Here is a 144,179-nt window from a genome sequence, read left to right on the forward strand (position 1 = left end):
ATTCAGTAATTTGTCGGAATCCCTGGTGAGGGTCTGATGCCAACCAAGGTCAGGGGTCTACCAGCCTGTGTCACTTGCTCAGTGATCCCTTCCATGTTCCCTATCACGTATCCCAGTGGCGACATCCCACATCAGCTGTGGTGGCATGGACAATGACTGAGTCATATGTGTCCATGCATCTGACTGACTTGTATGTTGCTGTTACAGTTTGGCCATGTGTTTCCATCTCATACATGTGATGTACATCAATGGGTAGGGGATAGGGTTGACTGTGTACATGTGGCAGCTGTGACATTACTACATGACACACATATTCCACAACTGTACCATAGAGGTGACTGACAACTGACCTTTGCACATGCTACGGAGTATTGAGATTACATTGGTGATTGACAGCACATAGGGCCAATGGTGAAAAAGAGACATAGGTCCATAGGTTCGTACAGGGATATCTGCCCAGGGCATGTATCCACCTAGCCAGAATGTGCGTGCCTTTCAACATGCATTGTGAATCTGTCTTGCTATGCCCTTTTCCAAGGTTAGTATACTGTGCCTCTTTCTCACAGTGACACATAAGTGATACCCAGCGTAACCCTACAATGTCACATCCAGTCATTAATATCGCTCTTGAAGATAGTCACTGAGTCAGTCCACCTAACCTCTATTGGGATAATAATCAGGAATGAAGGGTGCCTCTGAGTTGTGAATGTGCCCCTCCACCATGTCCTATGTATATCACTCCTGAAGTTCAAGTATTTCCAGCGTGTATCCTGGTGGGATCTGGATATTCTGAGATGCAGCATGGCCATTACGTGAGGGTATGACCTGGCCTTCTATGTCAGGCACAGATTGCCTATGAAGAGTCAGTATGTCACTGAGTACAGCTGCTGCTACTTTAACCAGTCAGTATGTGGCATCTGTTTGAGCACTTTGATCCCCTTGTCGAGGTAGATATGTGGTAGCCCCAGTTGCTGCAGGTGTCTGGTAAGGTGCATGCCGACAGGTTCATCATAGTCAATTATGGGCATGATGAGGGATGAGTAAAGGGCACAATGTCCTACCCTGGCCTACATGTGGATCCCATGATGATGTGGCCCATATCACATGCTTACCTAACCACTTTGTCCATGTTGTTGTCAAATGGTAGAATGCTATCAACCTGTGTACCCCAAGGTCCATAATTCCTTGGTCTGCACTTACTGGATTAACACATATGTGGTACATTGTGGTCATTTAGTGTTTGACAAAGGGGATGACTATACTCTTTCTGTCATTCACGTTGAGGCCATGGCTGTGGCACAAGTCGTGTGTTTGCAAGAGTCCCTTTTGGAGGATGCGTGTGTTAGCTGTTGAGTTGATTATGGTGTTCAGTCTGCAGTCACCTGTGACTTGCTGAGCCACAGTACTTCCATGTTGGCCTGTACCTATGACAAATATATAATGAACATGACAGCCCCTAGGGCTTTGCCTTGTGGGACACCACTTGTACCAGGTTGGAGGCTGACATGGCTCCAGCAATTCTACCATGGATGAGTGGATGGAGATCATAGTTGTACCCCAGGTATCACTTCTATGTCGCTGTTAGACAGAGGCATAGTATACTAAAGTCGGACAAGGGCATAGCAGCATAACTTGTGATTGGGTGGCAAAGACAAACACATTCTACTAGGCTTACCAATGCCCTAGGGCAAATAGCCTAGTATGAACCTATGAACTGTTCATTCTCAACTGTTCGAGCTCATTACAGAGTAAAGGGAGCCTCTCAGTTAGAATTTGCCCTCCAGCATGTCCATGTATGTTCTATTCAGTAAACACCGCTTGCTCAGAGGTGACCTTTGCCCAACATACAAGGCCATGTCAAACCCAGATTTGATGAATATGCTTCACCTAAAAAATCTAGATCCATCAGAGCCACAAGGGCAGGAGACTTAAACCTCGACACGGCTATTAATAGGACATGCTGGAGGGATAGATTCATCACCCAAAGACTCCTATGCTGTGGAACAAAATCACGGTATATGTGAGGCAGAGCACCTCGCTGGCCTTGTTCAAGAGAAATCTTGACCAATGGATGGGAGATCGCAGATATACCCCAGGGATTACCTCAGTGTCACTGCTCGACAGAGGCACAGCAAAATAATGGGTATGGTTCCCCATACTAAAGGGGTGGCGTGGCGTAAGCCACAAAGCGATGGGCTAGGCTTGTAAATGCCCTCGGGCAGATAGCCTAGTATGAACCTATGAACATGTGTGTACTGCTATAGTACTTCTGCCATATGTTGCATGTGTGTGTGTTGTGGGGATGCACAGGTAATGGCCAGATCGTCTGCACAGGTGACACGTGACACATTCTGGGTGTTCATCCATACATACTGGATGTGTGCTGCCATCCAACCCTGTGATGTGGACACACATTACTCAGCCTGGATATACATATCTGAACAACACCACAAGCACAATACACTACCTTGCTATGTATGCATGTTATTACACAGTTATTCAGTAGTTATGACAGTGATGCTATCCATGCAGCCCACTGGGCCAGTGGAAGCCACAACACACACCGCCAGCACCTTTGCATATGCTTACCACAGACATCCCACATACTGCATGTACTGTGCACACAGTTATCTAACCCAGAACAACTGCACACCACTTATTAATCCTGTCCAGTGGACTACAGATACAGGCATATTGTATAACAATAGTAGGAGGCTACTGCAGCACAGGGCAGATTCACATGACGGGAAGGCATCTGTTGTCTGCAGTGTTAAGATGCTTCACATTCACCAAATGCACAGATATTGCCAACAATGTTGCAGACAGTTTAGGTGCAGGTACCCCCCCCCATTGTCCTACACACGTGTTATTAGTTATCCCAGATGACTGTAACCTCCCTATCCTCTCACATGTCCAGGTGAGAGCCACCCTCATCATTGCAGAACACATATCATCACTGTTACGAAATGGTATCCCTGGATGTGTGCTACATTCACCCCTGGAGGACATAGCACCACATGACAGACTGATATTAATCCCTGGCCATACTACAGGATATGTACCTGAACAGTGCCATACATACACAGTGGTCCCACACCAATGAGGAGGAACCTCTACTGACCCTGGGAACTACTGCATCATATGCACAACTGGCCTTGTGTTCTAAGCTATGGAAGTGTTAGTTATGGCCCACATGTACAACAATATTACATATGTTTATATTTCATGACTATCTACACACAACCTATCTCATGGACATACCTATAGATAGTGAACTATGATACATTTGGAGGTGTCACAGTATACACAGGATTAACCTGCTACTTTGCATTACCTGTGTTTGTGGCAGCTTTTGGTGTGTCACTCGTGCTGCTTGAAGTTTGCTGCTGTTGCTGCTGCTGCTGCTGCTGTTTTGCTGCTGGCTGTCTTTATTTCTGTTTTGTTCTCTCTCTCTGTCTCTCTCTCTCTCTCTTTCTCTGTCGGTTTTGTGCAATGAATGTATTGCATGAGTGTAGTGTGGGTACTCATTGCTTTTGTAGGTATCTGCATAGGTCCATGTGATGGCCTCTGCACCAATTGTAAGGCAGCATTTGCTAATTGCAAGCAGCTGGGTGTGTACTAATTGCATGTCTCACTGTGATTTCAGGACACTGCTATAAAAGGGTATGTGAGATAGGCGTTGCCCTTTCAGATTGTAGGGCGTGGACCATGCTGGTATGCTGTTGACAGTGTTCTGTGAGTGTGAAGGTTAGTACATCTCCCATGCTTCATGCTGTGTTGTAGATTCAGGTTGCTGCATTTATCTTGCCTGTTCCCTGTAGTGAGTGTGTATGCATACTGACACCTACAACTATATGTCATATGTATTGCTATATAAATATATATATATATATATATATATCTGTGTACATATACATACTTTCATATATGTACATTAGCTGACATTATTGGGTACAAGCTAACAATTAGCAGGGCTGTTTCCGTTAACACTACTCTAGTATGGGAATCCAGTAATTGGGACTATAAAAGTCTGCCTGACATGCTTTGGGTAGTAGACATACTATATTGCCTTTATCTTCATTCCTACTATTACATGTTCCACTTATTTAGCACTATATTCCTGTATGAGAGTCATGGCTTAGTGGTAGGTCATACAGACTAGTGTTACAATGGTCTTGTGGTAGGGCCTACTAGTATGCTCATATTCTGCTTTTGAGTTGAGTATAGGGCCTATCAATCACAGTGCTGGAGGCACCTTTAAGCAGTTAAAGGGCTTAGTAGGTCTCACAGGAGCCAGGCTGTGTTGCAGATTCTGGTTGCTGCATATATCTTCACTGTTTCCTGTAGTGAGTGTGTATGGCTACTGAGACCTACAACTATATTTCATATGTATTAATATATATTTATATATATGTATGTGTAGATATACATACCTTCACATATGTACATTACCTTACATTATTATGTACAAGCTAACAGGTAGCAGGGCTGTTTCTGCTCACACTGAACTAGTATGGGAATCCAGTCATTTGGCCATTAAAACTCTACCAAACATGCTTTGGATAGTACATCTCCTATATTACCTTTATACTGATTCCTACTATTACATGTTATATTTATTTTAGCAGTGTGTTCTTCCAAAGCAGGCATGGCTTAGTGGTAGGTCAAACAGACTAATGTTACCTAGGTCCTGGTTTGAGACTGACAGTGGGAATTTTTACTTTGCAAACTTTCCAACTGAGTACAGGACCTGTCAATCAAAGTGCTGAGGCCACCTGTAAGCAGTTAGAAGGGTAAGTAGGTCACACAGGGGTCAGGCTGTGTTGCAGATTCAGGTTGCTGCAATTATGTTAACTTTTTCCTGTAGTGAGTGTGTATGGCTACTGAGACCTACGATTATATTTCATATGTATTAATATATATTTATATATATGTATGTGTAGATATACATACCTTCACATATGTACATTACCTTACATTATTATGTACAAGCTAACAGGTAGCAGTGCTGTTTCTGTTCACACTGAACTAGTATGGGAATCCAGTAATTTGGCCATTACAACTCTACCTGACATGCTTTGGATAGTACATCTCCTATATTGCCTTTATACTGATTCCTACTATTACATGTTATATTTATTTTAGCACTGTGTTCTTGTAAAGCAGGCATGGCTTAGTGGTAGGTCATACAGACTAATGTTACCAAGGTCCTGGGTTCGAGACTGACAGTGGGAATTTATTTTTCTTAGCAAACTTTCAAAGTGAGTACAGGACCTGTCAATCAAAGTGCCATAAAGGCACTTTTAAGCACTTTAAACCAGGTCTGCGCTCGTTTGAGCGGAGCTCACGCATGCGCACTGGCGGTGAGCTCCGCTAACACAAGCTTACACCAGCTATTTTCTTTGAAAGAAAAGAAAAAGGGGTGACAGGAAAGTGGTGAAAAGGGGTCACAAAGAGGGTAAGACAGTAGGGAAAGAAGCGTGGGATTTGCAGGAAGGGTGTAGGTAAGGCCCATAGATGCCCATGTCTTTTGCAGCAACAGCTGTATATTTCTATGTATTTTGGTGAGACATTTGAAACCTTCCACCTCTGAGAGAGGTGTCAGGACAACATTAATATTTGTTGTACAGCCAATTGTAATTAACAGTTTAGATGTCCAGCGGACATGTGTGCGACATGGACAGCTATGTATGGGGCGTAATTTTTTGTGGGACAGAGTGCCCCTTTTTTTTACAGGTGAGAGTGGTATGACAGGTGAAGGAAGTCGGTAAAGCTGGGGAGGTAGGTTGGGTAGGTTAACAGACAAGACAGACAAGACGCATACAGGGACGGTGTATGACACACGTGGGGGGGTTACACAATTGGCGGGGACGGAGGTTGGGATATCCGAGATGCACGAGCCCACAGATGGCAACAGTGGAACTGATATCCCCACCCATAGGCAGTTGCCACTGTTCCTTCACAGCCCAGGACGGGGCTGTGCTGGGGGCTGTGTAGGCGGGGCAATGGCGGGGCGTTAGCTGTGCCACACGAGCCTCAAGCTGGCGTAGGGGTCCAAGAACAGTGTCTTGGATCTCCCTACGCACCACAGACCGGACACCGCGGAGGGTGAGTGGATGAACCCCTCCGGCCACACTTGCAGAGGGGGGACGGGCCCCATCCCCTGCAGCGCTTCCACCCGAAGGTGGCACAGGGCCACGGAGGGTCCGCCTGGGCACTAGTGCCAGGTGCAGTCGCCAGCTGAGGTGGGAGAGGTGGGTCCGCTGGGACCTGCCTTCCCAAGCGTTCTAGGTTTGTGAGTAGTTATGTTAGTTTGGGTTAGTGGCATTTTATTCCATTCAGATTAGTTGTAACAGCATGCATTGGTATTCCCATCAAACAAACACCCAGATATGAACACCATTGAACAAGGGGCATATCAATATCACATGCATTATTTGAACAGCAAAACACAGTCAAACGACATGCAGGGTTGATTAATGGCAACAGGCCATCAGATTTGCAGGTATGAACAGGGCACATGCACGAACAGACATGCATATATGTTTGAAACGGACAAATGTCCATGATTAATGAAATGTTCACATACCATTATTTAGTGGATGTTGTTATATGGAATTATAGGGTTGGGTGGGGATAGAAAGTGATGACACATTCATATGTTACACATTGATTCACATTTCTCATAGGTACACAATTAAGTTGAGGCTGATGTTTCAAAATAATCTTTATTTGACTGTCATGCTACACCTGTTACACATACATCACTATCCTACTTATTTTGAATTTGATCAGATACATCATCCTGCTACACTTTGATGACAGGACAGGGGACAACTATGGCTGTTTAGTCTGTCAGATAATCATTCATTCTATCTGCAAATTGTTTACTGTTATCACCATATACAGATTTTGACCTAGACATTCCAGATTCAGACACACTGAAATCAGTTTGGGATGTTAATTTGTACTTCCCACATGCATTTAGTTCTGTAGAAACACACTGAGGCTTATATATTCAGGGGTATTACTACTTTATTTATTCATACATGAGCCTTTCTGTCACTCTCACACATTCTGCAACTTCACAGTTCAGGTTGGTACTTCTAGGCTTTGTTCACATATTAGACCTGTGGTGATTCAAACACTTTCCAACAGCCTCACTTCTGTCATGATTCAGCATTTCAACAGGGGATATATCTCACATGTGACTACCTCAGATTCTGAAGCTGTACTCTTGAGACTACTGCATGTTACAGTATATTTAATTAATGATGGGACATCTGTATTACAGCACTGTTTAATTCTATCAATTATATTTCCAGTTACACTTGCATACTGATGAACTTGTTGCAGCCATACCTGCAGACTTTCAATTCCTGCTTGCACATTATATTACTTTTAATCAATACACTGCACTGTTCTGATACATGGTACATAATAATATTTATTTACAAGTACTGGGTGGGGTTACTAACCTGCATGGTGGCGCAGCCGCACCAGCCTTCTGGCGTGCATCTCACGATTCACAGAGCGGACACCTGCAGCTGTAATACAAAGGGAATAATATTGGACTACACATCTCCATGGTATCAGCTGGTTGAAATCCTTACATACATGAGTAAAATGTGACTTACTCAGTAGTGGGGCGTTGGGCATTTGCTGGGCCTCCTGGATCCAACGGTTCAATTGGTCCTGCTTGCGTCTCTTCAGGTCCGCATGGTGGTGACGGACCTGCTCACCAGTGCGTGGAATGCCAGTAGCACTGGTCAGATCACGAGCCAACTGGTCCCACGCCTCTGCCCTATATGCTCCCCATGAGACCTGGCCCTGCATGAGTTGGGCCTCATGATTATGGACAAGGAGCCAGACCATGTATCTGGACTCCTCAACGCCCCAACGCTGTGCTCGAAAGCAACGTCCCTCACCTACTCCACTCATGCTGACTGCAAGTCTGTTCTACAATCAGTTATGCTGTGTATTCCCGCCTATGGGGCTTATATATGCCGCTTTTCCGCACATTTCTCTGATTGGCCGTTTTGGAATTGTATCTACTTCACTGAAAATGCTTTCTCATGCTCCATTCTGGGTTTTATCCCATATATATGCTATTTCTGCATTTCTAGGTATTGCTGTCATGGCTTGGTGGTTTAGTTCCTTGACTCTAGTGCATGGTATCCTGGGTTCGAATCTGGCAACTGATTTTTGCTTTTCCTGACAGAAATGAGTTGAGGACCTGTCAATCAAACATGCCAAAAGCACTTTTAAGCACTTTAAACCTGTTCTGCGCTTTCGTTTGCGGAGGTAACGCGCACTGGCAGTTAGCCTGTGGGAGCGGCGCATAAGCGGTGTGCGCTGGGATAAATCTTAATTGGCTAGTGACACACATGTTCAGCTAATTGCACACAGTTTCAGCCTGTTTACCCGCTGCTTGGCAACGCACGCAGTTTGCAGCTTTTAAACACTACTCAGCTACGGGCACTCTGTCTCACGGCAGCTTAGCTATCAGTACATTTCTGACTATTTTTATTCTTATGTTACTTCAAAATATATGCTCTATTTCATTCCATTTTACAAAAGGGAATACATTTACATTGTACAATACTGTCAGGGCTTTTTAGTGCTTATTTACAAAAAAAAAAGGTTGTTGTAGGGGCTCGAACCCTGCCTGCCTACTCTTAGGGCGGCTACTCTACCGCTAAGCTATTATTTCTTGGCTTACTTTGCATATTTAGTTCTTATATCCTTTTCCACTGACTGCTAACTGTGATTGGGCTAGTAGCACACCCGCGCACACAGTAGCAAACATTAAAAGGTTTAACAAAAAAAAAAAGGTTTTAATTTAATTTTATGACATCTCTTCACTTTATACACTGATGGCCAGTCGGGCATGTGTTGTATAGTGTGTTTATTCACATTTTCATGGCCTTTCTCGTGGCTGTTTACTTTCAGCCATTCTAGTCTTCCGGGGGCGTGTCCACTTGCAGAGCTTAGCCTACAGACACACCCCCTACTCTCTTACACGGACCGTGTAAGAGTTACTAGTGTGATTCAGCATGCCTCATGCACCTCATGCATATGCATGACATGCTGACATCACACAGTTTAACTGCAGCCTCCGTGTAAGAGTTATAACTCTTACACGGAGGCTTCCTGAATCTGGCCCATTGTGTTTACTCTGTAGTTGTTATTTAATTAATTGTAAAATAAAATGAACAAGGTCGGACCATCAAGGCTCTAAAATCCAGTTTATTCCAACAGTAAAACAGACAGATAAGCACTTTCACATGGTATAATTATGCTTCATCAGATCTCAATACAAAATAAAGCACTTAGTTTAAATAGTATCACAAATCACTACTAAAACCAATTAATACAGGCTAAAACTCATAAACACCTCATTAAACAATTACTATGGAGTTAATAGTTGTGCAAACGCTTATTTAAAGGGCCGTGCCTCTAATACAGGTCTAATACTCACATAACTGTTAAGACCTGGATGTATATGTGCTTGTAGCCTAAATATCCATTTAAGTTCAACAGATTCCATATAATTGTTCCCATTACTCCCTCTTGTATTCTCATATACCAACTGTAATGCCCTAAAACTAAAACTACGTGTATTAAATTCAATAATATGTTTAGCCAGGGCATTTTGTGTATTGAAATTCCTGATGCCATAAAGGTGATTATAAATCCTATCCCTCAGCCTACTACAGGTTTTGCCAACATAAAAACATTCACAGCAATTACAGTTGGCTAAATACACTAGATTGCTGGTATCACAAGTGGCATTAAACCTAGGGGAAAATTTTAAATTCAATGTGGGATGACTATAGAACTGAGTCACAGCTATAACTTTACACAAGGAATAGTGCCAGATCTCAAGCTCTTGTCCCACTTGATACATTGAGTCTTATCTTTACACAGTAACTGTTTGAGATTCAAGTTATTTTTATATATAAAACTCAGTGCATTCCCTACTATGTTGGCTGTGGCTGGATCTATGGTTAAAACATGTCAGTTGCGTTTAATAATATCTGACATAACTTCATTGTTTTTGGCATATTTGGTCATAAAACTAACCTTCCTGACTTTATGTTCTTTGATGTTCCTAGGTCGATTTGATGAATCTAAAAAATTCCCAGACCCAGCCTCTACTGGCCTCAGATCATTAAAGTCAGTATTTTTCATCCTATTCAACACTATTTTGTTATATCCCCTATCTACAAACAACTGTTCTAGGGTATCGATTTCTGCATTCAAATCTGTTTGCTTTTTACAGATCCTCCTCATCCTATGATACTGTCCCTTCACTATATTCGGGAACATAAACCTAGGATGTATGCTGCTAAAATCGAATAGATTATTTCTCCAGCAGGGCTTACGAAATAAGCCAGTCGTAATGGTCCCAGATTCATCCTTATATACAGCGACATCTAAGAAATTGACTTTATGCACAGATGATGTCATGGTTTGTTTCTTTCTTTCGGCTTTTCCCGGTTAGGGGTTGCCACAGCGGAACTCCGGTCCGCTAATGATTGGTAGTAGATTTTGACATGCTGGCTTGCTGGGCCTAACGCACAACCTTCAACGAAGGAACACCCATTCAAGCATGTCGCCACACAGAAGACGCTCTGAGAATTGACTAGCAACGTCTAACTGTGAGGCGACAACACTACCACAGCACCACCACTGCAGCACAGATGATGTCGTGGTAAACCTCAAAAAATCAGTCATGGATACATGGATAATGACTTTATAACTTACTTAAAGTTATAAAGTCATACAAAAGGGAAAGCTCACCATCCCATAACAAAAAAATATCATCCACAAACCATCTATATAGCTTGATGTGTGAACAATGGGCGCCATTAAATAAATACATGTTCTCCCAATGGTGTACCACTAAATTTGCATAACAGTTCGCACATGGGATGCCCATGGCAACACCTCACTGCTGCAAATACATTTTGTTGTCAAACATAAACACATTATTAGAAAGAACCATGTCCAATAGTGTACAAAATAATATGACTTCATTGTTTTCCATCAGGTGCATATTATTCAAAACCTCTCTAATAGCATCCAAGCCATATTCATTTGGTATGAAGGTAAATAGACTTTTTACATCTAGCGTGACCATTATACATTCTTGGGAGGTGAGTTCCTTTGTATACATGTATAAATCATTCAAGAACTGAGTAGTATCCTTCAAAAACATCGGTATTTGCTTAACTATAGGTCCCAGTTTCTGCTCTATATAAATGGACATGGTTTCAGTCACCCACCCACCACCTGCAACTATAGGTCTCATAGGAGGTGGGTGTGTAGACGTGTACTTTTGGTAGCCCTTTGATGCATGGAGCAAGTGGATGTTCTATCTGTTAATAACAAAACAAATCATTGTCTGTCATACAATGTATCAGAAACCTGTCTAAGAATGTCTCTAAAGCGTGAATCATCAATCAGAACATATGTATCAACATCTTTCAACAACTAGTACATTGCTCTATCATAATCATTCTTATTCATTAGTACGATGCCCCCACCCTTATCTGCAGGTCTGATAACTAAAGCCATGTTGTTTTGCAAAGACCGCAAAGCCTCTCTCTCACTCATATTTAAATTAAAGTAAGAGCAGTTTTTTTTGTTGTACAATTTATCATAAATATGTCTTTCACATGTTTTTATAAAACAGTCTATGTGAGCCGGCAGCACAGGAGTATACAAGCTCTTACGCTTAAGGGAAAGTTCAGTTAGTTGACTAGAATCTTTATCATACAGCAGCTTCAAGCTGACATTACGTCCAAACATCCTCAAGTCAGTTAACAAATCACTCACATTTGTACCTGTTGAGGGAATAAAGGATGACCCTTTATTCAAGAGAGAAGTCTCAGCCATAGTCAATTCATGGTCAGACAAGTTGAAAATCAACTCATTTATCGCCTTGTCCTTTGGTTCACATTGTTGTTCTCTCCTGAATATTTCCTCTTTATGCGGCCCCGACTGCTGGATCTTGTCTGAGATGTGGTGCGTGATTTCACCGGTAACGGTTGTGACGACCATGCCCTGGCCCAGCAATCAAGGAGCCTCAATCCTCACCACTAACACCAGGGAGGTTGTCTCATCGAAGAGAAAAGGATAACTAATACACACAGTAAAGTACAATTTCCCTTAAGTGCACACAGAGATCACAGTCAGTCTGGGGCTGGTTGCTCCCTTGCTCTCCAGGTCCCCAATAAGACTCCCCACTGGCAAAGCTATAAGGTCCAGATCGCAGCCTAGCTGGCAAGCTAACCTCCAGTACCCTCTCTGTCCAACCAGTGCTTTGTGTCCCTGCCCAGGTAGCTGACACACCACACACACACACACACACACACACTTTGAGAAGAGGTTATACAACCACACAGACCCTCCTGGGACAAAGACTGGCACAGGTTCTCCAGTTGTGCCCCTTTACCCAGGCTATACGGCAGTAATTACTGCCACCACCAGCTAATAAATATCAGCTGCTCAAAGCCCCTTAAAAGGGTGTCCAATTATTACTGTGCAATATTATTATCCAATGGTAGTATGACTAACAGTCAAGGCTTACTTTAGAGTGGCCTATTACAATAACCTCTATAAATATGCAATGTACTCTAGAGCTTATCTCTACACAAATCAGCCACAGGTAGAAGGTTTTAAAAATATTTAATAATAAATAATTAAAACACAAGACAAAACTACAACACCACATATATATCTAAGAGTTCAGAGATCACACAGAAACTTAAAATAATACAGTAGGACAGGTCTGATTTCAAAGAAAAATTAATTAATTAATCTTTACTAGCTTTAAATATTCCTAAAAGTAATCACAGTGCTGAAACTTGCATGTGAGCATAAGGCAGAGTGCTGATAAGTGGGATATCCAAGATCAAAATGCTTTCTGGTCTCTTGTGAGAAATAGTATTTAAACATTACTAACAAACATGTCTCTAAGGTCCTCCCAAAATTACATCATTTTTGACACTTAGGTTTTCCCAGTATTCATAATGCATCATCTTAACACCTGGTCTGAGTTCTCAGGCCACAAACTGCATTGTTTAGCAATCTAACACCTGGACAGAAACTTACAACAATAGAAGACCTTTCACATGTATATTCTAACAGAAACTAGAACAATAAAGCACATTCCACATCTAAATTCTGGTCATAAACTTTAGCCTTAAAACAATAGGCATGAAACCTTCATCCAGCTGCACTGGAGCCGAATTCTAATATGAAAGGATCACAACATGCTTCACTGGGGCAGTAGAGTGCAATATTGTTACATATTTTGCAGTTCCACATTTCACAGTAATCTTTTACACTCAAGAAAACATGCCTGTATTTTACATTTATTTACAAATGCCAGAATTATATATCAAATTCTATTTGACTAGGCTGGTAGCCTTCACCCATCTCTCCCCAATCATCACAATGGTAAAAAAACATTCCATGTTGAAAGGGGTTAGCAATTTTCGTCTGGCTCTAGATGCAGTACTTTGTAGTGCTTGCTGATTGGCTGGAGGGGTCAGACCTGGCAGTAAGGTATGTGGAGGTTCCAACAGTTATGAAGGAGTCCCATTTGAGACTGCTGCAGAATCTATCATGGCATTAACAGAAGGTGCAATAGACATGGACTCATAAGAGCTGTCATTAGTAGTCTATGAATTCTCCACAACCCTGAACAGGATAAAATGGCAATACATGTGAGTGAATGCTACAGCAAGGGACAAAGCACACTACCTGTTCTGTAATTATGTGGCATTGCAGGCATAACTTTGTAAGGAGGAAAGTAAACATGGAATAAGAAAAAGTTGTGTTTACTCTGTAGCTGTCATTTAATTAATTGTCTGATTATCTGGACCAGTACTGTAACATATTGTTTGATCTTTAGTTCATTGTACCTCAAACCAATTTTTCATTGCATTCATTCCCTGAACACCAGCTTATTCCAGTTAGGCGCCATACAGAAATTACAGCAATTGGTATCATTCAGTGACTGCTAGGAAGAGAAGCTAATCCTGCATAGGGCATAAGGTCATAGAACACCATACAACATCTCTCTCTCTCTCTCTCACACACACACACACACACACACACACACACACACACACACACACACACACACACACACACACACACCAATCCACGCATTTGTAATAGGCATGTACATCTGCAGCAGTTTGTAGGATCATCAGTTCATATACTGTATATACTTGGGATTTGGTAGGAGAAAGAATCACCTGCTGAAACCCCATATAGTAATAGGGAGTATATGCAAGTCTACACAGAAAGCATTCCATCTAAGAAACAAACTGTATAACCAAGTGCTTTCTTCCATTTTAAAGCATACTTAATAAGGTGTGGCAAAAGTACCAGTATAATACTTTTCTTTGACTTTGTGTGTGTGTGTGTGTGTGTGTGTGTGTGTGTGTGTGTGTGTGTGTGTGTGTGTGTGTGTGTGTGTGTGTGTGTGTGTGTGTGTGTGTGTGTGTGTGTGTGTGTGTGCGTGTGTGTGTTACTATGGACTGGTGTGTTTGCATGCCTGGTGATGATTCTTATTTCCATTTTATCCTTGTTCATCAGGTACTTCTACTACTTTCAGTAGCAGCTAGCAGGCCAAAGCTTGCTACTTGCTGACTGTGGCTTTGGTCTACCGTGTTTTTTAGCTGGCCTAATAATTGACTTTAGCTGCTGTGTGCCACTCTTGCACCTTAATTTTGCATCACCAGAATAGTATGTTTTAAAAATAAGAATTCTCATGCATGGCACAGGTATTTGGCACCTCTGTTCCTTTTTAGATATGTATAAATTAGATATTATTCTAGCTTTCCAGTTCCTTATGTACATTCCCCTGAAGGAGTTATTTTATTGCACTGCTTTGTGTGTTACTGAGTCTACCTCTGTAGCTTTGCTGTTGCTCCCTTTTGTTTTCCCATTTTAGCCCCGTACTTAAGAGTCATGCTTGTGCACTCATTTGGCTGCCCACTGTGCACATACTCATGGGTCAGTCTAAACATTAGGATCCTCACCTGATGGCATTCCTTTTTTTAGGTTCATAGGTTCATAGATGTGTACTAGGCTATTGGCCTTGGCCCCTTTACAAGCCTAGCCCATAGGATTACCCTGGCATCATGCCACCCGACCTTAGTTCCCAGTGCCTCTGTCGAGTAGAGCCACTGGAGTGATCCCTGGGGTGAATTTTCTATTTCCCATCCACTCATCAAGATTTCTTTTGAAGAAGGCCAGGCAGGTGCTCTGTTTGACATGTATGGGAAGTCTATTCCATAGCATGGGCAGTCTCTGGGTTATGAACCTGTCCCTCCAGCATGTTCTGTTGATTGTGGTAATGAGGTTGAGTTCACTGGAGCATGTGGTGCTGAGAGATTGGGATTTCATTAGATGTAGAATTTCTAACAGAGCTGGGTCAGACATGACTTTTTGGAATTTTTTGAGTCTGTCCATATAGGACAAGTGTTTAAAGCCTAGGATCCTCTTTGTGAGGTACTTTTGCAGCCTCTCCAGTTGTTGCAAGTGTCTAGTGAGGTACATGCAAAATGGAGCATTGTACTTGATGATTGGCCTAATGAGGGAAGAGTAGAGGGAGACAATGACCTCTTTCTTTCTGGATGCAAAATCCTTAGTAATGAGATGTGCCACGTAGAAGGACTTTTTGACCACAGTGGCAATGTGGTGGTCAAAAGAGAGGTCACTGTCAACCTGTGTTCCCAGATCTCTTATAACGCCTTCTGTGTTCAGTGGACTACCATCAATGTGGTAATTCATGGGAACCGGGTTTTTCCCAAAGGGTATGATGACACATTTTTTGGCATTGAGCTTAAGGCCGTGGTTCTGACACCAGTTGTTGGTCTCAGTGAGGATTTTCTGCAGGATGTCAACATCACTTGGGGAGTTAATAATTGCTCCCAACTTGCAATCGTCTGCAAACCTTGTCAGCTAGAGTCTCTTCGTGTTGGCCTGGACTTCAGAAAAGTAGATACCAAACAGGAGAGGACCCAAGACTGAACTCTGTGGGACTCCACTTGTGACTGGTCGGCAGTCTATGAGCCAGTTTGCAACCCACCTAGTGATATAGGGGTTGATGCCTAGCTTAGTGAGTTTTTCTATGATTTCTGAGTAGGGAATGGTATCAAAGCCTTGGCCAGATCGAGGTAGGCTGTAAGAACCACCTTGTCTTTATCCTCAGCTCCAGTGACTGACTCAAAAAAGTCGACCAAGTTGAGCAGGCATGATCTACCCTTTACAGAACCAAACTGTGTGGGATCCAGAGTTTGGAGATTCCCTATATCCTTGTTTATTAGGTCCATGATGATGCATTCCATAGCTTTGCATATCAGACTTGTCAGGCTAATAGTTCTCAGGGTCTGTAGTCACTCCTCCTTTGTGGAGAGGGATGACTGTAGCAGTGCACCATTCAGTAGGGACAAAACCTGAGGTGAGGCTGTGATTTAACAGGGCACACAGGTGAGGTGCCAGTTCACTCTGTAGCTCATGTAGAAGACAGCCAGGGATATTGTCAGGTTCCATAGAAGCTGTATTCTTGCCCTTGGATAGTGCTGCTTTAACCTGTGCAGCAGTAATACTGAGTGCCTGGCAATCGATTAGTATTGTTATTGGTTCTTTGGGGGGGGGGTAAAGTTGGCACCAAATCTGTCGGCTAGTATATTGGCAATATCTGTTGACTCGGTATAGGAGGTACCATTGTGCAGTAACTAAGAGCAAATCTGGGTATTGCGTGGACATTCTTTACATAACTATAGAAGGCCTTGTGGTTGTCTTTACTATCTGCTGCAATTCTGTTTTCATAGCTAGCTTTAGAGGATTTAATGAGGGATCTCAACTTTTTGTTGAAGCTGATAAGGGAGTTTTTCCAGTCTTGGGACTTCAACTTATTCCACATCAGTTTCCTCCTTCTGTTGTAGAGTTTGTTTATGACAGGGGACCACCAGATTGGCTTCCTTTTTTTGGAAAAGAGCATCTTGGTTCTATTGGGTATGGCAAGATCCATCCAAGCATTTGTGTATGTGTTTGTACAGTGCATTGGTGTATGATTCGGTGATCATGCAACTATTCTCCATTTGCATGGGTGCTGTGAAGTTAGCCACCTCTGTTTTTAGGAGCCCAAAGTTAGCTTTGGAGAAGTTTTTCATGGTGGTTACCTTTGCGGGGGTGGGGGGGGTGGGAGGGATGTGGATTTCCATGGTGACTGGTTTGTGGTCGGATCTAACCAGGGAGGAGTTGACTATTGGTGTAGAGCAATGGTCGTCCATGTTAGTAATGACCGGGTCAAGGATGTTGCCACTTCTAGTGGGGGTAATAACAAGCTGGTCCAGAGCATTGGCATTAATGAATTCCAGGAAACGTTGGGCAAGTGTATTGGTACATGAGTAGTTTTCCCAGTTAATGTAGGGGTAGTTGAAGTCATCCAGTATGAGAGTGTTAGGTTGGACCATAATATTCTCCAGGGTGCTTAGGTACATGGAGTGAGAGTCTTGGTACATGGGTGGGGACCTATAGCAGGCTTCAACCTGAATTGCTGTCTTACCCAATGTTAGCTGCACCTGAAGTATCTCTGTTGTGTTATGTTGGGCTACCAATCTGGAGGTTGCGCATCCTTTATGAATATGGAAACACCAGCATTTTTTTCAGTGTTGATTATTTTTCTTTTTTGATTATAAACTTCTTCAATAAGTAAAACTCCATAGGTGTTTCCAGTCTTCCCATCCTATGATTTCTCTGCAGGATTGGGCAAACTGGTGTCTGCTGCAGATGCAAAAACAGTTACATGCACTTTCTATCATCTGTAGCTGGTTCCTTGTTTTAGTAAAAGTGAAATGATGTAGGACTCTTGCTCTTCTAAAAGACATCTCAGTGACTCACCAGCACTGAAATTTTATACTTCTTCCTTGCATAGTTATACCAGTTCCATAACCTCACTGAGAGCCTATAAAACTCTAACTTTGTGGTATTTGACTTCCACCATGATTCAGTTTTCTATGTAGCAGTACTTCACATTTACTTGATGACAGGAGACACTAAGACTTTCTTTACTATCCTTTAAGTGCATTTAGCATTCTACCTCCCTCCTATCCTTGCCTGCACCCTCACCCCCTTGCTTACTTGTTCCGTGCCATTTTGAACACCTCTCTTAATGCCTTCTCTACTACTCATTCCACCTCACAGACCCCACAGCCATCTCTGTGAATAACTACTTTCATAGCTTAGTCTTTAGCTCACTCCTCACATATTGTACTGTTTTTTTTTTAAGATTAAATGGGTGCCAGTGACCATTTGACACATCACACTGTCTCAGTATACATATATCCACCCAACTGGTTGCAGAGAAATTAGTAAAGTGCATATCCATAATGTTAGACCCTTTATTGGGTGAGCTACAATGATGTGTTGCACAAGGGGTTAACAGTGGGCTGACTAAGAGTGTGTTTTTTACTACTAAATAGACTAGACTATAAAATGCAAAATTCAGGGGGCAGTGCTTCTCAGTATGCAAAGTAGTTGCTTTATATTCACCAAAGTACTGGTATAGTTTCTGACCTGGTTTTATAGGGAAAAAGTGTTTTCTAGGTGTCTGCATCCATACAGAGCACTACTACACACTGCTGCACAATGGGCAGTGGTATACAGATGTGCCAGATTTATACAGGCACTTAAAACACAAGAAACTGCATTTTAAGCTCTCTGACCAATTGCATGACCGCACTTATAGCTTTCTTAATGTATTTCTCAACTTATATAGACAAGACCACCCTCTACTGCCATTAGATAGACTAAGCCAGTCCTCTTGATGTTAAAAAAAGATTCATTGAGAGTGTAATGATACCACAAAACAACTTAAACAACCTGGACAAGGTAAGTTGAAGTACTTGGGACATTTAAAATGATTTATAGTGCAAAACCAACAACTAAAGCAAAAATAAAGCAGGCACACTCTAAAATAGTCAACTGAAGTGCAAAACAATAATATAATTCTCTTATCTGCCAAGGGTGGAGTAGGATTAATTCATGGTCCTCTTAGAGTATGGTGAGGTAGCCAGGCAAATGGGAGCTCCAGAAAATGAGCAGGAGACAATTTGTACTAAAGGATGTTTACTCCAGAGCAATATGGGTTTGCTGGGTGGGCACTCAGCATTACAGATCTATGGAAAACAATGAATGGGAAAAGTACTTTTAAACAGCTTACACAATAGACAATAGCAACGAAAGAGGAAGTCCTCTAATCTCGCAGTAGTTCACAATTCTGCCACAACTGTGAATAAAACTACAAGACTAAGTCTGCAGACAGGGTTCGAAATACAAACAGCTAACTTTTATAAATAATCCTTATGGATATAGAAGTGCAGCATAATGAATAAACAATTATACACATTCTTCCCATAACTGCAAATGAAGCTATAAGACTAAGGTCCCAGAACAGAAATATGCAAAAAGATAACTTTTTTTTGGCTAAAACATGGAAAAAAAGCAGAAAGGTACAGAAAAGTATCACCACACTGGGCACTATAAATGCAACTTAAAATGTTTAAGCAGAATTGAAATAAAAGTTTTTCTCTTCTAGTTTTGATAAAACGCTAGTTTCTAACAGTTTAGGGCTTTGCATGCCTCTCAGAGTCTTGAATAAAGACGCTGGCTGGGCATAGCTCTGTGTTGGATATAGCAGACTAGCTAGAGAGGGATCCAATTAAATAAAGTCTCTATTGGAGCTTTCATCTTATGACTGTGAGCTACAGGAAAATGACCCCAGGTAGGTTATAATTTCAGAAACTTTAGCTTAATGTCTCTATGGTGGCTGAGGCATGCACAAAGAATGGAGAAAATGGCAGTGAAGTAAGCAGAAAGGCACTGTAATGCAACTTCAAGTAGTTAAATGATAAGCAGAATATAAGACTCTAGTTATCAAAACTGGCATTTAAACAAGTGCAAAAGCACTGAAGCACCAGTTCTGAAGTGAAATTTACAATGCTGTCATTATTGTGGTTCTACCACAGTCTAAGCAGCAGACTATGCAGAAAATTTCCAGTAACATTGTTTATAGAAAATATACAGTAATATATTACTCATAACCTGGCAGTAGTCCACAGTTCTGCCACATCTGCGATTGAAACTACAACATTAAGGCCCCAGATAGGATTCAAAATACAAACAGCTAGCTTTTATAAGTAATTCAGTGAATACAGGAATGCAGAATAATGTATAAACAATGCCGAAATCTTTCCACAATTGCAAATGAAGCAACAAGACCAAGGTCTCAGAATAAATTAAAACAAATGCAAACCGATAACTTTTTACCAAAACATGGAAAATGCAGAATATTACAAAAATGTATCACTGCACAGGTTACTATAACTAGAACTTAAAATATTTAAGTGAAATTGAAAAAAATATATATTTTTTTCTTCACTTGATGAAAATCATTTGTTATCATTCAGTGCTTTTCACACCTCTTAGAGCCTCGAATAAAATATGTCACCCTCACACTAGTAGCAAAATAACACACTACTTGCTGCTTCTTGTTTCACAGAAAGTACATTTCCTACTGCAGTTTCAGCCTTAGACCAGGTAATTCAGTTTAAGTATTGTGTCATTAACAAATAAGCATTGTACAAGGTGTGTCCATATTAAAGTTAATAGCTTATCCAGTTTTTGGGGATCAATCTGCATCATCCATTTCCTTATATTACTAGGTGAAGCTTTTTGATCTGCCTACTACCAACATCTCTAATATTTTTACTTAGTTGATTGTTGAAGACAAAGCTTTAAAATGTGCTATAGATCATTTGTCCATCTGCTGAGTGGTTCATCCAAATAAAAGTCTAGTAATAGGTTCATAGGTAGGCTCTAGGCTATTGGCCCTAGGGCCTATACAAGCCTAGCCAAAAAGGTACTCTGGCTTTCGCCACCCAAGAAAATTATTTTCCTGTGCCCCTGTCAAGCAGAACCACAGAAGTGATCCCCGGGGTGAATTTCCTAGTACCCATCCAATCATCAAGATTTTTCTTGAAGAGTGCTAATGAGGAGCTCTTTTTGACACAGATAGGTAATCTGTTCCAGAGTATGGGAAGTCTCTGTAACAGGAATCTATCCCTCCAGCATGATCTGCTTATTGTGGTGACAAGGTTCAGGTCCCTAGAGCGTCTCAGGGGGATTGGGATTTCTTTAAATGGAGCATGTCCAAAAGTTTGGGTTTGACATAGCTTTGTATGTTAGGCAGAGATCGCCTCTGAGTAGGCGATATTCGACTGAGTAAAGCTGGAGTTTTTTGAGATGGTCTGCATAAGGGATCTGTTTGAGGCCAGTAATCCTCTTTGTGAGGTATTTTTGTGGCCTTTCCAGTTGTTGTAGATGTCTTGTGAGGTACATACCAAAAGGGGCATTGTATTCTATAATGGGTCTAATGAGTGATGAGTAGAGGGGAACAATGACCTCTTTTTTTCTGGATGAGAAATCTTTTGTGATGAGGTGTGCCATGTAGAAGGATTTCCTGACCACTGTGGTGATGTGATTATCAAAGGAGAAACTACTGTCCACCTGTGTCCCAAGGTCTCTTATCACACTTTCAGTGTTAAGTAGACTACCGCCTTTGTGGTAGTTCATGGGTACAGAGTTTTTACCAAAGGAGATAACAATGCACTTTTTGGCATTGAGCTTGAGACCATGGCTTTGACACCAGGCATCTGTCTCAGTGAGGCCCTTTTGTAGGCTGTCCACATTGTTAGGAGTTTTAATTATGGCTCCTAGTTTGCAGTCATCTGCAAATTTAGTTAGCCAAAGACTGTCTGTGTTAGCCTGTACTTCAGAGAAGTAGATACCTAACAGGAGAGGACCCAAGACTGAACCCTGTGGTACTCCACTTGTCACTGGTTTGAAGTCTGATTTGGAGTCTGCTACTTTCACAGTGTGGGTTCTGCCAGTAAGCCAGTTGGCAACCCATCTTGTGACATAGGGATGTATACCTAGTTTAGTGAGTTTATCTATAATTCTAGAGTGGGAGATGGTGTTGAACACCTTGGCGAGATCTAGATAGGCTGTGTGAACCACCCTACCCTCATCTATGGCTTTGGTGACTACTTCAAAGAAGTCTATCAGGTTTAGGAGACACGATCTGCCTTTTACAAACCCAAACTGTGTGGGGTCCAGAGTTTGGAGATCTCCAATGTCTTTGTTTATGAGTTCCATGATGATAAGTTCCATGGCCTTGCAGACCAGGCTCGTCAGGCTAATGGGGTGGTAGTTCCTGGGGTCTGTTGTGGCCCCCCCTTTGTGGAGTTGGATAACCGTTGCGGTGCGCCATTCAATGGGCACAAAGCCTGAGATGAGGCTATGATTGAACATGGTACTTAGGTGGGGTGCCAGTTCATTTTGTAGTTCATGTAGAAGGCAGCCTCGGATGTTGTCAGGTCCCATGGATGCTGTGTTCTTGGCTTTGGATAGTGAGGTTTTTACCTGTGCAGCCATGATTACAGGAACTTTGCATACTTCCGGTATAAAGATGGGCCCTTTAGGGGGTGAGGGGGGGGGTAAATTTAGCACTGAACCTATCTGCCAAGATGTTGGCAATATCACTTGGTTCTGTATATTTAGTGTCATTGTGCTGTAACTCAGAGCAGATCTGAGTGTTGCCATTGAGATTCTTAACATACCTATATAATGCTTTGTGGCTGTCTTTAGAATCAGTGGCAATTTTGTTTTCATAACTTGCTTTGGAGGATTTTATGAGGGATCTCAGCTTCTTACTGAGGCTGACTAGGGAGTTCCTCCAATCATGGGATTTTACTCTTTTTTGCAACAGTTTCTTTCTACTATTGTAGAGTTTGTTTATGGCAGAAGACCACCAGATTGGCTTCCTTTTTTTGGGGGATAGCATCTTGGTTCTGTTAGGGATAGCATGATCCATGCACTTGTGTAAGTGCTTATAAAGTGCATTTGTGTAGGATTCAGTAGTCGTACCTCTATTGTCCATCTGCATGGGTGTCGTGAAGTTTGCCATTTCTGTCTTAAGAAGCGTGAAGTTGGCTTTGGAGAAATTTTTTACGGTTGATTTCCTAAGGTGGGTGGGAGCGGGATGTGGATGTCTAGCGTGATTAGCTTGTGGTCAGATGTGACCAATAAGGAGGTGACCTCTGGTGTGGAACACCAGTCACCCATGTTGGTGATGACCAGGTCTAGGATATTGCTGCCCCTGGTGGGGGTGTGGATAAGTTGATCCAAGGCGTTGGAATTGATGATTTCCAGAAAACGTTGAGCAAAAGAGCTGGTACATAAGTAGTTTCCCCAGTTAATAGTAGGGTAATTGAAATCACCCATTATTAGAGTGTTGGGTTGTACCTTAATATTTTCCAGTGCATCAAGAAAAGAGGAGTGGGAATCCTGGGGCATGGTGGGGGGTCTGTAGCAAGCTACAATCTGGATTGTGGTTTTGCCCAGAGTTAGTTGAACTTGGATAATCTTGGTTGCATTATGCTGAGCAACTAGCTTGGAGGTGTGGATATCCTTAATGAATATGGACACGCCTCCAACTTTAGTGTTTCGGTCCGGGTTTGGTGGCTGAAAGGTGTGGTATGAATTATAGTGTGGTAATGCAGGGGTAGTCTCTGGAGCTTTGAGCCAGGTCTCTGTCACTGCACAGATGTCAATTTTCTCCATTTTAAGGAGTGCCACAAGTGAGTGCATTTTGAGGTTTACACTTCTAGCATTGAGTAGCATTACCCTCAGATTTTGCTTGCTTGTACCTGTTATGGTGGTGAATTTGTCATTTGAACCTTGCCTAAAAAAGGCACTATAGGGGTGGCAAGAGCCTTTGCCAGTATCCAGAATCCCAAGGGCAACAGGTGCAGGCCATCTCTGGCAAAGCAGCGTGGTCTGTCAATCAGGTCATGTTTACTTGTACATCAGGGGTTATATAATCCCTGACTAAAAGCTGTTTTGTAAGTTTGTCATATTTCATGTAATCAGTTCATGTTTTATCCAGGTAGGTCTTCAGTACCTCTCCTGTTAATGGGGATGATGCAGGTTTTGCCCAGTCTGCTCATTTTCCATTATCTGTGGTAGCAGTTTGGTTCATCCTTTACTACTACTATACTAAATTGCTCTTTCTACAATTTGAAAACACCCAATTAATACAGAATACATTTGCCTTAACCTACTTTCAAGAATGGCTATTTATATTTTTAAATCGTTGCTCAGTGCAGTTTTTCTTATTCTGCAAGTGCAATTTATATACTTTTTTTCTTACAAGTTGTGCACACAATGTTTGTCTACAGTATTATTTTCTAGGTTCAAATTGTCTTATGTAATATCTTATAAAATGTATTGCCTTATTAAATGAAACTTATGAATATGTAATTATGTAATTATGTTCCATTCTGTCGAAAGTGAAGAATCTTTGTAAACAAGTAGGTATTGCATTTGTAGCACATTTTATAACCATTTTTGGGCTTGATGTTTACAGTAGCATCATACAACCCAATTTTTTCTTATTTAGTCTGCCTACATATTTCCAGTACAACTGTAATTTTTCTGGCAACATTTTAAATATATTTATTCTCTTCCCCAGTTTTAAACTAGTTTGCATGCTTGTGTAGTTGTTACTGCTTCTGCCTTTTAGCTCAAGGACTGAGGGTTCTACCCTATCATCCATATGCTTTCTAAATGAAACTTCTAAGCTTTTATATTATTTTTGGGCACTTTAGTATCACTTGACTTTAAATAAAGACATTCTTCTTAATATGACTTGCTGCAGCATAGTGATAACACCTAAAGGATGGTGAAGTTAGATTTATCAATGACCAGAAGCATAGTTGGCTCAAATAACACCTTGTGCCAGTACCATGAAACAGCACACGCATCCCCAACTTTTCAAGTAAAGAGCAAAAAAATAAGCCCTTTAATGTATTAAGCTGATCACAGTATGATTACTACAGATCCATGTGCCCCCCACACAGCTCCACCACTGAAGAGCAAAACAAAAAAAAAGCTATTCCTTCTAGCCAGATGCATAACACCCCCCCTCCTACCCACCCATTCTGGTCCCATTTCTGTGACCTGCCCCCAACCCACCTCCAATGCATTCAAACCTGAGCACTGCAGTGGTCCCTGTGGTGGTTTAATCTATAGCAACAATTGCTACAGTTTATATCCTGCCTGTGTTCTGGTTTTAGTTTAAAAAATCATTGTTATAAACTGTAGCAAACTGCTTGCTACAAATGTAGCAAATAGTTGCTTCAGTTTATACCCTGCCTGTATAGAGCACTACAGCACTCAGGTTTCAGTTAAAAAAATGAGATTTTTTTTTTAATCTTTTAAACTATAGCACACTGCTTGCTACAATGTAGCATACAGTTACTAAAATTTTGACCACACCCAGAGAAATACAGTTGTCAGGTTTGACCACAAATGCAATACCAGCTTTTAAAAGCCTGTATTGCATCAAAGAAAGATTGGGATTGGGTGCTCTCACCCCCAACACTTTGTGCCCAAGGCAGTTGTCTCTCTTGCCCCATGCTAGTACCCTATTGCCAGTGACTAACATTATTTATCCAGTAGAGGAAGAATTCAGTGTCACCAGAACTGGCTAGTGATTATCCACTTATGAACAATAAACACATGTCCAGTCTACTTGTTATTCTTTTGAAAATGGTAAAAATAAATACAAGAATTGAAGCAGTAAAGTTATCAATAATAAATGAAAACCACTAGAATAAGTAAGAAAACAAAATTATATTATGAATGAGATTTTCACATGCAGTTATTAAGACTTCCTCACGTATCATTATTATCATTGTCAGTACATATTTTTATTTAATAATTGATCAGGTAAAATAAAACTAGTGCAGTATTTAAAGTAAAAACGCATAAGTATTTTTGATATTACAACATAAGAATTGCATTAAAAACCTATAGTAACAGTATGCAAAGAAACGAATAGGAAATAATAAACATGTTAAAACAATACATACTTTGTATGTGTAGATACATACAAAATATGTTTACTGACAATAGCAAATTTAATAGTTTCTCTAAGTTACTTACCTGGACTGCTAAACTGTCAATTTTGAAATACAATTAAGACTAAGGGTGTCATTGAGATGAGGGGGTCTTTCAGCCTGAAGCTTTAATTTACTTTGAGATTCATAAACGTTCAGGACAGCATTGTAATCACCACCTCTGCAATGAAGTCTAAGGTGATCCAGTATTCCAAATACTTTTTTTTTTAATTCTGATAGTGCAAACAGTTTATATAATGCATTTGATTTTTTATTTTCTACTTTATAACATTTAGAGGCTCATACATCATAGCTAACAGGATGCAGTCAAATGCATTACTCCATTAGTATCACAGCTGTAATTATTGCTTGATCTATGATATATGAACTATCACTGAGACTACAAAAAAAGCCAACAACCCTGAATAAAATTCCATTGGTGTAGTCTCAATGAGTCGCTATTAATTCTTATTTATTTTTTGATAAATAAATATTTCAGACCAATTATTCTAGCCAGAGCATCAGTCCCAAAACAATTTTCCAATTGTTAATTAATACATTCTTAACAAAATAGTGGGCAGCAGATGGTATAATGACAAAATATTATTATAATTATTCTATTTTATTGTTTGGAAATTACTCATTGTTGATTCATAGTATTTAATTATGCTGGGTATAGCATTCTCTTTTGTTGATGACCTCACTAGAGGCCATAAATACCATTTGTTTATTATAACCTCTTTCTTAAAATGTACTAGCGCTCTACAGTATCAGTTGTTTTTGAGGATGGCAGCTAGTAGCTTGAAAATAATTACCTAAGTGTCTGCTCTAAATACACTTGATTTAAATAGCTATATGTCTCTATCAAAAGTTACTACCACTTCTAAATATTGTTTTTCATTCCTTAATTTATAACTGTGTGTGTGTTAAAAAGTTTATATTGTTTTAATGAACTCGTAAAAATATTGAGTTTACATTCAGTATTGTCTGTCTAAAGAAAAGGTTCCCCCTATGCCATGAATGCAACTTAGCATACTTAAAATTTATTTTTATATGTGAATTTAGAACTAAATTGGTAAAACAGGGGTTATAGTCACTCCTATAGCCCCACCTTTAACTATCCCGAAAAATATATCTAATGATGAGTTATTATATACAATTAATTCAAAGTATGTTTCAAATAAATATGTTTGTAAGTTATACTAGTGTATTTTGTCAAATGCATTCTTACAAACTGTAAATCTGTGCCTTGTGGTATAAATGTAGTCAAACTTTTTGGATCTACATTAAGAGACTGAATGGCCACAACATTGAATCCATATTCATTGAAACCAGAGCATCGAAGAATACTGTTGTCAAAAGCTGACTTGTTCGAATCTCACCACATCAAATTGCAATAGTTGGCCAACAGCTCAGCAATCTGCTTGTACCAACATGTTATATATACCAAAAATAACATGTAAGATGTTAACACCTGAGTTGTTGGCCAACTATTATTATTCGATGTGGTGAAATTCACACAAGTCAGCTTTTAACAATTACATACTTCGATGCTCTGTTCTCAATGAACTGGGATTCGATATTGTGGCCATTCAGTTTTTTAATACAGATCCAAAATTTTTGATACTTGTAGCTCAGAGAGATGCTTTAAAAAGTGCTGTATGTCACTGTCTCATCTTTTAGGTTCACTACCAGAAATTAACTAATGACAGATTTATCTCCCAGTGACTGCCATGTGTTTGGAACAGGCTAACAATTCATGTGAAACAGAGCACCTCTATGACACTGTTCAAGAAGAACCTATATGATTGGATGGGGCACCATAAATTCTTACCAGGGATAGTGCCCACAACCCTCCTGGACATGGGTAGACATCACTAAATGCAATCTTGGGTATTGACTAGCATTTCTATGGTATTACATTGGGATGAAACGGCTAGGCTTAAAATGACCTCCCGGTCAATAGCCTAGTAATCTCCTATGATCCTATGACTCTGTTTTTGATTCTTGTGCTGTCACTATATGGTGAAATGGTGGATCAGTTCAATTTTTGTGCAGCTTATGGATTCTATCATACCAACTCTGGAGTAAGACAAATTTAAAAACTGTACTCATGTCAATCAATCACACCTCCCATTAATAAATCTTACAATTCATTCTCCATCTATTCTAGTGAAGACTTTAACAATATCAGTGCAACAAAATTTTTTTAATACCGTTATTGAATTAGCACTTGTGATATAGCAAACCTACATTTATATAAAATTAATCACACAATATTATGAAGTTCACATTTGCAAGCATTATACATCAAATATATTTTTCTGTACAATAATAAGTCCAAAATTACATAAATTGCTCAAATCCTGCCTTCTTTTAAACCTCTATGCATTTTTTCCTAAGCAATTTATCCCCACCCTTTTTCTAAACATCCTAATTCTTGTTCTTTTTATCTGTGTTATAATATTCACTACTTCAAGTATGGTTGGTGTAAACTCTGATTTCCATTTTTTAGTAATTGCCTTTTAGGTGGCCACCAGAATTAAACTTAACAAAGCCTTACTATGTCTAAGAAGTTCAGATCCTGTATCTCAACTAAAAAAATAATAATTTCTTTAGTTGTACTCAATTGCTCACCCAGTATTCCTGCCAGAGTACTCTGTAGTGAATGTTTAGTCTGCCAACTCATATACTCCAAAAACAAAGGTTCTCAGGTACCTCTTTCTTCCCTATTACACCTCCAACATCTGCCTGAGGAAACATTATTTTGAGTCTGCTTGGGTTATAAAAGTACCTATACAAATACTTAAAAGTAGAAATCCTAAATTATTTAAACTTTGTTGCTTATTTGGAAAGCATACACATGACCTCCCATTGTTACTTTGTGCATTGCTTATCTAATCTGTCTTTCCATTCCTTTCTGCCCTCCTCTGATTGATTCCTATATTTATCATGCAATATTTTATATGCCCTACTAATTATTCCCTTTTTAACACCAACGTCTTTTCTAGATTGAAATAAAAACTCAGTCAATGCAGGTCTTTCACTGAAGATTCCCTTTCCCTTTCTCTTTGCCTATACTCTGATATCAGTCCCTGTTATGGAAGGCAATCTTTAGCCTGCAGTCCAAATGTCTTCTTCACCTTTATTCTTTTGTTCTCAATACATTAGTTTCCTTGGAATCTTCCTCTAGTAAATCCAGCCCCCTCTTGCCTATGCCCTGTACCCCTAATTATAGTCATCCCTGTTGGTAGAGTCTCCATTCTCCATTCCCATCTTAACTAAGTTCTTGGTATACTTTCTATTACTTTATGAATATAATTTTCTATATGACTGTTATTTCCTTAAGAATCTACATCCAAAATCCACCTCTTTCCTTATTTCTTGACTTCCCCCCTGCTTCCTTATCATCCATTTCCACTTTGAATTGTAGCTTTCTGCTTATGTTTTGTATGAGACCCTTCACTGTGTAACTCTAAACTATCCCTTCAAATCAGGTAATTCTAAATCTCCTTGTTCTATTGGAAGGATCACTTTATACCACTTGATTCTTGCCTCTTCCCCTCTGGTTAAAAATCCAACAACTCTTTATTAATTACTGCCCACACCTTCTCCTCTGGTTGATAACAATATGTCTGATCCATGTATAAAACTACAGGGACTAAACAAAATTGTACTGCTTATATCTTGCTATAGTTTCTCATTATTTACATTATCCTTTGTTTAGTCTCCTCCCAAATACCATAACAGTTGCCATAACAGCATCATTTTTAGCCCATAATCCTAAATGCTGAATTTTAGAATGCCCTCATAAATATGAGTATTGCTGAACCAATTCTGTATGGATACACAGTTTACAGCTATAGCCTTTGTTCTGTCTTGTAGATCCAAAAAAAGGAACTGTCTCAGAATGTTCCACATCACTGAGATGACCTTCTGTGGTTTCATGAAGCACAAAATAATATCATCTTCTAATAAAGCCAACTTTTCTTGAATACCATGACAATAATATCCTTGAATTTCTGAGTTCCTTATTTTCTTTGCCAATGGTTCTAAAATAACAAATAACAAAGGGGAAAGAGAATATGACCTGCCTGGTTCCTCAGTCCAGACACAACTTATCAGAGAGGAACCCTTCCACTTTGATGGTTGTCTCTGATTCCTCATATATCCTCCGAATTAACCTTATTATTGTATCAGGAAATGCAAATGCTTCCATTGCCCTACTCATAAAATCCCAGCTTACTCTGTTGAATGCTTCCTCTGCATCAAGACCCATCAACAACTGTGGAATTTTCTTACATTCTGCTTACCTCTGGATTAGCATTGTTATATTAATGTTGTTAAATGTTTGCCTCCCCGCCACAGAATTACATTGATCCATATCTATCAATTTTGGCAGCACTTTTGCCGCTCTTTAGCCATTTTTGACATAAACACTTTATAATCATGGTTTAAAATTGGATCTGATGGGTCTTTACCATTTTTAGGTATTACAATCGCCATAGTTTTTCCCAGGATGTTGGTACTTTCCTTCTTTTGAAATACTGTTAAACAAAACTGTCCAAATCTTTATTACTTTCTTCCCTCCTAGTGTCCAAACTTCCACTGGAATACAATCTATTTCAGAGACTTCTTGCAGATTGATTACACTTCACAGTTTTATCTCATCTCCTTCTGTCTTAACTGTTAATCGCTGATCCTCATTTACTTCTGCTCTTGGCATATTTCAGTATTCCATATTTCCATTTATGCTTTTTTTTAATTTCCTCATTTCTCTGCTTTATACAAATTTTCATAAAATTTCCAAAATATCTGTAATGCCTCTACAGGATATTTGCTTATTTTTCTTGTTATAGGCTCCCCAAGTTTGGCAACAATCCTTTCTACCTTTGGTTGCCTAAATGATTGGGCCAGAAGTTTTTGTGCTCTGCAGTTATCATCAGAAAACATCTATATAACGGCAATCTTTCATGCATATTATCCAGGTACTCCCTTACTTGAAGTTCACCTTTCCCTTCCCTGCATGGTTTCTTCTCATCTAATGAATACAGATTCAGATCACTAGTGTATAATCCTAACCACAACCAAGACAAGTTGCTATTTGGATGTTCAGACTAAGGAAAGTGTAATAGCAGCTAGCAGGTGCTCTTTGTCATTACACCTGTTCAGTGACTTAAAACAGTCTGAGGGTTTCATAAAAGCCCGGACAGACTGGTGACTTCCCCATTCCGGTCAACCCCACCCCAAAGCTAATTGACCTTATATATTCATCTACCATTCAACAAAAAAAAACGGACACATTTGACAGGATTCAGGGTCATACGTTTATAACCTCAGTGAATATTTTACTCTGGGTAGTTTTCTCTTTTCTCTACAAGTCAGCTGCAAACATAAAAGACTCCCATTATCCCATTTCAAGTACCTGCATTGTTCCAGACATTTCTAGTAAAATACTTTTTTCCAGAGCACATATTTTCTAAGAACAAAAGGTACAGCAGCAGGTTTTACTCTTCAAAAATTACAAATCTGAAAGTAAGCAAGAGAAAAAACTTTCTGTTCCAAGCACAACTACTACCCATTCATCTATGGCCAATATCCGGTCCAGCATCAAGAGACATACATCAAAAAACAGGACCAAAGATAAAAATTACTCTTACTGATCCAACTAATAGAGCTTGGATGGAGTTACATGGCCAGAAAAAGTCCATCTTAATGCAAATCATATGCCATAACAATGTGTATCTGTTGCAGTTGGCTATCCATCTACACTTTGTTATTGAAGCAGATGAACCTTGAAGTTAGACCTGCCAAATTTAACAAAAAAAGTAAATAGTTTTGCACTTTATTTAATCTAGACTTGCTTTAGTGACAAGTGTAATTTATGAACTCTATCACCTTTTTGGAATATCATATTGATTTTGTAATTCAGAAGTAACCCGAGTTTAATACCAGTTACTGGTAGGTGAAATATAATAGCCAGCTTTTGTAATTTTTATTTGCAGGATTTTTTTCCACTGTTTTGCTTTATAGGCACATTGACAGAGCCTCCCTGTCTATTGACAGATGGTCTAATGATGCATCTGTGGAGCAAAGCGGCCTTGAAGTGGTACAAAAAACAGCATCTTAACACTAATAATATCCTGCTATTCACTGCTACTTGGATGAATTTCAGATAATTAGGCAATTTTAGCCGTCTACATTTTCCCAGGGCTTCATAGTGGTGAGGCAGGGAAGGTACACCAGCAGCAAAGCAAGTCATCCTTTTAGAGGCTAGTTCAAATTTTTTGTGTGGTGGTGTATAAATGTTAGTTAATAAGAAAGCAAAAATGCATGGCAACAGGAAAACATCCTGTGGGATTCATGAACTCTTTTGTAGGATTTGTGCAAAGCCTACATGATGTTTGCATGCTAGCGAAATGAGCAGGAGCACTAAATGCATATGCACACTGTTGATCATGCCTACATGAATACAAGCAAGTTTATGTGGCCAGCAATAGTGATGGCAGCCAGAAAATATGTTGAACAGCATGATTACACACAGTATACAGACAGGCTTGCCTATAGGCAAACCTATTAAGTGTACTAGAGTGAATAGCATGAAGAGCTAATTAAGGCAAATATGAATGCAAGCTGTACCAGGCAGAGAAAGTGTACTGATTGTATTGTGCACCTATATCAAACATATCAATAAAGAAATAAGTAAGGGGGTACAGTAAGGGCAACTACTATGCATGGGTTACCAGACAGGAAAAGTGTACTGAGGACAATGTGCGCAGAAATCAACGTGTTGTCTACAGAAATATGTAAGGGGTAGGGTAATTGTTCAAATTCTGGTAAGATAATTGATGTGAAGGTGCTTATGTCACAAAGACAATTTTGTCATAATAAAATTTTGTAGTACGCATGTCAGAGTAATTTATGGTGGTCACACTTCCTGTGCAAATGTAAGTAAATAAAAGCAGACATAATATTATAGGATGTGATAGTTACACATATTCACATTGTAAATGAGGGGGATTACATGATATATGAATGTCATTGACAAGCTGAGTTGAGATGACAGTTCACAAGGACAGTACATACATTATGGGATATTTGTATGGAGTGCATTTCATCAATACAACATGTTAGAAAATAGAAATGGCTCAGAACCAGAATCTCCTTTTGCAAAAAATAGAACCCATTCCAACAATGTCAACACTGACCTGTGTATTAACTGTGAATGTCACAGAAATAGACCTGACACATGTACAAGGAGGTTCAGCCTTGATGGCAATCATGCACCTCAATATTCAATGGTTATGCATCCCACATGCTGGTGTGTGTGGTGTTACAAATGCGGCTGCAGAGTGCGACACACCTAATACTCTTGTGCCAACAGATAAGAGATGCAAACATGACACTATGATGTAATGTATTCCCCAGAGCTGTGTATTGTCTGCATGTGCCATAAGAGGTAGCAATGGCAATCAAATGAGATTAATGTGTGAATTAAGAAAGAATCCCAGAGATTGAATGACATATCAGCATGTCAGACTGATGGCAATTAAATGAGTATGCTCATGTGCACACAATCATGATCAGTCCTATATCAATGTTCCATGGTCAAGTAAGGTTTCTTTGTATGTCTGTGCACATACTTCCCAAGAACTGGAGCACACCACAGGACTCAATGCATGTGCCACAGCAGCACTCTCACTAAGACATTAGCAGTACAAATATTTACTGCCATGAACTCCAAAGCAACGCTCACAGGTGTTCATATAATAAATCAAAGGATACAACTGATGCAATATAAGCTTGTTTTAATAAATATGGCCAAAAGCACTTACATCATTTAAAATTTAGTGTCTGATTCTTACTGTTTAGCCTTCTGCTTCTTCCTAATACTTGTATTACTAGTTTTTGTGTTTTTTGGCAATATAATGATTGTTGTGTGATGTCACTACATTCACACAAAATGAAACCATATGCTACAATTGAATGGCATGGTGTACAACTCCTCCAAATAACAATATGGCTATTAATTGCATTTGTCACGGAGGAAGTTTTATCAGAGCTGTTGAACTCCACCTATATAAAGTCATTCAATCAGCTGTACTGTATTTGCCCAGAATTTTTATCTTCTACAATTGATGGGGGAAGCCTCTGCAACTCTATATGTATAAAATATAATTTGGAGGAGAGTGTCTTTCATACAGAACAGATAAGGACACAAATGCATACAGTCATTCAGTGCTTGATTGGTACACTTGCCTAGGTGTTGAGAAAACCAGCTTCCAGTGGGATCAGTGAATCTGTCATGGTATAAATGTATCATCAATTGTCAAATGTATGGTTATGTGAAATCATTACATCGTGTGTATGAATCAAGGAATATGTGTCCCTGTAATTACTCAGAAAGAATCTTGCTGTATGTCAGACACCATTACCTGATGCTAGGTATATCCAAAAGCACCCGTAGCCCCTTGCTGTTGTCACTGTAATGATAGAACAATTATTTCCAATGTGGATATAATGCCATATTGGAGCACATGCCTTACTTAAGCAGCAACATACTAATCTCATGTACCCAGTCCTGAGGAAGTGCTTCACTACAACTGTGATGGAATGAAAATCTATTGAAATGATAGTGTCAGTCTTCAATACAGCTTTTCCAAAGGAAATACACATTAAAGACTTGTAACAGGAAACAGCATCTACACTTGAACATAGCACATGTGGGTAAGAAAAACTGTCAGTATTTACAAATAAACAAATATTGGGGAATAACAATGAAAAGCCAGGATTGTAAAGTTTCCTAGATCTATGTGCATATTACAACCTGATGATATGCTCAGAAAATATGCATTAACTCTGTCAGACAGCACACTATATGACATTGAACCTTCAAGTCAGTGTAACATCAACACATTCTCTGTTGTGTTTCTTATCCTTTTTGATACCAACACAAGACCAGAAAATATTATTTTCTCATTTCCTTGTACATGTCTAGATCAATGTGATATTGACAAATACTTTACTCTAATAATAGTTCACACTATATTAGTTCCAGGTTGCCAACACTGTCAACTATTTCTTCTCTTTATTTTCTAAGCATCTTCCCTTACTCTTAGCTTAACTACAGAAATGCAATGTCATGGCCATTTATTTGAATCTTTGTTTTAATGTGTAATATAACTGATCATCATTTCAGACAGCATTTACTCAAACAATGTACAGTGGGCTCTTAGTACAAGATATCAATGTCGTTAATGTTCTTCTCATAGCTCTTGAGGTGCTTACACTTTTTATTGTAAGTCTACTTTGCATGATACAAACATTTCAGAGAGAACAGTCACTTCGGTATTGCTTGTTGTAGTCAGAGCAATCAGTAACACCTGCAAGCCATTAGCAGCTAACAATTGTCATTAATCCTCCCTGCAGTGCTAGGGTGTGTGCATGCAATAATGTAGCTACCCACACCATGTTTACATCCCCTTCACCAAGTAATTTTTTGGTATTGAGGAATGTTAATGATTTCACACCTCATTTGCAACTTCACAGTGCTCAGACGGTTTAATCTACACTATAGAAAGGTAATGGTGAAGCTAAGGAAGTGGAAGGAGGTGATGATGATTGTATAAAGACAGAGCATCACTGCTAGTTACTTGGAGTAGACTGTTATGCAAATTACTGTACTATTTCATAAGTTCTGTTTATCAGTATGCAATGGCAAAAAGAAATTTGAAATGTATGCAATTTAAAAAATTCATTGCTATTGTGGTGCACATATGTCAAGTATTGCTGTGCTTTCCAAGTTAGTGTGGTTACTTCACAAGATTGTGTTATCATTTGCTATTGCATGACTGTCTCAACCAAGTGGGTGACTCACTGGATAGGATGAGTGACCCAATGGATCGGGCAGTGTCTGTGATGATATGTCCACTGTGAGAAGGCCATCATCTATGTGCCTGTAGAGCTGCAACATTCTCTGTGTAAGGTGACTCAACTGTGCCCAAGATCCCTCCCATACTGGTACTATTTCCACTGCACTGTCAGTAATTGAGGTATCCACACCTAGACATGGTAGGCCATGGGGTCATGGTCCTGAATGTAGTCATGAAGAGACCTTTTCCAGCAGACATCACTCATGTTCCGGTAGCACCCCCACTTTGAACAGGGGACATGGAAGTGGCAAGCAAGTCCTGGCAGAGGCAGTTTACATGGTTGAGAATGACAACATTGAGCTGAGAACTCTACTATGCATGGCTCACACCTATCCGACATGGAAGGACTTAGTCCTAGCATAAAACTTGACTGTGTTTATGCAAAAACTCATATAAACATTTCACAAAAACTGCCAGTACCAACCCACACACATGCCGGCTAAGAAACCTTAATGCTGATTGGGATATATTTCCTGTTAGGGGCCCTGAGATATTTCTTACTTTATTGATTGTTCTGTGTTTATACTCACACATACTCACTATGTTGGTGTCAGCCTTGGCCTACTGCCTCCCCACCCACACACAGACACCCAGACCCTGAGCAAATGATAATGACTATGCTGTGCCCTTTGCTCATTTGTGTTTGACTTAGGAATGCATATATGTCTGATGCACTGTGTGTATAGCTAAGAGTCTTTCTCAGTATGTTGATTATATGCATATTTACTACATAACAGAATTGTGGATGTTTCTGTAAATACTCATTTCAGAAGGCTTTTTTTTTCATTTAGTATTGCAATGCATGCATTTAAGCCAGTGATATTGCATTCCTGCTTATTGCTCTACTTGTGAAACTGTTGATGTAATTGTCCTGTTGACAGTTTTGTATACAGTAGGTAAGTAACAGGTTTGATGCCATTTATTATGTACAATGCATGCCTGTATATTGCAGATATCATTCCTATAAGCCAAGAATGCCTTTAGTGGACACCTCATACAGGTTCTGAGTAAGTACATTTATGACTGACAGTATACACTTAGTTGATTTTCTTACACATTTGTTTGTATAATATAGGTTCCACACCTTCCTTGACATTACTGTAGTTACGAGCTGTGTGCTTTGGGGCTGTCTCTATATGATACTATCCATACACAGACTTTACATAATAAGTAAAGTTAGTGGACATTGGATGGCATCACTTTTAATATTTGTAAGTGGTTAGGTTGTTATGTATATTCCTTCACTGCTGAGTGTGTGTGCGATCATCATTCTCTTAATTGCGAAGTGTGTGCGCTAATCTTTAAGTCTTAAGTGGTGAGTGAGTGTGTGTGATATCCTTTGCCTCTTAGCCAGGGCAAGGGCGTATTGTGCATGCCTACGTCTACTGGCTAACTCTGTACCTGGAGGTTCTCCCTTAGAATCTTCTTCTGTGCTGGAGGTGCTGACCCTGCCTGTAGTCCAGGAATGCAGGAATGTGTGGTTCTGGCCCTTGTTGTCCCTGTTGCAGCTGTTTCCTCAAGATGTTATTCTGCAAAATGTCAAAGACTGTGAGAATTTCTGCCAGGTGCCTGTGTTGTATTGCAGGGCACCCACTGATGTTTCTAGACAGTGGAACCATGACTTCAGCATGGTAAACACATGTTTCTAGTTTGAGCATGGCATCATTGTATCCTTCTTCTGTGGCTGTCTCTGCATTTCTGACTGGTGTCATGAGCCACAGTTCCAGTGTATAACCTGCATCATCCAGTATATGACCTTTTGGAACATCACCCCTAGCAAAATTTGGATAAAGCTGCAAGGTGAGCCATATGTCCAGGGCTTATCTAAACAATCCTATCTTGGTTTGTGATTTACAGTGGAGTTGACTGGTAAGATAAGTCTTAATCGAATTTATATTTCATTTTTTTACCAGTGTTTTCACTGTTTGTAGGAAGGAAGGGATAACTTGTAGACAAGATTTACTCTGATTTATATTTTGTTGTTTTACCTTTAATTTTCACTGTTGTTTATTAGAAAAGGATAGGTTTTAGACAGGCAAGCTCTGGCCATCCTGAGGGGCCTAGTCAGCTATAAATTCACACAGACTGCAGAGAGGACAATCCAGAGCTTATCTAAACAATCCTATCTTTTTTGATTTATTGATCTTTACAGTTAAAAAGAAGTGTGACTACAAACAATAGTGATCAGAAGCTACTGCATGCACTGTGAAGGAATTACAGCTTTTGTCTGACTTTCAGAACTTGTACAGTCAGAACAACAACTTTACTGTACTTACTTTAGTATTTAATTGTATATTTCTTGTGTAATTTTTCTCATAAAATTGGATTTAAGTTCTCTTTGAATTCTGTGGTTACTGATTTTGATTATTCTTTTCTTTTAGAATTTTTTATTCATTTGAAGCTGAATATGGAGTCCTTAAATGAGTATGCCATTAATGATTTGCTAAAGCACAAATATTTTGTACAATGTAATAAATGCTATGCTTATTTAAAGGTAACACCTGATAACATTTGAGATTTGTGCCCCTCATGTCAAAAGCTGGATAATTTGTGTACCATTATTAGTAGTAAATCTAGACTTACTGATGATGATTGCACTTGTGCAATTGGCATGACTTGGAGAACTGTTGTTACATATATTAATGACTGGACTGATAAACTAAATAATGTTAGACAAAAAACAAATAGAACATATTTAGGAAATGACATGTCTATTGTTTGCAGAGATCATTCAACCTCTATGAAACAAGATGATGGCCCTGACAACTTTGGAATTATGGATGCAAGTATTTAGCAATCTGAAGATTCAGAATGTAGAAGGAAACAAAAAAAGAAAGAAAGGAAGAAGTTCACAACAAATAACAAGTAAGAAAAAGAAACTGATAAATGTCTGTAAAGTAAAGAGAATATGTACTAAAAGGACATTGCTTTGTTATGTATTACACATATTACAGGGAATGATAACAGTTTCTATCAGAAAACTTTCAGTATACAGAAAAAGGCGGCATTTTTTCAAAAGAGAAGGTAGAAAAAAGAGGCAAGGGGCAGGTGAAAAAGGATGAAATGAAAACTGAACATGGAAGGATTGAAGAACATTACTGTAAGAAAACAAGAAGAGAAAGACAGATGTTGGCCACAAGGCTCAAGCTGCGGATTTACAATACCAGCTGGATGAGAATTGTATGCTTGCAAATCTAATATGCAATGAAAAGTGTGGGATTAATAAGACTACTGGTGTTGAAGATCATTCCTCTGTAACAATTGACAGAGCAGATATTATTGTATTTGAAGTTGAAGATTCTTCAGATCTAGTCAGAAAATATATTCCTGTAATTGGAGATTATATTATTAGAGGGAATGATACTTATATTTAGAGAGAAGATAATGAACATTGAATAGTATTATGCTTGCCAGGACCAAAAATAGAAAAAGGGAGACAAGCCTTGGAACGTCTTAATGTAAGGAAGTACGGATCTGTTTTTATTCATGTCGGTACAAATGATCTCATCTGCAGTTAGTTGGGAACTTGTAGCCCTCTTATATAGTATAGCTTATAATGGTGTTAGGACATATAGTTCACAAATCACATATAGAAACGATAATCAGAGCAGTATGAATGGAAAGATAATTTTGGATAAATAACTACATGGAAAAAATGTCCCATTTTAAAAGTGGAAATGTGTAGCGCATCCAAGCCTAGTTTAGGGCACACATGTTTTCAGACAGGATGGTGTGCATTTGTCAAGATCAGAGAAGAACATTTTTGCAGCAGATATTTTGCAATATTTGACAAACACTAGGCAAGATTGTTGCCAGGTTGAAAAATTAACAGTTCCCAGATAGCAACATGTGATGCATCTCTCATGGTTGCTAATGCTAGGATCATTAATAATGGGAAATTTGCTATGTTTCCACAAGATTGATGTTGTTATCATTTGTGAAACATGGTTAAAGGACAATGACTGGAAACCATTTCTGTCATGGTATAAATGTTTGTACTGTAACAGACATTCTAACAAAAAATCAGGTGGCGGTATTATGATAGAGATTAAAGATAGTTATGAAACTTGGGATTATTACATGTTTAATGATAACACCAATACAATAGATTGTGTAACTGTGACAATAAAGACAATCGTGGAACATATAACAATTGCTGGTATATAGACCGTCAAAGTCAAGTGCTGATGACCTAAAGGAATTCATACATTACTTGCGTGAAACACAAGAAGGAAGAATAATATTAGCAGGGGACTTAAATTTAGCAGAAACAAATTAGAATAATATTGATTCAACAACATTAGTAAGGAAATTATTCACAACGTATGTTCAGGAGCAACAGTTGCTTCGGATTAAAAAAAAACTACCAGGGAATGGAACATACTAGAAATTGTTTGTGTTCCTAAAGCAATTATTGTTACTTCAAGTTTTACCCCATTGATGTGCAGTGATCATGGGGTTATAAATGTTAATTTGTTGTTAGATAATTCTGCCAAACTAAAATCTAATCCAATGCACAGAAGATTAATTTACAGATTATATGGAATTAAAACAGTCACTTTGTAAAACTAATTGGAGTAATGTGTTTAGTGGAAAAACTGCGGATGGAATGTGGAATGTTTTGGAAGAGAAATTGAATGCAAAAAACATCAAAAAATGTGTAACATCAAGATCTAGGCATACAGCATCAGAGGGATAATTTTTCCATAAGAACAAGATACCTGATTAAAGGCAGAGACCAAAATATAAGAAAGTGAACAGAGGTCAAACTACAACTTTGAAAACTGAAATAAACCAGCTGGACAAATAAATTAAGCTTAGTGTGAGACAATATCAAGAAAGATGTAATGAAAATTTATATAAAGATATTGAGCATAATAGGGACCCTTTTTATAGATATATAATATGTAGAAGGAGTAAGACATATAAATTGATAAACTGTGTATAGATTCTAAAATTTATTCTCAGACACAACAGATTACAGATATATTTACAAAATCTTATGCAAAACAGTTTGGCTCCACAAAGGGGTGATATGTTGTCCTAGTGCCATTCAAGTAACTGCAGAAACTGGAATCAAATTAGATTATATTGAAAAAAAACTGCAAACTGGATCCAAACAAAGCACAAGGAGGAAATATAATTAGCAATAATGACCTGAGGACACATCAGCAAGAACTTACAGTACCATTACATCTATTATTTACTAAGTCATATAAATATGGGGAGATTTCTCAAGATTGGAGACGTGCTTATTAAACCTGCCTTTAAGGGAAAAGGGAGTAGGACAAACCTAAAGTCATACAGACTCTTAAGTCTACTTTCATGTTGTGGAAAATTATGAAAAGGTAATATTGGATAAGTTATTGTCAGAATTGGATAGGTTGGGACTTGAAACCATGTATGAGCATGCATATGTTGAAAATATTTTATTTTATTTATTTATTTATTTCAGTTTGATGACCGGGGAAGTCCACTGGGCCAAAAAGAGCCCATTTTCAGGGGAGGCCCAGGGAGAAAAGTTCCACAATAATTGCAAGTTACAGTTAACATGTTCCAAAAGTACATAGTTCATACAGCTAATTAAACATTAACAGATAAGCTCCATGATATTTGCAATTGGCTTTTCACAATGTTACAAAAATGAAAAAACACAATTCAATACAGAAATGTAAACATTTTCATAAAGTGAATATTTTTGTTATAAACTTAATTGTAGGTTTAACATTTCAAAATATATAGCTACTAGCCATTAGTAGGTTAGGAAAATATTATACAGGGAGAGGGTAATAGTATATTTGAGACTGTAGAGTATAGTACAATAGATATTAGAGAGAAAATTAGTTTTTAGTAGGGGAGGGATTGTTTTGGGTATGATGAAGTAATAGTAGAGATAGTTGGATGAGTCAGTGCAAGGTGGAATGAGGCGGGGGGGTTAAGTTGGAGTGTGGCAAGGGCATTCCCATTTGGAAGAAAGATGCGAGAGTAGCTGAGATTTGAAATTTGTATGTTTAGGTAGGTTGCATAGGTGTGTGGGGAGAGAGTTCCACTGTTTAGCTAAGAAGTGGGACAGCAGTAGACGGCCAGGAGGTTGTGCAGGTTTATGGACCTGAAGGAGATTTTGTTTTTTGGATCTGAGTGAACAGTTGGGAATGTAAGGTTTTAAGGAAGTAGTGAGATCTGGGCAGTTGGCAGGTTTAAAGATGAGCTTGTGGGCAATGGTGAGTTGTAGGTAACTGAGGTAGTTGGGTAGTTCAAGCCAGTTGAGGGTGAGGAGGGAGTAGCAGTGGTGGGATGAGTTTTTTGAATTGGTTGTAAATTTGGAGATCTTGTGGTAGCAGGATTCAAGTTTGGACCAAAAGCCAAGATGGAGATTGGTGAAAAGAGGGGCACCATACATAAGGGAGGGGAGTAGGAAGAGTTTGACGGGTAGAGGGGCTTAGGAAGCGGTTGTGCCTATAGAGGAGACCTACGTTTTGGTGGATTTTCTTGATTGTGGAGTGGATGTGGGTGTCAAATTTTAGTTCTTCATCAATAATGATGCCAAGAAGCTTGGTTTTGGGAACAATTTCAATGAGGGTGTTGTTTTGGCTCTGTATGGTGAATGTGGATTTGTCAATGGAGTTTTTGGTAGGGGAAAAACATTAGTTTGGTTGTATTTGCATTTAGTGCCAGATGGCTAGACTGCATCCAGGTTTCTGTTCTGGAGAAGGCTAGTTGAGTTTTTGCTAGGAGCTCAGAGGGGGAGAAGGCTGAGCAGATGATTGCTGAGTCATCTACATACTGGATGATAGATGAATCTGGGATGGATTGGTGAAAATTGCTAATGAATAGGTTGCTGAGAAGAGGACCAAGAACAGAACCTTGTGGGGCACCTGTGGGTGTGGGAAGGAAGGGGAAGGTTGAAATTTTCCATTGGACAGCTTGTTGGCAGTTGGACAAGTAGATAGAAAACCAGTCAATGGTGGTGGGAGAGAGGTGTAGGGTGGATAGTTGGAATATAAGTAGGGTGTGTGAGATGGTGTCAAAGGCCTTTGACAGATTTAGGAATAGTATGGATATGAACTTGCCTGAGTCTTGTTTGAGGTTTATGGTTTCAAGAAAGAAAAGAAGGGCAGTCATGGTGCTGTGGCCAGAACAGAAGCCCTGTTGGGTAGGGGAGAGGAGATTGTTTAGTGTTAGGTGTGCCATGAGTTGTGCTTGCATTGTTATTATCTAGTATTTTAGAAAGAGGGGAAAGGATGGCAATAGGCCTGAAGTTGTCGGTATCAGTATTTTTTGCACCTTTATGGAGAGGGATGATGTAAGCATGGTGCCAGATAGAAGGGACATATGATTCTTGTATGGATCTATTTATAAAAATAGAGATGGGATAGGCAATGCTGTCTGCAGATTGTTTGAGGAAGGTGGGTGGAAGGTTGTCGGGTGCATTGCTACAGGGTTTGAGTTTGAGGAGAAGTCTTTTTATAGTGCTTGTGGGGATGGGCTTGAGGCAGAAGGATGTGGAGGAAGGTTGATGATTGGAGTGGTGGTTGGGGCAGGAGGGAGTGGTGGTGGAGGAGGGGGTGGGAAGGAGGCTGATAGTTTAGCTATGCAGTCTATGAAGAATGAGTTGAACTGGCTGGCTGTTTCAAGGTTGGATAGGTTGGGGTCTGGGCAGGGGCTCTCTTTGTTGCCAGGATGCAGCATGGATGAGATGGAGTCCCAGAATTTTTTGGGATTTGTTGAGTGTAAGGACTGGAGTTTGGAGTAGTGTGTCTTGCGGGCTTTAATTATTAGTTTTTTGTGGCGTTACATAGTTACTTATACTCTAGGAGGGTGTTAAGATTTTTATGATTTTGATATTGTTTCCATTTTTTGTCCCTTTGGTGCAAGGCTAGTTTTGTATCTTTTGATAACCATGGACAGAGATTGGTTTTGATGCTTTTGGTTCAGTGGGGGGGGGGGCTTGCTGATTGAGAAGGGTTAGGAATGAGTGGTTAAAGTAGGAAATGACATCATCTAGAGGAAGGGTTTTTAGAGGGGACCAGTCAGTATGCTTTAAGCATTCAGAGAAAGTTAGATGGTTGAAAGAGGAAAGGTTGTGGGTTTGGATGTAGTGATGTTGTTTATGCAGTGGAGATGGGAGATGGTCTGCAAAGGCTTGTAGGTGACCACTGAGAGGATCAGGTAATGTTCTGGCTTTTGTGATAAGGTTTGGGTGAGTTGTTAGGATCCGGTCAATGATGGTACCAGAGGTGCCATCTTTATTTGGTCTAGTTGGAGATTGTATTAGTTGGGAGAAGTTGTACAGGTTGATTGTGTGGGATGGGCTTCAGAGTTAATAGTATTCCAGTTGATGTTGGTATCACTGAGTATATAGGTTTCATTTTTTATATTGGAGGAGAACCAGAACAGGATTTTTCCAAGAGTTTTGATATTATCACCAGGAGGAATATAGTGGGCAGCGATACATATGGACTTGTGCTTGTTTATTTTTAGTAAACCTGTTATAATTTCAGTGTTGGCAAAGGTTGGTATTTTATTGGAGTAGGGAGTTATGGTATGGGAGATGTGGTAGATTATTGCTAATCCACCTCCTTTTTGTGTACTCTGTCATTGCAAATGATTTGGAAACCTGGTGGTAGGATTTCACTATCTTTTATATAGGTTTTCAGCCAGGTTTCAAAAATGGTGGTAATGTCGGGGTGGTTATGGTAGAGCCAGGCATGGAGGTTAGGGATTCTTTGTGCATTAAGTGTTGTAAGGCGAATGGACTTTGAGTTTGTGGGTTGAGTGGAGGGTTTGGTGAGATTGATGTTAGAGTTAGGTCCAGGGTTTGCGTGGATGTCACCAGGTAGTGAGAGAAAGATGTGGTGGAGCAGAAGAGTGAGGCAGTGTGTTGGGCAAGGGTAGCTTGAGTTGTGTGAGAGTAGTGATTTTCTGATACCACATTTAAGAAGGGAGTACAGGAGGGGTTGGGTTGGGAGCAATTTTGGTTTGAAGAAATAGATTAGGTTAGAGGTAAAGAGTTTATGTGAGATGGATGAGTAGGATGGGAAGTGATGTTGATGGTAAGATGTAGTGGAGTGTGTGTGAGAGTAATGACAAGGGTTGGAAAAAAGTGTGAGATAGGTAACAGAAGCGAGAGAGATTAGTAGATCAAATGGGGTTATAGGGAGAGATGTTATGTAGACCATTGTAGGAGGGGTGGATGTTTGGGGTGATGTAGATCTACAGGTGGGTGGGGTTTGGCATAGGTGTGTTGTGATTGGAGAGGTGTTGGGTGGGAAGGAGTCAAGGGATGTATAAAAGTACAGGTAGTGGGGGGGGCGGGTGGAATTTGGGGGCAAGGTAGGGGAGTGGAGTGAGCCTGAAGGGTGAACGGAGTGGGTTACACCTTCCAGGAGGAGCAGCAGTCGCCAAACAGAAAGCAATCAGTGAGAAGGTTAGCAACTACAGAAATAGAGCAGCCTATCATTTTGGCTTGAATGTTACTTTTCTGTTTGTTTTTATTACTTATGCGCCAATGGGGAGCTGCAGTTCACTGAGAAGTGGGAAAATAATGTAGTTATGCCAGCGGGTTTAGAATGGGACATGCAGTAAGTGCACACTACTGAGGGATGCCTGTGGGACAGACAGAAACAGAGTGTAGTCAGGCAGAGGTTTTAAGTATTTAAAGATGGCGCCGCAATTCAGGGGAGGAATAAGTAAACTCTCAAGAGGAAGAGGGAGGGAACAGACAGGATTAACAGGGCTGGGAAACTTATGATAAGATTATTTTAGGAGACTGAGAGAAGGAGGGGGCTAAGAGCCAGGGCTTGGAGAAAGCTGTGAGAAAACAGGTTTGACAGGGCTAGGAAACTTACACTAGAATTATGTTAGGAAAACAAGAAAAGGGGGAGGCTATAGACCAGGACTTGGAGAAAGTTGTAAGAAGAGAAAAACAATCAATCGGCTAGCCCAGGTCAGTACCTAAAGGTGTTTGTTTATCTGTGTGAATTCAAAAGCAGATTTAGTAGAGCATCTGTAAAGTAAAATATAAAATAAATGTAAAACTTTGGGAAACTGCATATATTTGTTACAATAAATGGGAGAATAAAATGTAAGAATATTAAAGAAATGTGATATACAAGATAAATAAAATCTAAGAATATAAAATAAATGCAAAGCTTTGGAAAATGTGTATATTTGTTACAGTAAATGGGGGGAAAAAAGTGAGGCCCAGTAGTGTGCATAGCAGAAGAATCAGTAGGAATATCACAGAGAGAAGATTATAATAGACCTACACTGCTCTGTTGATAAAAGTAGAACTTGCAGTGGCTTTTACTGGTTTGTACAGGGTTCCGATCTCCATGTTATTGTATGCAGGCAGTTGCTTCAGGTTTTTTTTTTTTTGTTGGACCTTTGAATGTGTTTAAGGGACTGTAAGGAGAGAGAGAGAGAGAGAGAGAGAGAGATGTTAATATGAAACCAGAAAAGGGGGTAGGTGAAGTAAATAAGTGGAAATAAGAGACAGGCAAGGAAATACCACAGTTTACATAGTTCAGCTAAGCAGTACTTAATCAAGTAAATTAGTTAAGGAACAAAAGTGATAATTAATAAGAAAGTCACCCGGTTCAGTAATATGAAAAAGAACTATTACCACCTGTAACATGATATTTTGTAACAATATAATAACAGCTATGAATGAAAAATTGTGCTGTGATATAATTTATATAGATTTAACTTCAGCATTTCACAAGGTCATACACAAAACACTGATCAGTAAATTAGAACAACTAGGTATTGATGTACTCTTGATGGATAGCTGCATGGCTTACAAATAGAAAATGGCAACTATCATGCAGCAACTAGACAGATGAAATCCTTGGTTACAACCAATGTATCCCACAGGGCTCTGTCCTAGGCCCTTACTTGTTTAGAGTGTATCTTTCAGACCTAACTTTTTCATCTGAGGTGTTCTACAGTCTATATGCAGATGATCTGAAATTGGGTAAACTGATTACATATGTTACAGATAAGGCATGTCTGCAAAACAACTTGACTAAATTGACCACTTGAGCACGGGAGAATAACATGTTGATAAATACATAAATAATAATAAGCATATGAGATTTGGGAGACATAAACTAAAAGGTGAATATTTAATATAGCACACAGTGACTGAAACTGTAGATTCATTTAAGAACCTGGGTATATGTGTAGCTCCATCTTTGAGTTTTTCTAATCATATTAACCAATTGGCTAATGATAGTTATAGAACTATAGGTTGTATAAAATGATTTATAAAGTCTAGGAAATCATTAATGATAAAGTCATTGTTTGTTAGTAACATGAGACCCAAACTAGAGTATGGAATAACAATATGGAAACCGTATAAGAAAACTAGAATGAATAAACTGGAAAAAGTACAGCGGAAATATACCAAGAGCATCCATGGATGTGAAAATTTAAGTTATTATGAAAGACGAAAATATCTGAACTTGTACAGTGTCTCTTACAGATATTTAATAGGAGATCTTATTCAGGTATATAGCGCATTTAGGGACAACTACCTCTGGAAATGTTTGGGGTTATCAAAAAGTAGTAGAGAATCATCATACAACCCATGTAGAAGATTCTATAGGAATGAGACGTGTGCCAATTGGTTCTCTGACAGATAGCTGATGCATGGAACAGACTATCAAATTACATTAAAGCAAGTACTAGTTTAGATATTTGTAAGAACAGTCTGGACACTTATTATGGGAACAAGTGTTTTGGTATATTGGCTGGCTAGAAGGGCATTAATGCCCATGTCTGAAATATTTGTATGTATGTATGTAAGTATGTATATGCGTGAGTCATCATAACTGCCTGGGTTGCCTGCATAGACATTGAGGATGAGCCCTTGGGCAATACAGACAACCTGGCAGCTGATAGAGTGGAACCGCTTCCTGTTGATGTATGTCCTTCCTTGTCACAAGGTGGTGTTTTCATTTGTATGTGAGTGCAGTCTGCAGCCCCTAAAATTTAAGGAAAGTGTGCTTCAGCATAAAATTCCTGCATTGTTCTTGCTCTCTCCTCTGGGGTTCATAGAAAATAGATGTACTCCCTTGCATGTTGTAGCAGAGCATTGAGACACTGGTGAAATATTCTGGAAGCTGAGGCCTGTGACACCCCTAATATATCCCCTGTGGGTCTCCGGAATGTACTAGTAGCTAATATTCTTAATTCTACACACACCTTAGTTTTTGCTAGTATAGATTCAGCTGAATTTCCCCTGGGTCTGAGGTCGGGGCAGCAGATGTTGCAGAGGTCCTGCAGTGTTTCCCTGTCATCCCTGTATCTCTCTACTATTTCAGTGTCATGCAGTCCATGGTATATTACATGGGGTTTTAACACATTTCTTCTCCTTGGATGAGGTCTAGCAGTAACAGTAGCAGCAGCAGCATAGATTTAAGCCTGTTACATATACACATACAAGACAAGAACAGCAGTTGCCCCTAATATTGCTTTTTTTTTAAGGTTGATGGTGGCTATATTCCAGTAGGTTTTGGTGTTCATGGCAAAGGGCTACACAATCTCTACATGGTTACTTTGTAGCTTCCTGAATAGCTTCACTATACTGGATGGTTCATTAGCATGTAATTCAGCTGATTATGCTTTCATTAGCATAATGTACTGTTTACCTTTGTTTGGTGGTGCTACATGACATATAGAGCCATTTAATGAATACAAAGAGCCATGCTATCATGTGCGGGAAATTAGCCATTCATGAATCTGGCCCATCTGTTATTGTTCTGTTCTGTTTAGCTGGTTATAAAGGCCCTGAACCTGAATAGTGTGGTAAGTCATTCACTGTTTTTTTTGTAATGACAGACTTTATAAGGAGATCAGGTGTGAGCACATTCTTAAAGATGATGCCACACCCCCCCTACTTATATATACTAACTCGGAGATCGCACAGAGAAAAAAACACACACACACATACACACACACACACACACACACACACACACACACACACACACACACACACACACACACACATTCTACAGTCCCACGTGCACGCACACACACACACACACACACACACACACACACACACACACACACACACACACACACATAAGTTACAAAAACGGTCACATACACTCACTCATCTAGAAGTCCAAACACAAACATCCCAAACAAACACTTTTCGTAATGTGGAGTCACTGCATAAGCATGGATTCGACATATTCGCATTCGCGCTTACGCACTTTTACTATTCTAAAGTTTTGGCTTCATGGACTCGAAATTCTGAAATTCAAGATTTCAGCATTTCGAGTATATGAAGTGAAACCGTTTATTGCCATTATATACTTGAAGTGGGTTAGATTGAAGTAAATAAATGTAGGGTTAATAATTATGGTAGACCAAATTGTAATACATCTAAAATTGTGTATTGTGCTATTTGCTCACAATGCCCAGACTTTTATGTGGGCAAAACTGAGTGTAAATTGAAGATCAGAATGGGTGAGCATTTGAGCGATACCCGGTTAAGGAAAGACACTAATGCACTAGCAAAACATGTGTTTAATAATCCAGGTCATGAATTAAGTTTATTGCATTACAAACATTGACTCCATCTGAACATGGACGGGTTTGGCCTCTTCTTCTTGAAAAAGGTGAGCTTGTATGCAGCTTCGTTTTAATGCCTGGCTTTGGTCGGGCTTAAACAAAGCAGAGTGTATTAAATGCTTATTGAAGCTTAAAGCTTTAAATAGATAAAATGTTTTTTTATATTTTGTATGTTTTTAAAGTTTTATGCACTTTTTAACATTGGATGTAAAGTTTTTATGAGTATTGGGGGTGTGTTTATTGTTGGAACTAATTTCATTGGTTCCTATGTGGGTGCGGTTCAAATTCTGTTACTTGATTGGATAATGTTTATTTAAGAACAGCTGTAGTGTAATGGTGGGTTATCTGATGAAGTTCCAGTATACTGTAAGGGCAGAATGAAAGTGCTTATGTTTATATCACTTCTTTTAAAAGTGTGTTTATTTTGAGCTGTTTTACAATGTTTTAAATTAAAAGTATTTGTGTCCGAGTGAAGCCATTCTTGCCGTTGCTCTTTTGGATTATAGGTCTATCAGTAACAGCAGCAGCAGCAAAGATTTAAGCCTGTTACACATACAAACAAAAGAAGAACAGCGGTTGCTTCTAATACTACTTTTTTTTAAGGTTGATGGTGGCTATATTCCAGTAGGTTTTGGTGTTCATGGCAAAGGGCTACGCAATCTCTAGATGGTTACTTTGTAGCTTCCTGAATGGCTTCACTGTACTGGATGGTTCATTAGCATGTAATTCAGCTGATAATGCTATCATTAGCATAATATACTGTTTACGGCAAATTAGCTGTTCATGAATCTGGCCCATCATCTCTTATTGTTCTGTTCTGTTTATCTGGTTATAAAGGCCCTGAACATGAATAGTGTGGTAAGTCATTCACTGTTTTTTTTTGTAATGACAGACTTTAAGGAAATCAGGTGTGAGCACATTCTTTTAGATGATGCCTAAAACTTTGACTATTTCACAACTTCAAAGTATAAGTGATACATGCAGGTCATAGGATCATAATTTCATAGGAGGTTAACAACCTCAGGGACCTTACAAGCCCAGCCAAGTTCAACCCTTATTCCCAGGGGTGTCTGGATCAAGCAGACACTAAAATCAGCATCTATTTCCCCTGTTCAAGAGGGTCTCAGATAGAACCCCCAGGGTAAATATTTGGTTACCCATCCAATCCTCCCAATTGCTCTTAAGTAGGGCCAATGAGGGGGCTTTGTTTAACATGAATAGGAAGCTTGTTCCAAAGGTGGGGCAACCTCTGTGAGACAAATCTGTCTCTCCAGCAAGTTCTGTTGATGTCACATACCAGGTTAAGTCCTTAGAGCAAGTGACCAGTGTGGTATTTGACTTTCGAATGTACGGCATTTCCATTAAAGCTGGGTCAGAGATTGCTCTATATGCAAGGCACAGGTCACCTCTGAGCAGTCTGTATGGCACAGAATAAAGTGACAATGATTGCAGTCTGTCCACATAAGACAGATGTTGAAGACCCTGAATTTTCTTTCTAAGGAACCTTTGTGGTCTCTCCAATTGCTGCAGGTATTTGGAAAGGAACATAATAAAGGGAGCGTTGTACCCTATTATTGGCTTGATGAGGGAGGAGATCAGGGGAGTTATAATCTCTTTTTTTCTGGAGGCAATGCTCTTACTTATGAGATTAGCAGTATAAAATGCCCTTCTTACCACTGCAGAGACACAGTGATCAAAGTTAAGGTTTTTGTCAACATATGTGACCAGATCCCTCACCACTGACTGTGTACTTAGGGTATTGCTATTGATGTGGCATTTTGCAGGAACATCATCTTTGCCAAAAGGGATGGTAATGCATTTTTTTGCATAAAGTTTAAGACCATGACTTTGGCACTAATCATTAGTTTGTATAAGACCTTCTTGTAGGATGTTGACATCGCTGGGGTTTCAGTGATCACTCCCAGTTTGCAGTCATCAGCAAACTTTGTTAGCCACAGTCCTTTAGTTTTAGCCTGTACTTCAGAGAAGTAGTTTCCAAACAGTAGGGGTCCCAGAACTGATCCCTGTGGATCACCACTGGTTACAGGTCTGCTGGAGGAGATGGAGTCCCCTATTTTGACAGTATGATTTCCATCAGTGAGCCCGTTTGCAACCCACCAGACAATATATGGGTTTATCAATGATGCCTGAATGAGGGATTGTGTCAAAGGCCTTGGCTAAGTCTAGGTAGGCCATAAGCACAGATTTGCCCTCATCTAGGGCTTTGGTGACTGTCTCAAAGAAGTCCACCAAGTTTAACAGGCATGATCTCTCCTTGACAAAGCCAAACTGGGTGAGGCTGAGCATTTGGAGATTTCCTATATCTTTGTTAATAAAGTCCATGATGATTTGTTTCATGGCCTTGGAGATAATGCTGGTCAGGCTAATGGGTCTATAGTTCCTGGGGTCCATAGATGGACCTCCTTTATGCAAAGGGATGACAGTAGCTGTTTTCCATTCCACTGGGATGAAGCCAGTGCTTAGACTGTAACTGAAATGTGTGCTTAATGGTGATGCTAATTCCAGTTTTAACCCATGTAGAACACAGCCTGGGATGTTATCTGGTTCCATAGAGGCTGTACGTTTGGCCTTGGAGAGGGCATTTAAGACCTCCTTCTCAGAGATACTAGGCAGGGGCAAGTGTTAGCAATGCTTTGGCGTATACGTGGCAGGAACAGGGGAGTGAAGTTTTCACTGAACCTGGCAGCTAGCAGGTTTGTTATATCCACAGGTTCTATATATGTAGTACCATTAACTATGAGTTCAGCACAAATCTGGACCTTAACTTTGAGGCTGCAGATGTAACTAAGGAACACCTTTTGGTTATCCTTATTTAGGGAAGCTAATTTGTATTTGTAGTTAGCTTTGTAGGACTTCACTAGGAGTCTTATTTGCTTGTTTAAGCTGAGGAGGGTGTGTTTCCAGTTTTGAGACCATTCCTTCCTACTCTTAGACAGCAATTTCTTTCTCCTATTGTATAGCCTACTAATGGCAGTTATCCACCAGGCAGGTTTGTTTTTCCTTGAAGATCTTGCTTTGGTTCAATCAAGTACAGCAGAGTCAATACAATTGTAGAGATTCTTGTATAAAGCATTGGTGTATAACTCAGCATAAGTGTCTGTTCCATCAGTGGTGGGAGGGGCTGTGAAACTATTTATGCCATCATGTAAGAGGCTGTAATTGGCCTTGGAGTTGTTTTTTAGTCTAGTTGTTGCTAAGGGGGGTCTTGTGTTATAGTTACTTCTAATGAGACTGATTTGTGGTCAGATCTCACCAGGGATGGCCACACACTGCAAATGGCGCAGCGGTGCCCCATGTTGGTAAGCACCAGGTCCAGGTTGTTTGAGCCCCTTGTGGGTGTGTCAACCAGCTCTTCCAGGCCATTGGAGTTAGTGAAGTCCAGGAACCTTTGGGCAAGTGAGTTAGAATACTTATAATTTACCCAGACTATGGGCATTAATTAAAGTCACCCAAAACCAGGGTGTTTGGTTGTATCTTGATTGACTCAAACAGATCCAAGTAGGCTGAGTTGATGTCCTGATTTATGGAGGGGGTCCTATAGCTGGAAATGACCAGAAGAGGGGTCTTACCTACAGTCAATTTCATATGAAGTAATTCAAGGGAATAGTGCTGTTTAACTAATCTAGAGGTGTATGTATCTTTAATGAACATTGATACACTACCTCCTTTAGTTTTCATGCCTTTAGTTTGTGGTCTCAATGTATGAAATGAAATGTAACCTGGTATAGCTGGAGTGCTCTCCAAAGCCTTAAACCAGGTCTCAGTGACTGCACAAATGTCAGCATCTTCCATGGTGAGGACAGCTTCCAGTGAGTGCACTTTCTGGTTTAGACTACTAGCATTTAGCAGCATAACTTTGAGGTTATTTTTAAAGGGTATTTTTACACCGGGCATTTTGTTTTTGTGACATTGCCTAGAAAAGGCACTATGGGGATGGGAAGAACCTTAATGCAAAGAACAAGGCAGGAAACCACTGGATAAACACTTTATATAAGTAAAGCTTTCGGATACAATCCTTTCTCAATACAAAACAATGCATAGAACCAGCTCTTTATATATAGGTCCAAATATATCACATGACATGCAGCCAAGATCACATGATATGTCATCCAAATCACAAAAACATTTTAAAGAAACATTTTAAAAAAAACTTTTTTTAAAAAAACTTAATACAAAAACTTGAAATACTTTAATAAAACTTTAAAAAATATATATATTTAGATAAAACTTCAGGCTAAGAGAGATTAGCTCTACTTAATTTAACTAAAATAGGTTTGAGACTGACTTGGCTATTCAAGCCTGGTTTTGAATCACTCATAAGTCTCAAGATCCATTCATATTCTTTAATTTCTAAGTGATTATTTAGGTCCCTCCCTAGGTTTAGGTGTAACGTGGTCAATAATTCTAAACCTAAAAAATGCTGCTGACCAAATTCCTCTATATGTTTGAATAGTGCATTCCTGTCATAGCATCTCCTAATTTCTGACTTATGTTCAGTCATCCTGTCCTTAAGCCTGCGGGTAGTTTTGCCTACATAGAAAGCATTACATGCCTGGCAGGTAGCCAAGTAAACCACATGGGTAGTAATACATGTACCTGCTACTCTAAAACTAAATGTCCTACCATTGATAGGATGCACAAATGTATCATTTTCTGTACTACAAATGTCATCACAACAAGAACAGTTGTGACATTTGTGAGTACCATATTTCACTATAGTAGATACAGGTGTAGTCCTCTCAAAGTCCTTGTAGCATAGTGAACTCTTAAGGGTCCTCATATTCTTATAAGAGAAATTGGGTTTAGGTCCCAATAAACTTCTTAGTTCATCTGATGCCATCAAGATGACCCAATTATCAGATATAATTTTTCTAACAGCGGGTGTCCTTAAATTATATGTAGTTACATATCTAATAGGTGCTACAGATGTTTGTTTGCACCTAGAGTCAATACTAACAACATCCTCATACAAAACTGGTTTAAATAAAGTCCGCCTATCTTCCCTAATCTTAATGACCTGTTCATAAAGTAGAGATCTATCATACCCACTAAGCAAGAAATCATTAACCGTCTCATTTAATTGTGCTTCAAAGCAGTCATCATCGGTATTAAGCCTACTGAGTCTGCAGAATTGAGATTTAACAGTACTTCTAAATATGTGAGGTGCATGCATGCTTGTGGCATAAGTGTATCTACCTGAACAAACTTCTTTCCTAAAGATACTAGTTTGTAGTGTATCTCCAGCAAGATCTAACTTCAAATCCAAAAATGTAATAGAAGTTTCAGATACTGTCATCTTAAACTTTAGAAAAGTAGATGCAGAGTTTAGATATTCCAGAAATGTTTCAAGATCCTCATGGCTACCTTTCCAAAGTTGGTGGTAGTCATCTACAAAGCGTTGAAAAAATGTGATATTACTTTTAAATGGGTTCCCATCACCAAACAAATGCGTTCTTTCCCACTGATACAATATCAGGTTGGCATAAGTATTGGCTACAGAGGTACCCATAGCCACCCCTGTAAGTTGTAAATATGTGGAGCCATTAAAAAGGAAGATGTTGTTTTTCAATGTAACATCCATAAGGCTGCAGATAATTTCAACTTTGTTGGGATTATCACATGTATGTGTCCACAACAATTCTCTTAAAAGCTCCAGGCCTATATCATTAGGAATAATGGTGAAGAGTGATACAATGTCCAAAGAAACTAAAAGATACTTATTGTTGACTAAAGAAGCTTTTTCTTTATCCATCCATCCCCTTAATTTCTGTAATAAATCAAAGATATCTTTAATGATAGAATCACATTTAGCCAGGTATGGAAGCAGTTGCCCATGTAGATAAATCGAGATGGGTTCTGTAACCCAACCCGCACCAGAGACAATAGGTCTCATAGGTGGATCTAGCTTAGATTTATGAATTTTGGGGAGACCATAGAGATGTGGTATAACTGGACAAGTAACAGTGAGATAATTAAATAACTCAAGATCTATATCACCACTCAATTGCAAATCATACACAACCATGTTTACATATGCAACACTTTTTTCACATCCAAACTGGTAATGCATTTAAAAGCTTTAGTGTCTTGTAGTAACTTAAACATAGAATCCATATAATCAACTCGGTTCATAAGAACCACAGCACCTCCTTTATCAGCCTGTTTTATAATTATATCTTTACAGGACTGTAAGCTCTTCAAAGCCTTAAATTCACCATAATTTAAATTAAATATTTTTTTCTTTCTGGTAGATGGATTAAATAACTGCCTGATATGAATTTCACAAATATCATGAAATGCTTTAACCACTGGAGTACTGGTGGGAAGAACCTTAGCCAGTAACTCTCAGGGGTGATAGATGAAGACCATCTCTGGCAAAGCATCAAGGTCTCTCGACCATGTCATCTCAGTCTGACAGATACTGGATCCCCCTCGAATGACACTATAAAGTAAGCCAATTGTTGAAGTCAATCATTTTTGTTTGTATTGCGGTATCATCCTAGGCGAAGGTAAAAGGCTGCTTAAGGCTAGGGACATACCTGCCTGAGACACATAATCCAAGAGCTCAGTCATGTCTCTCTTCATATAGTCCAGTGAGGTACGTCTCAAGTCATTCACACCAACATGGACTATGATAGAGTTATAACAGTGCCTGTTGTTGAGAGACTTGAGTGTGTTGCGTGATGTGGTGGATCCTGGCACCTGACAGGCAGCTGACCGTGACCTTTTCCTTATCCAACCTGGTGAGTGGGACATCTTCATGTCTCACAATTGAGTCGCCTATGACTATGATGTTTGTTTCTGTGTTATGCCTTAGGGGCTTGACTGGTGAGACACTGATGTGTGATATATTATGTGTACTATGTTCTGCAGAGAATATATTATGTGAAGCATGCTTGTGTTTGGGATGTATCTGATGTTTAGGTAAGCTTCTTCTAAGGAACTCTGCACATGTAGGTTTATGTGTTGTTGTTTTGGTAGGTGCAGGAGGTAAGGTGTGCATGCTGACAAACTGCTTAATATCAGATTGACTGACTGGAGAGCAAGAGATCATGAATTCTACGTCCTTGATATAATGCACCTCTCACATAATGAATTTGTATGGACTAGAAGAAGTGGGTTGTCAGTCTACATGAGGCAATTGCTACATTGCCTCAGGATGCCCATGTCAACCAGGATGGCTGGAGAAACTATGGGAACTTGTCTGTCCATAATGTTAGGTAAGTTGATGTGGTCAGAAACAGGGAGAGGACAGGAAGGAAGAGGTAAAGTAGAGGACAGGACAAATAGACAAAAAATATGAAGAGCTAGTAGGTAAGATCCGTGTTGGTACCTCAATAGCTTTGCTGGATGTCCCCTGCCAGTGAGGGACAATCACGAGAATGCACTGATGGAGCAAACAAGCACAAAGTGATCTAAACAAATTAACTTATAAAAAGCTCAAAACTGAGCCCTGTTCCAGTAACCTTAAATCAGATGAGTTCTAACTGCACACTCCTGCCACTAGGGTGCAGGGGAACCCTCTACAAAAAGAAGGCCTGGTTTAAGCTTGAGTTATACCAACAGAACTAGATTCAGCAGGTCTGAATCTAGTCTATGCAATAGCAAAGAAAGTACAACAATAAAAAACAGTTCAAATAAGCAGGCACAATAAGTCTTCAACCAGCAATTCCCAGCTCAGAAGGGCAGAAGCTACCCTCTCCTCCCTCAAGAGTGTAGAATACAAACCTTATTGTTTATTTATTTATTTATTTATTGCATTTGATTACCGGGAAAGTCCACTGGGACTGACAAACCCATTTTCAGTGGAGGCACAGGGAGAAAAGCTCCACAGTTATATATACAGAAAATTTTGAAACAGTACAGTAATAATTATTTGTGGAGAAAAGCTCTACAGATATTTGAACAAAAAAATTTTAAAGATAGTACAATAATCATATATAGTCAACATTATACGATACAGTTAATAATAGACATTTTGGGACATAGCAACTATGTATTTTTATACAATGAAGTGAGAGTGAGAGATCTTCAGAGGTGAAAGGCAGAGAGAAAGGCTGACATTCTGAAATAGTGACAGTTAGAATAGAGAAAGGATAGCTAGGGAGAGAAGTAAAGTATATGGCAGAGTGGTATAGGGGGAAGAAGAGATAGTAAGTTGGGGGGTCAGGTTTTAGGGTTGTTGGTAGAGTTACAGGAACATATCCATTGTGTGGTGAGATGAGATTTAAGTGAGTTTTTCAAGGTAACGGGATTAGTGATTGCTCTGAGTGCAGGGGGGAGATTGTTCCATAGTTTGGAGACAGAAAAGGTGTATAATATATAACCAGTGTTAAGTTTAGGTTTGTTGACATCTAGTAGTAGTTTATTTTCAGATCTAAGTTGCTGGTTTGGGTGGTAGATGGTCAGTATGCTAGTGAGGGAAGGACAGGCATCAGGGAAATAGATAAGTTTGTGGGCGATGGTAAATTGTAGATATGATAGATAGTGGGGGAGCTGAAGCCAGTTTAGTTCTTGCAGTGTAGTACAATGATGGGTGGAGAATTTGGTATTAGTGGCAAATTTGGCAATTTTGTTGTAGCATGAGTTTAGTTTGTTTTTCAGTGAGGACTGTATGTTTGTAAGGATGGGTGCACCATATAGGAGGGCTGGAAGCAAGTATGCTGAGGTGTGAGCTTTTTTGCCAGAGGAGTAAGATAGTGGTTGCGTCTATAAAGGGATCCTAGTTTCTGATGTGTTTTTTTGATGTTATTATGGATATGAAGATCAAAGGTTAGGTTGTCGTCAATGGTGACACCAAGCAGTTTAGTGTTGAGGATGACATCTATGATAGTGTTGTTTTGGGACTGAACAGTGAGTTCTGATTTATTTATTGGGAAGTTTTTGGTTGGAGTAAAGATTAGGAGTTTTGTTTTGTTGGGGTTTAGGGCTAGATGGTTCTGGGACATCCATGATTCAGTGGAGGAAAAAGCTTCTTGGGTAAGTTGTTGTAGTAGGGAGGAAGATATTGGAGAGCAGATGATAGTGGAGTCATCCGCGTATTGTATTAGAGTAGAGTTTGAAAGACTAGTATGGTAGTCATTGATATACTGAAGAGAAGGGGTCCTAATATGGAGCCTTGGGGTATACCTGTTTTGGTATTTATGAACGGGGAGAAGCATTGTTGCCAGATGGTAGACTGTTGCCTGTTGGTAAGATAGTCAGAGAACCACTGGAGAGTAGAGGGAGATAGGTTAAGGTTGGATAGTTTGGATAGTAGGAGGGGAAATGAGACTATATCAAATGCTTTTGAGAGATTGAGAAAGAGTGCAGATACTATGGATCCAGAGTCACAGGCTCTGTTAACAGTGTCTAGGAATGAGATAAGGGTGGTGTTGGTACTATGTTCTGGCTTAAAGCCATGCTAAGTGAGGGAGAGTATTTGTTGTGTGACTAGGTGATTGAGTAGCTGGGTTTGGATGCATTTTTCGAGTATTTCTGAAATGGGGGAAAGTATGGCAATAGGTCTGAAATTAGAAATGTCAGAGGTTTTGCCACCTTTATGAAGTGGAAGAACATATGCTTTTTTCCAGATATCAGGTATGCATGATTCTTGGATTGATATATTGATGAGGATGCTGATGGGATATGCTATTGATGAGGATGATTGTTGTAAGAATTCAGCAGGTAGGTTATCAGGGGCATTAGTGTATGGTTTTAGTTTGAGAAGGAGTTTTTTATGGTTGAGGTGAGTATAGGAGAGAGAGAGAAAGTAGGAATAGAAGTGGAAGGGGGATGAGATACATTGTTGTTTGGTGGATTTGTGTCAATGGGAGGGAAGGTGGTAGTAAGTTTATTGATGGTTTCTATGAAGTATGAGTTAAAGAGTGAGGCTAGCTCAGAGGGTGTTTTGTCAGGGTTTGGGGATGGATTATGGTGTGTTCCAGGGTGCAAAAGGGTGTTGACTGCTCCCCAAATTTTTTTTGGGTTATGGTAATGTTGATTTTGGATTCTTTGGAAGTATTCTTTTTTATTTTTAGTAACTAATCACTTGGCTTGATTGTGAAGTTGCTTGAATAGAGTCAGGTTGGAATCTGTTTTGTTTTTTTGCCAGGATTTCCAGGCTTTGTCTCTAGAGGCCATAATTTGTTTTGTGGTCAAGGTAAGCCAATTAGCATGATTAGATTTTACTCTTTTTTTCTATTTGGGGGGGGGGTCTAGAGTATTAAGGATCCTGAGAAATGTGGAATTAAAGGACTCTACTGCTTCCTTTAGGGGGAGAGATTTTAAGGGATTCCAGCTGATTTTGTACAATACCTAGTTGAGAGCTGTGGGGAAGAAATTAGATAGATCTCTGGTATACTTGTATTGATGTAAGTTTGGTATATTGGTGGGCTTGCGTACCATAAAAGCTGGTGAGTGGTCACTGATACTACCTGGGAGTATACCTGAGGTGGAGATATTTCTAGGGTCTGATACCATGATCCAGTCTAGAATTGTACCTTTGCTATGTTGTTTGTTTGGTCTTGTGATATCTGAGATTAGCTGATTGTAGGTATGAAGGTTTATGCCTAAAGATGGATTGTTGTTGGAAATATCTGGCCAGTTAATACTGACATCGCCTAGGATGATTGTTTCATTTTTTATGTTGTTGGCAGTCCAGCCAAGGATGCCTTCTAAAACTGAAATGTTATTGCCTGGTGGGATATATATATATATATATATATATATATATATATATATATATATATATATATATATATATATATATAAAACTATGATACATAGGTTCTTTTGATTGTTTAGTTTTAGGAAGGAAATGAGTAATTCTGCATTGGAAAAGGTGGGAGAAGTCTTAGAGTAGAGAATCACTGTGAAGGTGCTTGGATATAGTAGGGCTATGCCACCTCATTTTTTGCATAGTCTGTCTGTTCTTAGACAGGAGTAGTTTGGCATAGAAAATTCTGTGTCTTTTATATATGGTTTTAGCCAGGTTTCAGTGATGGCTGTAAAATCAGGTTTGTATTGGCTTAGCCATCCTTGTAGTTGGGGTGTTTTATTTCTTATACTTTGGATGTTAATGTTAGTGAAGTAGAGGGACTTTTTGTCATTTTAGGGCATGTTGAGAAGTGGGAGAAGGGCCAGGATTAGGGTGTATAGCACCACTTAAATGTAAAATGGGATGGGGGAGGTAGGATTTTAGATGAGGAAATTTTTGTTGGTTTTTGGATTGGTACTGAATAGGGCTAGTTTTAGTATTATGTGTGGAAAGGATTATTAATTTAGACTCTAGGATTGGATTGTTGATGTACAGAGTGGACCAGACTGCTGAGTAGCTTCAGAGGAAGCTAAAGTGAGGGGTTGTTGAAGATGGTGGTGTGAGAGATATAAGAGCTTGGTAAGGAGAGGTGAAGAAGTAGAGAGATATAAGCTGTGAATATAATGAGAGTCAGTTTGTGCATGAAGGACATATTGAGTATTGAGAGTAGTAGGCTAAATTAGGAGAGAATCTCATATAAGGGTAGTAAAATTATTATGTAGGTGAGATAGATGTGGAAGGTATAAGTGGTGTAAGTGTAGAAGTGAAGGTGTAATACCAGGGTAAGTTAGGAGGGTGGAGATATGGTATAGGGGTGGGGATGTATCTAAAGTGTAAGGTGGAAGAAAGGGGATGGGCTAGGAGGAGATTTGGTGTGTTGGTGTCTGTTGCTAGGGGGTGTTGTCCAATTGAGTGTGGGGAGGAGTCTGGATAACTATAACGATAATTGATATGGGGGTGGGTGGGAATGGGGATAGGGCATGGGAGCGTAGACAGTCCAAGCTTTGCAAGGGCGAACAGAGTGGGGCAACCCAGCCGAAAGGGGAGCCTGCTAGAAACAATCAGGAACTTTATCAAAAAAATGTCGTCCTTGTAAGCTAAGATTAGGTTGCAGGAGAAAGGGAGGATTTAGGAAATGTAGTTAATTTCAGGGACAGTTAAATTCCTTTTAGTTTGAAAGTATTTCTTAGTTCTTATCTCTTCAAAGTCTCTTCAAAGTCTCTTCAAAGTCAGGTTTGGTATTTATTATGTCTTTTTATTTCTTTTTAATTTACTTCTTTTAAATGAGTTTGGTTATTTGTATTTAATTGGGAAGTAAGAGCACCCTCTAGTTTAAGCAGGCCTAAATCCTGCATGCTGTAACAGGAGTAAAGTGCTATGAATGCCGTATATTTTTGGGTGTCCAAAGTTCCGTAATTCAAATTGGGTTAGGTAGATGATTGTGGGTTTATTTAGTAGTAATAGACTACCACCTGGTGGCAATAAGGGGATGCAACTTAAATTTATGAGTGAACCGAGAAAGTTAATAAGGTCAGGGTGGTCTGAGAAAGTGTACAACCCAGGTGAAACACTAGCAAAATCTAAAAAACAGTGTAGCAATATCAGTAGAAAAAAAAACAGTAGGTTAACACCTACACTTAGTTTTTAGGTTAGGTCGCCTTAAACTGGAGAGGGTGAGTGTCCAGTATGAAGCGCTCAAGAGGCTCCGAGCAGTTTTATTGATAGGGCAGCCCATTAGAGTAAATGCTGTCTTTCTGAATTGTAAAATATGAGAAAAGTGTGGTCAAATTATCAGTGCACAGAGATAGGAGGGGGTATTGGCTTATAATCATAACATGCAGAGACCAGGGAGGTATAGGCAGAATAAGGTGGATAGACAGGAGGGAGAGGGGTATTCAACTGAAAGGAAAAGAGGAGAGAGAGCGTAGTCCAAGTAAAACAGCATAGGTTTGTAGAGGGGAGAGAGAGAAAGGAGGAGAAATGAAGATCGAGTGTATGGCCTGCTGTAAGCTGAAGCTGTACCACTTAAAGCCAGTTAATCAGCACTTTAAGTAGATGCAACTGCAGCACTACACCAGACAAGATATCCAGATAGTAAGTTGTAAAACAGTTCTCCTGTGAGAGTAAATAATACTAAAAATACTGTAAGTCAGCTATGAGTTACATATGTGAAATTAAGTCAATTACTGCAGATAATGATCTTTAACACAGTGCTCCCAAGGGAGTAAGTATACATATAATCACTTTAGCTTCAGTAGGACCTAGAAGCAGTTGCTAAACCACAGTTTGCAAATGTGCACAGAGCGTTAACAAACTAGGATAGGCTCTCACACCAAAAAGGGAAAAATAAGACAAATAAAACAGCAGATAGGTGCTTTACCAGACTATATTGCCCCAACAAGATAACATTTTAGCAGACAAGAACCCTTAACATTCCATTTTAGCATCAACATCTAGCGATATACCAAAATGCAGTACATACTATAGATGCTAACGTACAGCTTATTTTCAGATTATAAGCTCAAGGTAAGCGAATCGCTTAATTTCATCTAAATGTAGGTTGAAGCACAAGATTAATTAAACACTTCAATACAGCTTATTTTAAGGTAAAGCACATGAGTATTTTACATAGAAGCAGACTTACTGGCTTGTGTACTGCGTGGGGACCGAGGGGCGTCTAGGATCGGAGGAAGTTATTTAAAAATGTCGCCCATGCTTAGGAGGGCTATTCATAAAGTTTCTGTTGGGTGGGGTGCAGTGGGGGGAGGACTAAGCACGTGGATAAGGGGAGGAGACAAGTTATACACAGTGCAGTCTCCCGCCCAGCCGAGAGGTTATCCTGCTAGAAACAATCAGGAACTTTATCAAAAAATTTTGTCCTTGTAAGCTAAGATTGGGTTGCATGAGAAAGGGAGAATTTAGGAAATGTAGTTAATTTCAGGGGCAGTTACTGGCCTGAAGCCCAAGTGCTTAAACCAGAACTAAGACACTTTTAGAATAACAGACACGGTAAGCCTTCAACCAGCAATTCCAAACTTATAGGGATTTAAGCTACTTCTCCTGCCACAATAGTGTAGACCACAAATCTTTCTAATCTAAAACAATTTACCTGAAGCCCAAATGCTTAACAAAAAGGCTTAAAATAACAGTTACAATTTAATCAGGCTACTAACAAGCAACAATAAATGCAGCGGAATAAATGCAATTGAACACTTTTAAGAGAAAGCAGCAAAAGCAAAATAAAGTAATAAAGGGGGAAGGCATTAACTGTAGTGGAGTTCTGTATATACCCACAACAGAACAAACAGGATAGTGGTCTATATGTGTCAATGTGTCAGCTTCAACAATGTTCCCAAATGTTTCTCCTGATTATGTTTCTCATCTAATCAAATAGCCCTTATGTACACATACTCGGCTGAATTAATAAAACTTTGCTGCATCACAGAAAGTAAATTTGTGTGGTGAGCAGTCACAAGCAGCGTGTGTGATTCAGAAAATTGAGCAACGTGACTTGACCAGCTGAAATAACATGGTCAGCTGTGCTATATGCTAATGACCACATAATGAAGCATTGCATATGGCAGTGATTCAGAAATGTTCACATGTTCTGCAGAGATGCTGCACTCACCTCAGGTTTGTACATGACTAGATGCTTATATGCGCAGTGTAAAGTACTGAATAATATAATAGGTTGCTGCAGCTGTTGTAAACTTATATATATACAGGAGGATGTTACAGCAGCTGCTACAGCCAATGGTGAGCAACATCACTGACACCCCCTAATCAGAAGTGCTGGGTCTTCTGACCATATTTAATATTTAATAACTTCCATGACAATGACAGAGTAGACCAGTACCATGTGGACAAGAACAACATACAAGTAGTGGTTGTGTCAGCCTCATCTGAAACCTATGTTCCTGCTCAGGAATGCCTTCAGAGTTGCCTCCACACCTCTTACCTTACCTATCCCAGTGGATACAAAAGTGTGTGCGGCTTTATGTATATTAGCTACAAGGATTTCCAGTGGCCCACAGGGGATGCAGTGGTGGGATCTCAGGCATCTATCTCAAGAATAACCTACCAGTTTCTTGATATGCTGCAACATGTGGGGGAACATATTTTGCTCCCATGTATCCCAGAGGAGAGAACAAACAATACAAGACTTCTATGCTACAGCCCACTTCCCTAAGATAGTGGGGGCCCATAGACTATACCCACATTAAAATAAAGGCTGTTCAGGTGAACAGGGAATGAGGTACATGATTTGCAAAGGATATTACTTCATCATCTTTCAGGTGGTCTGTAATGCACAAGGTATCATCTACAAGAAATTTCTATGAATCCTACATATGTCACACATGTGACATCTATTAATGTTTTGCAAGGGATGACTTCCCACAGTTATCTTGTGGGTCATGCTGGGTATGCCTTGAAGCTCTGGTTAATGTTAGCAGTTAGAAATCCTAAAAACAAAATTGAGCATGGTTATTACCATGCCCTATCACAAACTAAAACATACTAGAATGTGTGTTTTGGCTACAGAAGTCACAGTTCCACTTCCTAGATACATCTGCTGGTGCCTTACATTATGACCTTGCCACATGTGCAAAAATATTTACTATGTGTGCTATATTACATGATACCTTAATTAGGAAGCAGTTACAGTAGTGTGACCTGTTGTATGGACCACAGTTCTCAGCATCACAGGTAGAGGCAGATGAAATAGATAAGGAGTCCGAGGTGGAGCCAGCAGCAAGGGATGGCCTTGCCAAATGGAGGTGGTCTCATTACATCATTGCACTAGTAAAGAGGCAGTGAACTGCATATAGCTTTACAACATAACTATGTAAGAGTTAAGTAGATACATACAGTAAAAATGATCTATAAAAAAAGACCACACTGTGCTTACCCATGTGTAAGCTGGCCACACTGAACGAGGTACAAAGGACTGGGCACAGTTATCATAATTTTCACAGGTGGGTGAAGGAATACAAAAGCGCATATCTTTCACAGGGAAGTACGCAAGTGGGAGCATTGAGGTGTATTAAAAAAGGGCTTTTAGGAGGAGTGTAACATCTGCTATGAGGGGAGTTATTGTCAGAAAGGGCCGGGTCAGTGGATGTGTGGGATGCAGTTTTGTGTGTGTGTGTGTGTGTGTGTGTGTGTGTGTGTGTGTGTGTGTGTGTGTGTCTGTGTGTGTAAGTGTCTGCAGGGCCACAGCCTCTGCATGTGTTGCAGCACTGTGCCATGACCTACTGACCTACTGGAAAAGCCTTGAGCATGTGTGACAGAGGCTTCTGCTTCCCATACATACATCTCCCCAGAAGAGGTGACTCTGTCCGGTATTGTACCAGCTGTTCCACCACCCTCGCTAAATGTCAGTATGTTACTTGGCCATGACCAACATCTGTTAGATGATGTGCCAGCTTGACAATGACCATGACCATGGGGATGGACTTTTCTTGCTATAGACACATCCATAAATGATGTTGCAGTGGAAATGCTAGGGCTGTGGAAATGGGATCTTGTTCATCCATGGCCAGGTGGACCAACATCTGAGGACACCAGCAGACACACCTAACTCATCTGGGTCACAGCCTCCCAGAGTTGCCTCCACACCTCTTACCTTTCACCTGTGTAATGTAGCCCTGCACTGGAGGCTGGTACACTGGTACCTATTGGTAGCAGTGCAAGTGGAAGTGACACTTTTATCACATGTCAGGAGCTGGCAGGACTTAGAGTGATAGCGGACAGGAGATTTGATGCTTTTATCAGTAGTACAGAGACCATTCTCCACCAACTCGTTGAGTCCTTTTCCTGCTCAGGAATGCCTTCAGGTTCTGTGACAAGACCCAATGTTCACAACTCCCAGTGTGATGAAGATGGCAAGTGTACCCCTTTCTTTTTTTATCTTTCACCACCCCTGTATGTAATATATATATATATATTACACACACACATATATATATATATATATATATATATATATATATATATATATGTGTATATATCTATATAAGGGCAAATATGCAACAAAAAATACTCCCACCTCTGCTTCTCAACTTCCTAGACCTTTACCTAATGACAACATGATTAGTTCCCTTAGTTCATCATCATCAAAAGTGCAGTTTTCTGGCAAATCATTGAGAATGTTATTCAGTAAATAATTAATAATATTAGAATCATTTATCCATATTATTGAGCTAAGAAGGTGAGAGGTATGTTCCTCTCCCACTTCCATCCTGCTCATTACTTATTAGTTCACCTTGTGTTCTACCTTCTCTTGCTCCCTCTTTTCATCTCTCTCCTATACTCTCATTTTAGCCTTTCATCTGGTCATAAAATAGCTAGAATCAATATACACATATATAAGCCCAAAAAGGGCTTATGGATGGGAAATAGGAAATTCACCCCAGGGATCACCTCTGTGGCTCTCCTCGACAGTGGCACAGGAAAATAATTTTCTTGGGTAGTAAAAGCCAGGGTACCTTTTTGTCTGGGCTTGTGTAGGCCCCAGGGCCGATAGCCTAGTACCTACCTATGAACCTATGAACCTATATTTTAAAATCATCCTTCTGTGGTCATGTGTAGCAATGTCACTGGTCATCTATAACCAAAGAGGAAAAGATAGTTCCTGTCCTATGGCAATAATGAAGAAGAATCTTTCAAACATACAAGGATCTTGCCTACATTAGCACAAATGAGCAGTGAACAAAAGCATGTCACCAATAGGGCTGCCATCTTTTGTTGTGTTAAAAACTGCACAAAAATCACATATTTCGTAACACCCACAGTAACACTTCTCTCCACCCATTTTCTGCCCACTTTCCCAACCTTTTTATGATGACAATGAATACAGCATTATAAGGTGGAATGCATTATTTTGCCTTTTTCCACCTTTTTTAGCAAATTCCTCTTTTTAGCATATTGCATTAGAGATTCTTTTCATTTAAAAAATTAATCTGGGATTGCCTTTTTACAAACTTTGGCATTCTGTTTGTGCAGATAAACAGAATGCTGGAGTTTGTACTCTGCCTTCCAGACTACTGGACTAATATTGCTATTTCTGGATAGGACATAAGAAAAAAAAGCAATACTAAAATATTGTAATGTTCATAATATTCCTCTGAAGGCCTCTATGGCTTAATGTATTTATGATGTGGTGAGTCCATTCTCAGTCCACTGACCACAGGCTTCTAATCCCCTGAAACTGTTTTACACTGTTGGGCTCATACAACTGCATTGTATTCTCCAGTAATGTTTTTTTTTTTTTTTATGTCTTTCCTCTGAGTGCTTCAGTGGCATACATGACAAATGATCTGGTTCAGGGAATATGAGTGGCACAGCATGGGTTCAAGTACATTCAGGCTGTATTTCTTTTGTATTGTTATCCTATGTTCTATTCCACTGCAGTGGTGGTGCTGCGGTAGCGTTGTCGCCTCACAGTTGGATGTTGCCCATTCGATTCTCAGTTAGAGCATCTTCTGTGTAGCGACATGCGTGAATGGGCATTCCTTCATTGAAGGTTGTGCATTAGGCCCGGCAAGCCAGTACGTAAAAAACTACTGCCAATCATTACCGGTCGGAGTTCCGCTGTGGCGAACCCTAACCGGGAAAAGCCGAAAGACACAACAACAACATCCTATGTTCTATTACCCTTAGTGTTTTACTGACTCATTCCTTAGGCATGATTATGTTTCTTTCCCCTGAAATTTAACATACTCAACTGATGCTCTGCAGTTGAGAATGTGAGTGACACAAGCGTGGTTTCCAAACCATGCAGATATAATCATCTTGTTCTGCTAATCATGTGTCCCTTTCCCCTGAAGTGAAACAATCCTATCTTCAGTGTGTACATTTAGTAATGGAGTGTGGCACTGTCTAAAAATATAAGTCTGGAGTTGTATAGCACTGTTGAGTTAAGATGTTGTGAGATATAGTCTTATCCAACCTCTGCACAACTTATTTATTCTTAGCTCGCCTTGTGTGCTACCTTCTGTGTGCTTCCCCTTTTAATTTTGGTTCTGTGTTCCCATTTTTAATCTGGCCAGAATTAAACACAATGCACACATATCCACATTACAGTTAAATAGTTGTATTACACTGTTCAGTATCCACTCTGCAAATATGCTAAATATCCTGAATATGTATCTTCTTAGTTACCCTCTTAAAGTCAGGCAGATTTAGTGGTTGCCTTTGCTAACACACTATGTATCATGGCAATATGAAAGTCATGGGCTTAATGTTACTGATGTCTCTTTAATTCACCCACCTCCATCCTTCTCAGTTGTTATCTCTTTACCTTTTGTTGACCCATCTGCTTGTTTCCCTTTTCCATCTCTCTATCTCTCTCTCTCTCCTGTACCCTTTACTATCTTTAATCTTAGCAAAATGCATTAAAATACCACAAACATGTCCAACATGGGTTTTTCAAAACAACAAAAATTATCTATCTATAATCATACATTGCCTGACAGTTGGCAAGAAACAACTTCGCTGTCCATATGTATGCAGAAAGAAATTACAGCTCTCATCCTTTGGCCAAAATAGAGAAAAATCCTTCATATGTGTTACGACCTTGGCATCCATCATGAAACTGAGCTGATCATCAATACATATCACCAAGCAATATCAAAATAAGATGAAGCTAATATTTTCAGTGCAACAGTTCCTATGGCTCATTGTAGTCATAAAGTGAAGTGTGCATTCTAACTACACTGGGGAGGATGATCCCTTATTGCTGTAGCCTGCTTATCAATGTTCATTTATCAGTCTTCTAGAGTGTTCTAACATTCCTTTGAAAAGTGTGTTTTTTAACCTCGTCACTATAAGTTTTTCTGTGGTTTCACTTGTTAATGCACTGTTCTAGAAAATATCTATTATGCAAGCTAGGGTTATAATCCATTGAAGTCTCCCTTGTAGAAATATTCAAAATAGTACATATCATGTGCTAGTAATGTTGTTGTTGTGTCTTTCGGCTTTTCCCGGTTAGGGGTCGCCACAGCAGAACTCTGGTCCTCTAATGATTGGCAGTTGATTTTTATGTGCCGAGTTGCCAGCCCTGATGCACAACCTTCAATGAAGGTACGCCCATTCACACATGTCTCCACGCAGAAGACGCTCTAGCTGAGAGTCGAACCGTTCAGCGTCTTACTGTGAGGCAACAACGCTACTGCAACACCACCACCTAGTAATGTACAATGCAAATATGAAGTAAAGTGAACATAATACATGCATGAAACAGCTTCCATGGCTCAGTCTACTCATGCCGTGATTTGTAAATTGTCAATACACTGGCAGAAGGGTTTTAATCCCTTGGTAGTTGGTATGTTTTTTTCCAATATTCAGTTTTCAGTCTTTAATGCTCCTCTAACATTTATCTGAGATGTGTGTCTTCAGTATATATCCTTCTGTGGTTTCCTTTGATAATATACTGGTTTAGGGAATATTATTGCCAAAAGCAGGGGTTTGACCCCATTTATGTATATTTTTGTTGGCTTGCTATTATGTTTTCCTTTTCCCTGAAATATGTTTTTCAGATGCCCTCTTTATGAGTGTTTCCACTTCATGTCTTGCTAATGCCCTGGTCTAGAGAATATTATTGCTTCAGGCAGAGTTTCAGTTTCTTTCATGTCTATTTCTCTTTTCTTGCTATCATGTTAGGTTACCCTGAGAGTAAATATTCCTATCATTAATGTGGCACTTTATAACCTAATGTATTTCTGGATTCTTAGGTTTATAGGTTCATAGGTAGGTACTAGGCTATATCCCTGAGGGCATTTATAAGCCTAGCCAGAGTATGTCGGCTTTCACCACCCCATTGATTAATTAACTGATCCTCTGTCAAGCAGAGCCAATGAAGTGATCCCAGGGGTGTATTTTCTGTTAACCATCCACTCGTCCAGGTTTCTCTTGAAGAGTGTTAGTGAAGGGCTCTGCCTGATGTAATTTTTTCCAAAGCATGGGGAGTTTCTGTGACAGGAATCTATCCCTCCAGCATGTTCTATTTATTGTTGTGGTGAGGTTTAGCTTACTAGAGCGTGTGGTTTGCAGTGACTTGGATTTCTTTAGGTGGAGCACGTCCATCAATTCTGAGTTAGACATGGCTTTGTAAGTCAGGCAGAGATCACCTCTGAGTAAGCGATATGCCACTGAGTACAGCTGGAGTTTTCTCAGTTGGGCGGCATAGGACATATGTTTGAGACCAGTAATCCTCTTGGTGAGGTACTTTTGTGGTCTTTCCAGCAGTTGGAAGTGTCTTGTGAGGTACGTCCCAAATGGGGCATTGTACTCTATGATGGGTCTAATGAGTGACGAGTAGATGGGCACTATAACCTCTTTATTTCTAGATGCGAACCCTTTAGTAATTAGATGGGCCACATAGAAGGATTTCCTAACTACTTTGGCAATATGATTGTCAAAGGAGAGATTACGATCTACCTGGGTCCCCAGATCTCTTATTACCTCTTCTGTATTAAGGGGGCTGCCACCTATGTGGTAATTCGTGGGTGTTTTGTTTTTCCCAAACGGGATGACTATGCATTTTTTGGCATCTAGCTTGAGGCCATGACTTTGACACCAGGTGCCCATCTCAGTAAGGCCCTTTTGGAGGATGTCCGTGTCAGCCAGAGAGTCAATTATGGCTCCCAGTTTGCAGTCATTGGTGAACTTGGTTAGCTATAGTCCTCCTGTGTTTGCCTGTACTTCTGAGAAGTATATGCTGAACAGTAGGGGTCCCAGGACCGAGCCTTGTGGGACACCACTTGTGACTGGTTTAGAGTTGGACCTGGAGCCCGCTATTCTTACCGTGTGAGTTCTGTCTGTAAGCCAGTTGGCAACCCATCTCATGACGTAAGGGTTTAGGTTCAGGCTGGTGAGTTTTTCTGTAATACCCGAGTGGGGAATGGTGTTGAAAGCCTTGGCGAGGTCAAGGTAGGCTGTGTGAACCACCTTTCCCTTGTCTATGGCCTTGGTGACTGTCTCAAAGAAGTCAACCAGGTTTAGTAGGCATGATTTGTCCATAATAAAGCCGAACTGGGTTGGGTCAAGTGTTTGGAGGTTCCCAATGTCTTTGTTAATGAGTTCCACGATGATTCGCTCCATAGCCTTGCAGACCAGGCTAGTCAGGCTTATGGGGCAATAGTTACCAGGATCAGTTGTGGCCCCTCCTTTGTGAAGAGGAATAACCATTGCTGTGCACCATTCTATGGGCATGAAGCCTGTGGAGAAGCTGAGGTTGAACAGCGTGTTTAGGTGGGGGATTAGTTTGTTCTGTAGTTTGTACAAGACGCAGCCTGGGACACCATCTGGCCCTACTGATGCTGTGTTTTTGGCTATTGAAAGGGCTGTTTTCATCTGTGCGTCTGTGATTTTTGGGACACTACACTTTTCCAGTATTGTTGTGGGCCCTTTTGGAGGTGAGAGGTGGGTGGTTTGCACTGAATCTATCTGCCAGGATGTTGGCAATATCAGTAGGTTCATATACTCTGTGCTATTTTGCACTAGTTGAGTGCATATCTGTGATTTGCCACTTAGATTCTTAACATAGCTAAAGAAGGCTTTGTGGTTATCTTTTGAATCCTTGGCTATTTTTCTTTCAAAGTTAGCATTGGATGATTTCATGAGGGACCTCAGTTTCTTACTGATACTGATCAGGGATGTCTTTCCTTCTTGGGATTTGCTTTTTTTTTAACTATTGTACAGCCTGTTTATTGCAGGGGTCCACCAAACTGGTTTCCTTCTCTTAGAGGAGTGAGTCTTGGTTTTACTAGGGATGACACAATCCATGCATCCTTGTAGGTGCTCATAGAGTGCATTTGTAAAGGTTTCTGCATCTTGGGCAGCATTATCCTTCAGTGTGCGGGCTGTGAAACTTACCACCTATGTCTTAAGTAAGGTGAAGTTTGCTTTAGAAAAAGTTTTTTACTGTGGTTTCCTTAGTTTGGGGTGGTGGTGGGGTGTGGACATCCAGAGTGATTAGTTTATGGTCTGATCAAACCAGTGACGGGTTGACCTCCGATGTGGAACACCTGTCGCCCATGTTGGTGATGACCAGGTCCAATATGTTTTCACCTCTGGTAGGGGAGTTTACCAGCTGATCCAGGGCATTTGAGCTGATGAATTCCAGGAAGCGCTGGGCCTGGGAATTTGTACTCGAGTAGTTTTCTCAGTGAATGGTAAGGTAATTGAAATCGCCCAATATCAGTGTGTTTGGTAGGACCTTCATGTTTTCCAGTGTCTCTAGAAAGGTGGAGTGGTGGTCCTGGGTCATGGAGGGTGAGCTGTAGCAGGCCACAATTTGCATTGCAGATTTGCCCGATGTAAGTTGCACATGGATGATCTCAGAGGTATCATGCTGTGCCACTAACCTGGAGGTGTAGATATCCTTGAAGAATATGGGTACACCCCCTCCTTTTGTGTTTTGGTCCATGTTCTGTGGCTGAAACATGTGGTATGTTGTAGTTGTTAGTGCTGGGGTGCTCTCTGGATCCTTGAACCAGGTTTCAGTTACTGCACAGATGTCAACGTTCTCCATACTGAGGAGTGCTTCGAGCACATGCATTTTGAGATTTAAACTCCTGGCATTGATTAGCATAACCCTCAGTTTTTTGTTAATTGTGCTGTTTATGGGGGTGGGTTTGACTTTTAAGCCTTGCCTAAAAAAGGCACTATGGGGGCAGCAAGAGCCTTGGCCAGTATTCAAAAGCCTAGGGGTGACAGGTGCAAGCCATCTCTTGTGAAGCAACGTGGCTTCTCCAGCATGTCGTCCCAGGCTGACAGACACTGGATCCCTTTTGAATGACACCAGAAGCTTAGCCAATTGTTGAAATTGATAATTTTTTCTTTATACTGAGATATTATTCTTGGTGAGGGCAGGATGCTACTCCTGATTAGAGAGCTCTTTCATGTCTCTTTTCATGTATCCTGGGATGTATGTCTCAGGTCATTCACACCAACATGAACAATGACAGAGTCATATTTGTATTTGTTCTGGAGTGACCTGGGTGCTTGTGCTATGTGGCAGATTCTGGCTCCTGACAGGCAGCTAACAGTAACCTTCTGCTTGTCCAGCCTAGTGAGTGGGACGTCAGTCTGCCTGACTATAGAGTCACCTATTACTAGTGTGTTAGGTATGTTATTTTGCCTTAAGGGCTGTGATTGTGCGGCACACTGATTTTGTGTTTTATGTGTTGTCTGGTTTGTGATGGGAAGTGCAGGTTGTTTGGGTGTCTGCTTTGGAGGTCTCTGATGCTTTTGCAGGTTTTTATTTAGAGCCTCCGAGTATGATTTTGTGTATTTATGTGTATTTTTTGCCAGTGCTGTTTTAGTAGGTCTGTGTGTGGTTGGATTGTGGTGCAAGTGTTAACCTTCTCCTCTTGACTGTCTGTTCCAGTCTTGGGTTCAGACAGCTTAGCTTTCAGTATGGCTGTATAATTGCATCTCTCGCATATGTTAGTGTTTTGTGGTAGGAGGAGAGGGTTGTCTGTGCACATGAGGCAGTTGTAACATTGCCTCAGGATACTCAGATTCACCAGCTGGACTGGAGAGTGCACCTGAAGTTGCCCTTTGGTCATGCCTGAATAGTAGGGTGAGCTGCTTAGTAGCTTGGTTGGTGAGGGGTGAATAAAGAACCTTGCCCTGCTGGGCAATCAGTGTTAGGGTATATTAGTGCTTGCTATTAGGTCTGAGCAAGTGCTGGGCTGTAAGATGCTTTTTGAGTGCTTAGGTTGAGAGTTAGACTAGTTGCCTTTGTTGAGCTGAGAGATCTTGCTCATTCCATATTTGCTCAAACTGGATTGTACCTGCTGCTTACTTCCCCTTTTCATCTCTGTCTATTCTGTACTTCCACTTCCATCATATGATATGGTCAAAAAAATAAACTCACCACACAAATTCCGAGAATAGATATATAATTCACAATCATGTTTTGATGCTCATACATTGTATGACAGTTGGTAGGGAACAATTTGGGTGGCCATATGCGATCACAGAGAAATGATACTCTATGCCCTAAGTCTTGCTCAGAATTACTGCCATTACATTAAAATGTATAGTTGCTTGCCTTATGGCTGTTCTTTTTCTTTCTTATTCTTCAATAGCTGTAAAGTGTTTGTAAAGAAGTGTTGAGTCTATGCCAAACAGACAGTATATGGCTTCCCAGTAGGGTCACAAAAGTTACTGCAGGACTAAATTTTTGGATGTTTTGCAGTTTGCGGTCTTCTGTTGAACAGACACCACCAATGTCTAAATTCCAGCGTTAGCCATTCTGAAACATCAAACTGCAACAATGTTGCACTTAAGATGGAATACACAAGACCACTAGAAGCAATTTCTTTAAGTATCCTATAGACAATGAGCAGCACTGAGAAATGGACAGAAAATATATTTAAGCAATGAAATTAAAACAAGGTACCAAAATGCTGCAGCTAAGTCAATTGCAATGAAACATCAGAAAAAATTGTAGCTGTAACTTCATCCAAAATGCCATTTTAGGCTATAAATTACTTCACATGAATCAAACAATATCAATCATTGAAAAAAATAAAATAAGTTTAAAGCAATGAAGGATCAATGTTTAGACAATAAATATCCATCATTTCATTTTGTTTATGTCTGCTGAATGCTTGTTATTGCTTCCATTTTACTTTTCTGTCTGTCTGTATCATAGGTTCTATAAGGTAATTTAGTAGAGAGTTGGAAGAAGTGGGTACAGAACTTTTCAGTGTGATGGTAATAATACCATTAAGGCATCTGATACAGTTACTCTTAATGGCAATAACAATGACAACCTGATTTAGCTGTTATGAAACAAAAATACCAGTAATACAACTAACTAAAAATAACTTGCCATACACACACCACTTATTTTTCACTAGAAATTAGGACTTGCAGCAGTCTTTTGATATCTGTGTAATGGAGTTACAGCACAGATCTAAAACTACAAGTTTGGCAATGTGCATGATTCATTGCTAAGATAGAGAACTATGTGTGGCACAAAAATTAGAGTCAGAAGTATACTTCAGCCAGAATCTGATCTGACATTGTAAAACACTGTGAATTTGTAAACAGAGGAGCAAAGTTAACAAGTATGTATATGAAAGGGCTTGCTGAAAACAGATGTGTGCAAAATTAAAATTAAGCTAAACTCTGTTGGCAAGAGGCAGAACTGTATTGAGCTAGCAAAGCATGATTCATAAAATACTTCAAATGATATGGTAACAAAGAAAGCTGTAGTTATGCTTGAGGCTGAGGATGCAGTTAAAACTGAGAAGTGGTAATCTCAGTAAGCACCATTTTGTTCAAAGTGGGACTATCAGTATGGTACAAAACCATATCCAAGTTTTTTAACACAGAGTGCAGGAAGTGTGGACAGCTGAACCACTTCTCTCATGCATGCAAGTCAAGGACAAAGGAAAAGAAAACATTTTTGTTAGTGACTAATCAAGCAAAGCTAATAGCTGTGAAAATGCTAGTGTGTCTAATGTCATGACTGGCCTACATAACGCACAGACATTGATAAGTTTGTGAAAGCATTTCATATCTGTGTTTAGACTATATGCACAAGATCTTCATTGGGATCAGAATGTGAATAGTTTTGTTAGTGTAAAAGTCAATGAACTGAGAAATGTGTACACATGGTACACTTTGTCAAATTTAAGCTTGATACTAGAGCTGAATGTAACATCATTAGTGAGTGTACATTCAGAGAACCAAACTTGAGAAACTAACTGAGTCAAACATTCTGAGTGTTAGTTGAAACCACTGTATCAGATAAAGCAGTGTTGTGTGTACAAAAAGTATGTTTAATTATTTCGGACTGCACCAGTTGAACAGCGTAAAATATTTTGGAAGGTCTATTTGCAAACTACTGGTCAAACTCACAGTGCACAAATGCATCTGCAGTGCACTAGATGATGCAGTGGAGTCAGAAGCAATGAGTCATACAATCCCATAAAAAAATGATTCACACATTTGAAGAGACAGCAGTTTATGCACAGCCACAGAACCAATAATTCAAACAGTTGAAGGGACAGTAATTTATGCATAGCCATAGAGATAATGAGTCTTACAACTGCAGAGATAGTAATTCATAGATTCATGCTGTATAGGCTTAAATCTTTGGGAATACAACACATTATGGAATGATGTAGGTTTTTAAAGCACAATCATAGGTTCATAGGTGTGAACTAGGCTAATGGCCCTGGAGCCTTTACAAGCCTAGCCCATAGAAGGGCCCTGGCATCATGCTGCCCAATGTTAGTTTCCAGTGCCTCTATCAAGTAGAGCCACTGAAGTGATCCCCAGGGTGAATTTTCTATTTCCCATCCACTCATCAAAATTTCTCTTGAAGAGGGCTAGTGAGGTGCTCTGCTTGACATGTATGGGAAGTCTATTCCAGAGGATGGGCAGTCTCTGGGTTATGAACCTGTCCCTCTAGCATGTTCTGTTAATTGTGGTAATGAAGTTGAGGTCCCTGGAGCATGTGCTGTGGAGGGATTGGAATTTCTTTAGATGTAGCATTTCTAAAAGAGCTGGGTCAGACATGGCTTTGTAAGTCAAGCAGAGATCACTTCTTAGTAGATGATATGAGACAGAGAATAACTGGAGTTTTTTGAGTCTGTCTGTGCACAACATATGTTTAAGGCCTAAGATCCTCTTTGTGAGGTACTTTTGTGTCCTTTCCAGCTGTTGCATGAGTCTAGTAAGGTAAATGACAAATGGGGCATTATACTTGATGACTGGCCTAATGAGGGTAGAGTAGAGAGAAATGATGACCTCTTTCTTCCTGAATGGAAAGCCCTTGGCAATGAGATGTGCCACATAGAAGGACTTTCTGACCACAGTGGCAATGTGGTGGTCAAAGGAGAGGTTGCTGTCGACCTGTGTCCCCAGATCTCTTATAACATCTTCAGTGTTCAGTGGACTCCCATCAGTGTGGTAATTAGTGGGAACTGAGTTTTTCCCAAAGGGGATGACAACACATTTTTTGGCATTAAGCTTAAGGCTATGGTTCTGACACCAGTCATTGTTCTCAGTGAGGCCTTTCTGTAGGATGTCTACATAACTTGGGGAGTTAATAATGGCTTCCAGCTTGCAGTCATCTATGAATGTGGTCAGCCAGAATCCCTCTGTGTTGGCATAGACTTCAGAGAAGTAGATACCAAACAGGAGAGGACCCAGGACCGATCCCTGTGAGACTCCACTTGTGACTTGTCAGCAGTCTGAGGGAGTCTGCTACTTTCACACTGTGGGTTCTATCTGTGTACCAATTTGCAACCCACCTAGTGATATAGGGGTTGATGACTGGTTTGGTGAGTTTATCAATAATTCCTGAGTAGGGAATGGTATCAAAGGCCTTGGCCAGATCGAGGTAGGCTGTATGAACTGCCTTCCCCTCATCCACAGCTCTGGTGACTGACTCAAAGAAGTCAACCAGGTTGAGCAGGCATGATCTACCTTTCACAAAACCAAATTGAGTGGGATCTAGAGTTTGGAGATTCCTTATATCCTTGTTAATTAGGTCCATGCTGATGTGCACCATAGCCTTACATATCAAACTCATCAGGCTAATGGGGCGATAATTCCCATGGTCTGTAGTTGCTCCCCCTTTATGGAGATGGATGACTGTAGCAGTGTACCATTCATTAGTTACAAAGCCTGAGGTGAGGCTGTGATTGAATAGGGCACACAGATGTGGTGCCAGTTCACTTTGTAGTTCATGTAGAACACATCCAGGGATATTGTTGGGTCCCATGGAAGCTGTATTCTTGGCCTTGGACAATGCAGCTTTAACCTGTGCTGCAGTAATCCTGGGTGCCTGGCATTCCTACGGTATTGTGATTAGTCCTTTGGGGTGGGGGATAGGGGTAAAGTTGGTATTGAATCTGTTAGCCAGTATGTTGGCAATATTGGTTGGCTCAGTATAGGAGGGACCATTGTGCAGTAACTCAGAGCAAACCTGGGTATTGCCGTGGAGATTTTTGATATAACTATAGAAGGTTTTGTGGTTGTTTTTAGTGTCTGCCACAATTCTGCCTTCATAGCTGGCTTTAGAGGTTTTCATAAAGGATCTCAACTTTTTGTTGAGGCTAATAAGGGAGTTTTTCCAGTCTTGGGACTTCACCTTTTTCTGCAACAGTTTCTTCCTTCTGTTGTAGAGTTTATTTATGGCAAGGAACCACCAGATTGGCTTCCTTTCTTTAGAGGAGAGCATATTGGTTCTGTTGAGTATGGCTAGTTCCACCTCTGTTTTTAGGAGCCCAAAGTCAGCTTTGGAGAAGTTTTTCATTGTGGTTTCCTTTGCGGGGGGGGGGGTGAGATGTGGATTCCCATGGTGATTAGTTTGTGGTTGGATCTAACCAGGGAGGAATTGACTATTGGTGTAGAGCAACGGTTGCCCATGTTAGTAATAACCAGGTCAAGGATATTGCTTCCTCTAGTGGGGGTAAGAATGAGCTGGTCCAGGTCATTGGAATTGATGAATTCCAGGAAGTGTTGGGCCAGTGTATTGGTGCATGAGTAGTTTTCCCAGTTGATGGAGGGGGGAGCAGAAACCTGAATGTAAGTAATGCAAATTCTGTTTTAGATATTTTTAAGCAGTATGATATTTTTTTATTGGCTACTCAAAATCTCTGAATTTCTTTATCACAGGGACATGGCTGCCCAATGATTAGAAAAAAAATCTATTTTTAATTCAGGTCTACTACAGTTATTATGATATAATTCATGAATTACAGGGACAGCTGTTCAAGTCCAATTGAGTTACTGTACCAAACCAGCTGTATAGAATTATGTTAGACATAATCCATGACACACCCTTGGGAACTGTTAAGTGTAATCAAAACAAAATCCCCATAGGATCCATGGCCCTAATCTACTGGAATAAAAAATGGACACTATAATCTTCTTCTTCTTCTTCTTCTTCTTTCAGCTTTTCCCGGTTAGGGGTCGCCACAGCAGACCACCTGTCCGCTCATGCTTGGCAGTGGAGTTTTACGGTGTCCAGTTGCCAGCCTGACGTCCAACCTTCCACAGAAGGCACAAAAAATGGACACTATAATAAAAGAACAATTTATTGCAAGCAATAACACTAATAAAGCTAACCAATTTTGTCTTTAATAATACTGGACTTCTTCAGAATCCATTCCTATAGGGAAATACCTTGTTTAAATACTTAATTCATTACATACCATAACCAAACAAAAAGCCACTTTAATTAATAACCATTTAGTATGTTATACCAAAAACAATGTATAAAACTATTAAATATAATTTTTAAAAGATAACATTTATAAAAACATACATCAGAATTTAATGCTCTAATCTTAAGTATACTGTGCAGAAATAGTCATTTAACCCAAACATTTTTACAGCATTCAAACATAGTTTCCACATTAACTCTTTCTCTTCCAACATAATTTCACAATCACCTCCCCTCTTAGAAACACCTACTATGTCTATTATAAAAATATAAACTAGCAATTTTGTGAATGTTTGTATAAAGCATTAGTCTGCATGTCCTTTTTGATGTCATACAAATGCTCATATATTTTCTCTTTCAACTTCTGAGCCATTTTACCTACATAAAAGGCAGGACATGAAATACAGATAGCCCAATAAACTATCATTGTTGAATTACAACTACATCTTCCCGGGCATGTCAAAGTTCTGTTAAACCCTTTTACTATAGGTTACCTATCATTTCATCAAAAGTTCATTTCATCTAAAGTTCATTCCATCGAAAGTTCATTACATCGAAAAGCTGTGTCCCCCACACCCCCCCCTAACTATATATATCAACTCCAGGGTCGCACAACATTGGGGAAGGGGGCAAATGCTTTTCGATGTAATGAACTTTCGATGGAATGAACTTTAGATGAAATGAACTTTCGATGAAATGATAGGTAACCTTACTATAACATACATGCCATTATTAATAAATTTACAGTATTTACAATACCCACACTTAACCATGTTAGAATATATACCCCTGCTAGATATTTGGCTAGAATTTTCCAAAATATTTTTAACATTTTTCCACTTAGTATAGGTAATCTTTGGAACCTCAACCAAAATTGCCTTATATTCATCAGGGGATATAACTCTCTACATATTTTTAAGGACAGATACCAACACTGTTGCTTCGTTAGTGCATTCAATAACCATAGCCCACAATTTATCATTGTCCTTTTCTATATATATTCCTTTTTTACTACTATTCCCCAAAGCAACATCATGCCCCAAAATTTGGGGCAAATCTGTCATTCCTGCCCTTAATAATTTCTTCTTTAATTTCAAGAAATAGGGGCTCAGAGTAATCACTGTTTTTAAAAATTCTCACTAACTTATCCAATTCCATAGAAAATATAAAATCTTCAGAGACCAGTCTTGAGAGACGTATCATTTGTCCTTTAACTATATTTCTCTTTTGATAATAAGGTGGCAACTATCATAATGAAGTAGAGAATTTGAATACATTTCTTTACCAATAGATATTAAAACTGAACCTCCTCTGTTGCCTATCCTTAGAAATAGCAAGATCAATACTTTCCTCACCACAAGAATATGTAAATCTCAAAAGTTGACTTGAATGGTGCAAATAATCAATAATTTCCAACAAGGATGTAGTATTGCCATCCCATAATATTAAAATGTCATTCAAGAATCTAAAATAAAAGAATGTCTTACAAAAAAATGGGGAATTAAATACTGCTTGATGTTCCCAATCTGCGAACACCGAATTAATATATATATGGAGAAACCCACCCTATCTCCTAATTAACCCTGCACCTAGTGCGACCACCAAGGCAGGCACACACTCACACATACACCCCCCCCCTCACACACACACACACATACATATATACATGTATACACTCCCGAAAACTACCTCAGCTAAACAACCTGGCAAGTACCTGTAAAGCAATTGGTGAACACATACATTTGGTTAGCTTTATTAACACGAGCAGCTACGCTACTATATGCAGCCGAGTAATTCTATGAATCAGTTGTCTGCATAAATTACTTACTTCAGGAATTTCCAGGGGACAACACATAATTAGCATACACCTCTCCCAATAATGGCTTATTAGCATTTAGTACAATGGACAGCCCAGCCATGGTACTGCATATGTCTTCATGCTAAAGAACCCAGAAAAGTGCTATCTCTGAATAGGAAATGGTTACTCTATGCCTTGTTGTAACCTTTCTGAATCAGTCCCTGGACTGATTAGCTTGCATCTGTTATGTGTCTACATTATTCTTCACTAGATGAAAGGTGGCAGTGAAGAAATTTTGAGTCCAAGCCCAGAAACCAGTACAGCCACCAGCTAGTTAAGATTGGACATAACTGTGTGATTAAGGATCAGCTGCAGGACAAAAAGTGTGCGAACCCTGATTAAACTCCTGGAGCAGATTACTTGGGGATATGTAATATTAGGGGAGATACAGAGAGCTATTCTTCATTACTGCAGGATGAACATACTTTCACATGCATACATATCTTTCTTTTTCTTATTTTTGCTCACCTTTTTTCCTTTTTTCATTGCCAAACATTAATTTTCATAATGTATATATATATATATATATATATATATATATATATATATATATATATATATATTTAAAACAACAAACTTCTTTCTTATAAACTAAAAGAAAGACACTCGATTGCTTTTGAGTGTCTTTCTTTTAGTTTATAAGAAAGAAGTTTGTTGTTTTATTTGCGTTAGTTATCACAGTTTGCTTTATTTTATATATATATATATATATATATATATATATATATATATATATATATATATATATATATATACACACATATATATATATATATATATATATTGGTTCATAGGTTCATAGGATGATACTAGGCTATTGGCCTGGAGGCCCTTATAAGCCTAGCCAAGAATTTCTCCCATGTTCCCTCAAAGTCAGCACCTGTTTCCCCTGTCCAGCAGGATCACAGGTGGGATCCCATGGGTGTATTTTCTGTTTCCCTTCCAGTCATCCAGGTTCCTCTTAAAGAGGGCTAAAGAGGTACTTGGCTTGACATGGAGAGGGAGTCTATTCCGAAATGAGGGAGTCTTTGGGACACAAATCCATCCCACCAACAAGTTCTATTAACGTCACAGACCAAGTTAAGGCCTTGCATGTGGGTTGCTCGAGTGGAGTTTGTCTTGCGGCTATGCAGCAACTCCTTCAAGGCTGGGTCTGAGATGGCCTTGTATGCCAGCCACAGGTCACCTCAGAGCAGTCTGTATGAGACTGAGTAGAGAAACAGGGCTTTTAGCCTATCTGTATTGGATAGGTGTTTGAGACCCTGGATTTTCCTGGTCATGAACCTCTGTGGTCTCTCCAACTGCTGCAAGTGCTTGGCAAGGTACATGCTGAACAGGGCATTGTACTTGATAATGGGTCTGATAAGGGATGTTATGACCTCTTTGTTCCTGGATGAAATACCCTTATTTATGAGGTGGGTCATGTAGAAAGCCTTCCATACGGCAACATGGTGGTCAAAAATGAGGTTGATATCAACCTGGGTGCCCAAGTCCCTCATGACTGATTGCATGCTTAGTATATTGTTATTAATGTGATAATTAGTGGGGATGCCATTTTCCCCAAAGGGGATAATGATGCATTTCTTGGCATTCAGTTTGAGGCCATGCTTCTGGCACCGGTCATTAGTTTGGATAAGGCCCTCTTGGAGGATGATCGCATCACTAGGGGAATTTAAGACAGTGCCCAGTTTGCAAGTCATCTGCAAACTTCATCAGCCACAGACCACTGGTTTTGGCTTGCACCTCTGAAAAGTATATCCCAAACAGTAGAGACCCCAAGACTGATCCCTGGGGTACACCGCTTGTTACGGGTCTACTACTAGAGGTGGCTTCCCCCTACTTTGACTGAGTGGGTTCTATCAGTGAGCCAGTTAGCTACCCATCTAGTAACATATGGGTTGATGCCTAGCTGGGAAAGTTTATCTATTATGTCTGAGTGGGGAATAGTGTCAAAGGCTTTGGCTAGGTCAAGGTAGGCAGTGTGCACCATTTTCCCCTCATCCGTCGCTTTGGTGACTGTTTTGAAGAAGTCAACCACGTTTAACAGGCATGATCTCCCTTTGACAAAACCAAACTGTGTGGGGTCAAGTGTTTGGAGGTTGCCAATGCCCTTGTTTATATGGTCCATGATAATATGTTCCATGGCCTTGCAGATCAGGCTAGTTAGGCTGATGGGCCTATAATTGCCTGGGTCAGTGGACGCTCCACCTTTGTCTAGAGGGATGACAGTGGTTGTCCTCCATTCAGCTGGGACGAAGCTGGTGCTCAGGCTTTGGTTGAATAGGTTGTCTAATGGAGCTGACAGCTCATGCCTGAGGTCATAATGGATACAGCCAGGGATGTATCAGGTCCCATGGAGACTGCATTTTTTTGTCTTTGAGAGGGCATTAAGGACCTGCTCCCTGGTGATGAGGGGAGGGGGGCAGGTGGTGGGGATGTCCTGGTTTACTGATGGGGGGAACAGGGAGGTGAAGTCTGATTTGGTCCTGTCAGGTATTGCTGAGTCCATACAGCTATGTAAGGGCTTGGACATTAGTGTTATACACACACACACACACACACACACACACACACACACACACACACACACACACACACGCGTGTGTGTGTGTGTGTGTGTGTGTGTGTGTGTGTGTGTGTGTGTGTGTGTATGTGTGTGTGTGTGTGTGTGTGTGTGTGTGTGTGTGTGTGTGTGTGTGTGTGTGTGTGTGTGTGTGCACATTAAGACTGTATTATAGGAAAAGCTTACACTGTATAAATGACCATTATATTAATACAATAATTCACTGGTGAAGATATTTAAAAAGGGACTTAAAGCTTTAATATAGGGCCTCAATGAAGCAAATGTTATTAAGCATTTAATATAAGCAAACTCAAGTGCAAGACTTTAGTCTAGAGATTTCTGCAGGAAAGTACTGCTTAGATAAATCACTGTAGAAACATATTCTCAGGTATTCAAAAACATCCCCACTACTGACAGTAAGAACTGCAGTAAAAAAGGACTATAGCCACAATGCAATATTTTGCATTTCAGAGACACATTATTTGCAATGAGGAAAGACCTCATTATCAACTAATTTGCATGTATTTGATTCACAGTTAACTCTCAGGAATGTAGATTAGCACATTCCTGTGGTAGATAACATTGGCAGCCCATGCATGGCATTGGCATAGGCACCCCATTTACTCTATCCACCCCCCCACACACACACACACATGCACGCATACACACCACATACTCCATACCTATCCCTCTGTTGTCAGAATGTCCTTGACTTTTTCCCTGCCCTTGTAAATAACTGATGTTTACAGTCATGAACACCAGACAAAGAGTTTCACACTTCATATCATTCAGTAAATGAATGCTGGTGCAAAAGCTGTCATTCTAGTGTGCCTTTGTCTCCTCATTATTTTTAGCTTTATCTACATTTTTGCAATAGCTGAACGGTATTCTTGTATGTGTCCTATCCCTCCCATTTATAGCTGTTTTAAGCTTTGAATAATGCCCAAGAATTTCATTATATCATATTATATAAAAATTCTTGCTGTACTAACTAATCAGTTAGTGCAGTGGGTTAATGCTGCTTTTTATTTTTTGTGTCAGTGGTGCTTCGTTTGAAGCTCCCTTTCTACTTTACATTTTTTTTTTTAGTTTTCACTGCTATTCCATGTATTCCCTGCTGTCTAGCAGTGATGCACAGGACTTATAGCTTCAGTGGGAGGGTTCAGACTTTGAATCCTCAAATGCTTAAACACAGCCTGTCCCATGGGAGAGCACAAGGTTAATTAGCATATGCCTCTTACCTGGACTTTCTCTTTAGCATTTAGCATGCACAGCCATGGGAACAGCTCACCATGGTGTTCCATGCCTCCAAGTTACAACACTGTAGTAAAGTTTCCATTGAATCACCTTGTGGTAAACTTTCTGAATCAGGCCTACTGTAAATGATCATTAACTGCATTATTTACAATGATTCAGTCTTTACATATGTGCTACCTCCCAACTAAATTCATTATTATTGTCTATATTCCAACAGATAAGACAGATACATATACAGATAGACAGACAGACAGTTGAATGGTCATTACCTAACAAATTATTGCAAAGGGGCAGTTTTCCTCTTTCAACTTCTGCTTGGGCTAATGCCACTATCAATTCAAGGAAAATCCTTAGTCAGACTCTCCTGTTGATGTCAACACCTATGCGACACTATAAATCGGTGTAAAAGATTAACAATTAAGGCAAAAATTAAGAACTGGCAATTATCTCAAGTTGGAAATTCGAGAGCCTTTAAAAAATGACAGCTTTGCTGCTAGAGGCAAGCAGGACCTCACTCTTTGCCCTCGAACATAAATGGGAAACTTGTAGCTGACTCTAAGAAAAAAAGATGAATTTTATATTTTTTCTGGTCAGCAGATTAGCAGTGCCAGTAACAGTACATATTTGCTTGAAGAAAAATTGCTGAGTCAGTTTTCATTTTACAGAACTTTCCTTTCCTAAAGTAAATAAGTGGTTACAAGAGGAATGTAGTTAAGGGCATGTGAGTTCAGATTGTCTTTTCTCCTAATCCCGTGACACATTTACTTCTGAACAGCATGGTATATCATCAACACATCCTTTTTCTTAAGTGTCCCCCAGACCAATAGAAGCCAGCCAACATAATCTCCCTGTAAAAACAAGTTCAAGATCAAGTTTATTTAACTGCTTAAATACTAAGCAGTAATGCAATGGGAATATGACAAATCATAAATAGACTAAGATACTTTGAAAAATCAGAAGGCTATGGCTCCTTGACAAGCTGTCACCTCGTTTGTGATCAGCTCACACAACATACATACATATATACATATATACATGTGCATATATATATATATATATATATATATATATATATATATATATATATATATATATCTTTTTATCTTTCACTATTTATCTGTGTGTGTGTGTGTGTGTGTGTGTGTGTGTGTGCAATGTTTGCAATCAAAATTTTGAAGATCGTTACACGATCTATGATTAGCAAAAGGTAGTTTTCAAAGTTATCTTAACAGGGATTCGAAAAATGTTGAACCCACAACAGCGAATGCTAGTGTGCATTCGCTGTTGAGAGATCGACATTCTGAATGGAGATCGCACTACAGTCGGGATCAGGAAATTTTCCCTTTTCCTTACTGTAGTGCGATCTTGGAGTTGTAATATATAATTAGCAGAAGTGGGGGGGCATAGCCGCCTTGCAAAATGTGTGTAGAAAGTCATGGGATGTCAAGGTAAGTTGTGAAAATGTCAACAATGTCAATTCGAATTGTCGACATTTTGCATGTGTCATAATATCGAGTGTTTGCTGTTGCATTTTACGACATTTTTTTTGAGTAATTACTTGAGGAAATGTTTTCGAAGCCAGAAATTAAGACAAGTGTCATAAAAGTTGACATCTGTTTAGTCAACACAATTTGGTCAATTAGACAGATGGTGGACAGCTGTGAGACATCGCTATATTACCAGGGTTGGGGAATATGCCGTTTCCCCAGTACTGTGCAATCTCAAAGTAAGAATATAAAATTAGCAGGTAGTATGCAGTGTAGTCCACATAAACAGTGGTTTTTACATGCATGCTCCAAGGTTATCTCTCAGCACATGTATACCAACTCTGAGACTGCATCATCACAAGGAAAGGGGGAATCTCCGGTACACCTACAGTCTGACCTTCTGAAGTAAAGCTTGGCTGTCATACATTAATTATTGTACAAAAGAATGCTGATCACTACAGTTTCATAGACAAGCCTGGCCCTCCCTCATAACAGTTAGATTAAATACTTGTTAATTATAGCTGAACTGGAAAAAATCTTTAGGGACTTTTTTTTTTTTTTTTAAACACACCTTTATTGAATTATCACTTGTGACACAGACAACATTACATTTATACAAAAGTAATCAAACTGTATTAACAAATTAACATTAATAAACATTATACTTCACATATATTGCTATGTATCATGTTAACATAAGCAACATTATTTAAACTCATTGACCATCAGGGTGTCCTGAAGCCATCTAAGTGGCAGATTCCAAAAGTGTGGAGCCTGAAAGGCAGAGAAAAGAATGCAAGAAGAAGAAAACCACATCCTTGAAACCACCATTAGCCTTGCGAGGCAGGGCATAGAAGACTGGCAGAACAGTAAATATCAGCAACATTTTAAATGGGGATGAACTATGTTGCATATGGCAAGATATGCCAAGGACAAAAACTACATGACACATCATTGCACAAATAGCCAGTGATGGATCTGAAGGACCAGCAGTATGATTGTGAAGTAACTTACTAATCAATAGTTGCACAGTACAGTTTGGAATAAGATACCAATGATCAAATTCACTGCCTGGTGTTGACAAGTGCATGGGTACCTGTAGTCGAGACATTGTGAAATTGAAGCAAGCCAAACCACAGTTCGGTCTTATGAGGGTAAAGGATGGTTGATTCTTGCAATATATCTGAGATGAAAGCATGATAACTTCAGGACAACTGTCACCCGGACATTTAGTGTCAGTCTATAAATAGGAAAACTTTAAATCTGCATCCCTTGGATACAAATTCTAACCAGTCACCTCTCGCAAAACTATATGTGGATTCAAAGAAGGAAGCAAATACATAGCCATGGCAATAATCGTAGTTGTAGCATGTTTAACCCAAGTGCTAAACAGCAGTGAATGCAGTCCAGCTCATTTGCTACTGAACTTAGAGCAGAATCAGAGCCCTTAGAAAAGCAAATATAAATTCCACTGACAAAGTAGGTGTCATTAAAAAGATGGAGTCCTTAATACCAATTTCACTTCTATTTTTAAACTCTCTGAAATTTTGTGTGAAAAGCTATAGGATCACAAATCATAAGCCACATGGTAGCATATAGGCTTCTGAATGACAACCACTATGACATATAAAAAGGACACTTCACCTGTCATTACATTATTGTTGTCTCTGAATTACTCTATTCTTATGGTCACGGACAATGGTGAACTGATGAAGCTGATATTTCCAAACCTACAGAAGGCATTCAATTCATCACAACAAACATTTTGCTGAACCGGCATTGTCTAGACTAAATAAAATTGATCCTAAAAGGTTCACAAGCTTCCTGAAAGATCTCTTTTTCTTAGTTTGAGTCATCCAGTTTTTCTCATCCATCTGACCAGTGTGAGCTATGATTGCTTTTATTCACCTTGTTTTTGAATGGATTAACTTTTTGTCTTTGAAAAATAAATGTATCACTATGCATAGATTATATGATCTTATAATTATCTCACAAACAGATCACTGAAGTTAACATTTACCATATTAATAACTTTTCACAGGTATGCAGTTGGTTAAATAAAAAAATATGGTGCTGAGTCAGCAGGGAAAAAATGAAGTTGTATAGCACAAATAAAAGGAGAGGACAGTTTAAGAGTTAGCCTATATTTCAGCGGGACTGAAAGCATGGCATTAGAAGAAATAATGGCTTAGAAATATTTGGGAGTCTAGCTAGATTAAGGTCTCACTTTCTTCACTGATAAACACATAGAAAAAACTAAGACCTATATGCGGCAAAAACACCACTAGCTAAAGGGATTGTCTTTCTTACTGTGGAGTATGCCATACCTGTTATTTGTAATACCTTAGCCAATGGATGCAGAGTTTAGGCAACCCAAAACAGATCTTGCATATATAACACTGATGTCCCATGGAATCACCCCAACTGTATCACTTTTAAGAACCAAGCTCCTAATTTGTCCTTTGACAATACCTCATAGAATCACCACAACTGCATCCCGTTTGAGACGCAAGATCCTCATTTGTCCATTGATTTATAAACTGATTGACCTAGATCACTCTAAGTCCTTGAAAAGATATTTCAGATTAAAAGCAGCTCATAGAAGACTCAGCTCTTAACTCACACATTTTGTGGTCATTTAACCCAAAGAACTGCTTTTTTATTACAGGGATCAGGAGCGGCCTTAGGTTAGCTGGTACCCTAGGCAAAAGAGCTCCATGGCGCCCCCCACCACACCACCTGGTGCTGCCATCCTGGTCTACGTACACCAAATAAATGTTGGAAAAGTGCCCCTTCTAAACCAGTGCCCTAGGCGGCTGCCTAGTTTGCCTATGCCTAAGGCCGGATATGACAGGGATTTCCCTAAACTAAACACATTGTTGAAACCTATAATTTAGTTTCCTAAAAAAATAGAAAGGCAAGGGCCTCTTTAATCTCTTCCGGTCTCAGCTGCCTCTTACTGCCACAGCTTTACTTCAGCTGATCTGCAAAGTTATCCTGTTTCCTTCTTGTCAGAGCAAATACAATTTTTGCCGAGTAATATTATCTGATTTTGTTCGAATTGGTAGGCTACACCATCCGTTTAATTAAACAGATAACTTTTTTCAAAATATCAATGTTAACACCTCAAGCATATCTTGCAAACTGACTAAAGCTTAGAAAAATGCAATGCATTGTGGGTACATGTAGTCTTAAAAGGGAAACACTCTACTTTAGCCATAATTATAATGGCTATGTTACATACACACTATCTATCTACCTATATACAAATATAAACACTCTAGTAGCTTCATTCCACTTGCCATCACACCTCCTCCCTTAACAGAAAACCCCCCATTTTCTTTTTTTGAAATGTTGGCTCTAGTCGATTATCATTGTTGACGTGAAACCCTGACCCCATGTGTAAAACTGGAAAAGGGGTTGTGGATGGATAGATGGAAAAAGACTGATGACCATTGACCTCTCAGTTAATAATCTGTACTGATCCAGCAAAAGTATATAGCTGATTAATAGGAGCAATACAATTATTTATGAAACATTTGGAATTCCATTACTAGCAATTCCTTAACTGTTCCAATAACTCTGACACAACTCCTGAGCTGCTTTAGGATATGATTTTGTCAACCACTCTCGGTCACTTAAAGACTACTTGAACTGCAACTGGATTGAAAACCTTCAAAAGGAAAATTTTGAGACAGACTATTATGACAATATTAGTACTTTTGCAATCATTAGACAAAATAAAGACAACTGGATCATGAAAAGGAACAGTCACATCTGGCTGCACTGGTTGGATCGCTCACATTCTGTTAATGTGAATAGCTAAGCTAGAGCTCCCACACTTGAATTTTCAGTTGAGATGGTACAGGAATGGATCTTTTGTTTACACCACATATGAATGTGGTTCAGTAGTTTTCTGCATTTTAACTTTTGCCCCCCCCCCCAACCCAACTTCACGGAAACAGCTTGGCCTGGGTGAAGGGCAGGTAGTGGGTATGCAGAATGATTTCAGTCATAAATGTTTCTGTACAAAGCTTTGACTTTTGTTTGATGGTGTTATATGGAATTGCTTTAGGCTTAAATTTTGATTATGGCGTTCGCATGTCAGTTCATATTTGTCTGCCAAGAATTAGATGCAGAGGGCTTACACCTATAGCAGCACTCTGTGGAGTAGCTCAATATGATATCAGAGCTTAGTGCGGATCAAACCATTTCAGTGTTCTTTTACATATCTGCACTGCTCTCTTAGCATCACCATTCGATTGTGGATAGTAAGGACTTGATATAGTGTGGGGGATCCCATAGTCAATGACAAAATATTGGAAATCATAGGATCATAGAAAGTTACTAGGCTATTGGCCCTGAGACCCTTACAAGCCTAGCCAAGAATTTAGCCCATGTTCTGACAAGTCAGCATCTGATGCCCCTGTCCAGCAGGAACACAGGTAGAATCCCAGGGGTGTATTTTCTTTTCCCAACCTCGTTATCCAAGTTGCACTTTAAAAAGGTTAATGAGGTACTCTGCTTGACTTGGAGTGGAGTCTATTTCACAGAAGGGTGAGTCTCTGGGACAAAAATCTGTCCTGTCAACAAGTCCTATTGATGTAACAGACCAGGTTGGGGTCGCGTGTGTGGGTTACTTGAATAGAGCTTGATTTTGGATATGCAGCAGTCCCATCAAGGCAGGGTCTAAGATTGCTTTGTATGCCAGACAGAGGCTTTTAGCCTATCTGTGTAGGGTAGATGTTTAAGGCCCTGGATTCTCCTGATGAGGAACCTCTGTGGTCTCTCCAGTTGCTGCATGTGCTTTGTGAGGTTACATGCTGAAAGGGATGTTGCACTCAATAATGGGTCTTATAAGGGAAGAATACAGGGATGTTATAACCTCCTTGTCCCTGGATGAGATACCCTCCTTAGTGAGGTGGGCCATGTAGAAAGCTTTCTGTACAATGGAGGCAATATGGTGGTCAAAAGTCAGTTTGCTGTCAACCTAGTTGCCCAAGTCCCTCACAACTGATTGCATGCTTAGGACCTTGTTATTAATGTGATAAAGAAATCACTTGAAATAAACTGTGTACCATTGTCTGTAACCAGTTCAATAGGTAAACCATACCTTGAGAACATTGTCTTGATTGTGGCTATTATTTGATGGTTAGTTGTAGTTGGTACCTGAATTATTTCTATATTAAAGTAATACCATAATACCATATAACAATGAGATTTGTTTGCGTTCCAACTCACACAAGTGGGCAGCTATCTTTTGCCATGTATCTTGTGGCAATGGTGTTGGCATTACTGGCTGTTATCTCTGTGATGGTTTATCTACAATACAGAATTTAGACTTGAACACCAGGCTTACAATGCCTTAGCTGATATTTGGTTACTACACTGACATTTTGCCTCTTTATCAGCATTTGACAAGACCATAATAATTCTCATGTATTCAATGTTACAGTTTTGCTCACTGAGAAAGGGGTACTATAATACTGTCTTAACATAACAAAACCCTATCATGTTGTGATAACTTCACTCTGACTATATAGTACTTGCACATGTTTTATTTGTGTCTAACAATTTAGGCACATATTTTTTACATGTGCATGGAAATCACTTCTGCATTGACAAACTTTGGTGCTATGTCGTCTAACATAGGTAAAATAAACTTTTCATGCACAACTGCATAATTAATCTTTTTAAAATAAAAACATATTCAAACACAACCATTCTTTTTAATTTCTGGGACCATGACAACATACCACTACGTGTGTTCAGTAACTCTTTCAGTTATGTCAGCTCCTTACATTTATTTTAGTTCTGCATCTATTTTGGACAGCCGAGGAAACTGCATTCTCCTAGGTGTGGACAAGGCATATGGCACAATGTTAGGTTTTAGATTAATCTTTACAAGTTCACACCTCAAACTCACCCAGAAACATGAAATGTAATCATGGGCAACAATACATACTCTAGGTCCTGCTTATAAGGGAAAGAATTGTGCAGACAAACCATTTTAGACATCATCTGGTGCTGGTACAGTCTTCTGCACTTGTTCAAACTGAATGAATCAGACTCATCGTGTTTCTCTGCTTTTTTCACTCCGCTCCCACCCCAGCTCCCCAGCCAACCCAAGACTCATTCATTTATTTAACCTGTTACTCACACACTCTTCCCTCTGAACTCCTCCCACTTAAAAACACATTCCACTTTCCTCCATAACAGGAACACAAACTGAAATTTAATATAATGTTTTATGTATTGTTAAAAAGTGTCATATAAAATTTCTTTCATCATGTTCTGGCACTTTCTATTAGTGTCCTTCTCATCAATGCACACACCGCTCTCAGACCTCTTCATCATGAACAGAAACATCTCAAGACCATTTACCCAAATTTCATTATACTTTCTACAACTCCTCTTCACTCTACTTTCGAGTGCAATTGCAAAGCCCTCTATGCTCCTCCCCTTCATGGCTATCCTACAGACTCCTTATTCCATTTTTCACACACACAAAATTGTAACATTACAGCTTGCATTCATCTACCCTAAAATGACCCGGAAAACTTCCCAAATTCCATAGAAAGTTCATGCCCATACTCCTCCTCTTGCTCTTACATAGTAAAATAAAGTCAAATCTAGGCCCATACATCACATCCTGCTTCCGTAGTAAAGCAGATAAACTCTCTTATTCACAATCTCCAAATCATTGTTATCACAGAATCCTGGCTTAAACCCCAAGATCGCTCCATACACCATTTCTTCCCAGGCTTTGATTACTTTCTTGACGGCATGCCAGCATCAAGGCAAAGAGGAAGTGCTCTCCTTCTTTTCAAGTCAAACATCAACATACAACTGCTTGCTCACATTAATGCCTCCTCAGATTCTCTTCCAAATTAGTTACTTACACAAATCCTCTCTCCATTTCACAGACAACCCCTCATGTATTTTTCATCTCTATCTACCCTCACAACTTAAGTGATTACTGTCTTATAAGCTTTAACACCCACCTTGATTGCTAAAATTCCCCTCCAAAACTCATTAAATTCCTTCATAAAATCTCAAGTAAACATTAACAAACTAAAAACATATCTATCCTCTTTCAATTGGACCCCAGTACTCTGCTCCTCAGACCCTAGCAATGCTGTTCAACTCTTCATCTAATATCTTTGTAATCTACAAAACTCATTCTTCCCTATACTCACAAGACTGTCCAAGCCAGTTGGCTGCAGCCCCATCTGATTCTAGCTTTGACCTCCTCATTCAGACTTCCCTTCTCATCAACCACCCTTCCTAGATACTTGAAGGTGTTAAACTGTTCCATTATTTTCCACTCTATCTCAATTTCCAGATTCTTTTGAACTCCATTTGCTGCCATTACAACTGTCTTATCAATACTCAGTTTCATCCTATGTGCCTTTAATTTTGCATTTCATTCCCCTATCCTTTGCTGAAGATCTTGCTCAGTCTGCCTGTAATGCCACATCGTCTGCATACATGAACTTTGTTGATCTGTCCTCTCCAACCTATTTGCTAACATAGTCCATCACCAGTATGAACACCAGTGGGCTCAGAGATGAACCTTGGTGCACACCCACTCCCACTAAGAACACCTCTGTAAGATCAAGCACTGTTCATACTAGAGTCATTGGGTTCTTGTACATAGCTTGCTCTAATTCTAACAATGTTACTGTGACTTTAAACCCCCACAGGACTACTCAAATCAACTTTCTTGGGACTTTGTCATATGCTTTCTCCAAATCTAGGAGTGCCCAGTTGGACTCCTTCCATATCTCTAGCTTTTTCTCAATTAGTTGTCTCACTAACATCGGATCAGTTGTGCTGTATCATGATTTGATTCCGAACAGCTCATTTCTCACCTTACTTTCTACTACTCTGCACATTCATTTATCAATCACCCTCTCTAGAACTTTCATGCAGTCTGATAGAAATTTGATACCTCTATACTGCCCAAAGTTGTGAATGTCCACTTTATTCTTGAACACTGACACTAGTATGCTTATTATTCAATCATTTGGGATAAATCTTTCTCTCCATACTGCTATGATTACCCACAGGAACCATTTTTCTACTGTGTCACCCAACATCTTGATCATATCTGCTGTGATTTCATTTGAGCCTGCTGCTTTCCCTGACTTCATTTTCCTTAGTCCTCTTCTTACTTCTTCTAGGATGGGCTCCTCCTCTTCTTTCACTGTAGAGTGTGTCTGGGGCAATTCAGGTTCTGTGGGGTTTTCTTCATTTAGAAGATCCTGTAGCTACTCCTTCCATCTGCCTTTGATGTCCAGTGGACTGCTGAGCAGGTTGTTGCTGGCATCCCTTATGAAGGGTGTCTGACTATCATCTTTATCTTTTTGTCTTTGCCTTACAACCTGATATAGTTTCTTTGTGCCATCTACTGCCTTACTTTCCAGAAGCTGGTAGAGTGCCTCTGATGCTTTTTTTTTTTTTTTTGTTATTGCAACTCCTTTCTTAACTCCTTTGTTAGCCAAGTAATATTCCTTCTTAGCCTGGTCTGTCTTTTCTATCTCCCACTTTTTCTGGCGCTCTTTATTTCCTTTGATGACTTCCTGGACTTCTACATTCCACCACCAGGTTTCCTTATGTGCCTTATTTCCATAGCTGCCTTGGCCGCATATCTGTTCTGTAGTTCTGACACATGCTGTTTTGAGGTACTGCCATTCTTCTTCAACTCTACCTAGTTCCTCTTCTTGATGTGCTACAGCCTGGATTAATTTCCTGAAGTGTTGTCCTTTTGCTTCAGTCAACTTCCAGGTCTTCAGCCTGGTCTCCGTTGACCTTAGAGCCTTCTCTGTCCTTTCTTGTAACTGATTATAGCAACCAGTGGTTTATCCTGTGGGTCAGCTGTTTCACGAGGAATGACTTGGCAATTGCTGATTCTACACCAGTGTCCTTTCCTTGCTAGGAGGAAGTCTACTTGAGTTGCACATTGGCCACTCTTGTATGTGATCTTGTGACTGTCTCTGTTTTTGAACCATGTGCTGGCTACTATCAAGCCATTTGCCAGACAGAAGTCTAGAATGGTCTTGTCGTCATTATTCCTGTTGCCTCATCCATGTGGACTCAGGCAGTTCTCATATCCTGTTCTGTCAATCCCGATATGTGCATGCATGTTCTCTATTATTAACATCAATTCATGCTGTCCTGCTTTATCACTTTCACAGCCCTGCTATGGAGCATAGGCTGAATACTGCTGGTCTGATTGCTATGACATCCCTCATTGTCTTCTGAAGCCTCTCCCTCACCACAATTCCCACACCATTTCTAGCCTGTCTTCCTCCTGAGAGGAAGACTCTGGATCCCAACCAAGTGGCTTTGTTACACTGCCCTTCCATTTTGTCTACTGGATAGATAGGATGTCCAGCCTCCTCCTTACCATCATGACATCCACTTCTGAGTTACATCCTAGGAGTGAAACTACACTGAGTGTAGCAATTCTTAGTTCATGTTTAGCAGATTGATTGGTTTTATGTCCAGCTTTTGCTCAATAGAGCTATGGGAAACTGGATGGCAGCCAGTAGCTTATTGGCCCAAGGCTGTTGGACTTTATGGTGACAACACACTGGACAATAGATGCACATACACCTCTCCCACTGTTTGCATAGGTCTCTGGTGTAGGTCAGGTCCTCAACCAACTTATTATCGGCAAATACCCATGCCTAGTTTGGCAACATTAATCAACATGATCGAATTACCTAGAGCCATATTTTTACACCATTGAGTAGTTAACCCTGCCATGGCTTGCAGTCTGTGATCTTCTCCTATGATGAGGATACTGTGCACCACAGTAGATGCTCAAAGCAGTTGGTTTTGCAACACTGCACCATATAGGAGGCCATGTAGAGATTGTGCTGCTGCTCACAGCTCAATTTTTTGGTGTGTTTGAGATGGAAACATTCAGCATGATTTTTATAGGTTTGAGGAACCCCACAGAGACACAGGGAAACAGGTATTTGCCAAAGGGCAGGATTGAACTTTATACCTTGTGCATGGGAGGTGAAGATCTTAGCCATTATGCCAACTGGATACTTTATTTATATTTCTCTTTAAAAACCTAAAACTAGGTTTGCCTGCAGGAACAGACACCCTCTTCACCTGGATCATATTACGATGTAGGGAGTACATGCCCAATATGCGGAAAGCAACAAAAATCATACCTCTCCCCAAAAAATTGAACCCCAAGCTACCCAGTGATTACCGCCCAATATTCATCCTACCAATCATTGGGAAAGTCTTAGAAAAAATGGTCTATAATCAACTCTCAAACTACATAAGTCAATACTGGCTTCTCTCTTCTATGTAACATGGCTTTTGGACTGACTGCAGCACTTAGACTGCACTTTGCACTTTTAACTATGGACAAAGACCACCTTACCAGATCCATATTTATAGACCTTACCAGAGCCTTTGACCTGGTTGACCAGCAAATCCTATCAACCACCTCACTGACGTTGAGATTAGCCCTGAAACTATTTCCCAATTTCCACATTACCTGTCTAGCTGATATTTCTCAGTACATTTTAACAACAGTACATCAGTCACCACTCTCTTAATTAAATGATTCCCTCAAGTCTCCATACTGGTCCCTCTTCTTTACTCCATTTTTATGAATAACCTTACACTCAACATTCCCTAACTTCCAGTCATACTATATGCTGATGACATGGTTATCTTCTGCTCCAACCAAGCAACCCACTCAGTTTAACATGATCTGCAAAAAGATTTCCTTTTCCTCATTAACTGGCTCAGTAACAAACATCTATTACCTAACTCCTCAAAATTTAAAACTATTCTCTTTGGAATTTCCATTAAAAGGCAAAATAACTCCAATTCACTTCTCATTCTTGACCACCTTAAAATGCCATTGACCAGATGAAGTCCTTCAGACACCTAGTAGGCTGTCTCGATTCCTCACTTAACTTTCACCATCACCTCAAAAACACCCAGAAAAAGATAAACTTCCTACTCCTCTGGACCAACAAAATCTCCTGTTTCCTCTGCTGCCCAATAAGAAATGCAATTTGCAAAGGGATTCTTCTAGCACAACTTAAGTATTGCCTACCTTCTGTGGCAGCTGCCTCCGAAAGAAACTCTACCATCATCTAAACAATCTCCAACTCCATTTGTTGCTTCATTACTCTTTCCCCAAAGTATGAACACCACTGACTTGCACTAACCAAAGCTAACTAGCTGCTGGTTCAACAATGAGGCAATCTAGACTTTGGCTACCAAGTTTTCTGGCCCCTGAAAGAAAACTCCTTCCCTTCTCTTTCCTCTAGCTTGATTAGGCAGACTCTCTCATATAATCTTAGATCCCATAGCCACTCAGGACCTCTCTTGCAAGCACCTAAAACCAGACATCTGTGCTCTAACCACTCCATTTCCATCTTTGGACTCAAGCTCTGGAAGAAGCTTCCCCTCAAAGCACTAGGAAGCCTTAAACTGATACAAGCACTCAACTCTCCTTGCTAATAAGGAGAAATTAATCATAGGCACTAAACAGCCTATAATTGCAAAGTACCTTGCAAAGGTACGGGAAAACAGCTCTTGTACTTTTCAAAAAAAGCAACTAAACAGGCATGTCCAAGGGTCAGCTTCTGGTGATTTCTCCTGTTCACCTGGTGAATCTGGGAATACTGGGGCAATGCAGCAACTGCCTCATGTACACAGACAACCCTCTCCTTCTACCACCCAACACTACAACCTGCAAGAGATGCACTTACATAGCTAAACTGGAAGCAAAGCTCTCTCCAGCCAAGATTGCACTAGACAGTCAAGAGGAGAAGGTTAACACCTGCACTACACCTCAAGCAACACATAGCCCTTCAAAACCCACACCATCAACACCCACACATAGCAACACTAAACCCACATATGCAGAGGCCCTTAACATTAACCTGCCCAAGCAACAAGGACCTCCGAAGCTGAAACGCAAACAAATACCAGTCACAACCAAAGTGACACATAGCTCACAGCACCAGTGTCCCACCCAACAACAGCCCCTAAGGCAATACAACGTATCCAACACTTTAGTCATAGGTGACTCTATAGTCAGACACACTGATGTCCCACTCACCAGGCTGAACAAGGAGAAAATTACAATCAGCTGCCTGTCGGGTGCCAGGATCCACCACATAACGCATGCACTCAAGTCACTCCACAACAAGTACAAATACGATTCCATCATTGTCCATGTTAGAGTGAATGACTTAAGACGTACTTCCCTGGACTACATGAAAAGAGACATGGAAGAGCTCTTGGATCATGTGGCCCAGGCAGGTATGACCCTAGCCTTGAGTAGCATCCTGTCTTTGCCCAGAATAACACCACAATATAAAGACAAAATGATTGACTTCAACAGTTGGCTAAGCTTCTGGTGTCATTCAAAGGGGATCCAGTATCTGTCTGCCTGAGATAACATGATCGACAAACCATGATGCTTTGTCAGAGATGGTCTGCACCTATCACCCCTGGGATTCAGGTTACTGGCTAAAGCTCTTGCCACCCCTGTAGTGCCTTTTTCAGGCAAGGTTCAAAGGACAAAACCACCACCGTAACAGATGCAAGCATGCAAAATCTGAAGTTAATGCTACTCAATGCTAGAAGTCTAAACCTCAAAATGCACTCTCTCGAGGCACTCCTAAAAATGGAGAACATCGATATCTGTGCAGTAACTGAGAGCTGGTTCAAGGCTCCAGAGAGCACCCATGCAATACCAGGCTACAACTATTACCACACTTTTTGGCCACTAAACCATGACCGAAACACTAATGGTGGAGGAGTGTCCAACAAAATGCATCTGAAATTCTCCAGGTGCAACTAACACTAGGTAAGACTGCAGTCCAAATTGTAGCTTGCTACAGATCCCCCACCATGCCCCAAGATTCTCACTACACCTTTCTAAACATACTGGAAAATATTAAGATACAACCAAACACCCTAATACTGGGTGATTTCAACTACCCCACCATTAACTGGGAAAACTACTCGGGTACCAACACCTTTTCCCAACGATTCTTGGAATTCATAAATTCCAACGCCCTGGATCAACTAATCCATTGTCCCACCAGGGGCTCCAATATCCTATACCTGGTCATTACCAACACGGGAGATAGATGCTCCACACCAGTGGTCACTCTCTTATTGGTCAGGTCTGACCATAAGCAAATCACCCTTGAAATCCACATCTGAGCCCCACCCCCCAGTAAGGAAACCTCTGTAAAAAACTTCTCCAAAGCCAACTTCATGCTTTTCAAGTCAGAAGTGACAAACTTCATGACACCCATGCAGATGGGAGCTGAAAGTTCGACTGCCGAATCCTACACTAAGGCACTGTACGAGCACATCCACTCGTGCATGAATCATGCCATGCTAAATAGAATCAAGACACTCTCCTCCAAAAAAAGGAAGCCAATCTGGTGGTCCCCTGCCATAAACAAACTATACAACAGAAGGAAGAAACTGTTGCAGAAAAGAGGAAAATCCCAGGATGCAAAAAACTCCCTTACCAGCCTCAGTAAGAAGCTGGGATCCCTCATAAAATCCTCCAAAGCTAGTTACACAAATAAAATTGCCAAAGATTCCAAAGACAGCCACAAGGCATTCTATAGTTATGTCAAGAATCTAAATGGCAATGCTCAGATCTGCTCTGAGCTACAACAGAATGGCATTAAATATACTGATCCCAAGGATATTGCCAATATCCTGGCAGATTGATTTAGTGCCAATTTCACCCCCCCTCTCACCCCCTAAAGGGCCCATCTCAATACCAAAAGATTGCCAAATTCCAGTAATCACGGCCACACAGGTGGAAACCGCAATCTCCAAAGCTATGAATACAGCATCCATGGGACCAGATGACATCCCGGGCTGTGTACTACATGAACTACAAAATGAACTAGCACCTCACCTAAGTGTCATGTTTAATCATAGCCTCACCTCAGGCTTCATGCCCACTGAGTGGCGCACAGCTACAGTTATCCCACTCCACAAGGGGGGATCCACCTTGGATCCTGGGAACTACCGTCCCATCAGTCTGACAAGCCTGATCTGCAAGGGCATGGAATGCATCATAATGGAACTTACAAACAAAGACATTGACAACCTTCAAACACTGGACCCCACCCAGTTTGGGTTTGTGAAGGGCCGATCTTGTCTCCTGAACCTGATTGACTTCTTCGAATCAGTCTCCAGAGCCGTGGATGAGGGTAAGGCGGTCCACACAGCTTATCTGGACCTCTCCAAGGCCTTTGACACCACCCCCCACTCTGTAATCATCGATAAACTTACTAAGCTGGGCATAAATTCCTATGTCACTCGATGGGTTGCCAACTGGCTTACTGACAGAACCCAGACTGTAAAAGTAGCCGACTCCAAATCCAGCTCCAGACTAGTGACAAGTGGAGTACCTCAGGGTTCAGTCCTGGGACCGCTCTTGTTTGGCATCTACTTTTTCTGAAGTACAGGCCAATGTTAAGGGACTCTGGCTAACAAAGTTTGCAGATGACTGCAAACTGGGAGCCATTATTGAATCCCCAAATGATGTGGATATTCTACAAAAGGGCCTTAAAGAAACATATGCTTGGTGCCAGAGCCATGGGCTCAAGCTTAATGCCAAGAAATGTATAGTTTTCCCCTTTGGAAAAAAAATTGTACCCATGAATTACCACACAGTTGACAGTATACTAAACACTGAAAGTGTGATGAGAGACTTAGGGGCACAGGTGGACAGTGGTCTCACCTTCGATAACGACATTGCCACAACAGTCAGGAAATCCTTCTGTGTGGCACACCTCATTACTAATGGGTTTTCATCCAGAAAAAAGGAGGTCATTGTCTCACTGTACTCATCCCTCATTAGACCCATTATAGAGTACAACACCCCATTTGGTATGTACCTCATAAGACATCTGCAACAGCTGGAAAGGCTGCAGAAATACCTCACTAAAAGAATCACAGGCCTAAAGCAGATGTCCTATGCTGACCATCTAAAAAAAACTCCAGCTATAATCTGTGGCATATCATCTACTCAGAGGCAATCTCTGATTAACATATAAGGCCATGTCAAACCCTGAGCTGTTAGACATGCTCCACTTAAAGAAATCCCAATCCCTCAGAGCCACACACTCCAGGGATCTAAACCTTGTCATCAAAATGAACAAAACATGCTGGAGGGATAGGTTCCTGACCCACAGACTCCCCATACTCTGGAATAGACTGTCCATACATGTCAAACAGAGCGCCTCCTTGGCCCTCTTCAAAAGGAACCTTGATGATTGGATGGGAGATAGGAAATTCACCCCAGGGATTACGTCAGTCACCCTGCTAGACAGGGGTCCAGGGAAGTAAATATTGTGGGAGGAAATATCCAAGGAATTGTTATGGCTAGGCTTGTATAGGCCCTTGGGTTGATAACCTAGTACCAACCTATGAATGTATGAACCAATAAGCTCTCTAATTCCTCCTCTTTTGGTGCACAACTTAAGAAATATCTGACAGCGCAAACTGCTTATAAATGGTCTGCTTCAGGCCACATAACCTAGTCTCCTTAATCTCTGGCAGATACCGATGATCATTTTCACTATAGTGTCTTCTCTATGACTCGTAACATGTTGCTACTCTAACTGATGCAAAATTCTACATAGTGGTTTCTGCTGACTATCTTCTTAAAATATTTTTCTACTGTACATTAACTATTCCTTTGTATTTAGTGTGCACTTTTATTGCATAAATTATTCTTATTTTTTTCCACTTGTGTGTTCACATTCTGGGGTGAGACTGGAATTCATCCAATGGGCTCAGCGCTCTACCCCTTTAAAAAAAATGTGTAAATAAACAAATAAATAAATTGTATCACAAAGTATCTTCTAGATAGGAGAACACAAATCTCAGACTGGAGGTCGTGTCAGGGCTAGTCACTCAATGGTGTAAAAGGTGGATCTAGGCGATCTCGTCAAGAAATGTGTTGTACAAAAACATTGAGTTGACAGACACGGACTGAAAAAGTTATGAAATGCACCTCTGCGCTAAAGACAGTAGACGGCAAGGTAACTCTCCATATCACAAGCAGCCATTCATAAAAACTTCTATAATATGAACTTGAGTAGAGAAGGAAAGAACGATCATAACACGCTTTCCTTTTCTACTCAAGTTCTACTGCAGCATAGGTATGACTGATTTTATGAATGAATGCAGGACAACAAATATGTGATAAAGTTATTTATGTAGATGAATGTTATACCACGCTACATAATATACTTTAATTTTTTGTATATCTTTGAGCGCATTGAACATTTATAGTTACTTTAGATTGTAGGAAGTGATTTCATAGTGACATTATGTGTATTGCTTATTTGTTTTAATTAGTTGCTAGGTTTCATTGGTCAAGTCTTAATGATCAATTGATTATGTTTTAATTTACTATTTAAGTGGACTTTGCTGGAATGGTTTTGTAAAAGGTTGAAGAAGCACCCGAGTCAGGACGCAAAGTGCTTACTGTTTTTTGATTGATTTCACTCAATAAATGTTCTGTACCTGAGCTGTGTCTGTCACCTCAACATTTTTGTGCAATACATATCTTATATTTATACTGAGAGGGACTTCATCCTCTGGGGCATCTTTTGATTGGTGATTTGGTCAACATGACTAACGTCAGTACAAAATAACCATTGTTATTTGTCAATGATAAATGGGTTGAGGACCCAGCCTACTACGACCTACTCCAGGAACCCTTGCTTATGGTGGAGGGATCTACATACCCCTATTGACTAGTTTATGCCCACCATAAAGCCCAACAGGCCTGGGTCAATAAGTTTCTGCCTGGCCAGTATCCAGTTGTCTGTCCTATTCTATCTGGGATGGCTTTATTGAGGTAAATCTAAATGCAAAACCAGTCAGCTTGCCAAATATAAACTGAGGATTGTTGTATATCGGTACACTGACAAGATCCACCCTGGAAGCGGATACAATGATGGTAAGGAGTAGACTGGACATCCTATATATTCAAGAGACAAGGTGGGAGGTCAGTTCAGCAACGTCATTTGGCTTAGGATCAAGAGTCCTAAGAACCCCTAAAGGGGGATGACAGAGTAGATATGATGTGGGAATTATGGTCAGTGAATGACTTCTAATGACAGTGAGGGATGTCATCAGAATTAATGATAGACCCATGGCAGTCAGACTCCAGCATAAAGATGGGGCAGTATTCATAAACTCAGCCTATGTGTCACAGCAGGAGTGTGATGGAGAATACGTGAATACCTTCAGGAAGCGGTTGTAGGACCTACTAGATAAAGCATTACAACATGGTGTTTACAGTGAGGGACCTAAATGCTCATATTAGGATAGACAAAGCAGGTTATGAATATTATTTTTTAAAACTGTAAAGCGAACGGAAACCAATAAAAACAAGAAACAGATAAAGTTTTACCGAAAGCGCTAAGTAAAACATTTAAGTCTTTATCCGTTTCTTGTTTTTATTGGTTTCCGTTCGCTTTACAGTTTTAAAAGATTTAAAAGGTTTTTTGTTGTTTCGTAGGTTATGAATATTACCTGGTTCTGCATGCTTGGGGCAAAAGGAACAAAGAAGAAGTCATTCTAGTCATGCAAAGACCAGTTGTACAGCATTATTCAGGAAGCAAAGTGATAAAAATGTACACCACCATATGAGGGTGTATACTTATTGATGTCTATGTCAGGAACAGAGCTGTTAGCACTGCAGCAGCTAAGGCAAGTGTGTGTGTGTGTGTGTGTGTGTGTGTGTGTGTGTGTGTGTGTGTGTGTGTGTGTGTGTGTGTGTGTGTGTGCGTGTGCGTGTGTGTGTGTGTGTGTGTGTGTGTGTGTGTGTGAGTGCGTGTGTGTGTGTCAGTTATAGTATATTCATTACGTACACATACCACTGATATGGTACCTATCTCACATATCCATTAATCAATGGAAGTTAAAGTACATGCAATGTAACATATCTTACATTTCCTTGTGTAGATATTGGAAGGGTTTAACTTCTTAGAATAAACTCTGGCCCTTTAAGAAAGATTGGGTTATATTTAGATATATATTGTCATGCAATCCTAATGTAAGTATATTTTTGTAATATGCCTTTTAGTGTTTAATTTTGTTCTTATAGCCTTGCTTGGTTTCTGCCTACATTTTAACCTATGCTGTATATTGCACCTTTTGGAATGGTCTGTTTTGTACTATTTATCCATGACCCAAATCCATTGTTAATAGTTTCTCAACAAATAAACAGCAAATTAATAAAAAGTGAGGAAAATGAACAATACAGATGAAATTAATTTTACTTATCATGTATTTATCCATAAAGAAGGCCAAGACAACTGTACTTCTAATTTAGCTTACTTCATTTCTTTGTAACTACTACTTCTTTTGTTTACCTCACCTCATGTTACACTTCTGCAGACTGTTGTGTGCCAAATCTGTCCGCCCGCTGTGAAGCTCTCACTAATAGTGTTATCACTTCCTTTCTGAGCCAATCATTTGTTGTTTATTATTTTTATAAATGCCTGTACTGTTGCAGACCCCACTGACAGTGCTATTAAAGTAAAAAAATGCACTAAGGCAGGTATTTGTATATTATTTCTTTGCATCCATTCATTGTAGTGTGACTAACAATTTGTTGTGGTACTTTAAACAGTTTTTGTCTATGACTCCTTGATGTGTAATGCAGAAACAGCTCAATATCCTTTCATTTGTTGATGTACACACTTTTACCTTTCCTTTATTGGGGATATATATTTTATGAAAGAAGATTACTGAATTCAGTATCATTTTTTAATCAACTGGTCAATTTCAAACTCAGGGAAAGTAGACTGACAGCACTTCCCCCAACTTCCAAGGTGTCCTGACAAGGAAGGCAAGGGTAGCATAGATCCAACATGGAATCTCCTATCAGACGTTCTCAATCTCAGCATGAAACAGTAATGCCCATCAGTCTAGTCTAGCTCACAAAAGACAGCTCCATCACTGAAACTACATCTGTTTGGTACCTTTGCAGTTCTCTGCTTTGGTAGAACTTTTTTCTTATTTAAGCAGAGGTTAAAAGCACATTTAAAACAACCATGAAGCTGTCACTTCAAGCCCTAATGCATATTAACAACTATTCCTAGCACTTTCTAAGGAGTGTTCCACCTTCCTCAGATATGTTCTCCAGAGTTCTATTAAGTATTCTGTAAAGACTTCAAAAAGGAGGAATAGGTGTTAAAATAAACAAGTAACCAAAAATAAGCACCTGGATATCCGTTTTACCAGTAAAATGTTTTATTGAGGACACAGCAAACACTCAGCAACAACTCAGTGTTGCTGAGTGTTTGCTGTGTCCTCAATAAAAAATGGCTATCCAGATGCTTATTTTTGATTATTCTGTAAAGAGGCCTAAATATGAACTCATTTAATTCCATGATTTAGTGTCAGATGGTGAATCTGCCAAAGATCCCTCCAGATATGTAGTGCAGAAGCTATTTGTGAACTTTGTCAGCTAGCAGTGTTCCCTAGAGTGGTTGGATTTTGTATTAACCAATATAACTTGATTTCTTCTCTTCTCAGCGATGAGTAGATGAAGGCAGTGTAGTGAGGACTTGGGTTTCCATGCCATGTATAAATCATATTGTACTTAATGAGGTAGAAGGTGATTCCCTATCTAGTTATCAAAGTGAAGGCAACTTTCGGAGGTTTTTAAAATGATACCCTCTGCATAGCGTTAGTCACCACCAGAGCAGATGCTGCATTATCTACAAACATGCAGAAATGTAGAGATATCCTATCATGTCTTTACGTTTGTATAAAATCTCATTATGATTATGTATTGTTATGGTGGAGCTTTTCTCCCCAGGCCTCCACTGAAAATGTGTTCTGCCCAGTTGGACTTCCCCAGTAAACAAATGCAAAATAAATAAATAAATAAATAAAATATCTGAAACATAATGTTAGTGAGGAGGTGGCTGAGGACTGTGGGAGATTCCATGCATGACATAACTAGTCTGACTAAGATCCTCTGGCTAATATTTGCCATTCATTTCTTGACCCTTTCCAGACAGTGACACTTCTTTTAAACATCAAGCTTCAGGGTCAGAAACAAATTCTGCTGACAAAGTCATGATATTCTTACTGGCCAGCCTCTAGTTTCTAAAGGCAACATTTATGAACCTCAGGTAAGTTTGTGGATGTGTTATCTGTAAATTAAAGCATCCTAACAGAGAATATTTTGTCTTTTCTACTGATGATTATAATGTACAATATTGCTTGTGAGTTACAGTACATAAGAGTTAAAATTAAGTCAGGAAATAACAGAAAATAACATTTGGTAATTTGGTGTAATAACCCGACTGCAGTTAATTTGGTATACTAATAATAATAATAATAATAATAATAATAATAATAATAATAATAATAATAATAACAATAATAATTGCAAATGACATTCTGCTTAATCAAATTCACAGAAATATGTAAATGGTACCACAAAAATAGATTTCTTATTAACAACATTAAAGCAAATGTAAAAATTCCTCCAAAAAATGAAAAGAAATACCAACATTAACCTTAAAAGATTCCAAATGTTTCCAAATAAGAATACCAAGGTGTAACTCTGGACCCTTTGCTAAACTTCAGTACTGAGACAGACAATATCACTACCTAAGTATTATTTCAATTAGAACTGTACTACAGAATCTCAGACCTTCTGTGGCCAACAGCATGAATGTCCAGAACTCAACCCATCCTAATTCCCAAGGCTATCACCTACCACTGCATACTCATCATTCCTCACATAACACCAACAAATAAAAGATTCAGATTTGCCCTCCTTATCAGTCTTAATTGTCACCATTGCATCTTACTACAAAAAGGTAAACTGGCTTCCCATTGCATACAGAGCCACTGGACTATTGCCCACCCCTTAAAGGATTACTATAAATTAGAAACCAGAGCTACATATTTAGAAGTAGTCAAGTAAATATACACACACTTGATGCGTCAAACCTAATCAATGGGGAAAAAAAGCCTTTTCAGGAATAGGACCTGCCACATGGAACCAACTATGTACTGATATAAAAGTATTTTATACCTTGGGGGCATTAAAAAGTAACCTGAAGCATTATCTGCTAAATGAGTCTACATGCATCTGCTTTCTTGACACTGACTAGTTCTGTTTTACACTTCTTCAATATTTAAACCAAATGTACATTCAAAAAATTACTATAACTATTATTTTATAGTTTATATTATCCACATGCCTAGCAATTGCAGTTTTCTGACAGTATCTTCCTATTATTCTTATGAGAATTTTCAGATCATTGTATTTTAATATTGCACCCTTGTACCTGGGTCATGACAGAAAAGGGTCAGTAGACTAAATCACTTACCTGTTTATCCAACTGTCAGTTAAACAAATAAGTAAGTATTAGAAAGACACTAGAATGTCAAATCTGATCTTACAGCTTCTGGGGTGTGCTCTGGGGATGTTCTTTAATAAGGAAATGCTTTGTGGTATGATAGAGTTCTACCTAGCATTATTTTGTCAGAATGCCTAATTCTGTAGCTGTAGAACACCACATGGAGTATTAACCTGAGATTGAGTTTCAAATAATATTCTGTAGATATCAGTCAAGCTGTCCTGCAGAAACAGACTTCTTCCACTGTGAAAATGTTTTCTTGTTTCTTCCTAACACTTCCAGGCCTTCCCCAAGGTCAGTGCAAGCAACAACATTTTTTCAGTGCTAACACAGTAGAGACTTCTCTTGCTTTCTTGATTTCCTGATTCCCCATTCTGAATTCCCTTTTGAAGCAGAATTGAAACAGGTATCCTGCATGAGTTCTGTTTTTCTGGTTCTTGAAAAGCAGTCTCAGATGGACAGTCTCCTATCTGCTGATATTTCAAGATTCTAAGTCCAACCTACTCCCCAGAGGTCCATTGGCAGATGACAGCTGTGTGCAAGTAGCAGCATGTGGGTGGCTTGGCCAAATCAGTGTGAACCTTAGCTGTCATGCTGTACTGTTCTAAACTGTCTGCTTAAACCGATCTTCATAATATTTAGTATTGTGCTGTACTGTTCTAAACTGTCTGCTTAAACCAATCTTCATAATATTTAGTATTGTGCTGTTCTATTCTAAACTGTCTGCTTAAACCGATCTTCATAATATTTAGTATTGTGCTGTACTGTTCTAAACTGTCTGCTTAAACCGATCTTCATAATATTTAGTATTGTGCTGTACTGTTCCAAACTGACTGCTTGAACCCACCTTCATAGTACTTAGCATCCTGCTGTACTGTTCCAAACCGACTGCTTGAATCCACCTTCATAGTATTTAGCATCCTGCTGTACTGTTCCAAACTGACTGCTTGAACCCACCTTCATAGTATTTAGCATCCTTCTGTACTGTTCTAAACTGACTGCTTGAACGTACCTTCATAGTATTTAGCATCCTGCTATACTGTTCCAAACTGACTGCTTGAACCCACCTTCACAGTATTTAGTATCCTGCTGTTTGTTTGTGTCTTTTGGCTTTTCCCGGTTAGGGGTCACCACAGCGGAACTCCGGTCCACTAATGATTGGCAGTAGATTTTTATGTGCTAGCTTGCCGGGCCTAACGCACAACCTTTAATGAAGGAATGCCCATTCACGCATGTCACCACACAGAAGACGCTCTAACTGAGAATTGAACGGGTGTCTAACTGTGAGGCGACAACACTACCGCAGCACCACCACCGCAGTTTTTAGTATCCTGCTGTACTGTTCCAAATTGGCTGCTTAAACCAACCTTCACAGTATTTAGTAATTAAATGCTGGGACATTTTACATGCACAGATTCACATTTATGTGCAGCCATCCTACCAGTGCAGGATTCATTTTTAAAGGTGAATCATTATTATGAGCAGAATTCTATCTCTATAGGTGGACTGCTGAAAGCTCATATTGTTAAACTTTTAAAAAATATGGGTAGAACTGAGTAATTTTAATGAAAGCACTGCATAGCAGACTTTCCCATTTTGCCAGTCTCTAGTGCTGGCGCATGACTTTCAGGCCATCGTTATTTCAGCCAATTGTGGCAAGCAGTTAACCAGCAGAATTACACATTCTGTTGTTAATATACAATGCCCTTCTGACTTGTATTTCAATTGTATTAGAGTAGGCATTCTACTGTTCTCAGGTATGAGTTTTGTCTCTGCATCCAATTTCAGATGACTGGAATGCTTTCTATTTTGCTGTGTTAGAATGTTAAAACTACTCCCTGGTGCATTTTCAATGGGGATGACAGGTGAATCATATTCTACAGAGGTACGATCTAAGGTCATTTTCACAATTAACATGAAAAGATGATCATTCGTTAAACATTAGTGGAGAACCTCACAGTACACCATTGGCGATAAGAGATGACATTGTACTTGTTAGCCATGGTTTTAAGTTTAGTAGCTGTTTTTTTTTATGGATAGATAGCTTACTTCATCAAACAGCATAGTTTGTCAAATAAATTGATACTTTTGAAGGAATGTCATTTGTTTTAGAAATTATTGTATTAGGTGGTAGAAAGGCTGAGGAACATCCAGTCTGTAGTTCAGGAAGGAATGACACTCACCCGCAAAGAGTGTGTTTTTTCAATAAATGGATTTTTTGGATAAGTTTTACCATAAAAATCATGAAGCAATATCTTTGTAATTAATTTATTTTTTCTTCCATTTTCTTAACATAAGTTTATACCACCTCTTTCCATATAAAACACATTTCTTCTAACCCTAAAAAGCATGACTATTTTGGGGTCTTCTTCAACAAACTATGAAATATCTTCCTGAAAATTATGCAGTTTTGCAAACAGAATCAGAAATCATAAACACATGAAAAATATAAAATAAGTTAAAAGTAGGTTTGGATATCTCTACAGTAAAAAAGTCACAATATGAAAGTAATGTATTTAGCAGTGCAGTAAAGGAAGACAAAAAAGAAATACATGATTATTTTTGCTTTTTCACCATATGACAAGTTAGTTCTAAGTTAGTGTTATATCAAGATAAAGCATTTGTAATGACACTTGAGGAAGGAAATACCTTTAAAAGTCAGGAAAATATTAAATAAGCCATTGAACTATAGCTGATAATTAGCAGAAAGCTGAATTCTCTAATCAACTATGTTGTTTGAAATTATTATGTTAAAATAGTTGAGTATATTATGGGGTTTGTTTTGGAGACTTTTTTTCAATATTACTTTCTTTTAGATCTTACTCAAAAAGATAAATATTCAAAAGCTAAATAACAAAGGTGACATACTGATAAGCATGGACACATTCTCACTCGGAGGTCTTTTACCTTATTTCTAATGGCATTCATGGGGATGAAAGACATGACAACTAAGGAGTCCTTTCTTTAGGTTTACAGCTAATATTGCTAGTTGTCCTTTTAGACAAAATGCACATTGGCAGCCAAAGGTGACGTACAGGATAAGATGGAATTATAAACAGTGGCATGATATGTTAAAAGAATGAGAGGAACAGTGACACAGACATTCAGTGCAAATGTATGTATATTAATGTGCCTAGGAAATAAAAATCCAAGTGTGCAGCTTGCAGTGGTAAATTAACTAAAAGTAAAAAATGGATAAAGCTAACAAATAAAATATTGTGAAAGAATTTGTTTGTTTATACTCATATCAGATAACCAAAATGAGGACAAGAAAAGAATGCAATAGAGAACATTGTCTGAATTATTAGGGCTAGACAGGAATGCTTAGAGAGAGAGGCAGAACCAGCAAAAAACAAAAGCATTTTGTAACTCCGAACAGACACATGAGTGGGATGCCTTACTATGAGTAGTTACTCCCACTCAGTAACCCATCCCGTTTCAGAGACTGTCCTAATACACTCATTGTCCACAAAAGGAAGCATCAGTATGTAGTGCACGCCCACCAAGTGTGGTACATGATAATGTGGCAATCCAGGGTATCAGCTAATGCTAATTAGACATGTACTGTCCCTCAAATATACCTGTGGCTACTGAATAAGTGATGCAAAGAATTATTTTGCTGAATAAATTACCATCATCAGCCAAAAATTGTAATTTGACCAAAAGATGATGGTCTCTAATTAAAGTCAATAGAAGTAACTGTAGTGCAGGTGAGCTCAGAAAAGTTAAGCAGATATGCAGGAGTGGGAGGTGAGTGTACCTGTGTGTGTGTGTGTGTGTGTGTGTGTGTGTGTGTGTGTGTGTGTGTGTGTGTGTGTGTGTGTGTGTGTGTGTGTGTGCATGCATGGATGTGTGTGTGTGTGTGTGTGTGTGTGTGTGTGTGTGTGTGTGTGTGTGTGTGTGTGTGTGTGTGTGTTTGTGTGCATGCATGCATGGATATGTGTGTGTGTGTGTGTGTGTGTGTGTGTGTGTGTGTGCACATGTGTGTGTGTGTGTTTGTCTGAGATTGAAAGGATGAGTATGTTCATGAGTCCAATAAAGTGCATGAGTGTGAATGTGATGTAGAGTAGATGTTAGAGTGTGTGTCTGTGTCTGGGGAATGTGTGTGCATGAACATTTATGTGTTTCTGTGTGTGTGTGTGTGTGTGTATGTGTGTGTGTGTGTGTGTGTGTGCGCGCGCGCACGCGCACACACGAGTCTGTGGTGGGTGCCACTGTTAACTCAATGTGTGGTCTACCAAAACAGATTACCACTGCAAAGGGCTGCCACCACAAGTGGTAGAAAAATATAATTCAGAAATATTCAAATGGGATGATAATGAGATCTTCCTTATTAAGGCAAAAGTCATCTCAATCAAATTTTGAGAAGGGTAATTTATGTGACTGTTCTATCACTCTCTGTATCCAAGGGAGTGTATTTATAAGAATGTAGAAAACATAATTAGTCCATACATGGGTAACCAAAATGGTACAGATGCCATATAATGAGACAATACATCACGCACATCAACATACCCTCTGCAGACATGCAGGGGATGCTAAATTGTTTGAGTATATTAGCAGAAAAGACATCATTCAGAAAGGATGAACTCCCCCATTGAAGAAGGGAGCAGCATGAGTACACTAGTGGACTTACACTCTGTCTTCATGAATGTATTTCATCACACACTGGTAGATGCACTAAACAGCTGATTGTAAGCAGCAGGTCATCTTAATGATGCCTAAGGCCAAACTTGGAGTATTTATGGTGAAATATAGTAGATGGAGATCATAGGTTTCCCAGAATCAACATCTAATTCAAGAGCCTGGGAAACTGGCAACTGGTTAGTCATGGCTAAATTGGTCAGAACAGCAGATGGTTATCCTCTGTCAATGTCTACTGCTTACATGTGATCCCTGAATTTATGTGTTATCCAAACTTAAAGCAACAACTTTATTCAATCTTTTTAAATATTATTATTCTGAAGTTTTTTATGCACAAAATAGTTACATAGAAGTGGGATTCAGCTGCTGACTATTAATAGCAGCTCAGGCCTCATTTGAGATTAACATTTTAGGTTTGCCAATATGAGGAAGACTCACTTTTTTAAATTCAGCTATGGTACACCAAAAATTAAAAACTGACTTCTTATTTCCCTGTACAGGAGGCTTTGCCCCATTTCTACCATCACTAATATATTCAATGCTCAGAAAAAAGGGACTTTTATCTTGGACTGATCTCTATCAAAATAAGTCATTTTTTTGAACTGAGAGCTTCACTACTGCTAATAGTTTGTAAGACATATAAGAGAAAACAGTTACTCGCTTTGCACTGTAATTTCCTAAATTAAATGATGAAAAATCTGGACAAAGATGTTAGAGAAAAACAGTTATTCTGTAAACAGGCTGATAATCTCAGTATTCCATCAGCCCAGTATATTTTCTCATACAACTGATGCAAGATTTTAAAACCAAACCCATCCTGTAAGAGGTCTAATGAGTCAATGCCCTTATATATTGATAGTTGACAAGTGTACCTACAAATCATGAACGCAGAATCTAGCAGTAAAATAAAACTTTACAAAAGTATACATGCCAAGATCTTAAGAAGATTGTAAACCTTTAAAAATTAAGATAAATACAAGCTATTAAAAAGAAAGAAAAACTAGTTGTACAAGAATGACATCAACATATGAATTACTAAAACACTGTTGTCCTGCCTTCTAATGTAAGATCCACGTCAAAAATTACTTTGCATTCTTATTAAAAAGATGAAAATAGGATTCAAGCTGGTATCGCTTCTTTAAACTGCATTTATTAAGTAAAAACAAGAGTTGAGCACTTCTGCCCTTGTCAGAGTTTTATCAGATGTTTTTTCTTTAGTTTCATAGACTTGCTGCATTATGCGGATAACTATTATTGTTGCATACTCCTGTTAGACTGTTACTTAAATTGTAATCGATAGGTTTGACAGAATACAAAATAAAGGATGCTAAATTTTCCTTCACAAGGAACAGAATTAAATTAAGCAGTAATAAAGATGACAATTTAATGAGCCATAATTTCAAAGCAGTTACAAATCTGCTCAACATTTAAGTAAATATATTTTCCTTTAAAAAGTTCAGTTTACTAAACTTATCCTTGATGAGATTTTTATCACCTGCACATGCTCCAGCGTGTCAATCTCTGTCTTTGTTCCTCTGCACGCGTCTGCTGTCAGGTTCAGTGTCACAGAACCACTTGCAGGAATGGCCCTAGAGAATTCAGAGAGAAAAGAAAGACTAGAGTGATGCACATTTAAGTGAAGACAGTAGATTGTAAAGGAAAGAAAGGTGCTCTCAAGGAAGTAGCCTGAAGCCTTGTCAGGTACTCCTTCCTCACATGGCTCTTTCTTCCTCAAGCACTCAAATCTTCATTCTTTTTTGAAATCTCTTCTGGGATAGGGACATGAAAGTGAGTTGCAGGTCAAGGCAGTAATTAGTAGCTGCTATGTGATGGTTGCTTTCTACCTTTGTGTCCAGGCTTTTGCAAGTCAGCAGGGACATTATGTTACTTATTCTAGTCACATCACATTGTGCTGATGACAGCATCACACCTTCATCCCGCACATTTGCATTTCAAACTGACAGTCTGATGCTATTGATTAATTATTTAGCACGCCTTGGCCACTTGTGAACACTTCTGATCTCACATTCCAGGTGACTAGTTTTGTTTCTTTTATCGAGGTCTTTTATGTAACTTATACATTTCATCAGTGACTCAAATGCAATGCGATCTTGGCATAACTTCTCAAACTGCATTTTCCCTTATTTTTGCTATCCTATTTGTTAGCATCTGTGTGTACATTTTTTGTTTTAAGAACAGCATAATATGATTTATTTGCTAGTAAATGCAAATGTATCAATATTTGTTATGATGTGTTCCATTTCACAGGTATTACAAAAATTAGATGCAATCACAATCCAATATTTCTCACCAAAGTGAATGCAAATGTAGATTTATAACATAAAGCATGGTATGTGGTTTGACTCTGAGATCAACTGATGTGCCATTTTTAATCAGAAATAAGAGGTCGAATTGCTGCAATGTGATTCTAGCTGTATTTGCTGATGAAAACAGACATAATTTGCTTACTGGCTTGCGAAGTACTGGTAACTGCAATATGGATGTTCCATTCATCTCTTCCAAAATTGCTACAGGAATTGTTATTTTTTTAATTGTGATTATACAATAATGGCTGATTACTATTCAAACATGAGCACACTGATTGGACTACTCAACTAGAATGCCCATTGTAAATCGAGCACATGCCAAAAGAAAAAAAAGTCTGGTCACTGAAGTACCACTCAGTGACCAGACTTTTTATTAGTATATGCTAAGTGACAGAGCAAAACATAAGAAAAATCAGATATGTTCTACAAAACTAAACAGACAGAAATCCACCTAATTTTCCTTATATTTTTGTACTGTCTCATGTAAAAATTGTTTTTGTTAAACTGTTAAAAAATGAACAGCAATGGAGATTCTGTTTTCTCTGTTGCTTCCACTGTACTGTACTAATGCACCATGCAAGTGTGAGAACGTACCTCACATATACATGTGCAGTACATCAGTCAAAGGAAGAGAATGCAGAAGAAGACTGAAGTGCCCTTATACAAGTACATTATTTAAGAAAGGTAAGCAATTTCTTTCTTAAATAATGTAATTATATAAAATTATATAATAGCAATAATCCACTCCTGTTTGTGGGTATATCAGGATTATCCTCAATTAGCTTTGTTTAATCATTTGACTTTACCTTCATGATCAAATTATGCTAAATATAGGTACATCCTAATATACCCATGCAAAGTTGTGGGTTATTGTTTAAGTGTAATTGCTCTTTTAGAACAAGGATCAGAGATTATCTGTAAGAACAATGCCATGGAAGCACTTCATTAATTCAGATATCTAAATATACTTTATTGTTGGATACCTTTATATATTACCTCAAGATCTTAGTGTAACTGCTAAAACATATTAACATCTGTTTTTCTGACCCACAAGAAACTGGTCCTACTTTTAGATTATAGACTGATGTGTTACATTAGTGCGTCAGTCTTTCTGCCCAAGAGACTGTACAGTAACCCTGTCTTACCTGGACTTACTCCAGTAGTAGTGTTCATTGCTTTTGGAAATTATACACTAAACAAAAGGTACATTACCTGTTTATTTTAAGAAAAACACAAACAAAATAGCACTGACATTATGCAACTGTTTCTTTATCTGACTTCAAGCTTGTGTTGCTCTGTCTAAGCATTCGTTGTTTCTTCTGCCTGACTGAAGTTCTGTTATCCTTTACTTGTTCTACATTATTTTAACCTTGTTTTGTAGTCAGCCTAACATTCCATTCTGTCAAAATATTTCTAAAACTAGTGAAATGAATGTGCGGAGAAATAATTTTGAAACTGAATACACAGTAGAAGTTACTTATATACTGCGCCAATGGGTATATACAGTCTTTAAATATATATATATATATATATATATATATATATATATATATATATATATATATATCTATATATATATACATATATGTATAGGTTTATAGGTTTACTATTAAAATCCTGCATCTGCAATGTGTGAGTGTTCATGTTTCCGACCCAAAATGTCAGAAATGAAATAAAGAAGCAGGAACATGACCACATGTACATGTATATATACATACATATATAGATAGGTTTAGTAAAATTAATTAATGCTAGCAGTATTGAAATTCCAAATATCGATCCCAAAATATATAAAATACAAGCTATCTACAAAATGAATGTTGTAGCAGAGAAGGGTGTATGTCCTTTCCCCCTTTAGACTGAGCTGAGACTCAGTAAATTTAAGTAGCAGTGAGTCGGGGGAGTGCAGGGAGGGACTTTCCTCACTGCAAAAACATTGGCTTCCAATGTCTTCAGTTTCTGACAATATTTTGTGTTCAGATACTTTTGGGAAGATATTTTGAATGTTGACATTCATCCATCCACAACCCTTTTGTCCAATTTTTGCCCATGGGTTTGGGGTGTCACAATACTGACAATTATCTAGAACAAATGTGCACACAGCCAGAGGGAGGGAGAGGGAGAGCGAGTGAGACACACACAGATGCATATGTTGATAGACAGACATACAGATGGGAAAAAAGGTCATACAATATTTATTTATTTATTTCACATTTGTTAACTGGGTGGTCCAACTGAGCAGTTATAGCCCATTTTCAGTGGAGACCTGAGGAGAAAAGCTCCATTAATAGATGTAAACATAGTAATATAAGAATAAGTAAACAGTATGTTAATTAAAGAACAAGAAATATCATAGCTCAGACAATCAACAAAGGATATATGCATTCCATGGTTAAAAGGCATTTACCATACAGAAATTGAAAGAAATTGTTTGATCATATATAGTAGTTATAAATAGCGCCATAAGGTTATGCAGTAACAAGACAGGGAATTCAGAGGTTAGTTAAACATGATTAAGATACAGTATTTAATGGGGAAGGAGTAGGATGATCAGGTTGGATCCTGGCATGGGCATATCCAGTTAGTTTGGAAGAATAATTTTAGTTCTTTTTTGAAACTTTTTGCTTGAGTGATGATTCGTAAGTTAGAGGGTAAGCTGTTCCAGATTTTTGAGATGGAAGATTTATATAGATTTCCTATGTTCAGTTTAGATGTACATATATCTAGAAGAAATTTCTCAGAGCTAAGGAGGGGGCGTATGGGGGAATAGAGTGTGAAAAGATTTGAGAAGGAGGGGTAGGAAGTGTTTTTTTTTTTTTAAGTATACAGTGGGTTAGCTGTAATTGGGACAGTTATATGTGATGGGAGAATTCAAGCCATTGAAGCTTATGGAGGGCAAGGCAGTGGTGGGTTGAATTGGGGAAGTTAGCTGCAAATTCTGCAATTTTGTTGTAGGTCTGTTCAAGTCTAGAGAGTAAACAGGACTGAAGATTGTTGAAGACAGGTGAACCACAGAATAGGCAAGAGAGGAGGTAGACTTGAGTAAGGGATTGTCTAGATACTGCAGAGAGGAATTTTGAGTTGCGGTATAACAAGCCTAGTTTTTGATTAGTTTGTTTTATTGCATGGTGAATATGTAAGTCTAATTTTAACTGGTCATCAATAGTCATACCAAGTAATTTTGTGTGATTGTCTACATTGATTATTGTGTTATTTAGAGAGGAGATGGAGAAATTAGCCTTGAGGTGTTCTTTATATTTTGGGTGATAGAGAAGTAGCTTTGTTTTTTTGGGGGTTCAGGATAAGCTGACTGATATTTATCCAATTTACTACAAGATGAAAGAATTGCTGTGTGTGTGTTTGGAGAAGTGTGATGGAGCTAGCAGATGTGATAAGGGTGGAATCATCAGCGTACTGAATGAGGCTGGAAAGGGAGGTTGAGGAGTGAAGGTTATTGGTAAACATGTTAAAGAGGAGAGGTCCAAGAATGGAACCCTGAGGTAAACCAGTTTGTATAGGTAAGAAAGGAGAGCAGGAGGATTGCCATTTAACTGACTGAAGTTGGTCGGTGAGGTAACTATAGATCTATGAGAGAGCTGAGCTGGATAGGTTGAGGTTAACCAGTTTGATCAGAAGTTTGGAATGGGATACTGTGTCAAATGCCTTAGATAAGTCGAGGAACAGACATGAGACTAAGTTATTACTCTTCCTGGATTCAGCAATGGTGTGGGTGAAAGATAGCAGGGCAGTAGAAGTGCTATGGTGAGGTCAGAAGCCATGTTGTGTAGAGAAGAGTAGGTTATTTTGAAGGCGGTAACTAAAGATTTGATTGTGAATACACTTTTCTAGTATTTTGGATAGTGGGGTCAGTATGGCAATTGGTCAGTAATTGGTGGGATCATTAGAGTTGCTGCCTTTGTGAAGGGGAATAATGTAAAAGGATTTCCAGATTTTGGGTACAGTAGCTTCTTTTATAGAATGGTTAATGAGTATAGAGACTGGATAGGCAATGGTAGTTGCGGCAAGCTTGAGGAAGTGGGAGGGGGGATTTGTCTGCAAAGGGGGAAAACAGTTTAAGTTTAAGGAGTAGAGATTTTATATAGGATGTAGAGATAGGTATAAAGGTGAGACTATTGTTGTTAATAGTATGAGGTAGTAGGTTGTGGGGAAGATTTTGTGTGGGATTTAGACCTGTGTTGGTCAATTTGCTGATAGAATCTATAAAGAATTGGTTAAGGAGAGAGACATTCTCATGGTCAGGAAGGTTTGGGTAAGGATTGGGGGTTTGGGGTTTGCTAGGATGTAGGAAGGAGTTGATATTTTTTCCAGAATTTTTTAGGATTTGAATGAGTGGAGGTTTGTAACTTAGCATAAAAGGACTTTTTATCATTGCAGATTTTTTTTTTGGCCAGATTCCTAAGTTCTTTAAATACTTGGAGGTGAATGGGAGATTTACTTTTTAAACAAAATTTTCAGGCATTATCTCATTTGTGCATTAGTTTGTGGGTGTCTTTACTGATCCATGGGGCAAAGTTAGATTTTATTCTAATTTTCCATAAGAGGGCCAATGTGTTGAGGGTGTTTAGAAAGATGCGGTTAAATTCGAGTATGGCTTCCTCAAGAGGAAGGGAATATAGGAAGATCCAGTTTATGGCCGAGAGACTATTGTTGAGAGAAGTGGGGTTGAAATCTTTGAGTTTACGACAGACTTTATATAGATGTAGCTTCTGATGCTGGGGTGGGTATCTCAAAGCAAATATATATAGAAATGTACAAGATAAACCAGAGTCTTCACTGTGAAATAACTATTAAGAGAGAACATAAATGATATGTAGCCCAGGCTGGTATGACCCTGACCCTGAGCAGTATCCTACCTTCACCAAGAATGATGCCACAATACAGAGACAAAATGATCAGTTTTAATAATTGGCTTAATTTCTGGTGTCATTCTAAGGGGATCCAATGTCTGTCTGCCTGGAATGACATGCTTGACAAGCCACGCTGCTTCGCAAGGGAAGGCTTGCACCTGTCACCCCTGGGTTTCTGGATATTGGCAAAGGCTCTTGCCACCCCCATAGTGCCTTTTTTAGACAAGGCTCAAATTCTAAACCCACCACCCTAGAAAACAATAATGGAAAAAAACTAAGGGTAATGCTGCTCAATGCCAGAAGTCTAAATCTCAAGATGCATGCCCTCGAAGCTCTCCTCAGTATGGAGAACATCGATGTCTGTGCTGTGACTGAAACCTGGTTCAAGGCTCCTGAGAGCACCCCGGCACTACCAGGTTTTACCTCATATCATGCGTTCCGGCCCCAAAACCCGGACTGTACCACAAAAGGAGGTGGTGTATCCATATTCATCAAGGATACCCACACCTCCAGGCTGGTGGCAACTCACGAAGCATCAGAGACCATTCAGGTGCAATTAACCATAGGCAAAACTGCTCTACAGTTTGTAGCATGTTACAGGCCACCCTCTCAAACTCAGGAACCCCACACAGCCTTCCTGAAGACACTGGAGAGTATAAATGTCTCTCCAAACACCATCATATTGGGTGACTTCAACTACCCAAACATAGACTGGGAACATTACTCAAGCCCCAATACCCTAGCCCAAAGGTTCCTGGAGTTCATAAACTCAAATGCTATGGAACAACTTGTCACCATTCCCACAAGAGGTAAAAATATACTAGACCTGATCATCACAAACATGGGGACAAAATGCTCCACACCGGAAGTATATCCCTCATTGGTGAGATCAGACCATAAACTAATCTCACTGGAGATCCATATCCCGCCCCCACCCCCAACAAAAAAGACCACAGTGAAGAACTTCTCAAAAGCCAACTTCACACTTCTTAAGACTGGTGTGGTATCCTTCAAGGCCCCTGAGCCATTGGAAACCACAACCCACGCTGCTGAATCCCTTACAAATGCTTTCTACGAGCACCTACAGGATTGCATGGATCAAGCAATCCCAAATAAAATCAAGACCCTTTCCACCAAAGGCAAGCGCCCGATCTGGTGGACCCCAGCCATAAACAAACTTTACAACAAGAGGAGAAAGCTACTACAAGACAGAGCAAAATCCCTAAAAGGGAAGACATCTCTGATCAATACTAGTAAAAAACTATGATCACTCATAAAATCATCCAAGGCCAACTTTGAGAGAAAAATCACCAAGGACTCAAAAGACAATCATAAGGCCTTCTTTAGCTATGTTAGAAATCTGGGTGGAAACTCCCAGATATGCTCAGAATTAGTCCAAAATGATACAAAAATCACTGAACCCACAGGCATTGCAAACATACTGGCAGACAGGTTCAGTGACAATTTCTCCCCTCCCTCCCCCCCAAAAGGAGAAATATCTATCCCAGCAGAGTGTAGCCTCCCAATCATCTCAAATGCCCAGGTGAGAGCTGCTCTCTCTAAAGCTAAAAACACAGCATCAATGGGACCGGATGGTGTCCCCGGCTGTGTGCTACATAAACTCAATGAGGAACTAAACCCACACATAAGGCTGCTGTTTAATTTTAGCCTTACCACAGGATACGTACCCAAAGAGTGGCGTACGGCAACTGTGGTCCCACTCCACAAAGGCGGTGCTTCTACGGACCCTGGTAATTACTGCCCCATAAGCTTAACAAGCCTGGTCTGCAAAGCTATGGAGAGGATCATAATGGAACTCATAAATAAAGACATAGGGGACCTACAGACATTGGATCCTACCCAATTCGGCTTTGTCAAGGGCAGATCATGCCTCTTGAACTTGGTCAACTTTTTTGAAACAGTCACCAAGGCCATTGATGAGGGTAAGGCAGTTCACACAGCCTACCTTGACCTTGCAAAAGCTTTTGACACAATACCCCACTCAGGTATCATAGACAAGCTCACCAGCTTAAATGTAAACCCATATGTCACAAGATGGGTTGCAAACTGGCTCAAGGACAGAACCCACAGGGTTAGAGTTGCTGGTGCCGTGTCAGACTCCAAGCCGGTCACAAGCAGTGTCCCATAGGGCTCAGTCCTGGGCCCCCTCTTGTTCGGCATATACTTTTCAGAAGTGCAGGCAAACATAGGAGGATTGTGGCTGACAAAGTTTGCAGATGACTGCAAACTGGGCGCCATAGTTGAAAATCCATCAGACACAGATATCCTTCAGAGAGGTCTCATAGAAATGGATAACTGGTGCCAGAGCCATGGCCTTAAGCTAAACGCCAAAAAATGTATAGTTATACCCTTTGGTAAAAACAAGGTAACCCCAAGTTACCACATAGATGGCAATCCATTAAGCACAGAAGAGGTTATCAGGGACCTGGGGACCCAAGTTGACAGTAACCTTTCTTTTGACACTCACGTTGCCAAAGTGGTTAGGAGGACCTTCTACATTGCCCACCTGATTATGAAGGGATTCACATCCAGATCAAGGGAGGTCATTGTTCCCCTGTACTCTTCACTTATCAGACCAATGATTGAGTACAATGCCCCATTCGGAATGTATCTTACCCGACACCTGCAGCAATTGGAAAGACCCCAAAAGTTCCTCACCAAAAGGATAAAGGGGCTCAAAAATATGCCATATGCTGCCCGACTGAAGAAACTCCAGCTCTATTCAGTCACATACCGTCTGCTCAGAGGTGACCTGTGCCTGACATACAAGGCCATGTCCAACCCGGAATTAATGGACATGCTCCACCTCAAAAAATCCAAATCCACCAGAGCCACATGAGCAAGAGACTTAAACCTCAACACGGATATAAATAGGATGTGCTGGAGGGACAGATTCATCACCCAGAGACTCCCTATGCTGTGGAACAGAATCCCGGTCCATGTGAGACAGAGCACCTCGCTGGCTCTGTTCAAGAGGAATCTTGACCAGTGGATGGGAGATCGTAGGTTTACCCCGGGGATCATCTCTGTATCACTGCTGGACAGAGGCACGGAAAACTAATGGGTATAGTATTCTTCAACCTAAGGGGTGGTGAAAGCCACACAACTCTGGCTAGGCTTATAAATGGCCTAGGGCAGATAGCCTAGTATGAACCTATGAACCTATGAACCTATGTACGCACCGTTTTCAAAAGTAAGGGAAAACAATTTAGATAATGCACTGTTGAACTGATACAGCTGGCTTTAAAGGAGGCTGTTAAATTTGGGAAACCTGAGGCTACAGATCTTGGCAGCTATCAGTTTTTTTCCTGCCCCAAACCTCCTGAAAGATTTATTCACACTTTTATTTGTTCAGTAAATGTACATAGCTATGCTATGTACTTGTGAGTACATAACAACTGTGTTTTGTACTTCCTTTAATTTTGGTGAGATGTTATAGATATGGCCATATAAAGCAAATTATATGACTATGTTATACCAGTTTGTTAAAGAACCAAAAGGTAAGAAGAGAGAAAGACAAAAGCAGAAGAGCTATTGCTGCAGACAATAAAGAAGTGAAGGGAAAGCAAAAATAAATGCCCTTAGTAGTTCTAAATGTGAAAGTTCAATTATCAGATTTATTAGAATGACAAAATATCTGCAATAAATCTTTGCAAAAAAGCAGTATAATCTTCACATGTCATAGAAGTACTAAGAGATGAAACAAGGGTTAGCATGTGCCTCTGTTTAATAACTGCTTCTCTTTATGCACCTATCACCCTTGGGATTCCGGATACTGGCTAAGGCTCTTGCCACCACTATAGTGCCTTTTTTAGGCAAGGTTCAAATGACAAATTCACCACCGTAACAGGTACAAGCAAGCAAAATCTGAGGGTAATGCTACTCAATGCTAGAAGTCTAAACCTCAAAATGCACTCACTCAAGGCACTCCTTAAAATGGAGAACATCGACATCTGTGCAGTGACAGAGACCTGGTTCAAAGCTCCAGAGAGCACCCCTGCATTACCAGGCTATAATTCATACCACACCGTTCGGCCACCTAACCCGGAATGAAGCACTAAAGGTGGAGGCGTGTCCATATTCATTAAGGATATCCACACCTCCAGGCTAGTTGCACAGCATAATGCATCCGAGATTATCCAAGTGCAACTAGCTTGCTACAGACCCCCCACCATGCTCCAGGATTCCCACTCCTCATTTCTTAATACACTGGAAAGTATTAGGGTGCAACCCAACACCCTAATAATGGGCGATTTCAACTACCCCACCATTAACTGGGAAAACTACTCATGTACCAACTCTTTTGCTCAATGTTTTCTGGAATTCATAAATTCCAATGCCTTGGATCAACTTATTCACACCCCCACCAGGGGCAGCAATATCCTAGACCTGGTCATTACCAACATGGGCAAATGGTGTTCCACACCAGAGGTCAATTCCTCGTTGGTCAGATTCAACCAAAAGCTAATCACCCTAGACATCCACATCCCACCTTCACCCCCAGTTAGGGAAACCACTGTAAAAAACTTCTCCAAAGCCAACTTCACACTTCTTAAGACAAAAATGGCAGACTTCATGAAACCCATGCAGACGGACAATAGAGGTATGACTGCTGAATCATACACAAATGCACTTTATAAGCACTTACACGAGTGCACGGATCATGCTATCCCTAATAGAACCAAGATGCTATCCTCCAAAAAAAGGAAGCCAATCTGGTGATCCTCTGCCATAAACAAACTCAACAACAGAAGAAAGAAACTGCTGCAAAAAAGAGTAAAATCCCATGACTAGAGGAACTCCCTGGTCAACCTCAGTAAGAAGCTGAGATCGCTCATAAAATCCTCCAAAGCTAGTTATGAAAACAAAATTGCCACTGACTCTAAAGACAACCACAAAGCATTCTATAGCTATGTCAAGAATCTCAATGGCACACTCAGATCTGCTCTGAGTTACAGCACAATGGCACTAAATATACAGAACCAACTGATATTGCCAACAACCTGGCAGATAGGTTCAGTGCTAACTTTACCCCCCTCTCACCCCCTAGAGGGCCCATCTCTATACCAAAAGAATGCAAAGTTCCTGTAATCATGGCTGCACAGGTAAAAAACACACTCTCCAAAGCCAAGAACACAGCATCCATTGGACCTGACAATATCCCAGGCTGCGTTCGACACAAACTACAAAATGAACTGGCACCCTACCTAAGTACCATGTTCAATCATAGTCTCACCTCAGGCTTTGTGCCCACTGAATGGCGTACTGCAATGGTTATCCCACTCCAAAAGGGGGAGCCACAACAGACCCCAGGAACTACTGCCCCATTAGCCTGATGAGCCTGGTCTGCAAGGCCATGGAACGTATCATCATGGAACTCATAAACAAAGACATTGGCAATCTCCAAACTCTGGACCCTACCCAGTTTGGATTTGTAAAAGGCAGATCATGTCCACACTGGAAGTACATCCCTCTTTGGTAAGATCAGACCATAAATTAATCTCACTGGAAATCCACATCCCGCTCCCACCCCCTGCACAAAAGACCACAGTGAAGAACTTCTCAAAAGCAAACTTCACACTTCTTAAGACTGAAGTGGTATTTTTCAAGGCCCCTGGGCCAGTGGAAACCACAACCCACACTGCTGAATCTTTTGCAAATGCCTTCTATGGGCACCTTCAAGAATGCATGGATCATGCAATCCCAAATAAAACCAAGACCCATTCCCCCAAAGGCAAGCACCCAGTCTGGTGGACCCCAGCCATAAACAAACTTTACAACAGGAGGAGGAAGCTACTACATGACAGAGCAAAATCCCTAAAAGGGAAGGCATCTCTGATCAGTACTAGCAAAAAACTACGATCACTCATAAAATCATCCAAGGCCAACTTTGAGAGAAAAATCGCAAAAGACACAAAAGACAATCACAAGGCCTTCTTTAGCTATGTTAGAAACCTGGGTGGAAACTCCCAGATATGCTCAGAGTTAGTCCACAATGACACAAAATACACTGAACCCACTGACATTGCCAACATTCTGGCAGACAGGTTCAGTGCAAATTTCTCCTCCCTCCCCCAAAAGGAGAAATAACTATCCCAGCAGAGTGTAGCCTCCCTAACATCTCAGATGCCCAGGTGAGAGCCGCCCTCTCTAAAGCTAAAAACACAGCATCAATGGGACCGGATGGTGTCCCGGGCTGTGTGCTACATGAACTCCAAGAGGAACTAAACCCACACATAAGGCTGCTGTTTAATCTAAGCCTTACTACAGGATACGTACCCAAAGAGTGGCATACGGCAACAGTGGTCCCACTTCACAAAGGCGGTGCTTCTACGAACCCTGGAAATTACCGCCCCATAAGCTTGACGAGCCTGGTCTGCAAAGCTATGGAGAGGATCATTATGGAACTCATAAACAAAGGCATTGGGGACCTACAGACATTGGATCCTACCCAATTTGGCTTTGTCAAGGGCAGATCCTGCCTTTTGAACTTGGTCAATTTTTTTGAAACAGTCACTAAGGCCATTGATGAGGGCAAGGCAGTTTCCACAGCCTACCTTGACCTTGCAAAAGCCTTTGACACAGTACCCCACTCGTGCATCATAGACAAACTCACCAGCTTAAATGTAAACCCATATGTCACAAGATGGGTTGCAAACTGGTTCAAGGACAGAACCCACAGGGTCAGAGTTGCTGGAGCTATGTCAGACTCTAAGCCAGTCACAAGCGGTGTCCCACAGGGCTCAGTCCTGGGACCCCTCTTGTTCGGCATTTATTTTTCCGAGGTACAGGCAAACATAGGAGGATTGTGGCTGACAAAGTTCACAGATGACTGCAAACTGGGCGCCATAATTGATACTCCAGTGGACACAAACATCCTTCAGAGAGGCCTCATAGAAATGGATAATTGGTGCCAGAGCCATGGCCTTAAGCTGAACACCAAGAAATGTATAGTCATACCCTTTGGGAAAAACAAGGTACCGACAAATTACCACATAGGCGGTAATCCATTAAGTACGGAAGAGGTAATCAGGGACCTAGGGACCCAGGTTGACAGTAACCTCTCATTTGACACTCACATTGCCAAAGTGGTTAGGAAGACCTTCTATATTGGCCCACCTTATCATGAAGGGTTTCACATCTAGATCAAGAGAGGTCATTGTGCCCTTGTACTCTTCTCTTATCAGGCCAATGATTGAGTACAATGCCCCATTTGGGATGTATCTCACCCGACACCTGCAGCAGTTGGAAAGACCCCAAAAGTGCCTCACCAAGAGGATAAAGGGTCTTAAACATATGTCATATGCTGCCTGACTGAAAAAACTCCAGCTGTATTCAGTCGCATACCGCCTACTCAGAGGTGATCTGTGCCTGACGTACAACGCCATGTCCAATCCTGAATTAATGAACATGCTCCACCTCAGAAAATCCAAATCCATCAGAGCCATGAGAACAAGTGACTTAAACCTCAACACAGAAATAAATAGAACGTGCTGGAGGGACAGATTCATAACCCAGAGGCTCCCTACACTCTGGAACAGAATCCCAGTCCATGTTAGGCAGAGCCCCTCACTGACTCTATTCAAGAGAAATCTCGACGAGTGGATGGGAGATCGTAAGTTTACCCCGGGGGTCATCTCTGTGTCACTACTAGACAGAGGCATAGTAAACTAAACCCTAAAAGGGCGTAGTATTCTCATCCTAAGGGGTGGTGTAAGCCACATACACTCTGGCTAGACTTATAAATGCCCTAGGGCAGATAGCCTAGTACGAACCTATGAACCTAACCTATGAACCTATGAACTTGATTGACTTCTTTGAAGGGGTCACCAAAGCCATAGATGAGGGTAAGGTGGTTCACACAGTTTATCTAGATCTCGCCAAGGCTTTTGACACCATCCCCCACTCTGGAATTATAGATAAGCTTACTAAACTAGGTATAAATCCCTATGTCACAAGATGGGTTGCCAACTGGCTCATGGACAGAACCTACACTGTGAAAGTAGCAGACTCCAAATCCGACTTCAGACCAGTGACAAGTGGAGTACCACAGGGTTCAGTCCTGGGTCCTCTCCTGTTTGGTATCTACTTCTCTGAAGTACAGGCTAACACAGAAGGTCTTTGGCTAACAAAGTTTGCAGATGACTGCAAACTAGGAGCCATAATCGAAACTCCTAACGATGTGGACATATTACATAAGGGCCACACTGAGACAGATGCCTGGCGGCAAAGTCATGGCCTGAAGCTCAATGCCAAAAAGTATATTGTCATCCCCTTTGGTAAAAACTCTGTACCCATGAACTACCACATAGCTGCTAGTCTACTTAATGCCAAAAATGTGATAAGAGACCTTGGGACACAGGTGAACAGTAGTCTCTCCTTTGATAATCACATCACCACATTAATCAGGAAATCCTTCTATGTGGCTCACCTCATCACAAAAGGTTTCTCATCCAAAAAAAGTGGTCATTGTTCCCCTCTACTCATCCCTCATTAGACTCATTATAGAGTACAACGCCCCTTTTGGTATGTACCTCACAAGATATCTACAACAACTGGAAAGGCCACAGAAATACCTCACAAAGAGGATTACTGGCCTCAAAAAGATGCCCTACACAGACCGTCTAAAAAAAACTCCAGCTTTACTCCGTTGCATATCGCCTACTCAGAGACGATCTCTGCCCAACATACAAAGCTATGTCAAACTCAGAGCTGTTGGACATGCTCCACTTAAAGAAATCCCAATCCATTCAAGCTGCACGCTCTAGAGACCTAAACCTTGTCATCACAATAAACAGAACATGCTGGAGGGATAGATTCCTGTCCCAGAGACTACCCATACTCTGGAACAGACTACCTATCTATGTCAAACAGAGCTCCTCATTAGCACTCTTCAAGAAAAATCTTGATGACTGGATGGGAAATAGGAAATTAACCCCAGGGATCACTTCTGTGGCTCTGCTCAACAGGGGCACAGGAAAATAATTTTCTTGGGTGGTGAAAGCTAGGGTACATTTTTGGCTGGGCTCATATAGGCCCTAGGGACAATAGCCTAGTACCTACCTATGAACCTATGAACTGTAACTTGGGTAAATAGTATTATGAAACCCTACCTGAACTCTCCTTTAAAGATCTTCTAGCTGCTGCTTGCCTTCGTCAGCACAAGAACAACAGCACGTCCACTGAGAACATTCTTCTGTGCTCTTAACTGATGTGATTCTTGGAGACAATTCTCTCAGCAGACTGCACATCAGGTGAGCATTGAGACACACCAACTTTCAAGAACATATACTGAGGTTTTTAATCTCTCCCCTAATAAGACTATCAGTTCATTTACAAAACACAAGAATCTCAGAAACACAGTCTAAAACATCATATGCTAACACTACTACAACAAGTTTAAGGGGTCACCTTACTTTGGTATTACGTCAGACTAAAAATTTAAAAACTTGAGGGGATGTACTAAATGTGACCAGTTACATTTTGTTTTTGCACTGACTGGTGACTCTGTACCACATAAAGCCAACACTTACCTCACCAGTCTTACTTTTTCTTAATCTGCTTATCAGGAGGAATGATAAAGAAACTAGCTAGTAGACCAAATAAAGCATTTCATTTATGAGTCAGCAGTCTTATGATATCTTAACCAATCGATATGCAAAAAGTTACATAGGCCCCCTCCAATATATTTCTTGGCAAATCAAAACTCCACATTTAGTGAGGTTTTGCCTTTCTCAAATGGAAAGACTCCAGCGATTTCTCTGAACCAGAAAGGTCTCAAAGATTTCTAAGAAAAATAAAGACCTTAAACCTTTCTCTTGCCTTAGATTTTGACTGCTCCCCTTACAGTCAGTAGCCTACCAGCTGGTCATATGTGACCTATGCCTCACATCTGACAAAAGATGTAGTCCTATTATATCTCCTATTTCTTTGCAAAACAGTGGTTCTAGAAACAGTAGACAAGAGAACTAAAACTACTTCAGACTTACTGGAGAAATAGGTTCCCAATTCAATGTATTTGTACCCTATGGAATAAGTTACCACTGCACTTTAAACAAACAATAAAACAAAAAAACTTAAATAATAAAGCAGGTATCATTGAAGCCTTTCTTTGCATTGAGAATGTTAATATCTGTACATAAGTGAAACTTTCCACATCCTCACTTGTGGCATAGATAGATAAAACCATGACTTTGACACAGACAACCTGAATCTGATTAGTGATTTTGGCACTTGACAGTGTAGGCAGGGAAGGATGGGTGCACCAATCCTGGGAGGGAAGGGATTGCAATGGCTATCCCAATCCTGGGAGGGGAAGGATTGTAATGGGTGTACCAGTCCTGAGAGGAGAGTGACTGTAATGGGTGTACCAATCCCGGGAGGGGTGGGATTGTAATGTGTGTTAGGCAGTGTGGCTCATAATCCCGGCAGAGGATGGGACATGAAGGGACTGTACCTGACTACTTAAAAGTCTGGTAAATAGTATTTTTGTCTGACTAGTTTAAAGGCAGGTAAATAATATTTGTGTAAAATTACTTAAGATGCCATGAAAAGAGAAAAATAATCCCAAAATTAGAGCTTCTGCACATAAAAATTGACAGAGATAAATCATACTGGAATATCCTTTGTGCAATATAATACCTTCTATCAGCACAACAGATCATAGAAAGTACATTAACAGTCAAGTAGAACTAAAAATAAAAAGTAATGACATTTTAATAGAATGACTGTATTAATCAGCAATTTGATGGAATAATTGCCACACTAGCAGCAAACACTTTCAATTATTATGGGAGTTTACTACTCAAAATCATTTATAATGGGGAAACATAAGCCAATGTACAAGATGACTGCCTAGGTCAGTAGCTCTGCTCCTGGAATGTTTTACATAATTTAATTTTTTCAGTTCTAGAAGGTAAAATCTACCTAAAATAAAAAAAAAGTCAAGTCTAAAGATAGCTGGAATGGAAATCAACCAATGACTAATTTGTTGTTATGGTAGGCAAGGCTGACAAAGTAATGAAGCATGTGGGGGACATGTCTAGGGAGCTCCTGGCTCTGCCACTGATGGCATAGGAATATGGAGGAATCATAAAAAGACTCAATTGATGACCAATGCAATGTGGCAAATATTAGAGAACATGGAATGAACAAGGAAAGGAGGGAATTAAAAAACATAATGCATATGTAGAGTCATTCTTAGAAAAAACAATATGATTTAGAAAGCAGAGCAATAAGAGAAAATTTAAGAATGATTATACTACAAAAAAGTTTGGAAGAGAAAGAAGTGTTGAAGTATATAGAAAAATGGATCTGGCAAGTTACAGAAGAGATCAAATGACTAGATGAACAAATTGACAGAGCACACAAGTGAGGAAGGTTAACAAGAAGTGCAGATAGACCAAGGCATCTGAATGAAAGACTGGACTGCAAAAACAGCAGCCCTCAGAAGGGTGTTTCCAAAGGGTGGTTGCAAAGTTAAACTCACAGAGGATTTTGCACCATACATATAACAGAAAAGAAAATCTTTACTCTCAGCCAGTTGCCATTTGAGGCAAGCAGGAGTGACAGCATTTTTAATTTACCCTACCATGTTGAAAGCTATTTGGAAGGGAAATGTGGATGAAAAAGGAAGAAGAAAACATTCACAATTATAATGATTTTGTGGAGGCAGAAGTAGATAGTGGCTAGAGGGAAAGGGAGACTCCCTTGCAAATGAAGGAGTAATGTAAAGAACAAAATGGAAGTCAGGACTGACAAATTGGTTCATACATATTTAGGACATGAGGCACCGTTCACAGTGAAGGGGATAGGACTCTCAAGGGAATTGTGGCAAAGTATACCAAAAGTACTAAAAAAGAAAATATCATCCTGGAAGGAGAAGGGCATTAGGAAGGTCAAGTACATAAAGAATGAATATAGAGAATGGAGACTGATTATTATATTGATGAGTCATTGATGCAAACAAGCAGGCAGCCAGGTTATGCATCAATGGAAGGGTGGAAGTTGAGAAGGTGAGAATATTACTACTTATGATGATAAGCTGGAGTCAAGTGAAGAAGTGAAGGACATATATATATATATATATATATATATATATATATATATATATATATATATATATATATGCACACACACACTTCGGAGAGCTCCCACTGAAGCAGTTCTTTAGTAAAATAAGAGAACTCTGGTGTAGAGTTGATGAGAAGTAGAAAAAGGAATGGCAGTCGAAAGAAGTATTAGAATTAATAAATTGATATCCTAGATGGGCTAGGGCCCACAGGAGATACATATAAGAGAATGTTTTATAGGTGGCATAGAACTCTGGTTAAAATATTTCCAGAAGGCTGGCACTTATCTACTGCATTTAGAGATGTAAAGAGGAAAATGCTGACCAGATACAAATGTAGTAAGCATGTAGGAGATGTGATATCCCTTTGGAAGAAAGAAAAAAAGATATGGGAGAAACTCCTGAGGAATATGAACGCTGCCCACTTAGCACAGTGAATGGGTGGGAATTGTGTACATAAGAGAGAATAGAGGTAAAACCGCTAGCAGAAGAGATGAAGAGAATAGTTGTGAAAGCTTGGAAGGGAGCTTACCTCTAAATCTCTTAGCACAAACAATCTGGAAGAAACCTAAATTAATGCGGGTCAGAGGCCCAAAAATAGGAACAGAGTTTAAATATTGCATGTATAAACTTAGAAAGTTGATATAATAACAGGATTTGTGTTGGCATGCATTTTCTGAAGGATATGAAGTTTGAAACTCAAATGTATGTCATTATTTAATAACTTCAATCCTCAGTGATTTTCCAGAAAACTACAAATATTATGAGGAACAGACCAGAAATATGAGGCAGAATTCTGGATATTCTGCAAAATTCTGGACTGTTGAGAGGTAAGGAAGGGAGAGGGAACAGAAGAATAAATTTAAAGGATAGCAAGGGTGTGGATAGAATTATTATGGCAAGAGTACAAAGGCTGGCTACAAAGAACACTCATGGCAAGAGAATAAAGATGGAAAGATAAGATAAGATTTGTGGATAAGGGTGATGCGGGAGACAGGACTATTGTAGTGACTGTAGAATGAGAAGAAAGATATGTTGTCATAAAGTTGTGAGGAATGGAAGACCTGAGTTTCTAGGGATAACCAGGTACATGCAAAAATATGAAGTGTAATGAGGAACTGGGCTATTCAGGCTGAGAGACAAATAACAGATGGCAATACAACATGAAATGTGTATGGGTAGTACAATGGAAGGAGCGTATAAGTACAATGCAGGGCATTAAAAATGCTTAGGATGGAAGAAGAAAATAATTGATGCAATGAAATACAATACAGTGTTAAAATGTATTGATGGAAAGTACCTTAAATTTGCAAGATGATAAAAGGCTGTGCCACTGGAATGTCATCTGCTCTCTTTGCTTATGAATATTAATAAAAACTATAAAGGAAAAAAAATTAGAGCAGCCCTTCATGATCAAACCAGGGGAAATATACTTCATATGCTGGGAACATGGAATATGTATGGTGTAGTGCCACATAGGGGCAATGCTGAGAACAAGGAATATGTGTGGTGTAGTGCTACACAGGGGCAATGCTGAGAACAAGGAATATGTGTGGTGTAGTGTCACACAGGGTGCGATGGTGTGAACAAGGAATATGTATGGTGTAGTGTCATACAGGGGCAATGCTAATGTGTAAAATTATGATACATGTTTTTCAGTAGCGTTTGTTTTTAAAAATTTATTTATTTTTTTTTTTAGCACATGCATTGCTCCATCATGGGTCCAATTTATTAACCATGAAGTGAGTTATTTATTTTATTTTATTTTAATACATATTTCTGGTTTCTTTTTTCCAAGTCAAGCCTGTTGGCTATTGAATTATTGTTTTTTAATCCCATATTGTTAAGGGAGTGTTTTATATTTACATTTGTTTTTAAATAGTCTTATGTCTTTTTGTATTTTCTTTTTAATATATTGAAATTTTGTATTCCGACCACAAGTGGCAGTGTGGCAAAAGTAGGGAGTTATATTGTAGTATTTAAACAGGATGTGTTGAATGTGTTTATTTCCTGTTCTGAGGAAGCTGGTGAGGAGTCACAGATGAAAAGCTAAACAGAGACTTTGTGGCTTAAATAAACATTGAGTACAAGTTTGCTTACTTAGTTTGGACATTTTTTACGGATTTTCGAATTTGGTGTGCAGATCCCTGGCTCCTTCTTGTGTAGCAGTTGGTTTTGTATTTTTTATCGTTGAACTGGTTTTCTTTGTTCGGATGCCATGTCGATCGCTGCACCAGTATCTACACCTTCTTCACCATTGGCACAAGCTGGAGATTTAACCTTACTTATAAATCTTTTGACCCAAAAGGTTGAGTCATTATCCCAATGGATGGAGGGTCTTATAGGAACCTCTCAGTCCTTGGTGGGCCTTTCTTCAACTCCCACACAGCCACTTGTTCAGGAGGTGGATGGGCTGCAACAATCGCAGGCTGTAATATCAGACTTTGGGGGAAGTAATGCTATTGTTATGCCACCATCTCAACAGAGAGCAGCCCAAATGGATTCTTGTGCTTTGGGGAATATGCTGAGATCTGGCCAGAATGCCCAGGGGGTGATGGCCCCATTGAACGCCAGTAACCTTAATGGAGTGGATCAAGGTATTTTACAGCCAGTTCTAAACAATTGGTTGAAGCGCCCGTTTTGCTTCCATAATACTTCTAGAGATTCTGTTTTTGAACAGAGTAGTTCGGGGAGCATCAAATTACCACAGAAATTAAATCTGTTCGATCAAAAATTAATTAAGCTAAGAAAGTTACAGTTAGAGGATGCCTATTTTGGAGAATGTCAGCGTTCCAAAATAGTACCCAAAGGGCTCCATTCATGGCAGTATCCTACGGGCCTGGAGGAAGGCTCGGCCTTCCATAAAAATTTAATTTCTCTCTTTGATAAGCATGGGTTCGAGCTCTTAAATTTAATCTGCCATCATTACCAGGAGGCAGTTACCTCTCTTTCAGAGGAGCTAACTATTTTAGATGAAGCCACCAGGAAGGACATTAATTTTTCTAGATACAGATTTGATTACGATCGGATCTATACTAGTATAGACCAGCATGTTTCCAAAATAACTGCTAACAAAGTTAAAAAGTTGCAAAGGGACATTAAAGTTTATAAGGAGGGCTTAGCAAATCCCAAGCCTCCCAAGTCCCAAGGCAATTATTTGGGTACATTAGCTCGGCATTCAGATGATCAGAATGGAACTGAAGAAGTTCGATCTGATGTGGTTAATAATGGCCATTGTGGGGGCCCTTCAGATGACCCCACTGAATATAATTCAGTTTGAAGGAGTGACCGGATAGCTTCACTTAATAAATCGACTAATCCTCCTTTGGAAGGTGAGGGCCAAAATTTTCAGAACCCAGCCTCGTCACCCCAACCGTCTCCAAGATGGAAGTTCAAGAACAGACCCAGAAACAGGTGGAACTGACTAGGATACAGGCTGGTCCTTCTAAATCAGGGCAGTCTTCCTTCGAGATAATATTCAACACCGGAAGGGACTTTAAGATCTATAATTTTTTCGGGTTTTCTTTTCCTCCACCTCTGGTTGATCTTCTGGCTAAGGGCCTATCATTTGTACCGGCCCGCAGAGCCAATTTGGCTAACACATTGGTTGACCTAAAATTGTTTACCAGGAAACTGAATTTACATATCCTACTAGGGGACCAGTGTTCTTCTCCAAAGCCTTTTTCCATTCCTAGCACCTTTAATCCACCCCTGCTTCCTTCAGTCAATGTCTTTGATCAACTATGTGACCTGGACATTTGTGCTACCCTCAAAACCAAGAAGAATGTTGGCTTCAATACTACCAAGGAGGAATTGGCTTTGCTTGAACTGTTATGCTACTCAGGGGTCATAGTGATGCAGCCGGACAAAGGGGGAGGTCTAGTGTTTATGGATGTGGAGAATTATACTAAGAGAATGGAAGCTATTTTGGCCTCTGAGATGTATGATGAGGTATCTAAAAATGAATTGAACATCAACATATCACGTGTCCGTTCTTATTATGATGACATGTTTATCAATGGTGTGATAGATTTGGATGTGTTCAGTTATATTTCTATATCCAACCCCAAGATTCCAGCTTTATTTGGTAACACTGAGATCCATAAGAATATGTTGGATCCCCCCATGTGCCAGTTGGTCAGCGCTAGGGGGAGTATGACGTATGCTGGAGCCAAGGTTGTGGACACAATCTTGAAAAAGTATGTCATCGGTGAGGAGCACATCTCAAAGGATTCTTGGTCTTTTTTAGGCAAAGTGAACCAGATTCCATTCAAAACCAAGAATCACTTCCTCACTATTGATGTGATAGACTTGTATTCCTCTATCCCCCACTCAGTAGCATTGGAATGGATTCAAGCGATTTTGATTTTGAAACAAGCTCCTGCCAAAGAAATTTTGATGGTCAGAGAACTCTTAGACATAGTTCTTACATGCAATTATTTCTCCTTCAACAACCGATGGTTCCATCAAAGGTTAGGGGTGCCCATGGGGTCCCCTTGTGGGGCCAGCGTAGCAAATTTGGTGATGGCATTCTGGGAGAAAGAGCTTGTCTTTCCTAACCCATTATTTAAAGAGAAAATCCTATTGTATTCCCGATTTTTGGACAATATTTTCATCATTCTCCAAGGGGGGAGAGAAGTAGCAGACTCCATCCTGGAATGCTTTAATACATCTACTGAATTCCTTAGGTTCACCTCTAACTTTTCCATGGAGAAAATTGCTTATTTGGATGTTGATCTGTCTAAGGATAACTACAGGGGTTTCTGTATGGCCAACATCCATCACAAACCTAGTTTTTCAAACTCATGTTTGCACTTTGAAAGCAACCACCCCTTTCATCAGAAGAGGTCGATAGTCAAGGGCCAACTGGTTCGGGCGGCCAGGATGGTGACACGATTTCTTAAAGGAATGTGAGTTTACCAGAGACCTCTTTTTGAATAGGGGTTATCCCGGCCATCTGATTTCAGACGTCTGTAATGAGGTAAGTTGCAAGAGGGAGAATGGGGTATATCTCCCCATTTTGGGCCAGTCTATTGCAGATCAAGGTGTGTTGGTTGACGATACCCGGATTAGATCTACTTATGCCTGCAGCTTCATCACTACTTACAGTTTGGATGCGGGTCTATTGCTTCTATCATTATGAAGAATTGGTGTTTACTTACACCAGACAATCAAGGTCCTTCAGCTTTAGGGTTAAATCCTCAAGTTATTTGCAAGAGAGGTTCCAACTTAAAAAACATCCTTGAAAGGAAACCTAGACCTACTCAGGCATGTTTGGGCATGTTCAAATGTAACATGTGCAGATACTGCCAATACGTAAAAGCCGGAACTTATTTTGCGATCAGAGAGAGAAAGTACAAAATCCAGGGGAGGTTCAACTGTGCCGGCACACATGTGGTTTACCTGGCCCAGTGTTCTTTATGTCCGGCTTTCTATATAGGGAAAACTGACCGGAAACTGCATGAGCGCCCATATGAACATCTATATACCATTAAGAAAGAGAAAATGGCTAATGCACTTGCTAAACACATTAGTGAGTGCCCGGGCATGGGTTTAGCTTCACAGTGATTGATCAGATTGTGCATGATAACAGGGGGGGCCCTGTTTCCTATTTGTTGGAACTCAGAGAATTGCTTTGGCAATTGAGGTTGGAAGCATACTATTTTCCAGGTTTGAACAGCATGTTGTCACTTTCCTGTGTTTTGAAATTGAAAAGTTTGATAAGGTAGTTTTGCTATTTCATACGTTAATGTGTAAAATTATGAGACATGTTTTTCAGAAGCCTTTGTTTTTAAAAAAAATTTTTGTAGCACATGCATTGCTCCATCATGGGTCCAATTTATTAACCATGAAGTGAGTTATTTATTTTATTTTATTTTAATACATATTTCTGGTTTCTTTTTTCCAAGTCAAGCCTGTTGGCTATTGACTTATTGTTTTTAATCCCATATCGTTAAGGGAGTGTTTTATATTTACATTTGTTTTTAAATAGTCTTATGTCTTTTTGTATTTTCTTTTTAATATATTGACATTTTGTATTCCGACCACAGGTGGCAGTGTGGAAAAGTAGGGAGTTATATTGTAGTATTTAAACAGGATGTGTTGAATGTGTTTATTTCCTGTTCTGAGGAAGTTGGTGAGGAGTCACAGACGAAAAGCTAAACAGAGACTTTGTGGCTTAAATAAACGTTGAGTACAAGTTTACTTACTTGGTTTGGTCATTTTTTATGGATTTTCGAATTTGGTGTGCAGATCCCTGGCTCCTTCTTGTGTAGCAACAAGGAATATGTGTTGTGTAGTGTCACCCAGGGTCAATGTTGAGAACAAGGAATATGTGTGGTGTAGTGTCACACAGGGTCAATGCTGAGAACAAGGAATATGAGTGGTGTAGTGTCACACAGGGGCAATGCTGAGAACAAGGAATATGTGTGGTGTATGTTACACAGGGGCAATGCTGAGAACAAGGAATATGTGTGGTGTAGTGCCACACAGGGCAATGCTGAGAACAAGGAATATGTGTGGTATAGTGTTACACAGTGTCAATGCTGAGAACAAGGAATATGTGTGATGTAGTGCTACACTGTGGCAATGTTGAGAACCTGGAATATTTGTGGTGTAGTGTCAGACAGGGGCAATGCTGAGATCAAGGAATATTTGTGGTGTAGTGTCTCACAGGGGCAATGCTGAGAAAATAGAATATGTGTGGGTAGTGTCACACAGGGGCAATGCTGAGAACAAGGAATATGTGTGGTGTAGTGCTAGACAAGGACAATGCTGAGAACAAGGAATATGTGTGGTGTACTGCACAAAGGGGCAATGCTGAGAACAAGGAATATGTTTTGTGTAGTGCCACACAGGGGCAATGCTGAGAACAAAGAATATGTGTGGTGTAGAGTCACACAGGGGCAATGCTGACAACAAGGAAAATTTGTGGTACAGTGTCACACATGGGCAATGCTGAGAACAAGGAATATGTGTGGTGTAGTGTCACATAAGGGCAATGCTGAGAACAAAGAATATGTGTGGTGTAGTGTTACACAGGGGCAATGCTGAGAACAAGGAATATTTGCAGTGCAGTGCTACACAGAGGTAATGCTGAGAAGAAGGAGTGTTTATGGTTTAGTGTCACACTGGGGGCAATGCTGAGAACAAGGAAAATTTGTGGTGTGGTGTCACACGGATGCAATGCTGAGAACAAGGAATATGTGTGGGTAGGGTCACACAGGGGCAATGCTGAGAACAAGGAAGATTTGTGGTGTAGTGCCATACAGGGCAATGCTGAGAAGAAGGAATATGTGTGGTGTAGTGCCACACTGGGGCAATGCTGAGAACAAGGAATATGTGTGGTGTATTGCCACACAGGGGCAATGCTAAGAAAAAGGAATATGTGTGGTGTAGTGCCACACAGCTGAAATGCTAAGAACATGGAATATGTGCGGTGTAGTGCCACACTAGGGCAATGTTGAGAACAAGCAATGAGTGTGGTGTATTCTTACACATGGGAAATGCTGAGAGAAAGGAGCATGTGCCATGTAGTGTTACAGAGGGACAATGCTAAGAACAAGGAATATGTGTGGTGTAGTGTCACATAGGGGCAATGCTGACAACAAGGAATATGTGTGGATTAGTGTCACACAGGGGCAATTCTAAGAGCAAGGAATATTAGTGGTGTAGTGCTACGCAGGGGCAATGCTGAGAACAAGGAATATATGTGGTGTAGTGTTACACAGGAGCAATGCTGAGAATAAGGAATATGTGGTCTAGTGTTACACAGGGGCAATGCTGAGAACCAGGAATATGTGTGGTGTAGTGTCACACATGGGCAATGCTGATAACAAGAAATATGTGTGGTGTAGTGTTACATAGGGGAAATGCTGTGAACAAGGAATATGTGTGGTGCAGTGTCACACAGGGGCAATACTGAGAACAAGGAATATGTGTGTAGTGTCACACAGGGGCAATGCTGAGGACAAGGAGAATATTTGTAGTGTTATACAGGGGGCAATACTGAGAACAAGGAATATGTGTGGTGTAGTGTCACACAGAGTCAATGCTGAGAACAAGGAATATGTGTGGTGCAGTGTCACACAGGGGCAATGCTGTGAACATGACATATATGTGGTGTAATAGCAAATAGGGGCAATGCTGAGAACAAGGAATATGTGTGGTATATTTTCACTCAGGGGAAAGCTAAAAAAGGAATATGTGTGGTGTAGTGTTACAGGGGCAATGCTGAGAAGAAGGAATATGTGTGGTGTAGTGTCACACAGGAGCAATGCTGAGAACAAGGAATATGTGTGGTGTAGTGCCACACAGAGGCAATGCTGAGAACAAGGAATATGTGTGGTGTAGTGTCACACAGGGGCAATGCTGAGAACAAGGAATATGGGTGGTGTAGTGCTACACAGGGCAATGCTGAGAACAAGGAATATGTGTGGTGTAGTGTTACTCTGGGGCAATGCTGAGAACAAGGAATATTTGTGGTGTAGTGTCACACAGGAGCAATGCTGAGAACAAGGAATATGTGTGGTGCAGTGTCACACAGGGGCAATGCTGTGAACAGGAAATATGTGTGGTGTAATGTCACATAGGGGCAATGCTGAGAACAAGGAATATGTGTGGTATATTTTCACTCAGGGGAAAGCTGAGAACAAGGAATATGTGTGGTGTAGTGCTACACAGGGGCAATGCTGAGAAGAAGGAATATGTGTGGTGTAGTGTCACACAGGAGCAATGCTGAGAACAAGGAATATGTGTGGTGTAGTGCCACACAGGGGCAATGCTGAGAACAAGGAATATGTGTGGTGTAGTGCTACACAGGGGCAATGCTGAGAACAAGGAATATTTGTGGTGTAGTGTCACACAGGGCAATGCTGAGAACAAGGAATATGTGTGGGTAGTGTCACACAGGGGCAATGCTGAGAACAAGGAATATTTGTGGTGTAGTGCCACACAGGGGCAATGCTGAGAACAAGGAATATGTGTGGTGTAGTGCCTCATAGAGGCAATGCTGAGAACAAGGAATATGTGTTGTGCAGTGCCACACAGGAGCAATGCTGAGAACAAGGAATATGTGTGGTGCAGTGCCACACAGGGACAATGCTGAGAACAAGGAATATGTGTGGTGTAGTGTTACACAGGGGCAATGCTGAGAACAAGGAATATGTGTGGTGTAGTGTTACACAGGGGCAATGCTGAGAATAAGGAATATGTGTGGTGTAGTGTCACACAGGGGCAATGCTGAGAACAAAGAATATGTGTGGTGTAGTGTTACACAGGGGCAATGCTGAGAACAAGGAATATGTGTGCTGTAGTGGTTTGCAGCGGCAATGCTGAGAACAAGGAATATGTGTGGTGTAGTGCCACATAGGGGCAATGCTGAGAACAAGGAATATGTGTGGTATAGTGTCACACAGGGGCAATGCTGAGAACAAGGAATATGTGTAGTGTAGTGTCACAGAGGTGCAATGCTGAGGACAAGGAGAATATTTGTAGTGTTATACAGGGGGCAATACTGAGAACAAGGAATATTCGTGGTGTAGTGTCACACAGGAGCAATGCTGAGAACAAGGAATATGTGTGGTGTAGTGTCACACAGGGGCAATGCTGTGAACATGGAATATGTGAGATGTAATTGCAAATAGGGGCAATGCTGAGAACAAGGAATATGTGTGGTATATTTTCACTCAGGGGAAAGCTGAAAAAAAAAGGAATATGGGTGGTGTAGTGTTACATGGGGCAATGGTGAGAAGAAGGAATATGTGTGTGGTGTAGTGTCACACAGGAGCAATGCTGAGAACAAGGAATATGTGTGGTGTAGTGCCACACAGGGCAATGCTGAGAACAAGGAATATGCATGGTGTAGTGCTACACAGGGGCAATGCTGAGAACAAGGAATATGTGTGGTTTAGTGTTACATGGGGCAATGCTGAGAACAAGGAATATTTGTGGTGTAGTGTCACACAGGGCAAAGCTGAGAACAAGGAATATGTGTGTAGTGTTACACAGGGGCAATGCTGAGAACAAGGAATATTTGTGGTGTAGTGTCACACAGGGGCAATGCTGAGAACAAGGAATATGTGTGGTGTAGTGTCACACAGGGGCAATGCTGAGAACAAGGAATATGTGTGGTGTAGTGTCACACAGGGGCAATGCTGAGAACAAGGAATATGTGTGGTGTAGTGTCACACAGGGGCAATGCTGAGAACAAGGAATATGTGTGGTGTAGTGTCACACAGGGCAATGCTGAGAACAAGGAATATGTGTGGTGTAGTGTTACACAGGGCAATGCTGAGAAAAAGGAAAGTTTTTTTTTAGTGTTACACAGGGTGGCAATACTGAGAACAATAAATATGTGTGGTGTAGTGTTACAGCATGTAATACTGGGTCCATCACCCTTCACTGACTTGGATTCAATTGTGTTTAAATTAGAAAACAATAGAATCAATGTTTTTGTAAATGAATGAAAGATACAGCTGTAGTGGACTGGTGAAAAACATTTGGTAAGGATTTGTAAAGACTAAGTGTAAAGGTTGCAGATGAGCTTAAGTGTAGACCAGTTGCATTGTACCTGGCCTCAACAGCCCTATTGTGAGATAGTGACTGTGAGCTTGGAAATGATGTTAAAGGAGCAGGAAGCGATAAGTGGGATGTTGACAATTCCAGGACAGGGCATCAGGAATAGAGTATGAGGGCAGTGGCAGCAGCCACCAGAATGTTTGCAGATATTCCCAGGAGGCAGACTCCAAAAGCAAATAAGTAATGCTCCACCCTACCAGGTCACACTTTTACTTGCATTTGCTGAGATCATACAAGGAGAGGAAGAAAAGGTTGTTGGACTGACGTCACAGGAGAGTCACCAGAGATATGCATGCACTGGAAGTGAAGAAGTATAACTAGACACTAGAGAAACAAGAAATGTCCTCACTAAAGAACAGATGAAAAGCAGTGGGGTGTATAATGAGGGTTAACAAAATCATACCGGGGAGATTTGAAGGTGCACGTCCTGAACGGGTGGACAGAGGAGATATAAGAGGACATAATCATAAGATAGGAGAGACCAACTACTCAGTACATTTGTAATAGTTTTTTTTCAGCAAAAGGACTATAAACCCATAGACTGACTATTAGAAGTGGGATGTAAGAAGATGAGGTGAGTGGAAGATAGGGATAGCTAGGAGGCAGAATGAAGAATGCATTTATTGGACAGACTGGATATGCATACTGTCTCCTGCCTTCAAGAAAATGTGAAGCAGAGTAAAAGTCCGTATCAGAAAACTTGAGAAAAAAAGATATGGGGGTATTCCGAAAGAAATAGCTCAGTATATTACATTATATACATACATGTGTGTGTGTGTGTGTGTGTGTGTGTGTGTGTGTGTGTGTGTGTGTGTGTGTGTGTGTGTGTGTGTGTGTGTGTGTGTGTGTGTGTGTGTGTGTACATATATATATATATATATATATATATATATATATATATATATATATAGATATATATATATATAGATACACACACACATATGCATATTGGTCTACTTCACATGACTGAAATTTAATTTGACTGACTTTCATTTGTCCGAGATCAAAATACCCAATTTTCAAAATACTGAAAACTCACTTGACTGAAACTCATAATACTGAAACTTTACAGTGCTAAATTTCAAAATACTAATTTGTAAAGCATAGACATGCGCACTTACAACACAAAGACTAATTCTTCCCAGAACTTAAAAACTACTTACATAGCCTTTTAACAGAAACGGGATAATATAAAACAAAACTAGGTGGGAGATATGGGCCCCAGACCTCCAATGTGGGGGGCTGTGCCCCCAACTATATATACGAACTCCAGCATTGAACTACAGTGTGGAAAAGGGCATATACCTTTTACTTACCTTAAAGTTTTCTACACGCTGCCACTGCTGGAAACGCACAAAACATCCGCCATATTACCAATTCAGAGCCTTACTGGAAAGGCTCACCCAGACTCTGTAATGGTTTGCTGTGAGAGAAGGTTAGTTTGCTTTTTATTTCTTGTATTTTGCTTTA

Source organism: Protopterus annectens, chromosome 5.part0 (genome assembly GCF_019279795.1).
Source record: "Protopterus annectens isolate FY-2018-M chromosome 5.part0, PAN1.0, whole genome shotgun sequence".
Taxonomy (NCBI): domain Eukaryota; kingdom Metazoa; phylum Chordata; order Ceratodontiformes; family Protopteridae; genus Protopterus; species Protopterus annectens.